This window comes from Argopecten irradians, chromosome 1 (assembly GCF_041381155.1).
Source record: "Argopecten irradians isolate NY chromosome 1, Ai_NY, whole genome shotgun sequence".
In the NCBI taxonomy this organism is placed as follows: Eukaryota; Metazoa; Mollusca; class Bivalvia; order Pectinida; family Pectinidae; genus Argopecten; species Argopecten irradians.
Genome location: NC_091134.1, coordinates 38971543 through 39102781, shown reverse-complemented (window position 1 = coordinate 39102781; position 131239 = coordinate 38971543). Strand labels below are relative to the sequence as shown.

The window sequence follows — 131239 nt, the reverse complement described above, 5'->3', positions numbered from 1 at the left end:
ACATAAGTTGATTGGAAATTCTTTGTAAATTTAACTTGAATGAAATACTACTTCAATTAAAATGAAAAAGAATTTATTATTTGATAATTTAAAAAATATTGCACATGATCGAATTCGACTGTTAATAGCGTCAAATTGTCAAATGCTTGCCGTTCTATACATTTGTTGTAATTAATCGTTTGATTTACGGCAACTTGTTATGATTTCTATTATTTAGCATTTGCAGTCAACATGCTGAAAAAATGTTTGTACTTTTAAATAAATGTATAGCATATTTCTATCATCGTGAAAATAAAGTTTAATTCAAATTACTGATGAACTATATGTTTGAGAATTTGAAACAAACTTAAATTTCACACATTGAAAAACATTTGATGTATCCGGAAATATACCATTCAGTAATTTTAGGTGACATTATTATGTTTTCTTGTTTTAGAATTAATCCAAGCATCATTCACGCTGTCGGAAGTTTTTACATCTATCATTTCTAATATGTAATATATTGGTATATTTCAAATGCTAAGAACACATTTAAAGTTAAAAGTGCTATATTTTTTATACTCACGAAACTAAAACTACATAAGGTAATATAATGATAATTATGATTAGAAATTTTGAATATGAAAATGTGTATGATGAATAGATCTTTGCACATGGGTTTCATTCAAAATTCTAACGTAATAAAAATATGAAGTTTGTATGTAATTTAATCATAATTAGCCAGACTGAACTGTAATTGTAGGAATTGGTGTGTTTGCTATATTACTAGTGTTATCTTAATGCTTCACGTAATATTACATTATATGGATACCTACCGCCCTGATCTTTAGATAGTAAATGGATGTTTCACTCAGTGACAGAAATATGTTATGCACAGGCCGTGTGCAAAACATATATGCTTGTTTTGCACACGGAGGTAGTTTCGGTAGTAAACTTTTATTTGATTTGAATTATTTTTAGATTGAACATTTTAAATTAAATATAAAGGATTCTCTTAAAATGTTCACATGACTGTTAATAGCGTCAAATTGTCCATGCGTTCTAGCATTGTATTTTGATATTGTTGTCGAGAACGTTTGTTAAAATGATAAATAATATGCAAAAATAAAGATGTACGAGCATTTTACTTGTGAATTAAAGGATTTCAATGATTCCGACAACCCAAAAGCTGAAAAAAATGTTTAATTATTATTCGATGAAAAAGAATTTGAAACAAAAATTTGAATTATTTGGAAATATATCTTTTAGTAATGCTTAAAAGGACATGATTATGTTTTCTTGTTTCTTGGGATTAATCCAAGCATCCTTCACACCGTCGGAAGTTTTCGCGTCAATTATTTCTAATAATGTATTATACATAATTGATATATTTCAAATGCTAAGAATAGAGTTATATGTACCGTAATTTTTTTCTCGCGAATCAAAAAGAGCTTTTAATATGTTATTCACTACCAAAAAATACCAACTTTTTAAGAATTGCAATACTAAAAGATGTTTTAATTTTAAAAGTACACATTAGCGAAAAAATAACTAGCTAAATTCATGCTATTTACGTCTACATTGCAGTATGAAAACTACCCAGTGTCATAACAAGATGCAGAGTTATGGTCTACCATTTCATTTAACATGTTACAGTGATATTAGTAATTAATTACAAAGTGATTTTTGCAGGTATGTTTTAATCCAAACATGTACTGTTGTCTTTTTATTAAGGGAAGTTTATAACTGATCTACTTCTATATAACAACTAGTGACCTTTTAAGAAGAAAGATATGACAGGAAATAAAATAATAAAAGATTTCATAAAGTGGTTTCCAAATGGACTTTGACAAAAAAGGGTGAAAATTCATATGCGGTGAAAATATTGTTGGAATTTTATTCAATTTGATTCTTTGTCTAGATTAAATTATCCAACGCCATGTTCACAACTGTAAAATAAAAAATTATACAAATAACACATTTACTCCATGGTGAATTAGTGGCAATCTAAACCAATACATATACCCTATAAATTACTATGAACTCAACGCACATGTACGAATTGAACATGCAGCTAATGTTTACTAAAAGTTTTCTCAACGGAACGGACGTAACACTCATTTACTTTTAAGTTTTCTATTTCAAACAGATTGATATTCTTAACTTGCTTTTTTTCCAGCGTTATTTTAAAAGAAAATGTAAATACAAAATGTATAACACCCGATTTTTATAATAATTATGAAACTTAGAAAAAATAGCATTTATGTGAGTTATTTAAAGAGTTTGATAATTTTCATAGTATGTAGTCACGGACATAAGTATTTATCACATAACTTTTATTAATAGAAATGTAAGTGAAACTTTTAATTTCGTCTCTATATCCTTTGGAAGACCGTAACGTATTTATGCGTAATTATTCATTTGCCCCATTTCATGCACCCTTCTGGAGCCCCACTGAGACCGTTGAAAACTAAATACTAGTTTTTTGAAAAGGAGATGTTCATCCCTATATAGCATGTCAATATCGGTTCGGTCATTGCATTAGTGACGTCACAAATCACCTTTGAACATGCCCAAATAAGTCAAAAATTGATGTCTGAAATCCGGATTTTATTGTGTGCCCGGAAACCTGTCGTTGTGAGCTTAATAATTAAGATACAGACATGCAGATGGTCTTAAACGATAGAAGAGATATCAAAGTAAGAGAAAATAGAGAGAAAGGGAAAAGGAAGGGGAAAATAGCACCGATTTCGAAAAAAAACCAACAAAACAAAACAAGTCCCACGCGCAGGTTTCTGCCTCCCATGACCCGTGCGTGGTGTCCTTTAGGGGACTTCCGGTGACTGATTTTGCTTGTTTGTAGTGTGTACTGTTTGTTATCATCGTGAAAATGGCATCAAACCGAAATCTAGATGCAAACTGCTTTCATAGATGGCATTTGTTATAACCTACTATCAAATTGAGTCAAGTTCGAATCCTGCCGGCCGTCGAAATGATATAAGCCAGTAAAAATACGGCTCGGATGTGACGTTTCCATCTACCGAGACAATCATGCGACGTTATATAGATATTATGACGTCACAATACAGGTGACGTCATAATAGTGTTTTTCACAGGTGTCTTATATCAATGATATTTATGACATGGCCGTATGACATGACTAGACGGACCAGTTATGTGATGAAATTGGTGGGTGATCGGGTGGTGTAGAAAAGTTCAGGGGTCACATGCCCGATCACTTGTTTTTTCTCCGGGCACTTCGGTTTCTTCCCACTCTAAAGCCATCGAAACTGGTTTTTATAAGTTGTATAACTTGTTTCGCAATCAATGTAAAATAAATAAAGTTTACATTTTATAGATGCTCCACCGCTTACAAATGGCATTTTTTCTCTATTAAAACAGGCAGACGAATTAGTATTCTTCAGTTACAAAGGTTAGTTTCTTTACACCATTACCACCGATGAAAAGTTTGTATCTCTAATTTTACTTCAAGATAAAAATATTAAAAATAATTAATTGCGTCACGAATAAAAATCCATGACACTATTTATTATATTGAATAAATAACTGATTGCGCATGCACCAAAAATGAATTATTATGTTTTTTTTTTTTTTTTTATTATTTACATATAAACGATTAAACACCAATTATTGTTCAAATGTTGAGTATCGTTTATGCTCTGTCGGTGGTGGAGCATCGCAATAAGTACATGTAATATGAAATTTGTTTGTTGTTTTCACGTCAAATGATGCAAAGGTCAACGACTTCTATTTAAATAATAAACAGACTGAACTGTAATTGTCGGAATTGTTGTGTTGCTATTTTACTGGTGTTATCTAAATGCTTCACGTAATATTACATTATATGGATACCTACCGCCATGATCTTTAGATAGTGAATGGGTGACAGAAATATGTTATGTAAGGACCATGTGCAAAAACCATGTTGTTTTGCTCACGAACATAGTTTCCCGTAAGTAGACTTTCAATTTGAATATACATGTGTTGATGATTGGAATTCCTTTTAATTTGAAATCAAATAAAACACTGCTTCATTTAAAATGATATTTCACATTTAGTATTTTAGAATTCTCTAAAAAAAGGTTCCACATGATCGAATTCGACTATAAATAGCGTCAAATTGTCCAAGGATGTCATCTTATCCCTTTGTTGTAGTGAGTAATCGTTTATCTAACGGAAAATTGTAATGATGTTCATCATTGAGTATTTGCTGACAGAATGTTGCAAAAAATACTATTGTTTATTGAGTGAATATTTTTCAAGCAACGTGAAAAATGAAAGCTTACTTAAGATAAGCAATAAAAAAAGAAGAAAAATAACAGATATTGAAACAAACAACATTTGAAATATCTGGAAATATATCTTTCAGTAGTGTTTTGGGATACCATTATGTTTTCTGGTTTGTGGGATTAATTATTCTAAACTTGTATTTAAATGTATAATATAAGAAGAGCTTTTGATATATTATTCACCATCAAAAGTTACCAACATTTTGAGAATTGTAATTTACAGAAGAGCTAAAAATGAATTTTAGCAGTACTGTCAAAAATAATAATGTTTACTCTATAATGCAGTATAAGACTACTCACGGTCAAACTAAGAAGCCAAGTAGTGGTCTACCATTTTATTACATGTTAAAGCGGTATTAGTAAGTGATTGATTGCAAATTGACTTCTGCAGGTATGTTTTAATCTAAACATACATAAATCATAAGTTAAGAACTATTGATAATGCATATTGTGTTATTGCAAATGCCTGTAAAACATGATACATATTTGTACGTGCCTTTTGAATGATATCCACTGCTAAGGGTGTTCAACTGATTACTGAAGAAACAAGAAGGATGTTACAATTTTCACCCAGTTATGGCACATACAATATATAACATTAAGACATGCTTTTATTTTTCTCGGTCAAATTCATTTTCAAGATACCATGCCATTAATGTAAAGTACATTCACACGAGGTAATTTGACTTTGAAGGTATGTCTCCAATGGAAACGAAAATATGTTACATAATCTTAATTGATAACACGCCGTGTGCAAATACCCTTTCCATATACCTAATCCAATTTGCACACTGCCCTATTATTCGTACGGTTCACATATATTTTTGCACACAGTACTTGCAATCACAATGCTTATAAAAAGCGTTAAATTTCTGGACTGTATGAAGTTGAAGATCTGGAAGCCAATTGTTTTAACATCCATTCAAGACTTTGCATTGTAGCCAAGATGTCTAGTGGTAAGTAGCTATGTTATATCAATAACTATATAACTCTTAGTTTTGACTGATTCAATTTGTGAATAATTCAAAGCTTCCAATGATAATTTTAAAATTCATCAAGACATTTTATAATTTCTATCGATATTGATACCATTGCGTGGAACACATTCATGTCTTTTTATTCTCACTAAATTAACGTATTTCTTTAAACTTATCTATGTTGTCTAAATCAATAATATTTTTCGTCACACAGTCTGTAACTTATACAATGAATCGCGAATATGATATTTCACACAGTTGTAGTTTCAAAACAGCAAATACCTGTCAAATGAAGGTTCTTCTGAGTCATGTAGTAAATCAAGTCTTATTTGTTTTTGCTAAATCTTCCAAAATGGATCATTTATAGCATTAATGTGTGAAATAGTTGAATCAAATATGAGTAGTTATGCTATTTTGTAGTTCCTTTTCATTTCTATATAAAACTTTTTTACTTAAAGACAAAACTCTTCGGATTTGATAACAAAGTCATAACACAATAAATCAAAAGATAAATGTATATTTACTATATTATATGATTAAAGGCATTATAATCAAAATAGGATTAATTAGATTGTTTGAATAAAGCGTAATCAAAGACGCGAAATAGAATCAGCTCCATAACAATATTTGTATAATGTCTTGTCCTTCTTTTACTATAGCCGTGTTCTGTGCCAAGTGCCCCGGTGGTAGGTGCGGATGTACCGGATCCGGATGTTGTACCAGCAACTGTAGATGTCCCGGATGTAAAACCAACTGTGGATGCTTCTGTAAGTTTTTTGACCTCACCTAATTTGAAAAAAGTATATCCTGAATATCTAATACTTCATGTCCAACATTCTTTTAAGTGTTTTTATGACAGAGAAAATTTATCATTTTAAAATAATACCGCGTAATTACCTTCATTTGTTGATGTCATAATAACCTCAAAACGTTTTATTCATTATGTTTTTTCAGAAAGATGCATCTTGAAATAATGTATTATCTGTATCATTTTGTAATTATTTCATTACGCACTAACCTATCTTACAAAATACTCTTGATGTGTTATAATTTTTGATGTAGCGTCGAAGGCTGCGTTTTGCCGTGACGGAATCTGCCAGATGAGGGTATCCTGCAAATGTGGCTGTAACTGCAGCAGTGCTTGTCAGTGTCCAAGCTGTAAAGCTGACTGTAAATGTTCAGGTAATATAATTTATTAGTTTAAACAACGCTTATATTCACCTAATGATAAATATATCGGTCCCGGATACGAAGTATATTATTAAACACTATTGGTAACGAAAATATGTATGTTGGTTTTATGACCAAATTATGAATAGAATGTACATTGTACGTGCATATTAATGACACAACAGTTCTGTTGTTGATGATGCTATAGTGTAGACTGGTTCCCGCCTCCGTTACCTTCCTTGCGTACGCTTCACAAAGGACCGGTAGCGAGTAGCCATCTTGAGTGAGAATCCAACTCCAGACTGCTCATCATTTCTGCGCATATATCATCATGGAGACGGCTACTTAATTCCGTTAAGAGAAAATAACGTCATCAACGTCGTTCATATAAGCATACTAAGCACTGTTAGCACGAAAAAAATTCAAAACTTAAAACCTAATTTACTTTTGTGTATCTATCGTTCAAATAAAATATTGAGCCTTTGCGTTAAAATTTGTCGCCTCGCGTGTAAAGGGGTTTCCCGCGTCTAAAAAAATAATAATGCCAGCGAACCGGATATGTTGATCGACCAATCAGAAAATCATCATGGTTACCCGCTTCCGGTCCCTAGTGAGCGGAGAGTAGCCTGGCGGAGAGTAGAGAACTAAATGAAGGGGCCGAGTCTAATCATTGCTAGTGTTGATTTTGAAATTCATGCATTTTGGCAATTTTTTAGTTCTGTGGAAATATCTCTAAGAATAAAACTATGGTCTTTTTGTGTCTTCAGGAGCCAATTTTGCGTGTTCGGCGGATTGCCATAGTGGTCGATGCTGTGGTACCAGGTCGTGTCAGTGCAGTGGAAGGTGTGGCTGCCCAACCTGCAGGTGTAACTGTGCTTCTGGTAGGTAATTCTATGTGATATATTTTATATAAAAGATTCGTAGTGTAAAATTTAAATCGAGCTCTGTATAATTATCTGCATCAAAGAATTTGAAATTGTTTTCCTTCTTTGCAAGATCTAAGATAGCCGTTTAATATAAGTTGTGGAAAGAAAACCCGATTAAATATATTTCCATACTTGATTTTCCAGGATCCTGCGCATGTGCTTGCGGCATGGGTTGCACTGGACCAAGGAACTGCATGTGTTCTGGAGGCTGCTCCTGCAAACGATAGGATACTTCGAGAAACACGAACCCATGCTGGAAGGAATGTCCAATATTGTAGTACATTACAGCGGCCTGATAATTAATTTGATAGAGACTGTAATATATCCATGTACCTTACACAAGATGGATCAATTAATGTTGTTTTTTTTTTTTTTTAAATCTAAATTGGATTTCAATAACAACTATTGTTGAATATGTACATCATTTTTTGTTTGTTTTCCCGAATGGTATATATTTGGAGTAAATTGAGATATTAACAATTTAGTAGCTGTGTTATACTGTGATGAGATCATAGGAATTAAACCAGCAACATTTTGCAAAATTGTAATCCAACTTTCTAGTAAATTTCGCGATTTCCATTTCAAAACATGTTCGCGAAGATAAAAATTTGCGAATTGAAAAATTGAATGGAAATTCATATCGATAAATATTATGTGAATAGTAATTCGCGGAAATAAACTTTCGCGAATTTTCTTTGATCACAAAATTCGCGAAAGTAAATCGCACGGGAATGAAGTTGGTTTATATTAGTTTAATATGAAAGTTATTTTGCTTGATGTGCAGTGTAAAATTCATCTTTTTATTAGCAAACGGATACTGTCAGATCAGATATTACCTAGTGGCTGTAAACGTAGAATTAGAACATCTGTAGTAATTTTGGAACTATTATACGCCGTTATCTTCTGAAAACAATCTGGCTCTGGTTGTTCTAAAGAGTGATTAGCTTAACCACATGATTAGTGATATTTTAGCTCTCATTTGCTGCATGTGCTTATGTCTGTACTAAAATCAGCAAGTAAGTTAAGAATTGTGTGCTTAAGAATCTTATTAAATTTTTGTAAAATTCGTATAACCAGAAATTATTGTACGTTGATTTTAAAATCGTCGTTAAACTGTGATTAACCTATCATCTGTTGAACAACTGATCCCAGGTTTTAATTATCACACTATGTGATATAAATAGAGATTTCAGCAGTAAAACTAACATATCTGCTTTATGTAGGACGATTGTAGGAGATTTTATGTTAAAGTAGGACACACTGCAATCATGTTTATAATATTATACATAAGATTCAAACGAAACATATAGAAAACAAACCTATGTTTACAAATATAGTGGCGATGAAGTAATACAAACGGTGACAACTGAAATATATTGCGTAATTTACTTATTATCTAGTGACTTCTGTCATATAATATTGTTGCATATGACACTAGTTTTCGTTTGACATAGAGCCGTTTTCCCTGACTCTTCTAACAGGACTGTCACTGTCATAAATCATACGGTAGCGTGACACCAGGAAATCATGAAATGAAATGGGTTTTTTTTACTTTGAAATATTTTAGATTTAAATTTGAAATAATCCCATATGACATTTATGAAACTTGTTTCGAAATTGAATTGCTTGTCAGAGCTTGAAAAAATAAATAAGCCTGAAAGTCGTTTCATAAATTATCATACGAATTTCTCATTTCGGATTATAAGTATATATTTAACCTTAACGAAAATACCAATTTGATTATAACATGATTTGAGACAAGAATTATTGAAGCCTCATAAGAACTTTTTTATATTTGTTTTGGTTTTTATGACAATAATGTTTATACTATATTATTAAAATAGATATATATAACACATTAAGCACACAAAAAGTTAGCTTTAATATGAACCAATAGGGTGATTAGTCAACTCTGAACTCCACGCGTTTTTGTTCTATTCAAATAAAATAATAAATAACAAGAGAAAACAGAGCTCTATTACATTAAACACAAACTTTATTATCTTTTTTATTAGTTTGTCGAAATGAAACAAAACTTCTGACGTTCGGACATATTAACGTCTACAGAAAATCACATGGATGATGTGCATCTATTACAAACTACAATGGCAACGGGGTACCGTCGAGGTAAACTGTCCAACGATTCTTCGAATGTGTTACCTTCATTCAGACAGTCACTGCCCACATTTACAAGAATTGAAACATGTATAGCTAGAACCACAGGTTCGTTTACCTGAAAATGTGATATTTACAATTCCGTCTATCAAGTTTGCAATTGATTTTCTTTATTTACATTTTTAATAAAGACATTGTCAGGTCAGTGCACTGTAGCATCTTTATGCAAATGCTAAGAATCTGAGAAGTTTTAAATAATCTTTTATCTAAATAGTTATTTTAAAAAAAGACAATGCATGTCTCTTCTTTATTATTTGAATTTCTACTTACCAGAATTACCTCTACCATTTGTTTCGTTACCACAATCATTTGCCGACTGACAGTCTACAGTGGACACGAGTTTGTCGCCTAATCAAAAATGAAATAAATAAAACTAAAATCAAAATATTTAATGGATTTATTCACCTTCTAACGTACTAGTCGGCTCATATCCAAAATCACGTATATGTCTTTGTTTGTGACAATGACAAAGACTAACACATACAATGTAAATATCCATCCTGTCTTCATTAAAACATATCAGCCTATCATCGACGTCGTTACAAATGGTGACGTCATTTAATGTTTTTCACAATCATAATATTTGATTCAAATGAAAACGCTTGTAGTTCATTTAACGATCATTTTAAATGTCAGCTTTCAATTAAATCATACTTATCTTATACAAAGGCGAAATAATGAAGAATTAAAACTAGCATAACTGATTTATTATTTGAAGGAAGTAGGAACCAGCTATGAAATCAGCACCGGTCATCACTTGATACCATACACAACTGATAACATGGGGAATTATTAAATCGGTATTGGTAGGGAAATGTAACTTAAAAATACATGAACTTCTGTTATCAGAAATTGTATTACTGTACCTGTACATTTACATCCTGCCCTTCGCGTAGAGCTGCTACTAGTGGCATGTGAGCCCTCACAACCACACGATACGTTTCTCTCACAAATGGTTTCATGAACTTTGGCTTGATTTCCCGCCCAGATTTGAAATATACATGAAAACAAATAAGACAGTTCATGGAAATAGATAATCTAAAATACTAATGCATGCTATTCCGAATGACTAATCTTAATTCAAGCCGAAAAGAATTGAACAGACTGACGTGAGAATTTAAAGAGAGACACAGCACGGAAAAAAGTCTGCTTCATAACAGTCTACGATGATAATAACCAGAAATCGTATCATTTTGATAGCTTGATTCAGAATACACACGGTATGACACATATTTTCCCTTTAAAAAAAAATTAATACATAGTTATCAAGCTAAAGAATATCTTAACAAATATATATATAAAAAAACTATCCTTTACTTGCATGAAAGTATTTGATGAAGCCGAAAAGCTGTTAGTAATTTAGTAATCTTGATATTCCACAGTGAACATCCTCAATATTCTAATCCAAATTCTTAGTGTCCACATTGATGCTTATATTTGGTTTACATGAATTATATGTCGGTAAAATGGTAATCTACTTTGGAAATCGTGAGGTGACAGTCCAGGATGTCACGGTGAAAATAAAGGTATTTACAAAAACAATAATACGTATAAAACAATACCTTCAGATGTTGACATTTTTGCAGCTTCCAACTCTCTACCTGATTGTCAAATGGGACAAATATATATAGAAATAAAAATTGTGAAAATGACATACGCGGATGTCAATTAAAACTTCAGATAATGATATATCGATGTGAGTGATAAATAATGTCGTGTGTAACTAGGAGCGTGTGAAAATTGAGTAAATGATGAGGCCATTAAAATGTCCAGTTGTTAAAAATATCTTAATTGATATTTGTTCTTTTTATATGTTCTTATTGCATATAAGTAAATTAAAAGACATTTTTAATAAGATATTTTATGGACGCAGGCAAGTAACATGCCTCCATGTCCATATCTCATACAATGAAATACAATGAAATAATATCCATGATGTACAATTAGTAATTAAGTGATATCAATTATTAAATGAAGTTAGTTAATTGGCACGTCCGTGTTCCATTTTATAGCTCCCAAGTGGTTGTATTTAAGTTCCAAATTAGCCCAGTGCTGGTCTAGACTTATCTCGAAGTCTCTTATTGTTGTTGAGTTTATGATTTTTTCTGGTAAACTGTTCCATATATCGACAGTTCTAAATCCGTATATCTAACTTGCAATGTTTTTTCTTTAATTTTTGTGAATGACCTCTCGTCCGGGATGCAGTATCATGCTCAAATATTCCAATTGTAACCCTTTCGTCATGGAAATTGTTCATTATCTTGCATACATTTATTATGTCTCCCCTCAGTCTCCGGTAGGATAGTGAAGGACATAAATAGGTACAACAAAAACATATATACATGTACATAGAATATTTACAACGTCTTGTTATCATTCCTCGCAAGACTAAGTATCATGTTGTGTATATCTATTCGTTACTTAACGCGCCGGGATGTGTTGGTCCCATCCATCGATCTAGGAAGACATACTTCTAAGTTCTAAGAAGGAAACTAATAAAAGTATATGTGATGTTTTATATGAAAAATAACAAAAAATGTTGAATCATCCGATTGGTCAGTTCATACTTCACATTCGGAGTATAGTGTTTATCTCGCCACAATCTGTACAGGAAATAATAAATTTAAGTAATTTTGTTATGTAAATAGAGGATCTTACATGAGTGGCTATGTGATATGAAATTTATCAAACGAGTTTAATAATTTGATATGCCACGAGCCTTTGGGCTATCTTCCTATGGCATATATGGTCTATATAGATGCCAGAGCTTTGCAGACAATCATCTCATATAGACCATAGATGCCATAGGAAGATAGTTTAATGCTTAAATATGTTTTATTTTAGCCATCCAGATATCATTTGGGATAATGACTTTTGAAGCCCCGGACACATAATGCACTAGATTTGTAAGGAGGACGTCGTAGATAGGGCCATGCTTACTACTACACAGCACAGAAGTCTAATTGTCATGTACATCTTCAGGACATTGTAGACAAATGTCTTCAATGTTTTCAATTTAATTTTGTTTTATCAATTTTGTGTTCGGTTTACTGTTCTTTTATTCCCTTGGTATTTATTGTACTGGTATCATATCATCAAAATCATATTAGACAAGTGTCTCCGAAAAAAAAATATTAAAAACATGTTCATGTTCATTAAAATGCTCCACCGCTGACAAATGGTATTTTTTACTATCAAAAACAGGAGCAGACGATTTAGATTTTTCTTCTATTACAAAAGTTACTTACTTTACACATTACCACCATTGAAAATTTGAGCTTCTAATTTTCCTTCAATTAAAAATATGAAAAATCATCCCGAAAAAATTCCGTGGCACTATATTCTATGTGAAATGAAGACTGATTGGCCAAAAGGCGAAATAAATTTTTTACATTATTTTTTTGTTTTAATTAGGCATATATATACACAATTAAACACAGATTATTGTTCGAATGATGAATATCATTTATGCTCTGTCGGCGGTGGAGCATCTTTAAAAAATTCAAATCGGTTCCAATTTTTAATTACGATATTTGCTATGAAAAAGAATTAGTTAACAATTACTTAGAATCCTTTCAAATGGGTAAAAACAAACCATTCGAATGTTGATGATACTAATAAAAAACAATATCCCAAACTCAAAATCGATCAAAACGCTTGTAATATCGACATATACTTACAACATTGCTTCAAGTATAATTAATTTCACGAACAAAAAAGAAAAAAATTATATGAGTTTATTTATTTTATTTCTCGAAGAAGAAAACAGCTTTACAGCAACAATGCATTGATAACTACATTAAATACTACAAAGACAACACCACACTTTGTTTATTTTATGTCGATTAAGTGTTCTTTAGATAACAGGACGTGATAAAAAATGAGTACTTTAAACTCTACACACAACTGAGTATCAGACGAAACGTCGATTGATTGTTGTAGTAGATTCCCGATGACGTCATCACTCATTGCTTACACTTGCAGTCAGTGCCACACTTGCACGAGTTAGGTCCAGTGCAACCTACGCCACATGTGCAGGTTCCTGTAATAATGTTACAAACTTATTAGATATATCAAATAATTTACTATTTGTTATCCTCGTAATAGTAAAATGGAACACGTTGTATATGATATATTTTTATCATAAAAGGCGAAATTTGGCTGAAGGTAATATTTATCATAAATGTACAGGCGCTTCGTTCACCTTGTGTTCACCTGTAAAGATAGCGTTAAATGTATCATATTTTTAATAGGTCATTAACGTTATGAACTATTTATAGCAATTTATCTTGATCGCAAACATGTTCTTACCTATCCACATACAAAATCATATGTACTTACCAGATGCACAATTGCACTTGCACTTTGGACATGCGCACTGACCATCACACTTGCAATCACTGGTTCCGCAGCACTTTCCAGACTGGCAATCATCGGAGCACACGAAGTTTGCACCTACCAGAGATGAAAAAAAAATCGATAACAATCGAAGAATGAATCGCTCTTAATGAATTATAATTTCATAAAACTCACAGTGCGCAAGAAAATTATTGTATACCATTTTTTCTACCGCCTGTTTAACACCAAAAGTGACGAATATATATATTGTTTTTTTTTTAAATAATCGGCTGATACATATATATATTTGCATTTATATGCAAATGTACTTAAATTTAATCTAATTATAGTTCCAGTGGACTTATCAAAATTGAAAATAAGTGTAGCATGTAATTAGCTTAAAATATATTTATTATGTTTAAATTGTGTGAAGTTTTGAATCACTCTGACAAGTTTATAATCTCCTATATGTTCGTTCTAAGAATCCTACATGAACATGGCTTCAACATCTATATGACAGCTACGGAAACACAACACATGTAGCTCTTTCGGATAAGAATTATAACTACAACTGAAATAACAAAACAATAACGTAATGTTCGCATAGCCAAACAGCTATATAACTCTGGATTGTCTCCTATATGGATTATAAACTTTATTGCCACCACTCTTGTCACATATCCTTACATTATGAAGAACAAATACATACCTGCACATTTACATCCGGCCTTGCAGTTTGGACACGGGCAGGAGTCGCTGCACTTACAGGAACCTCCGCACTTGCAGGCCACGCCCATCTGGCAGACGCCATCAGGGCAGGTAGAAGACTTGGCAGCTGAAGTGGAAAATAAACAATAAAATAAATGATTATGTATGATATGTTTATATAATTTACGTTGTTGTCATTGACACCGACTACTCACTTTTGGAGTTTGGTATCGAAAAAAGAACCACTAAGAACGTCATCCGATTATACAATGTACGTGTATGTTATTAAACATTTTTGTTGTTGCATCCATGTAAGTAAATGGTGAAAGAAACACTTCAAACAAAATCGTATTACTGCCGCTATGCAATTCAAATAAATCATTTGCAATTTTGAAATGCAGACGATTATATTTCTATCTTTGAATATGAAATGTTTTCTAATAAATCGATATTCGGTTTGGTTAAATAGCATACGAGCAATATGTCATATTAATGCTAATAGTAACAATACATTAAAATATAAATATTGTAACTTACAGAAGCATGCGCAGTTGACCTTACACCCGGAACATCTGCACGCGGAGGTACAGCAGTCAGGACCAGCACAGCCACATTTGCCCCCAGGACACTTGGCACAGAAAACGGCTGTGAGAAAAATAACAATAGAATGTAAATATAATAGAGAAATCATAATGAAACCATAGTATTAAGTTGTAAATCACATCTATGTAACACGATTATGGATGTATAAAGTGGAGAAATTAAAATTACAAAAAAAAAAAAAAAAAAAAAAAAGTCAAGAATGAGTATCGCAATCAATTGAACCTTAAGTATAACCAAATAAGATAATATACTGGTAATTAGCATCCTTATTATATATACATTCAAAGTCGAATATAAATAAATTTATCTAAGGAAAATATTTACAACAGAAAATAAATATAAGAATTAAAGGCAATTCAACACACCTTCGGAAGACATCACAGCTGGATATGTCGGCTAGAACAGAACAACTTCTCGCACCGGCTATATATGACTAATATAGGCTATCGGTAATGGATTGTGGAATGATAGAAAATGTGACTCTTTATAAGGAACGAATACGTGTGCAAATATCACATACCGTGTGCATTGAGATAATAAACGTGAACATCAATAGACTTCAACATAAATAAGGATCGTGTGCAAATCGTTGATCATATATAGCTATACCGTGTGCAAATCATAACTCATCAGAAAAGGAAATTTTGCGCACGATACATTTTCGGTTATGTTATCCACAAAACGCAATAAAGAAAATTTCTCAGCTAGACATGAGAACTGTTCAAAATATTCATTACATAATCTCTTCATTAAAATTTTGTCACTTTTTTTATAACCATAACTATAGATTGAAGTTCTTTAGAATAGAACATTTAATTGTCTTCGTCTTTGAAAGCATATTTTTTAAGAGTTGTGAATTCACATACTGTACTAAAGATCAAGCATAAGTGCCCTTACATGAATTTTCCAACCTGAAAATATTGTTTAGAAAATACCAAGTATGAATATTTATTGATAGTGTAACAAGAACTTTATGGTTTTAAAAATATATGTCTGTTTACTATATATTAAGCATAATCGTTGTTTATTTATAGGACTCTGTTAACGTTTTATGATAACATGTAGTATATGACAAATATTTATCATGTTTTATCAAAATAATGCTAAATAACCTAGTCAGCATTTATAAAGCATTTTCCCTTTTTCATATATGATTGACAAGAACATGACATTGTCGATCATTTATATACACAAGCTTTGTAATATTGAATATTGCTCCTATTTTTCTGCTTTAGAAATACCAAGTATGAATATTTATTGATAGTGTAACAAGAACTTTATGGTTTTAAAATATATGTCTGTTTACTATATATTAAGCATAATAGTTGTTTATTTATAGGAGTCTGTTAACGTTTATGATACATGTAGCATATGACATATTTATCATGTTTTATCAAAATAATGCTAAATAACCTAGTCAGCATTTATAAAGCATTTTCTCTTTTTCATATATGATTGACAAGAACATGACATTGTCGATCATTTATATACACAAGCTTTGTAATATTGAATATTGCTCTATTTTCTGCTCGTTCTATACCACTATATGTATTTTCAACGGTTTTATAATTTGAAAAATTGTGTAAAGGGCGTGCAATGAAAATTACAAATGATAGTTTTGATATTGAACCGTGTGCATAACATTGTTATCATTGTGACAATAATGCCGTGTGCAGATTTGATGCCGTGTGCAATAGTCACACGTGAAAACATATATTCAATTTGTATACCACTTCATTATCTGATATCGGTCAGTCACGTAGATAGGCTGGTATGCAATTGGGCATTAACATCATACGAACATAGACACGAGTATGTGAATAAATTCAATGAACCGTACTCTGTATAGTTATACTCATCTTAAATTCAAACAGGAAGTAGTATTTTGATAATTTGTTATTTTTGTTAAAGTAATTGAATAGTTACATTTATATATTATAGACTAAATTAACAGCTCAGAAAATTTCCACCCTACCCTAACAATATATCATACACAACCTATAATGTATAGGCATTCGTCTAAAACACAATAGGTATAGCATACAGGAAGAACACGTTTCGATACATTGACTAACATCGGTAAACAACAAATGTCAATATTTTCTTTCCTGGTATATATTACGATACGTACCGATGTCTCTGGGGACCTTGAAAGTGATAGTGTTTGTATGTGATTGCTCTCATATGTCGAGACTGAATCTTTTTATGGGCAACAACCCCGAAATCAAATGACCAACCCGAAAACTATCAAAGCTTTCCTACTGAGCATATTTATGAAATAAATAATTGTGATATACTTAATCTTAGAATGCCTCAATATATGCACTTCATACAGTATTCACTCGAACATGCACCCGATAACCGGAGAATCAATACATATTCTTTAGTATATATTCGTAGCGAACGTGCAGTTCTTGTTGATATATATTTCTTGTATGTCAACGAGGAATGAGGAACTTGATAAGAGAACGGGTTTCTGGACAAGTGTGAATACACTAAAGAAGTCCCTGGTGTTCAGGTTATAAAGAGTTGATTACTGATTTATATATATATATACTTCCTTGTTGGATCCCTTCCTTGTCTGGTTACGTTGTTTAAAGTGCTGGGTCTGACTGACCACTACAGACGGACTACCAGGTACATCTTACACAACCCAGGGTGTTAAGGCATGTATATCTAACTTTATTTTGCTTATCTTTATAATATGCATATCTGACGATTGTTTTTTTATTTTGTTTACATTCCAAGGACAAAATATATTGTAATAGATTCGACAAAAAATGATACATGTACGCTATGTGTATATGCAAATGATGAAAAATGATTACACTAGAGTATAAACTTATCACGGAATACCCGCCTCTCATCTAGAGGGAGCAATAACGAGAAATACACGAGGTCATAGTGTAGAACGAATAGCTATACTCCGTCTTCAATCGGCCCCTTGTTGGAAATCCGTTCGTTGCGAATGGTTGTTTTTTGGATTTGTTTCCATTAAAAAAACACCGGTCTATCATTGGTATTTGGCAACATGTGGCATTCAACATGAAATCCTGTGGTGAAGTGCTAATATATCTTAACACCTTAACCATTCTGTCATAACTCCCCACTCGTCGTTTAATTAGAGCTACGACATCTCACATAACCCTAAAAGAAAACAGCATTCACATCAAGATAGACGATATATAAATATAGGACACTAAAGGATATATCCTACAAATTTCAGAAACTAATCCGTACAAATTTGGTATCAAGCATCAAGAGCAAATCATGATTAATATTCGAAGTACATTGTAGATAGTATCAAACGCCAGTAACCACCGCAACAATTAACAGCAACAACTAATTACCAAAGCTCAGAGCAGCAACCCACGCAAATAGTCAAACAGGATATCTGATGTGAAATAAAGCGCTCAGAACCACACAAGAAATAAATCACTAGATTAGTGCAACAGGTCACGTATATCAACGGGAAGTTAAGCATCCGAGACCGAAGGACACAGTAACGTTCCACATCAATGATACAACCTTTCAAGGACCGTGTGACAAAACAACGACCCACATAGATCACAGGTGTTCGTTTCTAATATAAGTATAAGTATAAATACTGGGTCAAGGTCTATAACTCGGCCGGCCATATAACACTACCCAATTTCAGAAAAAGTATGATTATTAACCAACCGTATATGATATAATAATAGGAATACTCTCAATCGACAGCCAGATAATTTATCTTTATTTTGGTATATGATACAATATATATCATGCCGTATAAATGTCACTAGGTATCCAAAAACATCGGAAAACAGCCAGATTTCAACTGGTCGGACACTGTGGTGTCCTCCGATGAACACGCCAGGGCTCTAATGGGTAGCTCAAAAACCACTGCATGTCAACACTTCAGCGTCATAAGAATGAAAGTTTGGTAGAAAACAAACTTACCGGTTAGTAAATCCCTGGATAAATACCATCCATTTGCCTAACGTAGCCCTTTGAAATTTCCGATTGAAAAAAATTATGTCTCTAGCCGCCATGTAAGTATGTGTGCAGTAGATTTGTTTTGTCGGCGTTGATTGGCTCTCGAAAATTAATTGACCAATCAACGCCGAGAAAACAAATGTACTACACACATATCAACATGACGGCTAGAGAAACACATTTTTTTCAATCGGAAATTTCAAAAGGCTGTATTGCGCAAATGGATGGTACATAGATAAACACTAACATACCGGTAAGTTTGTTTTTTACCAAACTTTAATTCCTATGAAGCTGAAGTGTTGACATGCAGTAGTTTTTGAACTACCCATTAGAGCCCTAGCGTGTTTATCGGAGGACACCACAGTGTCCGACCAGTTGAAATCTGGCTGTTTTCCGATGTTTCTGGATACCTAGTGACATTTATACGGCATGATATATATTGTATCATATACCAAATTAAAGATAAATTATCTGGCTGTCGATTGAGAGTATTTCTATTATTATATCCTATACGGTTGGATAATAATCATACTTTTTCTGAAATTGGGTAGTGTTATATGGCCGGCCGAGTTATAGACCTTGACCCAGTATTATACTTATACTTATATTAGAAACGAACACCTGTGCATAGATTGTATTACCACAAGCCCGCCACCTCCAAGTCGCGAGTTAGAATCTAACACGGGGCAGTTAGCAGATAATGACCGCTTCTCCATGTACTCCACCTCCTACACCCGGCACCTCCCTAAATGACCTTGACTTTTGATAAAAGTTAAGCAAATCAATCCAAAGACATCAATAGTGAAACAGGAAATTCAGTATCTCTGTTGGAGAGCAATGTTGAGATATCCCAGGCCGAAAAAAAACAATACAACAAACCGCGAAATTCAATAGTTAAAATACCAGTAGAGCTGAGCCCCATCAACATTGTTAAAAGACACAAAGAAATATACCGCATCATTCACAACAGTGCTCTAGCAGGAAAAACAGCATTTTGTGCCTGTATTGATAAACAGAGAAACGAACTGTCTCAAAGGTCAAATAGGAGGCAAAGCATCAAATCAAATGGAAACAGAAACAAACAGCTAAAGGATGATATAATAAGTGAATTAATAAAATAGTCAGCTGAGCAACATGGACAGTCATCAGAGAACACAAAGGCAACAGACACAACATGGACAGTCATCAGAGAACACAAAGGCAACAGACACAACATGGACAGTCATCAGAGAACACAAAGGCAACAGACACAACATGGACAGTCATCAGAGAACACAAAGGCAACAGACACAACATGGACAGTAATCAGAGAACACAAAGGCAACATACACAACATGGACAGTCATCAGAGAACACAAAGGCAACAGACACAACATGGACAGTCATCAGAGAACACAAAGGCAACAGACACAACATGGACAGTCATCAGAGAACACAAAGGCAACAGACACAACATGGACAGCCATCAGAGAACACAAAGGCAACAGACACAACATGGACAGTCATCAGAGAACACAAAGGCAACAGACACAACATGGACAGTCATCAGAGAACACAAAGGCAACAGACACAACATGGACAGTCATCAGAGAACACAAGGGCAACAGACACAACATGGACAGTCATCAGAGAACACAAAGGCAACAGACACAACATGGACAGTCATCAGAGAACACAAAGGCAACAGACACAACATGGACAGTCATCAGAGAACACAAGGGCAACAGACACAACATGGACAGTCATCAGAGAACACAAGGGCAACAGACACAACATGGACAGTCATCAGAGAACACAAGGGCAACAGACACAACATGGACAGTCATCAGAGAACACAAGGGCAACAGACACAACATGGACAGTCATCAGAGAACACAAGGGCAACAGACACAACATGGACAGTCATCAGAGAACACAAAGGCAACAGACACAACATGGACAGTCATCAGAGAACACAAAGGGCAACAGACACAACATGGACAGTCATCAGAGAACACAAGGGCAACAGACACAACATGGACAGTCATCAGAGAACACAAGGGCAACAGACACAACATGGACAGTCATCAGAGAACACAAGGGCAACAGAACACAACATGGACAGTCATCAGAGAACACAAGGGCAACAGACACAACATGGACAGTCATCAGAGAACACAAGGGCAACAGACACAACATGGACAGTCATCAGAGAACACAAGGGCAACAGACACAACATGGACAGTCATCAGAGAACACAAAGGCAACAGACACAACATGGACAGTCATCAGAGAACACAAAGTCAACAGACACAACATGGACAGTCATCAGAGAACACAAAGGCAACAGACACAACATGGACAGTCATCAGAGAACACAAAGGCAACAGACACAACATGGACAGTCATCAGAGAACACAAAGGAAACAGACACAACATGGACAGTCATCAGAGAACACAAAGGCAACAGACACAACATGGACAGTCATCAGAGAACACAAGGGCAACAGACACAACATGGACAGTCATCAGAGAACACAAGGGCAACAGACACAACATGGACAGTCATCAGAGAACACAAGGGCAACAGACACAACATGGACGGTCATCAGAGAACACAAGGGCAACAGACACAACATGGACAGTCATCAGAGAACACAAAGGCAACAGACACAACATGGACAGTCATCAGAGAACACAAAGGCAACAGACACAACATGGACAGTCATCAGAGAACACAAAGGCAACAGACACAACATGGACAGCCATCAGAGAACACAAAGGCAACAGACACAACATGGACAGTCATCAGAGAACACAAAGGCAACAGACACAACATGGACAGTCATCAGAGAACACAAAGGCAACAGACACAACATGGACAGTCATCAGAGAACACAAGGGCAACAGACACAACATGGACAGTCATCAGAGAACACAAAGGCAACAGACACAACATGGACAGTCATCAGAGAACACAAGGGCAACAGACACAACATGGACAGTCATCAGAGAACACAAAGGCAACAGACACAACATGGACAGTCATCAGAGAACACAAAGGCAACAGACACAACATGGACAGTCATCAGAGAACACAAAGGCAACAGACACAACATGGACAGTCATCAGAGAACACAAAGGCAACAGACACAACATGGACAGTCATCAGAGAACACAAAGGCAACAGACACAACATGGACAGTCATCAGAGAACACAAGGCAACAGACACAACATGGACAGTCATCAGAGAACACAAAGGCAACAGACACAACATGGACAGTCATCAGAGAACACAAAGGCAACAGACACAACATGGACAGTCATCAGAGAACACAAAGGCAACAGACACAACATGGACAGTCATCAGAGAACACAAAGGCAACAGACACAACATGGACAGTCATCAGAGAACACAAGGGCAACAGACACAACATGGACAGTCATCAGAGAACACAAGCAACAGACACAAGACATCACAGAGAACACAAGGCAACAGACACAACATGGACAGTCATCAGAGAACACAAAGGCAACAGACACAACATGGACAGTCATCAGAGAACACAAAGGCAACAGACACAACATGGACAGTCATCAGAGAACACAAAGGCAACAGACACAACATGGACAGTCATCAGAGAACACAAAGGCAACAGACACAACATGGACAGTCATCAGAGAACACAAAGGCAACAGACACAACATGGACAGTCATCAGAGAACACAAAGGCAACAGACACAACATGGACAGTCATCAGAGAACACACAAAGGCAACAGACACAACATGGACAGTCATCAGAGAACACAAAGGCAACAGACACAACATGGACAGTCATCAGAGAACACAAAGGCAACAGACACAACATGGACAGTCATCAGAGAACACAAAGGCAACAGACACAACATGGACAGTCATCAGAGAACACAAAGGCAACAGACACAACATGGACAGTCATCAGAGAACACAAAGGCAACAGACACAACATTTTCAATGGATACAAACTGTATAATAAGCAAGAAATCATAGTTGAAATTTATAAAGCAAGCGCTTATGTAAACAAAATACAGTGTTGTGTATTATGAAAAAATGAAAAGAAAATAAACCTGACGTATTGAACGCGTAAGCGTCATCGGCGACACCACTAAACAAATCCTGATCGTCACCGAGTCAAGTCATAATACCTAATACCGAGAATAGAGCGGCAACAATAATTAACGGATATACGAGGCATATACTAAGGAGGGCTGAAGAAGTCTGTCATCAAATAGTACAGGGATTACTTTCCAATGGAATGTAAACAAACACAAGCAGGCGTGATATGCGTCTATCTGTAAACAGGAAGTGGTGAATGAGGAGTAGCAACTTTCTTCAGTGTCCTATTGGCAAGACTCATTTGATGACGTGCAGTGTTTTGAAATTGGAGGAAAGTCCGATTATCACGCAAACACTTGGAAATGGAGGATTAATGTTAGAATGTAGGACACCTTAACCAGCTAGCTCACAATACGAGTAAAAACTATCCACAAAAACATTAACAGCTGTAACGCCCACCTAGTCATTGACATATCAAGTTTTAGAGGTGTCAATTACTGTGGTTTCATGAAATTACTTGTGACTTTATTATAAAATTAATATCAGATTATACTCGTATTTTGAAAATATAACGAATTCCAATTAATTACCAGTATAGTGTTATTATAGATTTTTCCTATTTGACAAAATTGTCAGATATTAGATAAAAAGCTACGAATTGAAACAAACGATTGTACATGCTTAATTTTTAAAAGTCTTAAGTTTATTTGAAAAGTATGTTACATATGTGCATTTACAGTTAAATAATTTATCATCAAAATGCATTTGTTTCCATTTTACGCGTCCCCGATACCCTATTCATTTGTTACGTAGTGTAGGCTAATCAGAATGTCAGTTGTAAATTACCTTATTTCATTATCATTCTCAAAATATGTTGTTGTAGTTTCGCATTCATACTATATAATGAGACCTCTAAGATGAAAATAATGTAACTTATAGGCTTACGTTAAGTGAAAGAACAAACCGAAAGTAGAATGCACATATGTAAATTCTCAGGCAGAGTGTGGTAAATTGCTAAGTTTGTCTTTCGTTTTAAAAACAAAAGTCCCTCGCTATAACGTTAGAGAGAATACTATTCTACCAGGTGCATTTATATTTGGTTAATTATTGTATTTGTTGCATCGTTCCAGGAGCATAAAGACAAACGCATAGACAAGGTAAGTTGTCTGCTTTATTTAGGCTCTAAACATAATACATAATGATCTAAAAATAACACGGATGTATTGTGCTAGTTATTAGTAAAATCATGTGTCTCTTCGACATTGCTTCCATTTATATTGCTTCTATTTAAGTAACACCTGTAAGCATGGTTTGGGCTATAATTACATCAAGATAAATTAATGTGATATTTGATAAAAACACTAATCCATTGATTCTATAAATGTACTTGTAATCCTGATAAGTCAAAATATCATATTTCAGATAAAATATTTTGACTTATCAGAATAATGAAAAATAAAACAATGAAACAAATCCAAGAGAAATTACATAACGGAAGGATAAACCTTTGTTTAATATCACTGAACAACGCACATATTCCCTGACCGGACGTCCTTTGGGTTTCCGAGAAACACTTAACACGGTACATATAGTATATCCGAGACAATGTTCCACAGATACGAAAAAAGACGTATGCTCATGCGTGTGTGTATTTACCTTCTGGTGTCTTCTAACAGGTGCGTATTGATCGGCATAGTAAGAAATCTAAAAACTGACAAAACTATGCATTACTTCACTGATTAATGTAATAACTAAAATTTTAACGGAAAACTAAATTATTGTAGCAATCATTTATTATGAAAGATTTTTTTATCGTACAATCCTGAATAACTTTGCGTTTTAAAATCAACAACAAGACTTTGTTTATTGATTGAATTTTATTGTAAAGATCGTACAACACAACAGTTGAGAGATGTTTAAAAAATATTTACATTTATTGTGTGTATTCCCCTTTGTCATTACATTAAACAATACATGTTTTACAAAACTTAGTGTTTTAGAATATGTACCTGCATTTTCCATTTGTGGTCTCAACGATGTCTATTGAGTCATGATCAATTTTATTGATATCATGTTTAGTAGGAAATAAAATTGTCCGAAGTAACTAAATGACATAACCACAATGTATTTTAATATACCTATATATAAAATTGAATAATTAGATTGATATATTATACATTTGTATTGATGAAAAATACAACAACCTTTGTAATTAAAAATAACCACAATGGTCATTTGACCTGCGTAACTAAAACACTAAAACGTCCATTGTATGAACGGTAACCACAGGACTTAATTGTTTACAATCACTACCCTGCCTTAGTCACGCCGACCATATGGGGTTATAGGTCAGTGTACTCGGCCGACTACCACTCCAGTTTCTGTTCTTGGTAATGGAACTTTTTCACTTTCCCTAGACATTAAACACACATTTGTATTTATCCTACTGGAGATATAGGTTATTCGTTTTCCTAAAACCATTCACATTGATGATGAGAGAAATAAAATGAGTTTAAAATTAGCCATGGTTAGAAATTTGCATTTATATTAATGAAAAAAAAATCATCTTCGTTCAAGTTCAAAGTTTAGTCTCACCATAAATTGACCAATCGCCAGGTGTAATATAGCCACGCCTCGTGCTCACAAACGCACGTGTTTCTATTCAATGTCGGAGCAAACATCGTAGCACACACAATACAAAATACAAAGTAACGTGCGGTTTGATTGACAGCTGGCGATCCGTCAATTAGGAGCATAATCTGATAAATCCATTAAAAATGATTTGAAACATAAAAGCCATTTTGAACAGAGTTATATGAGATATTAAATAATATACACATATGTTTCAAATATAGAACAAAAACTACATAATTGGAAACTATTTGCCAAGCACATGTATTTTTATCTATTTTAATCTGATTTCCATGCGAATTATTTAATTTTTGCTTTGTATTAATTAAAACATGAAAAAAATGTTAGGATCTGTATCTCTTTTTGCCAGAAAACTGAAACGATATATCTGAAATGATCTAAAATGATAAAACGCTAATGCATAATATTTATTTATCAAGAAAAATGAGAATAGTATTAGTGGAATTTATTGATGTTTTAATTTATCTATATACAAAATAGCCATTTGCTACTATTGCCATGACGGAATTTGTAAGGATGGATGTTAATATATAACAATTATATAATAAACTGAAATATCTTCCTATTCATGGAAGAGACAATGTAATCTTTCCTATAAATAGAAACAGTAATGCGTATTATCATGCTACTGTTTATGCATATATGCGACGTTGATTTTAAACGAACATATAATGACTGAGAGAAAGGATTGTTATTTTCTTTTTAGGGATTGGAAACTGCCCACACTATATCCGATACCATACCGGTAATGGCACTATATCGGCTATATATCCGCATAAACGTTTTAATCAATAATATTTCAATTTGTTCTACATAATATAGCCAATGTATAATATGGTTACTTTGTATGTCCTTATGGCTTTAAACGAACACTTATGTTAAGTATACAATGTTGATATGTAATCAATGTTACCATGTATGTGTGGTATTCCCCTATTAAAGATTAATTCTATTTATAAACATTATACAGGAAGGTGACGCAGATATATAAACATACCAAACGGGGATTCCCCTCTTTCGCTTCTCAGCTGTTAACGACGAAAGGTAAGACTTTTTAGCACCAGAGAGGTGCCGACTTAATCTAAAGGATATCAGTTAGATCAACTCAGAAACATACTTCTACATATATTTATATATTATACATGAATGTACCTGTGATGAAACACTATTTCTAGACATATCTTATTAATATATGTTATAAAACAATCCAAACCATGAAGTAATATCTATTGTAAGAACATTTTGATAAAATGAGGTTTTTACATCTTCTAACGTTTCGACACCTTTGCTGTTTTTACCTAAATCCTAGGAGCGAATATTAATTGCCACAGAATATGGGTCGTGAATCAAGTTCAAATCTTATGTGGGGCAATTGCCAGGACCTTACGACTGGTCGGTGGTTTTCCCCGGTTCTCGGTGTTCCTCCGCCATCCAAACCTGGCACGTCCTTAAATGACAACTGACTATTAAAAGGACTAATCAAACCTATATCATATATCAAAAGTAATGGACATCACTAGTTAAATCATGGAAATTTAATTGTTACATAATTTTATCAAGGATTTTAATTCTATTACTATACCATACTCTAGTATATGTAACGTTTGCCGAGAAATTTTTTAACTCCTACTTATTACTGATCTAAGTGATGATTATGACAGATCCATCAATTATCATCATTATCTCAATAATATCATTTGTTCATTTATATTTGATGAACAAGGAATTATGAAATACTGTTGATTATCGCCGAGATACTGTAATAACTTCTCTCAGTTATAAAATATGCATGACTTGAAAGTTTCCAGTTAAACATTTCCTTCATTTGATATACAAAATTTCTTGAGGATGTCATCCTATGTCTGTCACAGAATTCATCTTATGACACAACAGGCCAAAGTTCGAGCAAGCTAATTCTGGCGTGATCAGCAAGAAGTCCAACATTCTTTATGACAAATAGACCTCACGGTTGCTTAATACACATTTGTTTAATAATGCTAAAACTAACAGTTAAGGATAAACTTTTCGCAAAATACGCGATATGAACGTCGATCAAGTGACCAAAGGCCGAAAGTTCGCTACACAAGCAATGTTTCTTCATGTGATTACAAAAATAGGAACACAGTTGACCTTTTTTTCTAATCTAACGCTATTAATCTAAACTTTAGTTCAATACAAGAAGATAAGCCAACGCAACAGTACATTATTTACAATTTTATTTTATTCCATTTATTCAAATCCATCAAATTATTGTATGGAGCAAGAATGGAATTCAAGAATAGAAATCTTACATTCGAAAAGTTTGCGCCCAGAAAACTATCACCATTCGTCCGTGTATTGATCACAGAACACAAAACATCAAGGTACCACCGTATTGCGTTTACTCCATTTTGTAAACGAAATTCACTCCCGGTATTCAACAATAAATAAGACATTAACAAAACAAAAACCGAAAATAATCCATAACATTCAAATATTATATTTATGATTTTTCAACATTAAAATTAACAGATAACGCTATCCAGACACTGAGATGAAACAATATTGTAACTACCCTGAGTTTTGACGCTATGAGTACTAAATACGTCTGTCTCTAAAACTTTCTGTATACATCCTGTATGACGGTAATTTATTGTAAATTGTCGCAAACAACATTATTATTTTTATAATAAGTGGTAAATGTTAAAAAAACTTTCTCAGGTTTAAATCAACACTCATCAATAATAAGAAAATTAGCCTTTTAAAGTGAATGGTAACCCAATAGTATTTTATGGAGGTTTTCTTTTCCATCTGCAGTACTCTATTTACACTTTTATCATATTAATCTGAAAATGACAATAACAATTGATAAAGAGGATGACAAAAACAAAACAGGAAATTAAGCCCACAGAATGTGCATTACATGTCACCTGCGTATGACTGACATCAGGTCACAATTACATATACAATACATGTAGATATCTCTTAAATTAAACACGATACAAAATAATTGTGCATGACATACATAAACATGTACGCTTACATAAATCTATATTTTACCATAACCCAATGTCAACAGGGTCTATCAACGATAAAACATCAATGAGAAACATGATGTGAACTTATTCAAACCCTTCATATCTTTCCCTAAAAATACCCAAAAAAGCGAAATATTCCAACCATTCTATTTGAAAATGTATGATATATTGCAGAGATGAGATATTAAAGAAATAAAAATGAATGACATTAAGAGATATTCTAAAATAAATTTATTTCAATATGATTACTTTTTAATTGTAAATGAACTTAAAATAACTATACTTATCTTAATATACACCTCACGCAGTATTTTACTAAACCATTGCTGATCTAATAACCACCTTATAACATGCCAAATAAGGAGTGAGCCAAAACCTTATATATGTATATACACCCTGGTCATACTAAAAGAATCACATGACATAACTACAGTGTAAAATCTTACAAGAAGAATTGTTGAAAAAAATTGTCTTTTTTTACTTGTTAAACTAGCAATAGACTTGCTTTAAACTTTCACGTTATAAATTGTTCATGGCCATGCTAATATATAGATGTTAGAAAACCATTAATATGTACACAGACGAAAAAACTTGTAAATGCATCGATATCTTCATTTATTTCTTTTTAATGATAAGTGAAATGATCATATTTACTCATTGTTATTCAATGTAAGATCTTAAATAATCACCACAATCGCAAACAAAAGGTTGTTAAATAATACATCTTTCTTATTTTGGAAACAACAATTGATAGTTCGCTAAATCACCAAGACAGATTAACACGGTAACATTCCAGAATAATTATTTATTTTTTCTTTCTACAGATTTTTAAATGAAAACAGCATTGTTAAGACAGAGAGATATACCGTATTATTAGTTATTTCATAACAAGTGAAAATGCAAAGTTTAACTGTTAAGGCAGAAAAATAGGATTGTCTACGTTTTCATAACAAAGTATAAATGCAAATGTTGAGACAAAAACTAGATTATACATTTGTATTTCGCATTCATAACATAAAGTAAAAAAACGTTACTGTAAAGACAAAAAAGACGAATATTCTACATTTGTGTAAAGACACTATCACAGTGCAGCTGAATGGAACTGAAAACTTATTGAGCGATAGACACTACTTACAATTAACCAAGTATATGTACTTAATAAAAACATATGTGCCTACCTGCATTTCAAAAAGCCATATGCGCATGCAAACCACTACACAACGTTCAGCATTGGTTAAAATATCTGTCACAGCTCTTTAATAGGTACATGTATGTGTATAACATAACGCCAAAATCTTCAACGTCCAACTAATTTCATAATTTTTCGGAAAAAAAATATTAAGTCTGGTCAAAAAAAACGAAGTTTGCAAATGTTGCTGAACTTAAAAATTCTGTGAATGGATCTAAATGATAAATGTAAAATCCTAATAATAAATTTTCATTTCTTTTTCGATGTTACATTCCAGTATTCCTTACTACTTACATTTACACATTTTGTTAAAAGATATTTTTGGCTTGTTTCCATATCAATTCGAAACAGTGATTACATTCTAAAAGTTGTCAGCAATATCAAATCGCATACATTTTCATCATCATTGAAACATTTCTATTAACACTGTCAATTTTCACAATTAACTTTGCAGAATTCTAAACCAAACCACTGAAATTAGGTACTTCATTCATACAATTACTTAAGTAGACACATTAATATATATATGGAATTCAGCCAATATCACATCATTACAATATTTTATTTGTAAAAAATGATCACAGTCAACAACAAAGACTTGAATTGTTCAATTTAAAAATGGTAAAAAAAGTCATTATTTTTTCAAATGTCATTATTGTGATTTTGTGTAAAAAAATTACGATAGGATGTTAAATATGTCGATTTACAGCTACTGTCATCAAGCACCCCAGCACTCCTATGTCAACAAATTTCTACTTCTACAATATGTTTTAAAATTATGAAAAATATCCGCTCTTTTAGATCCATCATATATAATTTGAAACAGTTTGATTATAATTTATGTTTTTGTATAATCCATAGACATGCCAGAGATATCATAATATCATACTTATATCTAGTATTCATACAATCTTATCTCATCAGCCGGATATTTATCATTCAACACCAAATATTGTTATAGTATATAACAATTGACAATGGTTTGATTTTGAACCAGAGGATGACATCATTAAGCGTCTTATTGTCACAAGTGTATATTGAGTCTTTTCTTATACTATGAATGATGGTTCAGCACAAATATTGCAAAGAATGAGAAATTTATTTATACTTCTTACTGTTAGCACCTCTTCAAATATTGAGCATTTTAAAAATTGTATTAAGAAAGAAATCGTAATACTAATTCGCCATTGGGTACCATAATGGTAGAAAGCTTGATATGATATACAATGTATATTTGGAACTTGAAGAGATCAAAAAGAAATAGTTGTGAATTAGAATAATGAAGATTAGCACTACAAGTTCTTATTGAAACTCTTTAATGAGGTATAATTAGTAAGAAATGTAATAATTACATATAAATTCTGGTTCTTCAATTCATCAAGGAATCTAAAATGGAGACAGGGGAAATACCAATACAATGTAACTGTAAAATGAAATCAGCAACTGAAAAATAGAACTGACGCAGAGCCAATTATAATGTAGTGAAAGCTTCCTATGTGAAGAAAAATGAATAAGCTAACTGATAAACATATTATCTATCATTAATATATAAACAAAAGATTTTTGCGTCGAAACAGTAACACCTGTCTTTTAAAATACTGAAAATAATACTCCACTATATATTGTTTATAGTTACGATTTGATTGAAAAGATTGCATATAAGACTGAACTGTAGTTCTCCACTACAGACAAAAGTAAAAGACAATTAAAACATACAAAATTTTATCAAAGTCATAATGGCCCGTAAATTCTGAATATCATCATCTGACACAAAAGGTAACATAATCCACTATTATTAATATTTTCATGATGTTATACTGATAGATTATAGATTGTTTGTCTCATATACCAGCATGTAACAAAATATCACCTATTATTTAAAGTGTTTAAAGTAAAAAATTATTGCAGAAGTACAAGTAGAGTATCACATATCTACGAAAAGCCTTCTCTAGTAAAGGACTAACCATTTCATCCAACCTCCAATTATTATCTCTGGTGGAGAACCTAGGGTAGCACCCAACCACTGAAAGCTTCCTCTGGTAGAGAACCTATGGTTTCACCCAACCTCAAAAGCTTTCTCTGGTGGAGAACCTAGGGTTTCACCCAACCACCGCAAGCTTTCTCTGGTAGAGAACCTAGGGTTTCACCCAACCATCGAAAGCTTTCTCTTGAAGAGAACCTAAGGTTTCACCCAAACACTGAAAGCTTTCTCTGGTGGAGAACCTAGGGTTTCACCCAACCACCGAATGCTTTCTCTGGTGGAGAACCTAGGGTTTCACCCAACCATCGAAAGCTTTCTCTGGTGGAGAACCTAGGGTTTCACCCAACCACCGAAAGCTTCCTCTAGTAGAGAAGCTAGGGTTTCATCCAACCACTGAAAGCTTTCTCTGGTAGAGAACCTAGGGGTTCACCCAACCACTGAAAGCTTTCTCTGGTGAAAACCTAGGGTTTCACCCAACCACCGAATGCTTTCTCTGGCAGAGAACCTATGGTTTCACCCAACCACCGAATGCTTTCTCTGGTAGAGAACCTAGGGTTTCACCCAATAACCGAAAGCTTCCTCTGGTGGAGAACCTAGGGTTTCACTCAAACAACGAAAGCTTTCTCTGGTAGAGAACATAGGATTTCACCCAACCAACGAAAGCTTTCGTTGGTAGAGAATCTAGGGTTTCACCCAACCACCGAAAGCTTTTTCAGGTAAATAACCTAAGGTTTCACCCAACCACCAAAAGATTTCTGTGGTAGAGAACCTAGGGTTTCACCCAACCACCGAAAGCTTTCTCTGGTGGAGAACCTAGGGTTTCACCCAACCACCGAATGCTTTCTCCAACTCCTGTGCAAGAGCTATCGTGTACCTATCATTGTTCATACTAGTAACCAGTTGTAAACCTAACGGTAGACCATCCTTGCTCAACCCTAGTGGGCATTGGGTGACAGGCAGGCCAAGAGTATTGAACACACCAGTGTATGCAAAGTTAAAGGGGTAGAGAATTGGTTCATTATGGTACGGCGCCAGTTTTGGATGGCTTGGATAGAGCAGAATCGAATCATTTGACAGCAGTTTGGTTACATCTGATTCCAGTTTCTCAAACACTCTCAGAAATTTCTGGTCCGTCTCTGGAATGGTGATTTTCTCGAAAAGTCCAAGACTTATGGCAGGAAGTGTGTGTTGTGAACAACCTACAAACCATTTCAGTAGCTCAATCACACAGTTCACACTGTTTTCATCGTCACTCATGAGCTGGGCGAACTTTTGACCACCTCCTGTGTTCATTTTGGCAGTCCATACTTCTAATCCATACCTCATGCGGTGTATGTTTACCCTCTCCACTTTCAACTTTAGCTTTTCTTCTAAGAATTTCTCAACCTAAAAAGTTAGTTATAAAGAGAGAACTAAACATTTAAAAAAAAATAAAATTATAAGATCAAATCTTTAAGAAATCATACCTTATTTGTTCAAGATACTTTTGCAATATTTTTGTCTGCCTCGATTATTATGAAAAGTTAACATACATTATAAATGATTTAAAAATAAAAGTTAAGATCACAAACTATCTAGGATTCAAGACATTTACTTTATTGTTCCTAGAATTGTCAAGCAGAGGGCTGGATTGAAACTATGTGGAAACTCTACGTAAAAACTCCTTCATGTGGTAATCACCTTGATTTGGATTTCTTTGAGCTCTTTGTCTACAGGACTGACAAGTAGACTTCCTCCATCATCTAGCATACTGTAGATTTTCAATGTTCGTAGGTCTACCTAAAGTTCAAAAATTAAAGCTGTGTATTATTTTAACACAAACACTCTTAATGAAAATGCATTAGTGTTCTCAGAGTCAATTAGCAGATAGTGTTATCTGCAAGTTTGACTGTTTAGATAAGTGATCCTAGAGTTAGTTAATCAAAGAGTCTACGGATAATGCCAATGTTGGTCACATGATACCACTCGGGAGGTTTTGATCTGATTGGGTCACGTTGATCTGTAGCCTCTTTTAAAATGTATGCTATTTCTTCCATCTATCTGAATGATATGTCGGTGCTTTTATGCATCCATATTCACACATTGTATGTTTTACAACAGTTTGTTAAAATGAAAATTATATGAAATATAACTTTAACTCTCAAAAAATAAAGTAAATGAACATTTGATATAACAGCAAATTCAATTTCAAGTCATTTTATTAATACCAGGTAGTTTCCTGTTTAAATTTGATTTTCTTTCCTGGTAATTATTTGCATTGCAAAAAATAAATTTAATGCTGCAAACACAATATATCTTGAATCCTGGACTTATTTAAATGTGTTATTGAAATAGTCTGGACTGTTTTTTTCAATTTTGCACTAAAAAATAACTTCTAGCATTTTCAGAAGAAAAAGTGAAACTTGATATTATTTACATTTGATTAAAAAGAAAATTAGCTACCTTTTCATCAAGTTTAGCCTTTAGTGTCGACTCTGGTCCAGCAAATACTTTGAGTAATGGAATGAGATCCTCCGCATACCGACACATAGGGCCAGTACTGAGTAGGTCTCTCTCTTTCCCTGTGGCCATCGGGTGTTGGCCCTCGTTAGGAACTAAACCTGATACAGACCAAATAATATTATGGTACATACGTTATTTACAGATTTTGGACTGAAGAAGGCTCTTTAGTGGCTGAATATATATTCTATAGAAATTACTTTTTATTTCACTTTGAATTCATTTTGGCATTTTATTTCGGATTATTAATATACTAGCTTTATACCATTTTTATCTCATTATGAATAATACATTAGCAATGAATCTTTGGTTTAATGATCAAACAAATTTTATCATAATCTGTATATAAACCATAATCGACTTTTTTAATACACTTTTTGGAAAGCATGCATCATTTCCTAATCACACTTGTCCAATATAATGGTAAAATAGTGTGAAATTTTGTCTATAGGCCTTTAGAAGTATGTACAGTTTATCTACACTGCCTAAAGACTTAACTTCATTTTGAACTTTACCACGAGGGAGATTACTCAATCACAATAAATATACTATACAGTATCCATGCTATAAAGCTTAAAGGCAGATAACTGAAAATTTATACCGGGTCTCACCTCGTGATGCTTTGTGCCCAAACACACCATTAAAGAAGGCTGGCATCCTTATACTGCCTCCAATGTCTGATCCAATCCCCATCACTGCTGCAGCAGTGGAAATGATACAGGCTTCACCTCCTGTAAACAAATTTCTGTAGAGTTAAAACTTGTGGACTGTTAACATTCAAAATTTATATAAAAACAAGAGGCCCAAAGGGCCTTAACGGTCATCTGACTACCTTGGCAATAGTAAAATTAATTATATATGGTGTCACTTTGTCAGGACCATGTCAGGATCATTTTCAATTTCTTTCAACAAATTTTATTTCAAACAAGAGGCCCAAGGGCCTAAACATATAGGAAATTAATTAGATATAGTGTCATGGTAGCCATCTTCGATTTGTGATCAACCAGAGATGTAACAATACTTTATCGGGACCATGTCAGGATCATTTCATGCAAGTTTCAGCCAAATCGCACCAGTAGAACTTGAGAAGAAGTTCAAAATGTGTTTTCAAGATGGCGGCTGTGGCGGCCATCTTGGATTTTGGATCGACCCCAAAAATAACAACACTTTGTCGGGACCATGTCAGGATCATTTCATGCAAGTTTCAGCCAAATCGCACTGGTAGAACTTGAGAAGAAGTTCAAAATGTGTTTTCAAGATGGCTGCTGTGGCGGCCATCTTGGATTTCGGATCGATCCGAAAAATAACAACACTTTATCAGGACCATGTCAGGATCATTTCATGCAAGTTTCAGCCAAATCGAACCGGTAGAACTTGAGAAGAAGTTCAAAATGTGTTTTCAAGATGGCGGCTGTAGCGGCCATCTTGGATTTCGGATCGACCCGAAAAATAACAACACTTTGTCGGGACCATGTCAGGATCATTTCATGCAAGTTTCAGCCAAATCGCACCGGTAGAACTTGAGAAGAAGTTCAAAATGTGTTTTCAAGATGGCGGCTGTGGCGGCCATCTTGGATTTCGGATCAACCCGAAAAATAACAACACTTTGTCAGGACCATGTAAGGATCATTTCATGCAAGTTTCAGCCAAATCGCACCGGTAGAACTTGAGAAGAAGTTCAAAATGTGTTTTCAAGATGGCGGCTGTGGCGGCCATCTTGGATTTCGGATCGACCCGAAAAATAACAACACTTTGTCAAGACCATGTCAGGATCATTTCATGCAAGTTTCAGCCAAATCGCACCGGTAGAACTTGAGAAGAAGTTCAAAATGTGTTTTCAAGATGGCGGCTGTGGCGGCCATCTTGGATTTCGGATCGACCCGAAAAATAACAACACTTTGTCGAGACCATGTCAGGATCATTTCATACAAGTTTCAGCCAAATCGCACCGGTAGAACTTGAGAAGAAGTTCAAAATGTGTTTTCAAGATGGCGGCTGTGGCGGCCATCTTGGATTTCAAATCAACCCGAAAAATAACAACACTTTGTCGGGACCATGTCAGGATAATTTCATGCAAGTTTCAGCTAAATCGCACTGGTAGAACTTGAGAAGAAGTTCAAAATGTGAAATGTTAACGCACGGCGGACGGCGGACGGCGCACGGCGGACGGCGGACGACGACGGACGAAACATGACGACTATAGGTCATCCTGACCCTTCGGGTCAGATGACCTAAAAAGTCAATATGTATTTCATATAAATAATATCATATTCTATATATATGTATCAACTTTAAGACGAGTTTTCCAATAATATCCATAACATATCGCATTATAGCAGTTTATTCTCTTATTTTTCTTCTTTCACAAATATAATTTTCTGACCTTGGCAATATCTGCAATAGTTATATAAACTATAGCTTTGTAAAAACAATCACAGAGCTGTGTGCTCAGCGTACCTGAGCTGCCCCCAACAATCCTAGAAGAATCGTAGGCATTCCGTGTGCGGCCATTGAGGTTGTTAGCTGATTCATACCACATACAAAGCTCACTAACATTTGTGAGTATATATGGAATGGCTCCTGCCTTTTTTACTCGTGCCACCACCTCGGCATCATATGTGGCAATTTTGCTTTTTCGTTTCACTAACCCAGAAGCATTAGGCATACCTGTCAAAAATGAAATTGGTTGAAATCATGCCACTGCATATCAATTAGACCCTACATATATCTGTGTATGTACCTGTGCTAAAAATGAAAATGTCTTTGATTAAAACAAAAATAATTAAGAAATAGGGGATTAACTAATATTTGCATAGGAAGGCCTACTTTAATATTTCAGTTGATAAAAATGTCTCTGAAATGTGTGTTTTTTAAAATAGGGGATAAGCCAATATTCGCATATGATAGACTTCTATATGCTTGTACTAAAGTTGATAATTGTTTATCATTTTGGAGAGCATGATTCTATTTGTATCTGGTGCTTTAATCAGTAACATATATTGCAGTAACCTTTAAGAGCAAAAGCTTCCTTAACAGACGTTGGGACACCCAGAAATGGGGCATTTTTCTCAGAGTACTGGTCATCTAACTGGCCACTGTCCAGTAAAGTATCCACTTGTTCTGCTTCTAGGATGGCTTCCTCATATCTGGTAGCTGTGACTGCATTCACCACAGGATTAACTATTCCTACACGGTGAATGAAGGACTCCATCACATCTACAGCTCTAACCTTTTAGTAATAAATAATAATTACAATTCAGTTTAATGTAAGCATTCACTAAGTTTCAGAATAACTGCCACAGAAAGAGGAATTTTAATTATTTTAGTTTTGACATCTCCGAATTATTTAATGCCACTTTCGACCCAGCTTTCTGCTTACATAAAATGATTTTCATTGTTTATTGAAATAAATCTTGTCATTTTCTTCGATTATAACTTTCGTGACTGTTGAGTTAAGTTTCTCTTGTGATCATTACCTTCCTTGTTCTGATAAGCTTTGCCAGCTCTGTGGCACTCTTGAGACATAAATCTTCCTTTACTGGTGGTACTCTCTGTGATCTCCAGTCGTAAATGATGCTGAACATGATACTAAGGATCGGCTTCATCACCAGTCCGATTAGTGTTAACAGTGCTCTCACCACAGTCTCCATCATCCTCACCAATGACATGGTGAACTGTCCCAGGTGGTATTAGTTCTATATATATAACAATTCCAATCAATTATTTAATATAAAAGGGAGCCATTCACCCATATACAATAGTAAAATACAATACAGTGATACAGCAGTTGGTAACATAATTCTCATCATGTTGTGATGGTGGTGTTGATTCATATAATAAATTTTAACAAGCATCAAAATATGATTATATATCCATTGGAATATGATCCATGAGTATGTATGCTGTACATGTTAAGATTGTCAAGAAGAGATGGATATATGTATGCATATATACAATGTATATGTACAGTCAGTGGCCATAATGAAGTATGTAGGTGGAAGTTTTGCTATATATTTTTAGTAATATTACATATTTTTAATTGTTATTCCTCAATTAGTCATTTTCTATTCAATTGTAAGAAGATTTTATGTATAGACTTTTTAAAGAACAATTTTTGCACCTATGTGAATTATCTAAAATATTTTCCGTGACATATTCATCGATAAATCAATCTTAGACTTGTAATTTTTAGGACGCCATTTTACTATAGACAAAGAAGGAAATGGCGGCGTCATCAAATGTTGTTTGGATATTATCATTCACAACTCACCCATTTTGCAACGGAAAAACATGTACATTATTTAAAAATAAGTGCTAGATAAGTGGCATTTACATTGTCAAATTTGTCGTTTTTACATTTGCAACTGATTTCTGGAGAGGGGTTTTTAAAAATGTAAGAATATATATAGTAAAAAAATCGCTTGCTTACTGTATTAAGGCCACTTACTGTATCTATCTAATTCATTTTCTTTCCTTTGTCTGCTGCAGGTAATATAGTATAAAGTACTAAATTTTCTGCATCCTCTATACTTTATGGGTTACTATCAATAATGTTATCTCAACCCCTGGACCACATGTATAGCATGCGTTCAGGAGAAGCAAATTTAACTGCCCAATCACAGGCACACAGAGCATTTTTTTGAAGATTACAGAAAGAGAGCCATGCCCAACTTCAAAGCAACACAGTCAACCACTATGTACCGTTTTTCAAATTCCTTTGATGTGCACATGTAGGCCTACATCAAAAGATCAAATTACATGTGTCTTCTGTTGCTTTATATTAGTTTTACTATGAGATAGTCAAGAGGTAGATATAACGTAAATGTATATAATCAATACGCGCCGCAATTTGCGAAGAGCTAAATAAAAGCCATGATGTCAAGACAAAGGTAACGTTAACAAAGGGCGGTAAATAAGTAACCCATGGAGTGTATTTGCTCATGTACATTAAGTAACATAGGCTACTGGCACTTGTAGGCTCTGTTTTAAAGATGTATACACTATCTGAATAATAATAAAAGGTAACTTACAAAATAGCATAATAAAAGAATAGGTATTAATTTTCAAAACTACAAAGTAGCAATAAAAAATCTAAGCAGTGAATGAGTGAGAGTGTCAGTGTTAAGTTAGGCCTACTGTAACAAACAGCTGATCATTATGTTTGATGACATATGCGCATTATGCTATATGTTGTTCAGCTTGCATCAATTCTGCATCGATTTTTGCCAAAAAACATCTAAACACATGCACATATCAATCAGTTTTCCATTGATTTCCTACCGGACAATTCGCTGCTGTTTCGTGTGACAAACGCGTATGCATAGTTTAACACAACGTAGAGTAAACTTGTAAAGCGTTTGGTTGACGGTGATCAGCGTGATTGACACATCGGGAACTTCCGGTTACACAATCACTGTATAGGAACGTGAACTGGTACAATGTTTCGGCAGTACTCGACACGTGTAAAACAAATTCTAAACTAATTTTATCACGCACTTTCGGCGTAAAAAACTTAAACGTGTTTTATAGACAATGAAATATTAGTATATTAACATTTTGTTTGTCATTTTTCAATGATTTTTTTTAAAAGGTTGTTTTCTTACATTTTCACGCATCACTTCCTATGAAGTGATTTTTCTGGGGATTTTCAGTTGGATAGACTGGGGGATTTCCCAGAATAAATTTTTCCTTGAACAGCTGCCAACATTACGATATTTTGGAAAATTTTCGTACATGTCGTAAGTATTCCTTTGTATTCGTCTCTCAATTGATGCCGAATCGTACAATTTGTACCAGTAACTATATTTCGAGTCGTTCGTAGTGACTTGTTCAATAACGTTGCGAATAACGCTCAAACCGAAAGTTGATGGGTGGGTACCTTACGTTTGAACGCTAGCTCATAGGCTACTAGACACATTGTTACCGTATGTGCGTCTTATCGTGTCTTTTGCGTGTTACACACATATACATGTAGTACATACATGTACGTTCTACGAGATGATTGTTGGTCAAAGTTTATAAATAAACATTACATATCGGGTACATTTAGGCCTAGTGAATAGCCAAAAAAAAAAACAAACAAAAAAACATAAAATTTACTGCACATAATATATATATATATATATATATATATATATATACAATATGTATATACATGTGTCATGAACCATGTATGTTAACATGTTTATAACAAAGATTATCAAAGTGGAAATTCATTTTTACACGTATGCCTTAAATAATATTAATTTGTTGTCATATAAATACAATATGTACTGTGACCTTATTATATTGAATATATATATGTGGTAAAATGTACATATACACCTTTACAATATACCAATATACATGTACAGTGTGCAATATGGCACATATATGATGAGATACAATTAATGAAGTAATAAATACGTAACTATACATTGTAGTTACTTGGTACATATATATATACGTTAAATATATATTATATATTACTTTTAAAAGTCTATACAGTGCCTTAATTTGTTTACAATAGCAACTTATTTTATTCTCCCTAGTTTGGTGATGTTATACAATATAGCATATTTTTCTGTTTATTGTTGCATGATGACAAATGGAAACTATATTCACTAATGATGTTTCTCTTTTTATGTTTCAGTTTCCAGATGTAGCACACCACTGTATATAACTCCACTAAAAATCTGAACATGGATAGACCTATTGTGCTATTCAGAAGGAAATTTTCTGAATCTTCTCCAGATCTTGTCAGAAAGCTTCGACACCGTATCAAAGGAGATGTACAGAATACATCATTTCGACACTTTCACAAGTTTAGTATTAGTTTTCCAGCACTCCATCTTTTCCCAGCTGACTTTAAACAGCAGTACATCATCAGTGTGTGTGATCTGGATATGAAAAATGATCTCAAAACAGCCAAGGTCATCAACTGGTGTGATGGTGTGAAAAATCTCTACCCAATTTCCACAACAGGTAAGACAATATATATCAGTATCTGCCAGCTAAAGTTTGCTTCTTGACATCCTTAAGTTATATTATGTTTTCCTAATTTTTTCCCCTTTAGTGTAATGTAATCAGAAAATAAACTACATTTATTTACACCCATAGTGCCTTTTTATAATGATGTAATGCACAAAAATTTTATTTTAGACTTATAAGTTGGTGATATAACATAATTAAAAAACTAATGCATGAGACAGTCAATTTAATTAATCTCCAAAAGTGTTCTAATTCACCCTAGCTTTATCCAAGAAAACTAATTAAGTTCTGAATTTACATTTACATGTAGTTAGCTTTATTCAAGAAAATGTTCTTAAAAGATTACTTTTCATAATACAAATGTTGAAAAATAGATAAACTCACAAGAGAGCATGTTTTGTCCTATTTCAGTGTATTAAAGCATCCTCTGGAAATGATATCTCAATAATTGCCCAGCTGTCCAAGTTTACCTAATTGCATGGTCAAACACTGTTTGTATATATACAATATATATAAAATATCAAATATCAAAGAAACACAATTTAACAAAGCATGACAATTTATTGACTCGTGCTCTATCTGGGCCTCAAACTCACGATCTACGGCACCCAATCGCCTAGCCAAACATACCTCGCCTTCTACCACTGCACCACATCCACATAGGGCACGAGTCAATAAATTGTCATGCTTTGTTAAATTGTGTTTCTTTGATATCTTATAAAATATATATGTATAAACCCTTTTATTTACCTATCCTTGTAATAAGTGTTTTGTTACAGCTGATGGCAACTGTCTCCTGCATGCAGTGTCCCTTTCCTTGTGGGGGATCGAGGACAGTGACCAGTTTTTACGTACCATGCTTTACTTGACCTTATCTGAGGGAGATGCGTCATTATCTAATGGCATGTCAAATAAGATCCAACAAAGGTGGAAATATTCTCAGGATGAACTCAAGAAACTACATCCATCCGAGTTCAACTATGATGTCACTTCTATGGTAAGTTAATATTGACTTGTCAGACAATCAAGTTTTAATTAAAGATTTCCCCATATGGTGATTAAAAGAAACATGTTTTTTCCAAAGAGCTCACAAATTGTCTGTAATGCTACATGTATAAAAATGCATTGTATCATTACTGTTCAGAGTATTTGCTCTTTGCTATGCTTCAGTTGCCCATTAATGTAATAATTAAAATAAAAAAATATTAATATAACTTATATAATCTGTGATTTCATCTTACTTATTTTAAATTTCAGTGTTATCTTAATATTGAGTTCATTTTATTTTCTAAAAAGTGATATTTCTTGAAATTTTATATTACTGTTAATTTTTTTCTAATTAATTTTTTATTGGTTTTGATAGGACATTTCTGTAGATTGGCATAATATTGTCCGAGCAGCCAGTGATATCGTGGAACCAGGAAGAAGCCAGGCAGGCACACCCTACTCTACCCTGGAGGGAGTACACATCTTCACATTGGCAAATATTCTCAAAAGACCCATTATAGTGTTAGCAGAAAGGACAGCCAGATCAGTGTATGGGAGTAGTATGCAGGAAAACAGTTTGTTTGGAATATACTTACCAATGGAGATACCACCGTCAGACATTTGTAAGACACCAATTGTTCTTGGTTATAGTATGAACCACTTCGCACCTATGGTAACTCAGGCCGATAGTCCTGATGGCCAGGGCTCTAGTCAAAACATTCTTCCTTTGGTCATGGAGGACTATACTAACCTTCCAATAAGGTTTTTATTGAGAGAAGAAGAGTTAAAAGCAGGGGACGTGATTAAAAGGTACATGCATGTGAGAAACATTCCAACGGTTTCAGAATCAATTCTTCCTATCCCAGGTGTTGTATTACAACATCTGTCCATACATGATGACCTTGACATTGTCAGAGTGCATAGACGTGAATGTGAACAGATCTTTATGAACTTGGGTGTTTCTAACATGCAGCCTACTGTTGGTGGTAAACCGTTTGTTGCTGCTAGTGAAAGAGTACCTGTCTCATCAGCAAGAACAGTAATTCCTGGTGCCCCTCAGGCAAGATTTGATCCTGTCCAAAGAACAAACATGCCAGTATCCACTCCAACAAGGAGAAATACGCAGCCATGTGTGACCCAGGGATGCCATATGTTTGGATCACCAGAAACAGGAAATATGTGTTCTTCCTGTTTTAACAAATATACAATAGAATTCAACAAACAAGAGGCACAAAAGAAAGGATGGAATGTACCAAGTGAACCTTCCGCTCCACCAATGTCATTCCATGGACAGGAAAGTTACACAGACTTGTCAGTCATGGGTGAAACTTGTCAGAATCCAAAGTGTGGAAATAGGTGCTCTGTACATACATTCCCATTCTGCCATACCTGTAAGCCTACACCACAGAAATCAGGACCAGTACAGCCTGGAGCAGGCGTTTTAGCTCCATCAAACCCTCCTGTCATGGAAGTAAAATGTATAAACCCCAAATGTGATAATATGTGTACTGCTTCAGAACCTGTGTGTCACGAGTGTAAAGACTTTCTGATTCAACAGGGAGCCTATATGGCTACAGTCCAACCAAGTACAACTACTACCAACACACATGGATTACCTTTAGCTTCAACAAGCCAGCAGAATATTGAGGTTCAACCACCAGCAGGAAATGATATTTCAATCATGCCTGATCAGCAATGTCGGAATCACGTGCGATGTACAAACTTGTGTACAAAGTCCACTTTTCCTTTCTGTCTTGCATGCTCTCCAATGAAACAGGGAGGTGACAACTCTTCACCACCAAATATGACATCACATCCGCAGGGTTCCTATGTGACAAACCGTACTGGTTCATCTCTACCACCTGCTACACAGATTGCAGAACCTGTGGAACAGACTCAGGGAGCTGAAGGTATAGACGAAAACAGCATGTTTGGAGAAGGAATTGCAACAGCCCCAGTCAAAGAACTAGGTAAGCTTGAAATTGCACCATCAGCTTTGTCAGTAGCAGAGTTTGAAGAAAATTCTCTTTCAAGTAACTTTCACTTTAGCCATGAACCTTCATCACAGACTCATGTGATTAACAATTACAAAGCTTCAACATCATCGGAAGGGACACCTTCTCCAATGGAATCTGGTAAACGTCCGATTTATCCTGGATCAAGTGGTCAACAACAAGCAACAGTTCAGTCTTCTGGAAGCTCATATGCTATCATCAATGAAGAATCAAATAACCAGGAAATCCATGGTAACACTATTCAAGGTCAAGGACTCGTACAATCAAGAAGATCACCAGATCTTTTGAAACAGCTCTGCTCAAAACCAGGATGCCGGGGTGCAAGATTATCCAATAATTTTGGATATTGTCTTGATTGCTGGACTGCATGCATCAGGGGTCTTGAAAGTCCGCAAGAACCATCACCTGTGGAATCGACAGAGGAGTCCAGAGCACCACTTCTGAACACTGCGGAGATACGATCCATAACACAGATCGCTACATCATCCAAGGATAAGAAGGATTGTGCGTCCCCTTTGTGTCACAAGAAGGTCTATCCTCCCCATAAACTTTGTGATGGTTGCATAGAGGTCTTACGTCAGGGTCATACAAGGTCATTAGAAGAACAGACCTCTCCACGTCATGGTAGGCATATAGCAATTCTATATCAAGTATACTCTTACATTCACCAATGCAAGAACTATTCTAGCTTTAGCATTGGAAGTATTCAACTTTGCTATCAGGAGTGAATAAGAATAAAAGAATGGATGGATTGTTATTAAACGTTATTAAATATGATTCAAGTTTACATTCTTCCACAAAATTACCATAGCCGGATTTCACTTTAAATGTTATCAAATGAACTGTATACGGATTATCTTTTGTCACTGTGGTATAATACACATATACTTATCATGTTTCAGAGAGAAAAGGTAAAAGTTATTCACCATCGAGGCCAAAATGTAAAAAGGCGAATTGTGAATTCCATGGCAGTAGCAAAACTGGTGGATATTGTTCTCAGTGCTACAAAGAAGGTAACTATAATATATCTGCATACATTAAAGGGAAATGTGATCCGTGTTTCTCTGGTAGATTTGAAGAAGTAGCAGTTTCAGTAGAAAACAAGATAGAATTAAACAGATTTCATAATTTTAAAGAGAATAAAATCTTAATGAGCAATATTTCAGATTCAATTTAAAATTTTGAAATACATTTGTATGTCCCATTGCGCATGCACATCTTGATACCATTTGATGTTTGCTTGAGTTTTACTGCAGACTGTTTTTGTATGGTGATCCAGGGACGTAGTTCCATTAACTCCAGGCTTTTTCTTTATGTTGTTAAAATAGTAGTCAATGGTTTATTTATTTACTGGAGCTAAAGTAAGAGATGACAATGCAACATTTTAGTGAGTGTTGTCTAGGGCTCACTCTGTCTGTTTTCTCGCTTGTCCACGCAAAATCAAATTGTCTTGCACATATGCAATGTTACGGGTGCTTATTTCGTGGGATAATGATTTGGAAAACCGAGATAAAGTAATTTATATTTCAGTTTTAAAAAGACTAGTAAAGTGATAAAATATGCTTAATCCTTTTCAGTTACCAATCAAACATTTCCAATAGCATCCAACTTCAAGCAAACACCTACTTTATCAAACCTTCCCCCAAGGACCCACAGCGATCCAGAGTTATTTCAAAGTGGAGCAAGCTACACTCCTCAGGTAGTGCAGTCCGGAGCTAGGTACCCTCCTCAAGTGGCTCAGAGTGGTGTAGGATACCCTCCCCAAGTGTCTCAGAGTGGTGTAGGATACTCTCCACAAGTGGTCCAAGGTGGTGCAGGATACTCCTCACAAGTGGCGCAGCCTGGAGGATACAATCAGCAAGTGACTCAAAGTGGAGCAGGATACAATCCCCAAGTGACTCAGGGTGGCAGAGTTCATATAAAGGGACAGATTCCATCACAGCGCTGTTTAGAACCTGGCTGTGACAAGTATGGAGACCCAAATATGTACTTCAGATGTACAGAACACTACGAGATGACCAACATGTCTGAGTACCAGCCCCAACCTCCTCCTGCTAATCAGTATAATGCTGGAGAAGTAATGCATTACAATGTGGCGGAGAAACAGCCTTGGCAACCACCCGCTGTTTATCCAACTCAAAGACCACCAAATGGTGGATACATGAACAACCTGTCTAGGCCGCCTCCTAATGATAATCCAAACGCACCTGTCACATATTCACAAAATAGTGCATTCCGATCTGCAATGTCAAATGTAGAAAATAATATGAGGAACAGAGTGCTCTGTAAGACTACTGGATGTAAAAATATTGGCAGTGGTATGAGAAAGGGGTACTGTAGTGAATGTTATCCCTACACTTTACAGAGGAGAGGGAATGATGAAGAACTTCCCCCTGATGATCCTAGAATGAATTATGGCTGTTGTTAAGACATCACACTGGAGTTTCTGTATTTAGTAATTCGTATAGATCTTTTCTGCGACTATACTTTAATTATGCATATATTTACAAATCAAGTTATTGTTGCATATACAAATGTATTAATGCTGTCATTTGCTTTATATATTTTTCCGTCTTACTTCATTATTTAATTTTTATTTAGTTAATATTATTTTGAGATTTTTGTGGTGCTCTTAACACATTTTACAAACATCTTAGATATCATTTATATAATATGTCATAGGCGCCTGAGTGCCCAATCATAGAACATTATATCGTAACCTACTGTAAACATAATTCTATTAGCGGTAGATTTATTTACACGGTTTTTGCACTGTCTTTCAGGTGTTAATTTATGCACAGCGTTAAATTTTGTAAAACTATATTCCCGGTATTGCACCACTGAATTACGGTAATTTATGTAAATATTTATAAAATAAGTACGTTTACAGTTGGGGATTTCAAAGAAAAACAGGTGAATTTTGCACTACGTAAATGGACAAGATGTAAACACTTAATATATGGATATATGAAGACCCATTATATAAGCCACATTATTTGGATATTATTACATGATTAAGCATCTTGAGCTTGTAAATACTATACAAATCATTTACAAACTGTAAACACTACACAAAGTTCTCTAGTATTTGTATAGAAAGACTTGTTCAGTGTACATTGTAAAGTAAATGCATATTGTGTCGAACTTAGTAGAACTAAAATTATGGGGAGTTATTATTTTACAAGAAAATGTATAAGTTAGTACATATATATAGGTAAATATTGTAAATGCGGGTACTTTGGACTAGTGTAAGTAAAGATATGACCTTGAATGTAGGCCTATATCAACTATATTATTTGGAGATATGTACAATCGGAATTGTTAGCCAAACACAGTTTATATAGCATTTGCAATTATTACAAATAATCTTTTTGTTATGATCTCATTTATCGAAATAAATTATTAAGGATTGTTTGGTCATATCACTGATACTACAAATGTAATTGGTACTCATTTTATTAAGACCAACATGTCTTATGTCTTATTTATATATCATATACTTCTGTTACACAATAGCGATTCTTTTTCTTGAAGGTTCTTATGCATAAATGCAAGGATTCATTTGGGATCTCATATTAGTGTTCATCTGAAAGAAGTTGTAATTTTATTTGCAAACGTTAATGAACACTTTAAATCTATTGACAATATTCATTTTTTCACATGAAATGAGCACTTTGATATACAAGTAGTTATATCACAGATTATAAAGGTTCATAACTAAGCGGTAATCAAATTTTAGTTTGTAGCGCCAGATTATTTGACCTGAAATATCGTATTGAAGATATTTGACGACTGAGACAGAATTTCATATGCAGGCCAAATATTTTTTGATTACCTAACACATTGAGCAGATTTATTGCTTTCAAATAGTTACAGTTCACATATATTTCCACGTATCCTAGCGTATTGGACCATTCTAGGCGTTTTAGGTCTATATCTAAACCTAATATAATAGAAGAGTGAAAAGCTCGTCTTTGTCCATCACCAAATAAATAGAGAATACATGGTAGTGTCTTACAATACAAGGTTTATTTTGGTGCGAGACTTGGGAAGGCCGAGATGACAATTGGTCATTACCATTGAGAGTGTCTATACTAGTACTGTACCTTTTACAAATTTTCTAGAGCTACGAAATAAAATGTAGAATTTTATTGCAAGGGTTACAAGTATGAAACTGAAACGGGCCATGGGTTATGATATCTTTTTTATGTCTACAATACATGTGTGTGGTACATGTAACTTCGGAATATCTTATATGTTTCGTTTCATCATCCAACTACCGACTGCAACAACATGTTATGCTAGAAAAAGATGATGTGCCAGAATAAAACAATGAGGAAGCAATATAGTTTTGTTGTTTCACGGTAAACAATGCTATAATCGAAAGAAAGTACGATGAGTTAATAATATATAGCTTCATAGTAGGAAGACCATCATTTACAACCAATGTAGATTTGTTTGCATCATACTAGAAAATATTTCGTCTTGCTCTCTGTTGCGAGTATAAAAACGTGAATGTAATGTGAGTATACTAAAACATAATAACGACGACGACATTGGTATACCATATTACCTCAATAAGTATATTTAACAACCTTACTTTATTAATTATATTGAATCATAATTAATTATAGAGAATTAAAAGTTGTAGCATCATGTCTAAACATTATACAGGTTAAAGGTGTTTTGGTGGTGAAGTATAAGAACTATTTGAGATGTTGAATGTTTTTGTAGTTTGTTTCTTTCATTTCGTCGATGCTAATTTTCGTTGTTAAACTATACTAAAAGCCTAACAAAGTATATCCAGCAATATTTCTTACTATTCCTGGTTACAGAGCAAACGTTAAAACTGCATAAAAGTATACATTGTAACGCAATTAAAAAGATGTGAGAATCATATCTTAAAGAGGTATACAGAAGTTCTGGATAAAGTTTTTTTGTTTTCGTAGTTATAAAAGAAATTTGTTGATTATTACAAAGCCGTATAGTCCAACAACAAAAATACTCAATAAAATATGAAAGTTCCAAACTACTAAAACACACATGCATACTTAATGTAACACGTCTTTGATACGCAGTAAATAATGATGCACATGTACTTATTTCGGTGTTGTTTCTTAGTATTATATCAGTTTTGATGTATGTTCTATATTTAATTACCATTCACATAATGTAATAGTATACACGTATAGAAAAGTTAAATAACAGACATATTTTACTTTTTATAATGATATAAGTAATTATTGTATTAGGTTATTATTTTTCGTTTTTTGAATTTTAACTTTAAATCCTTTCGTGATGACCCCGTACATGTATATCAGTCATGTTGACCATGGAATTAATATACTGTCTTGGTTCTAAACGTGTCGGATAGATCTTAATTGTTGGAAAATGGTACAATACACTTAATTTTCCATATTACCTTATGGCAAATTTAGATATTGAAGGTTAACTTTTGAAATTATGGTAAATTTAATACTAATAATGCAATGTTTGCTTTTCGGAGAAATATGCCACATACATGTGCAATGTTTTCTGAAATTGATAAATAAATGAACAATACTATCGATAATGGAACTAAAATATCCATAGAGGCATACCAGTGTATTTTATCAACGAACTATATAAATGGTAACGTTTCCTCACTAACCTTAATTGATCGTTATAGATATACTATTCATTTTGTGTTTCATGTAAATAAACAACTGATCATTGCTTTATGTGTTTTTGTTTGAATATAGAAAACATTTGATAAAGATAAACGTATCTCAAAACATTTGATTTGATTTATTCTTTTTCTGCAGTTGGAATTTAGTTTTGGTCAATATTTACAATACATGCAACTAAATAATAAATTCCGTGTCAACACGAAGACATAGAGTCGGTTATGATAAACATAATTGACAGTTTTCTCTTCAACTATACAGGAGTAACGATGTGTAAGCTTACAAAACTTACCTCTTTCATGATCAAGTAAAAATGTGTCTCAAACTCTATGTCATATCCATATGGCATGATCAGTGAGACTATGTAATTCTTTAAGTAAGTCCAGCTGGTATGGCGTTGGAATGGTGTCTTCTGCCTCTATTGCAGGATAGGAAAGGAATATTGAGGTTAGAATCTTGCCTTTTTCGTTCTTCCTAACTTTCTCTCTCCTTTTAACGCCTCTCTTGACACCGCCTCACGTTTGGCGTTCTGCCCCCTGGCCAAGACTCACCATAGTCTATAAAAGTGGTTGTTTCTACTCCATCATAGAGCTCAGCATAAAGGGAGTGGGACGACTGATTTGTTCGTTGTCATAATGTGAATGGATGGGGTGTTTTGTGTCCTTGACGACATGATTTAGTGAGATAGGGCACATGATTCCACTATTGCAGAGACAACTCGAATGTTGTGTTTGGGTATTATTAGTTTAACGTCATGTTAACAGCCATGGTCATGTATGGACGTGTCAGTTTTTTTGGAGGGGGAACGCCGGAGTAACCGGAGAAAAACCACCGACCAGCGGTCAGTACCTGGCAACTGCCCTCATAGGATTCGAACTCGCTACCCAGAGGTGGAGGGCTTGTGGCAATATGTCGAGACATCTTAACCACTCGGTCACCGCGGCCCCACGAATATACCACAGACTTTTAATACATATATACAGTCACATGCAGCAAATGACACAGGAGAGACTTCCTTTATTGACTGTAGCTGTTAATAGGACGTTCAGGCAGCCAACTAACATATTTTCTATTTCCTTATTGTCACATTATTTTCTCTTGTATTTTGACGTCCATTCCACTACCATAAACTATTCCACATGTTGACTGCGGTTTCAGGTGAGAGGTATAATCATTCAAGATTAGACCGTGAGCCATGAAATCATCATCTTTTTCATGTAAAGTCTATTCGATCGATCATGCGATCTGAAATCCAACAGTATTAAGTGCTTGCTGTTATACCTGGAAGATCGTTTGTCACTAGCAATTGTTGGATTTGACCAAGAGTGACATGACAAATATCACACACGATGTAAAGGGTCATGTATTTTCAATAGAACATTGTTACATTTCCTGGCTGTAACGTCATGACAAAAATCTGTCGTCAGAAACTTAAGACGACCGAACAAATCAAACTTTTTTTCTGATTTTATTTCCAACACAATTGATGTTAATTTTTGACAAGACAAATTTTTTGAACATTTAAAAATGAGATACACGTAGTACAGTACTTAACTAGAAGATTCGATGCATATCTAATAAAAAGTATATTCTATAAGACTCACAAACTATTTCAAGAACCGTTTCATAAAATCTTGTTCATGGTTCTTGCTAAACATGTTTACTCTATCTTCGCATATTTGAGAATGATCTGCCCTTATGGGTAGGTATCGATTGTTCGATCATTATTTACACGCAATGATTTCATTTACATTCGTTACAATATAGTAAACGCAACATACAGAAAGGTACAATGTATTGCTGCAGTAAATATGAGTAAACTTGAGCCACAAATGCGAAGATAGTAAATTAATCTAACAAATTGTATGAATCAACAGTTTCTTGTTTATAATTGAAGTAATTAACAGGAAATCATTACACGTGATAAAACCGTATATAATTCTGTAAAGGTAATAAAGGACATTATTAGTATGTTAAGTAAAATACCCTGCATTGTTTTTTGATTTTGACATACCAAACACTATTCACTGCTATTTTAGATAAAACGTCAGCATTAAACTTATTCTACACAATATGAATGGAATGTAAAAATTAAAAAAAAATATATATATGAATAAATGAATAAAGGCATGGTTGACGTATTCACAAAATAACATTAACGGGGTGATGTTTGATGAAAACAAATACTTGTTTAATGTAATGTTTGATGGTTAGTTAAAGATATAAAATGTGACAGTGACCTTAAACCTGATAATAAGTGATACGTGATATTTGAATATTGTGTATCTTATTTTAGAATGTACACTAGTTTTGACCATCAGATCTAGGTCGATGGTCCACCATCCATCCAACCCCTCCCCTTCCCATAATTATCTAGAATGATCCACCAGCAACTCCCCCTCCGTCTCCAGTTTCTCCTCCAGTGAACGTTCCTGGCTTGTCGTCTGGTTTCTTATCTGGGTCGTTCGACCTACCCCTATGATAGCCGCCGTGGGTCTTCCGCCAGCCACACACTCCTCCGATAGCGGCCACAACCAGAACGAAGAAGCAGATGACGACTATGAGAATTATCATTCCAACACCAAGCTCCACAGGCTCTGCAGGTGGGTAACACTTACCGGTCCTCAGGACTTGTCTGGTGACAAAGAAGATTTACTTACAATGGGATTCATGTTATAATTTTTGGATATTTCGCATGGCAATATTTTTGCAATTTTGCGGGACATTGAATTGGCCGGAAAATTTGGATGAATTATACCTCTATAGCCAAACCGCTAACATTTCGACCCAAATCGTGAAACTTTTGACACGCGAAATTAACCGGCCAAATGGTATTTGGCTTGAAACAGTTTATATAATAAATCATTGTTGTGTTGAAGTAACGTACAGTATTTCAATATAATTTCTCGATAAGATATTTCCTATGTTCGAAAAGTTTTTAAAAAGTTTACAATGCCGTTCAATTCACTCTATCCAAAAAGATCAGTACCTTTCAATGTTCAGAATGTACTTATTGTGGAAGGATTAATTATGTTCTTACTGTGGTAAGTATATGTATGTATACATGTATGTATGTATGTATGTATGTATGTACGTAGTATATTACCCGTATCGAGTGACCATGTGGTCTAGAGCCTCGAAAACACGATCTTCTCTCAACATAGGTTTAGCCTCGTTAAATATGTCCCCGGTACAGTTGACTGTGAGGACGTCATTGACTCTCGAACCTGTTGACGTCATCACCTGCGGATATAAATAGAAAATGGTTTCACAGAACTCTGGAATAATTTTTCGATACAGACTACAATTTTAAAGGTCTAGTACTGAGTACGTTTCAGAAACAAAACAAAAATTGTTTTAGTGTAGTATTAATGTCAAGTAAATTTGCGGACAAAATTATCAAAATCGTTTTAAAATTACATTTAAAAAATCGAAAGCCGTTTCGGTTTAGGTGTGTACTTTAAAAAATCAGACTCCTTTTACTGTGTGTCAATGGAATCCCTACCCAAAATATAATACTCTTAGTTAGTAAACACCAGCTAGGCTCCAACATCACGAAAGTATTAACTATTTCAGTTTGTTCTTTGCCTTTCAAAGATGACGTTATCAAACATTACGGTAAAACTCTAGTATGAAACTGCATCATAATTCTGGAGTCCGGGGTTTTCGAGGTTTGACAGTTCGATATTTTAACCAAATGAGATTGAATATAAGGTGTCTCATGCCTGATTAACATGTTTTATTATCTTCTAACCCTGCTATTGTTAGTGTTGTAAAAGACAAGACCGAGCTGCATTGTAATTGATATCGACATGCATGATTGTACACAATCGCATCTTCGTGGCAAAGTTGCAGTGACAAAATGCAGTTTTTCCGGTTTTGCCGTTTTATCAAACCTTCAAAATTTAATATATTTTCTTCTTTAAGATTGAAGCCGACGTCCAACTAGATAAAGACTACAATCCACATATCATTATATTAATAAGAACCATTATTACGTTACATCTTGCATTAATTTGTTCTTCAGGAGATGTTGGACCAGAAGCATAGGATAATTATCATTTATAACTAAAACATGAAATAAATCAAACAAAATAGAAAACATGTGCATCAAATAATGAGATAATGGTCAATATTTCATTTGGAAACATTGCGATACTGCATCACATAAATATTGTGCGTCGTAGCTGCGAATATTTTAAAATATTTATGTGAATAACTAGTGTACACAATTCTTAAAAGTTTAACAACGAACATTTCTAACAAGAAATGATAAGATTGAAAGCAACGAGGGATACCTCGCGTTATTTATTTTTACATGTAATACCTTTGATCTTTTTCAAGCTTGAACCTAATTTATCAAAATAACTTCAACCTGACAAAAGTTTTCTGATTTAATTATGTGTTCTACATAATACCAAATAACCTACCTTTCTATCCTCTTGAGAATAGAAGATGACGATACTATTGTCACAACTTCCGAACTTCCAGGATACCGATCTCAGATAGGCAGAGAACTCTATAGCCATGTTATCTTTATCGACATTTTGTGACAGAACGCTGAAAATAAATAAATGAATAAAACAGAGATCTCGTATATAATTAGCTTGTTTAATACAAAGCTTTGATTTATTTTGTCCCTTATATAAAATGTATACACACATATATATAACATGAGTATTCTACGCAGAGTAAGTTTCCAGTATTTGTTACAAATATAAATATATCTATATGTCATCCTTTTGATACAGAGAAAACTAGAACAGCTGAATTGGCATTCTACGAGTTGTACGGTTTTAAGCATACGTGGCAAATGGAAAATAATGTTGGAAAATACTTTATTTCATAATAAACAGCAATTTAAAATAAAAAAAAATCTTCACGTATATTAGAGGTATGTCAAGCCCTATTGTTTGTTATATATTTCTTGAGCAAAACAAAGATCTAAGCCTTGCTGTAACCTCAGCAGGGTAAAATATTCTTATCCTTACCAACAGAAACTTAACCACTTACAAAGACGGTATCCCCATCTTGCGTACGAGTGCCACTCCGATTTTGTAGCCATCCTTTCCATCTACACAGCTTCTACACCCACAAATACCATTGGTAGCAATGCCATCAAGTTTTTCATCCAAGAGGTCGGCTGATGAAACAAACAAACAAACAAAAAAATGATAAAAACTACAACTTTGTCAATTGTTGATCTATGTTTCAAATTCCATGAAGTTACCAACTTTCTTTTCGCAGAAAACCCTATATTAAAGTATAAATTCATAGATCAGCATGTTGTCATACATTTATTCTGAAATTATATCACAAATGCTCATTTCACAGCACACTAGTAGAAATCCCTGAGTTTATATCTCATTGGTTAGAAGAAGACACTGCACATTACCTTCATTTTCTAGGTGGATGTGTACATTTCGTCGCTTTTATGACGCACAGCTGAGTATATGGTTTATGTTAGATCTACTAATGTGCAATCAAATGTGCATTTTCTGCTATTAAAATTCGTGCTACACAATAGTTTCAATCCCAGACAATGGAATAACAGTATAACAGGTAATCTATGTGTAAAAAGGTCACAGGATACTTTAGTCGTAAGACAAAACACCACGAAACCAAATGACAGCAAAAATAACATAGATACATTTAATAAAGGTGTTAATCTTCAAACCAAGTGGCCGTAAACAGTTGGTCCCGGTTAAAACAATATATACGGCCACAAAAGATGTTTTGTATATGTTTCCCAATTAGTGTGCCTTCTTTCATATTTATGTTGTTTTGATAAACTTCATGTCTAATCTTCCTGACTTCTATGGATTTCTCCAATATCTATGCCTTTAACATCTGCAAACACCTGGTATGTCTATGCATTGAAATGTTGAAATTATGGTGCATTTAAAGCAATTATCGGTTCCAATGACATAACTAGAGATACAATCGACAAGATAGTCACCCTTTTGTGCCCAAGTCATCAGAGCACATTCCGACCTTATAGATAGTCCTACAATTAAAGTTACGAGCAACGTATAATCCTATTGACGATGTATTCGAACCACTGCGTATGAATTGTTTTATTATCTGTGTAAACTTGTACGAACATATATATTGTCGTTTTAGGTAGCAAAAAAGAAACTTGTCTTTCGAAGAGCTGGCGAAAGACAAACACACGTGTTAAACATTAACGTAATGCCATCAATACTTTTCGTTATTCTCAGTAATGTATTTATGATGCTATCAATTCTGGCACATACTCCATGGAACTGTGATAGTTAGATGGATGACGCAGTCAAATTGCTTTTGCACACATGATAATTTCTTCTATTCTTTCAAGTACGCAATCACGAAAAAAATTGACAGTTGACCTTAACGGCCATAAACGGCATTGAATAGTTGTTGCACTGCTATATTTTTGTGATAAGTTGTCGACGAAGCGATTTACAATCTTGCATGTAACTATAAATAGACCGGTAGCAACTTAGATATTCCATGAATTTGTTAAAAAACAAAAAGAATAAAATGTGGAAACAGGCAAAATATAAATAGAATTGATTCAGTGGAAAAACCTGACATGGACACCAAGAATGAGATAATCCCTCAATCTTTCTTTCGTTTCACTTAATTAACCGTAATCCTATACATATCACACACAGAGAGGTCACACAGGGTTAAAAGGTCAAAGTCATCTATTCGAATGGGTATCAGGTAATGCCAACGGAACTACAATGCTTATAAATAAGCGCTCAGCGAGTTTGACATCATGCCTTAAAGAGAAACACGAAACTCTCCAGTGCGATCATTGATGCGTTATACATATCAAAGCGTCACAACATTAACAATCCCCCAAAACAAGCACACAATTCATCAACACAACGCACTGCATGCAAAAGAGGCCGTCAATACAGCTGACAATGCAAGTTACAAAGCATTCAACTGAGATTTGAAAAATAAAGAATTTCAAGAATAGTTAATGAGACATTTTCCTGTTGTAGACAGCCATTTTCTTATACTGTCAGCTTTAAATGACCATGTCCGTTAACAGGACGTAAATATCACCAACCAAACAATCAAGGAAATGATGACTGAAAGTTTTCATTTTCAATAATTTCTTCATAAACGTGATTTTGCATCCGTTTTTAAAGAACAACTCGAATTTAAAGAGGAATGAATGAACTACATGCCTAAATTCATAGATCACATATGATCAATGATGATATAGTTAGATGTTATCATATTCAACACACTGTTTCCATTTATTACTAAACCTAGACCAGATAAAGTAGAGTGATGTCCGGGATGGGGGACAGAGATATCGGAAGACTGACGACGAGACAAACAAAATCAAGTGTAGTACCTACCGGCGCCACGCATTATCGTAAAGATATAGCAGGGATTATGTCATCATCAGTGTGATAAAGATGATGATATCATTTCCGTTTTACTTGGAATAGGAAACAGAGATCATGGTACAAAAGTCAACGTCGTGAAAACGCAGACTACACCATACTGTTTTGTCCTTTATATACTAATCAGTCATACTTGGAACTAAAGGAGGTGGTTTTAATATGCAATACAATATAATACATGTACGAAAAAAAAATAAAACAATAAAAACATCAGCAAAATAAATATTGAAAAAAAACATCTTTAAAGTCTGGAAATAAACAAATAAGCTACTGACAAAAGAGAGAAATATCCTGCGGCAGCTAACATATGATAGATAGAGAATCCAGCATGCTAACATGGGTTGGTTATATGTATGTTACTGGACAGAGATAGGCTATAATTAACCATGACCTTTCGTGGTTTGTCGGTTAGTAGATACGACACGAGGTGCCAGGTATACTGATAAACACACAGACATATATATATCAATAAGTATTATTAAGTCAGTCAGTTTGTGTACAGATAGGATGTTAGATATAATTAATACAACATATATACTATGTATGTATATACTATTAATTAAGTTGGAAAGGACTTAAGTAGGCGCAGGCGTCAAATACATTTGATGAAAAATCAACGAAACTTGGTTGAAATACAAAAATAATTAATCGTACATTAATTTCAGAAATGATTATTAACATTACAAAATTAATAAAATAATACGTTCTTAGTATGATAAACCAATAATCTCAACAGAACGAAAGACATGGTTAACTGATTTGGAAACGGTGTAATAGATTTACTAATGACTCATCGCACACTCAAGAAATACAAAAATGAAATCAATTTTAATCGAAGAACTCAAAAGAACTCCGTGGACATGTTTACATACCATCATGGGGTTTGAGGATCCCGGCAGGGTCGCACACCCATGACTGCATGCATTCTCTACCGCATAGTGCGACATCAACCCGAGGGTTTGGGAGGGTTTCTTTCGTCCAGTCTCTTTTAGGGTTGTTTGCCGGAATCATGCAAGATGGGGCTGGTGTTGCTGTGACCCCCGGTCTTGCAGTAGTACCCCAGGGCCCTAGAGTACTACCATAAACATCACCAACCAGAGCTGTTAGCACCACCAGGTAGATAAAACAGGGAGCCATCTTGGCGCGAGGTTTTCAAACAATACACTTTGTCAGCTATTGATAACTACCAAGACACAGGTAAAATACTCGACTGAAATGTTTTGCCAGACAGGGTCTATTTGCGTAAGTGACGGATTGTGGGGATTTCTAAAGCATTGAACATATCAGTTCAAGGCTGTACAATTTAAAAATAAAGACACGACATGGTTAAGTCCACGCGGGTGCTTACCGAGAAGGGGTCACTGGTTAAATAAAGTTTACAGATCATATTAAAAGTACTTCATGAATAATTTCGCACATTTAAAGACGTTTAAATGAAAATAGAGTAGGTCATGCAACGGATACACCCAAATGCAATGACATTTCCAAAACTTTCTTTAATTATTCATTTTCTAAATTTTAGTTGTTTTTTTACTAATATCTAAAATAGTTGTATCTGGAGATTTAACTGGAGAATGATATCTAAGGATTGATTTAAATAGGTGTTTATGTTATGGAGATATACTGAGTACTCCAGATAAACGTTATGAAAAGAGTACATCCAGATTTTCGTGTTATATTTCCATACCATAAAAAATTCTAACGGTGTAATTGATAATATACAATTCAATCTAATTGCAATCATTACGCCTTTGTATTAGCCAATAAAAACCAACGTTACAATCTGCAACGCCATTTGTTCCTGAATGTGCTGAAATGTTGGTCGAAAGCAAGATTGAATTATTAAGCACTGTGCCAATTTCTACCACCGTTTTTTGTAAGATAGTTACTGCTCCAAAATATCTCGAAGTCGACTTTATTACGCTATGATATAATAAAAAGGAATTTCAAACTGGAGTTATTTAATCTAGCTATATTCCATGTATAGCTACACCAGCTGTTGTCTTTTGAATTTGGAGATTTTACTGTAGTACGTTATTATGTACAGCTAATCAAAAGAACACTATCTGGTATCGCAAAGAGGCATGCACAATATGTCCGTTAGTCACTGTCTTGATTGACAAGGTTTTCAAAACACGGATAATAAATGATACCTGCTACCATGACCCCAGCATTGACAGTTTTAAAATACCGAAACACAAATTTCAATGGACTTTGTCATATCATTGTTTACTATACGTGCAGGTAGACACATAAAACACAATTGCACTATAATAGTACATAGTATTTATACCCAATTAAGCATCCAGTTTACAAGACTAAACACATGTTTCACCAAACATAGTCTTATATACCATAATAGTACATAGTATTTATACCCAATTAAGCATCCAGTTTACAAAACTAAACATGTTTCACCAAACATAGTCTTATATTCCACGTCTTATTTTAACTAGCATTATCTTTTAATTGCACTATAACAGTACGTAATATTTATACCCAATTAAGCATCCAGTTTACAAAACTAAACACATGTTTCACCAAACATAGTCTTATATACCACGTCTTATTTTAACTAGCATTATCTTTTAATTGCACTATAATAGTACATAGTATTTATACCCAATTCAGCATCCAGTTTACAAGACTTAACACATGTTTCACCAAACACAGTCTTATATACCACGTCTTATTTTAACTAGCATTATCTTTTAATTGCACTATAATAGTACATAGTATTTATACCCAATTCAGCATCCAGTTTACAAAACTAAACACATGTTTCACCAAACATAGTCTTATAATCCACGTCTTATTTTAACTAGCATTATCTTTTAATTGCACTATAATAGTACATAGTATTTATACCCAATTCAGCATCCAGTTTACAAGACTTAAAACATGTTTCACCAAACACAGTCTTATAATCCATGTATTATGTTAACTAGCATTATCTTTTTTCTGACAGATGCACGCCGATGGTGACCCAGATAACAGGTTCTCATTTGAAAGTATGAATTGGCCGACATATGATCAAGGTTTATAACGTTGCACATGGGGGCAAATCTACATTAACTAATTAATGCATTTGTTCGGTGTTATTTGATTTTGGGTCTTAACTTACCATTAGGTATTAAGCAAAAATTGTGACGAGAAAATACACACGACAATGTAATGAATTTCTATAAATTTGAAAGCATATTTGTGATTAGCATTATATTGCATATTACTCGATAGAGTAATAGGAAACATGATTAATGTAATTCATTTTGCATATTCTTTTTCTATTGCTCAAAACAATACTGCGATCCATTGAAAACCATGAAATGATAATTGTAGACCACAACTTGGCTTCATGGTCTGACGTAGATAAAATGATTTTTGGCAGTACTGCTAAAAATCATTTCAGTTCTTATTTGTACTTGTAAAACTACAACCTATACATTGTAAGTATTGTATGTATAATGTAATGCTCCTTACTTTTGGTGTTGAATAACATTAAAAACTCTTCTTGATTTGTGAGTTTGAAACAAGAGATCCCAGAGGGATCTTGGCGCCCACCAAAGAATGATCTATGTCTGATAATGGAAAGAGGGAGCTTTTCTCTGCTTTTCAAACTTTTGCAAACATACTACATATAAAATTTGAGACAGATCGCTTCAGTACTTCAACTATCAAAATCAAAGATGGCTCCTTGGCGGCCATCTTGTTGATTGATCGGTCCCAAATCGAAATATGCACAACTAGGGCCCTAGGGGAACCTATATATGAAATTTGAGACAGATTAATTCAACACTTTTTGAGAAATAGCGATAACAATCTTTAACTATCAAAATCCAAGATGCCAGCCTGGCGGCCATTTTGTTGACCGATCGATCCAAAAACGCATTATGCACAACTAGAGCCCTAGGGGAACCTACATATGAAATTTGAGAAAGATCCCTTCAGTACTTTGTGAGAAATAGCCATAACAATCTTTAACTATCAAAATCCAAGATGGCTGCCAATGGAAAGAGGGATCTTTTCACCGATCGATCCAAAAACGCATTATGCACAACTACAGCCCTAGGGGAACCTACATATGAAATTTGAGAAAGATCCCTTCAGTACTTTGTGGGGTATAGCGATAACAATCTTTAACTATCAAAATCCAAGATGGCTGCCTGGCCGCCATTTTGTTGACCGATCGATCCAAAAACGCAATATGCACAACTACAGCCCTAGGGGAACCTACATATGAAATTTGAGAAAGATTCCTTCAGTACTTTCTGAGAAATAGATAAAACTTTAAGTATCAAAATCCAAGAAGGCTGCCTGGCGGCCATCTTGTTGACCGATTGGTCCCAAAATGCAATATGCACAACTAAGGCCCTAGGAGAACCTACATATAAAATGTGAGACAGATCCCTTCAGTACTTTCTGAGAAAAGCGATAAAAAGAATTGTTAACGGACGGACGGCGGACCACGGACAAAAAGCGATTTGAATAAAAAAATACGGCATCTATAACTTTAAGAGTGTCACATTTCCATGGAATATAATTGTTTACCGACTTCATACTTTAGAAATCTACCGAGTTGGGTCATTTTTTCATGTAATGAGACATTCAAGTGATATTTTGAAAGTCTATAAAACCGTTTTAGCTGCAAGTATATATTCTCGCTACAGCAATGTAGCAGTTCATTGTTGACGATAACAAGACAATTTACAATTGATCAAGTGGGTAAAGTTCTGTTAAAAATGTCGATTTGTTTTCGCGAGTGATTAAACGCCTATTTTTGTACAATAAGAAATCGCAAAAACATATCGAAGCGAAAAATTTTAAAAGTCTGAATTACGAAATAAAAGTGCTGTAAACAGTAGTAATTCAAGAGAAAGCAAAATTAAGTAGCATGAAGATAAGTAGGTTTACAGTATATTTATATTCATTAGGCAGTGCGTAAAGACGAGATTTACAGTATATTTATATTCATTAGGCAGTGCGTAAAGACGAGATTTGCATATTGTACACTGTGCCATGGTCACTACAGCCGAAACGGATAACACACGCCAACAAATATAATACAACAAGAAGTCCAGTTACTCATTAGGTGAGGAATGGTTTATTAGTTATAATATATATGAAAATATAATATATATATATATAGTAAATCGATTCATTTTCAAAATAAACTTTTCAAAAATAATATAAGCTAGTATTGAGATATTTTGCATCTGGTAGATAAAATTATTTCGTTGTAAAACTTAGCGATATTTTCAATAAAAATAGTGAATTAAAACAATTTATTACATATATTGAGAGTATTAACTTTAATCAGCGTCTCTCTTTGCTCTCAAATTGATTATGTTGAAAATATATACCTGAATAATATACAGGCAAAGCATATCTCAATTCCATTGAAACGTCATTTTCAGTGTCAAAACGATGCATGTCGTCTTTAACGACATACTGTTACAATGTTACATAGTAATTATAATAATCAAACATATATAGGTATGCATATATCTCTATAATCATATCCGATTAATAAATGAAAGCCATATCCAGTTTTTTTTTCAAGTTGTACGAATAACATTAAAGAACATTACATATGGATTTTCTGGGGAAAAAAAATAAAAAAAATTTTTTTCTTAAAGCTCGTGAAAACTACTTTCATAAGTTTGATGGCAGAAGGAGTAGGTCAATCATATCTTGTATGCTATTAAGTTTTCATAAAAAACAGACTAATTGCTTATCCTTTTCCAATTATACATATTCTAACTGGTTGGAACAGCTTTAAATTTAACATATGATTTTATTTAATAAAAGTAAAAGTAGCCTAAACATCAAGAAAGCTTTCTCTCTTGTGTCTTTTGTAGATAAGAGTAATATCTAAATTGTATTGTCATTTAATTGGTGCAAAATATACCCTAAACAAGAAATAATATGGAAAAGTTCCATATTTGGAAAGATATCATTTCATATACTGATCTAGCATCTACATAATTTGACTATATGAGCAAACTACGTTCAGTGAAATTTTTAAAGTATAAATTTTTCAGAATATAAATATTTGATAAATTATTAAACTAGAAAGTAGCAACAATTTCAATATTTGCAATTATTACCATAAACAACTACTGTATTATATATAAAAAGTATTTTAATATGTAATTATTTACATAAAAAAGGTTAAGTATTTAATCATTTATGGATAACATGACTTTTGTGAATAAATATCAGATCAAATAATTTCTTGGGAGGAAAATTAAATATACTCTGTTCTTGCTCAGTTTTGTTTCTCCCAAGAAAATTGAAACCAATGATGAGTTTTTCTTTACACAATATTCGTTCTCTATTTCTTTCACTAACATCGCCATAAAAGAGTCTAATTATGTATATAAAACCCACTGGTTACGATTAAGGATACTATAATCTTATATGACAACTGATTAGCACCGAAAAACTTATGTATCACGTTTTACCTCTCATAACCACGTTAGTCACCTTGTATATCATATAACCAAAACCTGATGCAAACGAAACGACCGAAATTTCCAAAACCACAAAGCTAAGAAATTTTAAGCTGCGAACGAAGCAAATACATCAGATATACATTACAAAAGTTTTTTTCTTTGGATAGTGTTAATAGAATAATAAGGTATAAAACGTTACAATATTCTACTCTTCAATCTCCTACATATTTCTGATAATTCATTGAGTATGGTTATTTACAAATACTTCCTTGAGACCTTTAGTAACGTTTTTGTTTTTATCAAAGTACTAGTAACAAAGAGTGCATGAAAAACATGCTTAACTTTCGAGTGTTTTCTAATACTTTGAAATAATTCCTGGTTATATTATACAAACACTTGAAACAAAACCTTTTAATGTGATATTTTGGCATATAATATTCTGACTTTGAATATTAAAGTATGTATTGATTGTGACGTCACATGTTTGCCAGTGTTACGTCATATTTTTCAATGAAAACAACGTCAATTTCTCTCACAAAAATAATAACGTCACAATTAATGCATACCCGTAAGGGAGGAATCGATATCCAGCTGTAATATGCAAAAATGGAATATTGAAGTTCTATCCAATGAAAAGTACAATTTTAGTGTCATAGTTACATGATTTAGGAAAAAACCATGTAATTATGCAAAATTCCTAATGTAAGTCCATAGAAAAAAATATCCCTTACTGTATTGCTGAGAAACAAACATCACAGATATATTTATAAATGAAAATTCATACATGTACATTGTATACATACACTAAACAAAACATCAGTGACAAATTCTTATTTTAAAACATATATGCTGAGAGATACAGATAAATTATCACTCAACTGTATTCGTAGAAAAAACACAAAGGTACACCGGATGAAAGCACACAAAGTTTGCAAAGAAGGAATGCAAATTAATAGATATGTTTTATAAAAGAAATATAAAAAATGTAAGTTTGGGTAACATTTCAAACTAGGATGCCTCGAGTAACACCAAAAAAAGTGTTCTCTGCAACTAGTGTAGAGGCATGTACTTATCAAAATGTAATGTTCCTTACATGTTTGTAGAAATTGACACAAACAATAATAGATAATGTAAACCTGAAAGTTTTGAGGAAATGTATATTGATAAGGTATAAAGCCATTAAGATCTGCATGTAGTAGGAAACTTGATTTAAAGCATTAACTCATAAAATTGTTTGCAATATGTGTATGACAAAATTGTTTATCTATGTTTTATATCAAAGATATATAAACTATTTCAAATAATGTATCACAGATCTGGGCAATAAAACGTTTCAACTTTTTAGAAGAGTATTTTAAACACTTCGTTTTCTTTTTTAAAGTTCTGTGGGATCAATTCTTGACAATCTGAATCAGAAATATTCTTTTTGTTCAATCAATGATAGAGACAATGTGAAATATAGACTGACAGGAATGTTAATGTAGAAGTCAATTACAGATTTATACATTAATTTACACTGAATGGATCGGTTGAATATGTCTTATATTGACAAATGTCCTTAATAGACATATTCGTCATAACAATTTTACTGTACATTTAAAAAAATGTTTCTGGTTTATAACCAAAATGAAGTGAAGAAAACGTGTCTTGATGCAAATATGAACCTTCAAGGCCGCATGTAACAGTGATAAACAATTAAAACAATTAAACAAGGCACTATTGGTCAACAACAGTAACTATTGTTGGAAGCACTATAACATGTGGGAGATCATCCAACTCTTCGAAGAAGTAACGAGCCATTGTACATAATTATGATAAAAAAACATTACAAAATATGATGAATATATACATATAAGTAAGATATGATACAGGTAACTAACACAGATATCTGATAATATTTCCATTTAAGACAATACATATATATTTAAATTTAAGTACACATGATATACATTTTTATTCAAAGCTAGTTCTAACATATCACGAGGAAAATAATTACAGAAAACATGAAATTTACAGAAAACATGAAATTTGCTATTGCCAAAATAATTCTAAAATTATTTTTAATGTATATCAAACAATAAATCTGTGATTCTGAAAAATAAACCAAACGGTGAAAATCCGATCAACTTTCCAGAACAAAAGAGCATATATCTTTGAAACAGAAATTTATATATGCATATTTATCAATGATATTTTCATTATTTCATTTAAAAAAAATTCTGCCAATGAATAGATATTCATTAAAAATTCTTGACACTCTTCTTGTTTAAGTAAAACCCATTAAATTAAATACCCAAATCAACAGCCATTCTGATAAAAAAAAAATGCAATGGCAATAATTGAGAGATTCTTTAGAAAAAATATCATACCAAATACAGACACATTCAATGGAAAATCAAACTTTTAAAAAAGTCCAAAAGATTGGCAGTACATATCACATTACACTTTTGAGATAAAGCTAAATACATTGTGTACCAAATACATCATGCTTTTTGATTGATACCGTCACTATTATATATTATAGTCTATTATTGATGGTCATCATTACATGGTACTCTTAGATAACCTTTCCATTTTCCCAAGATATTATAATTATAAGCTATAAGCAGAAATTCACACAGAAAAGTTCTGCACTATACAGAGGATATCAGAATTCATATAATAAATTCCATTGATTGTGTCGAAACTATTTTGATTGATATTTTTGTGTTAACTCATTCTTACCTGAAATAATTATCTCCCTTTGTAAAATATACTGTGACAATCGATTTGATTTTTAAGTGTTAACTCATTTCGATCTGAAATAATTACCTCCCTTTGTAATATATACATGAGTAGTGACAATCGATAGAGCCAAGAGTGGCATGTACTCATTGGCTTCAGCAATTTTTCACTATCACAACAGTAAAGCTATATAGCTACCATTCACATGTACAGTTACATGCAAATATCAACACAAAAAGTTTTCAAAAGAAACAAAGAGAAATATCACTTACATTGGGAATTCTTGGATTTAGATCATAACAAAATTCACTATGTATACACATTTACGTAAATACAAATTATGCATCCAATGGAATGTATTAATGACAAGATGTCATTTATTGAGCACAAAATGGGATAAAAATACAAAACCCAAGAAATTTAATATCAAAACATCTGCTTGATTTGCAAATATGTAGCAGACCATACATGTTTAAGTTAATTTGATCAACTTATTTTAACCCTGTACATGTATTTTTACATATGTTCAAATATCAAAAATAATCTGACAAACGCAGAATTACTCTAGGACAATGTAACTGTTTAACCACGTGTGTTTGTTTTAAGAAACATGTAATTGTAACATATGAAAGCCCCAAACACATCATGCCACTTTTATATCATATTTTGCTCACAAGATGGTACAAATAGACAATTCAAAGTTAACTCTCTTAGAAGCCATTTCAGTGGAAATGAAAATAAAATATTCCAAAGTTGATTTACTGCATAAAACGATTATTTCCGTTGTAATACATTACAATCCATTCATTGGAGATAAGTAGGAATGTTAGATTTTTGAAGCAAATTACCAATATCTTGGTAACCTTCAGTAATGAATGTTTAAAACAGTTCACAGTTTAGTTAGCATATATATATATATATATATATATATATATATACATATACATACATGTAAATGATATGTCCAACTACACTATATATTTCAGGTGAGTAATTTTGTTTGGTTAAAGCTCAGTTTTGGCGGTTGTGTTATGTTGAAAGTTTGTGTTTTGGTACAAGTTTTCATCCTCATCTTGATCTGAAAAAAAGTGTACAATTTTTGTATTAACAAATATATATATTAGTTATATCTTGACAATTTTATTCAATTCTCATGATGTTCATACTTGGTACACCATTGAGTTTAATTAACTATCAATAATTAACTTAGCACAAGATTGTTAAAATCCACAAATTTATATTCTAGTTAAAAATATGCCATACAAGGTAACTAAGGTTGTTGATTATGGAATTTATTTCACACGACTGAGTTATTTTTCAAAAGTTACAAAAGAAAAAGCTTTAGCGAGGTTCTTTTGTAACTGTAAAAAAAATTCTTACAAGTGTTTTGTGACCTTTTTTTCTACCACAATTCAATCATCTCTAAGAAGGCCAAATTAAAAAAACATTATTTGCCAACATATGCAAATAAGACGTAGTAATATCATAATAAGAAATCTTCAGTGCTTTAAGAATGTATCAATAAAAATCGCTGTCGAATTACATTTCGGACATGTTTATGGCAAAGTGACATCTTCTTCCCGCCAAATAATCATCAAACCAGTGTAACCAAGTTAAAATCCGGCCTTTGTGCGTTAATTCTACCAAAATCCCCCCTACCAAGACAATTATGAATTTGGAGTCGATAGCTAAAGCTATGAATGTGAAAACAAGAAAGAATCTGACAGTTCGAGTCAAAGTTTAAAGTCTTGACCAATCAAATGACCGGAAGCTGTTTTTCCACTATAATATCAATATATTTATCCAACACCTAGCACATTTATACAATGGCCTGAGAGTGGAATAACACGACATATTGTGGTAGAAATATTAATATCAATCACAGGAGGGAACTTGAAATCATTCATGAAAGTGTTAATTTAAGAAAAACCACCAATAAAAGTCTTTTTGCATATTTTTTTTTAAGTGTGGAGATATGGAAAATACATACTGAATGCCTTGTTGACATACATGTCATCCTCCTCATCATTCTGTAGCCGAGCCTTCTTTCTTTCTATCAGATCCTTAGCACAATCATGGATAAACACATATTGTTGCTGTAACACAAGGAGGGAGCCATTTTAGTAATGACTACGTATACCTTTAACATATATTGTAACAGTTCGGATCATTTAACACACATTGCCATGAGAACAAAAGCGAAATACAGAAGTCCATCAATTATCACCAAGGCTAGTTATCAGAAAGCCGAGTAAATCAAACAGAACTTTTATGTACAAATATCAATTGATGATAAAATGCTAGATTGAATTGACTCAAGAGCTAAATTTATTTAAGTAACTGTAGCAAGATATTTGGGTTACACAGAAAATATCAGAAGGATTTAGCTATATTTTAAATTCTGGTGGTTTGGTTTATAGGGCCTAGGTTTGGCTTATAAGGCCTAATGTCCTATTAACAGCTGGAATAATTTAAGAACGGCCTTTGCTGTATGTAATATGCTGTATATGTGAATGTGATAGGAGGCTGCAGTATATTTGTGTAGTATCTCCATGTAAAAGTGAAACTCTTGCCCTTTTTATAGTGCTATCTCATTAAAGTATGCTGTCAAAGACACCAAATAACACCCCACCCAGTCACATTATAAGGACAAAGGAGAAAAACAGTTGCCCCACTCTCTCTTTGCTGAGTGCTAAGCAGTAACAAAATCTAGAAACTTTAAAGACTATGGTTTGTCTTGATTGGACAGAGAACAGAACCTAAAGCCGTTCTCAAAGTGGTGAATGTTTAACTCAAGGCCAAATGGAAGCAGTGTCAAGGGAACGTTAGGAAGATGGTCAGTTAGGACGATAAAAGAAGATAGGTCACTTAGGACGATGAAAAAAACAACAAGTTTAGTTGCCTTTTACAATCATACAATGGGAGCAGAAAGTACAATTTTAACACCCTACCTGTAGGGTACAATTCTAATTACGGTAAATATCAGATATGTTAGTGGTTAAACCATACCTCTGTCTGCACCATAAACACCCTGTAGTTCCTCATTGAAAGAACAAGGTCAAAGATATCAATCTTCTCACTGAAGTCATGCTCCTCAATGAATTGGATGAGCTGATCTAAGGCCATGTATGTCCCTGTGCGGCCTACTCCAGCACTGTAAAATGAATTCACATAGTTCATACAGATTCCTCCTACATAGTTTAATAAGTGCTCGCGCTGCATGTTTTCTCCATTTTAGAAGACTTTTGGTAATATTCTTGAACTAATGAGGGATGAGAATAAAAAAATAACCTTTATATTATGATTGAAATAACATAAAATTGACATTTTGATTATATTTCAGAAGAATAATTCTATTTAATACAACGGCAAAATTTTGATGATACATGTACCATTGGAAATGAAATTTTTATTCTTTAATCAGTAGAAAAAGAACTGTATGTTAAGAGCAAGGGTATATTCTATCATTTTTCTTTCAATTTTCAAGGACCTAAATTAAAGTTCTACAAAAGAAGGAACAGAAATTTAAGTATTTTTAAGCCTGTGACCAAAAATTGAAGCTCTTATCATCTTCTATTCAAATTATGAAATTTCCTTGAACAATTACATTTTTAGTTCCGAACAAAAAAAAAAAAAAAGGTTCAGTTATGTATTAGTTAGTTCCAGAAATAATGTGAAAAAAAATAAAACAACCTGAACTAACAGTATTTCTCTTGATATACCGGGTATGTAAGTGCAAAATCTTACACCTAAAGGGCATTTCTTAAAAAAGAAACTGAAACATTTCAGAAATCTTCATATCACATTACTGTCAAACACAATGTTGTGAAAGAGTTTCAAACCTGCAATGTATGATCATTGGTCCTTCTTTGTCTGGGGGTTGGATGTGTGCTCGAACATTCTGTATGAAGTCAATCATCACATCGTTTTGAACGTTTGCAGAGAAATCCTTCCAGTTTAAGAAGTGGAAATGTTTGAGAGTTCGAATTTGATCGCCCTGAAAAGAAAAATGACGAAAGCCTTATACATTATCATTTGCTTCAATGAGTTTGCATGTGAGGTGGTAATTATGTTATTTGCCCTATCAGTATGTGATACCAAATTCACATTTAGTGGGTTTATACCATATTTAATTAATTCATGATTGAGTTTTAGGTAAAACTATAACTTACAGTGTGAGTTTGTTAGTGGGTTTTTATCTTACCAATGTGAATTTTAGATGATTGTGTTATTTACCTGAGTAAGTTTGAAGATCCTGTAATCGTAGGTATTGACAGTTGAGCAGGAGGTGATTTCCACCACTATGTCTCCATACTGTTTTGGTTCGTTTCGTTCCATAGGCCAGTACTGTTCACACTTGATCTGGGACAACAAATACCACATCATATAACCAAACTTCTATCAACAATGATATCATGACCACAAACACATTCTCTGTAGACAGATATAGCAAAATTGAAATTTGAAAAAAATATATAGTCACTGCATAAATATACAGACAACGCTTTTTGATCAATCCAACTCTGCTAGCTAATGGTATTCGATACTCATCCTAAAGGGAGAGTATCCTGCTGAATACCCTTGAATACGTGATTCGGCAAAATTGTAATCCACCACGCCTTTGCGAATTGGCAAAACTGCTGATTGAAGCAACTGCCCTGGCTGCATATATATCTACCTTTAGCAGTATGCATATTAAAACATTTTTGGTGCAATCTTAACCCCACTGAATAAGGATTGTACTAGTAAATGTATATTCAGTTAGGTCATTAGGTAAGCATCAAATGTCCTTGAGCCAACTCCCCAAAATTGCACAAAGTTTTAAAAGTTTGCTATCACCTGCTTTTTAAAAAAAATGTTGTATCTGTTTACATTTGCAACAGTGTAATAAATATTCAAGTGATTTTACACAATTATTTGTTGAATTACAGTAAGTCCATATAGTAGTATGGAGAGACTCTTACAGGAACCTGGTCTATAGCTGTAACACATACCCTTCCATCCTCTTTACATAGGGTCAGCATGACACAGATAGCTACATTCTGTTCCCATATCATGCGCCAGAAATCATCAATGGTACTGGGTATTGGGCCCTGAGACGCTATGTATTCTCGCGGGGAGTTGTAGCCCTGAAATAAAAAAAATATATTATTATAGATGTATTGCATACAGAATTATGTCATTACAGAATAAGAAATTGCTGTGTATTTCAAAAAGATGTACACTAAATCTGTTTTTTTATTTATTTATTCCCGAATTAAATCTTTATTTCGTAATAAATTATTCTATCACTCATGGTTTTAAAGCTAATATTATTATTCTACAACATTTAGGAAATCGAGACATATGTCCCAGTCCTTTCCAATTTCAAGGCGGTGGTGGGGCATTAAATAATACTGCCATACACTTACAGGTATATAGTTGGCATTGATGAAGTCTGTGGACAGATCTTCTGGATCTGTGGGATTCAGCTTCACTCGACTGTGGTCAACTATTGACAAAAACGAAATATTTATTGTGAAAATAATATTGTAAACCTATATTAAGAGCTATCACTAATCCATGCCAAGGAAGGGCATGGCGATGGTAAGTAACTAAAATCTGTCATTAATTACAAATAATGTAACAGAAAATGTAAATTTATATTAACAAATATCCATAAATGTTATGAAAGGATAAAACAGTTTCATGGTGATGCAGTATGATTTTGAAGATAATTACCTGTAGTAAAGCAATTACATGGTACATTAATTTTGTTAAATACCGTAAATATATGATACACGAACATTAAATCTTCAAAAGATATCATTACAATCAATATTAACATGATAGCAATACAATCCGTCATGTTTATTACATTATAACACATACTTACATGGCAAGATATTGACATATCTGTTCTTGAGTTTGTTTCCATCCTCATTGGCTGCGTTGCAGGGGTGTTTGGCACTCAACTCCTTCAGGTCCTGGAAACACAACAAAAAGAAATAATATCAACAGTTTCTTTTTTGCAATAAGACAATTAATGAGCAGACACTAACCTGTTTTATGGTTTCTTTTTCTAACAATCCTTGAGCATAATGCTTACATATTTGTCCTCTTTTCTCACCTCATATTCCTTAGCAAACTTGAGTTTGCTGTCTTTGTGAAGGTCAGCCACATGCTGGGGGAACCTCTCCATTATAACAGGTCTGGATTGTATAAAGATATCGCTCATTATAAAAACAAAACAAATAATTGATAATGTCAACATAATATATTATGGACTTGCAATACAAAGAGCAATTATAGTAGACGTCTGGTACATTTAAGTTCCTAGGGTCTGTCTGAGTGGACGGCTGGTACATTTAAGTTCCTAAGGTCTGTCTGAGTGGACGTCTGGTACATAAATGTTTCTTGGGTCTGTATTAGTGGATGTCTGGAACATTTAAGTTCCTAAGGTCTGTCTGAGTGGATGTCTGGTACATTTAAGTTCCTAGGATCTGTCTTATTGGATGTCTGGTACATTTAATTTCCTAGAGTTTGTATTAGTGGATGTCTGATACATTTAAGTTCCTAGGGTCTGTCTGAGTGGATGTCTGGTACATTTAAGTTCCTAGAGTTTGTATGAGTGGATGTCTGGTACATTTAAGTTCCTAGGGTCTGTCTTATTGGATGTCTGGTACATTTAAGTTCCTAGGGTCTGTCTGAGTGGACGTCTGGTACATTTAAGTTCCTAGGGTCTGTATGAGTGGTTGTCTGGTACATTTAAGTTCCTAGGGTCTGTATGAGTGGACGTCTGGTACCTTTAAGTTCCTAGGGTCTGTATGAGTGGATGTCTGGTACATTTAAGTTCCTAGGGTCTGTATGAGTGGACGGCTGGTACATTTAAGTTCCTAAGGTCTGTCTGAGTGGACGTCTGGTACATAAATGTTTCTTGGGTCTGTATTAGTGGATGTCTGGAACATTTAAGTTCCTAAGGTCTGTCTGAGTGGATGTCTGGTACATTTAAGTTCCTAGGGTCTGTCTTATTGGATGTTTGGTACATTTAAGTTCCTAGGGTCTGTATGAGTGGTTGTCTGGTACATTTAAGTTCCTAGAGTTTGTATGAGTGGATGTCTGGTACATTTAAGTTCCTAGGGTCTGTCTTATTGGATGTTTGGTACATTTAAGTTCCTAGGGTCTGTATGAGTGGTTGTCTGGTACATTTAAGTTCCTAGGGTCTGTATGAGTGGATGTCTGGTACATTTAAGTTCCTAGGGTCTGTATGAGTGGATGTCTGGTACATTTAAGTTCCTAGGGTCTGTATGAGTGGATGTCTGGTACATTTAAGTTCCTAGGGTCTGTATGAGTGGATGTCTGGTACATTTAAGTTCCTAGGGTCTGTATGAGTGGATGTCTGGTACATTTAAGTTCCTAGAGTTTGTATGAGTGGATGTCTGGTACATTTAAGTTCCTAGGGTCTGTCTGAGTGGATGTCTGGTACATTTAAGTTCCTAGAGTCTGTATGAGTGGATGTCTGGTACATTTAAGTTCCTAGGGTCTGTATGAGTGGATGTCTGGTACATTTAAGTTCCTAGGGTCTGTATGAGTGGATGTCTGGTACATTTAAGTTCCTAGGGTCTGTATGAGTGGATGTCTGGTACATTTAAGTTCCTAGGGTCTGTATGAGTGGATGTCTGGTACATAAATGTTTCTTGGGTCTGTATTAGTGGATGTCTGGAACATTTAAGTTCCTAAGGTCTGTCTGAGTGGATGTCTGGTACATTTAAGTTCCTAGGGTCTGTATGAGTGGATGTCTGGTACATTTAAGTTCCTAGGGTCTGTATGAGTGGATGTCTGGTACATTTAAGTTCCTAGGGTCTGTATGAGTGGATGTCTGGTACATTTAAGTTCCTAGGGTCTGTCTGAGTGGATGTCTGGTACATTTAAGTTCCTAGGGTCTGTCTGAGTGGATGTCTGGTACATTTAAGTTCCTAGGGTCTGTCTTATTGGATGTCTGGTACATTTAAGTTCCTAGGGTCTGTATGAGTGGATGTCTGGTACATTTAAGTTCCTAGGGTCTGCATGAGTGGATGTCTGGTACATTTAAGTTCCTAGGGTCTTTATGAGTGGATGTCTGGTACATTTAAGTTCCTAGAGTTTGTATGAGTGGATGTCTGGTACATTTAAGTTCCTAGGGTCTGTCTGAGTGGATGTCTGGTACATTTAAGTTCCTAGAGTTTGTATGAGTGGATGTCTGGTACATTTAAGTTCCTAGGGTCTGTATGAGTGGATGTCTGGTACATTTAAGTTCCTAGGGTCTGTATGAGTGGATGTCTGGTACATTTAAGTTCCTAGGGTCTGTATGAGTGGATGTCTGGTACATTTAAGTTCCTAAGGTCTGTCTGAGTGGACGTCTGGTACATAAATGTTTCTTGGGTCTGTATTAGTGGATGTCTGGAACATTTAAGTTCCTAAGGTCTGTCTGAGTGGATGTCTGGTACATTTAAGTTCCTAGGGTCTGTATGAGTGGATGTCTGGTACATTTAAGTTCCTAGGGTCTGTATGAGTGGATGTCTGGTACATTTAAGTTCCTAGGGTCTGTATGAAGGGATGTCTGGTACATTTAAGTTCCTAAGGTCTGTCTGAGTGGATGTCTGGTACATTTAAGTTCCTAGGGTCTGTATGAGTGGTTGTCTGGTACATTTAAGTTCCTAGAGTTTGTATGAGTGGATGTCTGGTACATTTAAGTTCCTAGGGTCTGTCTGAGTGGATGTTTGGTACATTTAAGTACCTAGGGTCTGTCTGAGTGGTTGTCTGGTACATTTAAGTTCCTAGGGTCTGTCTAAGTGGATGTTTGGTACATTTAAGTTCCTAGGGTCTGTCTTATTGGATGTTTGGTACATTTAAGTTCCTAGGGTCTGTCTTATTGGATGTTTGGTACATTTAAGTTCCTAGGGTCTGTCTGAGTGGATGTCTGGTACATTTAAGTTCCTAGGGTCTGTCTAAGTGGATGTTTGGTACATTTAAGTTCCTAGGGTCTGTATGAGTGGATGTCTGGTACATTTAAGTTCCTAGGGTCTGTCTAAGTGGACGTCTATAACATAATCAGTTTTATTTTAGAGAGGTACATTTAAGTTCCTAGGGTCTGTCCGAGTGGTATTTGGGAACATTATAGTCCTAGTGTGTGGACATCTGGTACATTATTATAGATAATGATAAATGTTATAAATCAAGACTTACAATACTAGAACTGTCCTCAATAGTTTACAACTAACACCCTCACCACCTCCCTCTGCACAAACTTAGTAACACCTCCATTAATGAGGGACATTGCAGAACCCTATATAGTTTACGAAACTCCTCTTTATGTCAAGGTTCTGTATACCAAATTTTGTCAATTCTGTTACTGCCGTGCTACCCCAACTGAGAACAATGCGTGTGTATATATATACACACATAAGACCTAAGGTATAAAATGTTGTGAAGAACTATCTATAGTGTGATAAATGGGTTACATACACTTACCTTTTAGCAGGGATATGTTTTTTCTCAACTTCCACATTAATAGTATCCAGTCTGTCATCATCATCAAAGTCATCGTTCCTTTTAGAGCTGAAAAAAGAAATGGTCATTTTACTGATGCCGAAAGATGTGGAGAATTCAAATGAACTCTGTATTAAAACAGTATTCAAACTTTATTACTGATAAAATATAAATGGAACATACCTTTGCCTCCTCTTCATAAAGACAACAATTATAACGACCACGAGGGCGAACGCAACAATACCGCAAACAACTCCAACAATGACACCAAAGTCTGGTCCAGGGTCGGGAACTGTGAGTAGAAAATGTTAATTATCATAAAGAGGTGATTTCTTTAAGTCAAAGCAAATGCTGTTTTGGATTCATGTTGAATCAAATAATTATATCTAGATTTAGAAAATTCTTTACACAATATACAGTAATTACAGAGCTGTGAAGATAATGCTTAACAGATGTACAACAAGCATATTGCTAATTGTGTTTTCATTAACCAACTACGTTACAGCAATATCAATGTCACACAAGTTACTATGTGTAGGCTTATATTTCTTTGTACAAAAATACCAACAACTGTAAATGACTGATAATTTATCTACACAAAAACGGAGACAGTAAATTAAACTCTTAAATAAAAAAGAACAATACCTGACAATATGGTTACATATTGTCACAAATTAATTACATTTATTCTACAATCACTTGACCTAACCTAAATGACCATGTGCGGGTCCTTTGTTATACATGCTAAAAGTTACTGACAAATTATTTAACAGAAAAGTTATTTAAAAAGTTCTAGTAGAAAACTAAAGTGCATGTAAATTAATTGTATTGTAGATTTACTTATAAGTTAAAAACTTGATTTTTTATAGCTGTAATTAAAAAGACTTACCTTTCTAGCATTACTGCCATAAAGAACACAGGTGTGTGTATGTCCATGTAATGTGCAGACACACATTCACCTGTGTGGGGACCAGGTGAAGCTTACACATGCAGGGACAGTCATGCAGGATCAAAGTGACACTCTCAACCAATGCATTTGCTCGCCTCTCATACATCATAACAACTTACTTACATATACTAATACTAGATAAACAGGTACAGGACATTACATGACACAGGCACATGTAAGTTCAGACAATACACAGTGCATGTATTTTAGACACCTAATTGTTTACACATTATATGAAGACCGCCATATAAATTTAGAATACATATCTGTATCATATCACTAGGTTTATGTAATTCATTCTTAATCTATAAACCAGATAAATACAATACTGGATACCCTAGATTTCTTAGCAGTGAGTGGATTGTCATATCTGTGTTGCTTGAAGTTACCTTGCTCCGTTACATATGGTCCATAAAGTGTTGATAATGTACAGCCTCCTTCAGTACAGACAACTCCCTTAAGACTGGAAATATAAAGTTATAATACGTACAATCTGAAGCAAGTCATAAAACTCCTTTTACATCAAAGAATCAATACTATGTAAATTCTGTATTTGCATATTATAGAGTTATCTGCCCTTGTGTGTAGGAAATCGATTGTGATGTCATGTGAATCATCTTACTTTTCAGGGAAAACAATCTCAGTTTCAATCACACAGTAATGACATTGATATCATAATGAGTACATATCCACAAGGGAGGTAACTCTGTAATATGCAAAGACGGAATGTGCTATAATAATATTAAAGATTAGATAATTTTTTTTTCTTTTAAGAGTAAAGAGTAAGGAAATTTTGGCTGCAATCAACATTGAATATTTGATGAAATCAGACATACTTTTAGGTCAAAGTTAAAACGATGTTATGCTATGTAATCGTAACACAATGCACCTTGTCTAATAATGTATTTGTAATTCATTTATACCACAAATTACAAGTTTCACCATTGCAAGCATATTAAGCTTACACATAAAATATTGGGGAAAAGTACACACTTGTCTATGACTTTTGATTTTGTGGTAATGGTTAATGTTACCTAGTAATAACAAACTATATTGCACATTCATAATTTGGCTTTACATACAAGTATCCTGCCAGCTTTCGCAGAATGTGTGCCTTTAACGATTGAGAAGTTAATAATGGACTGAAGGATTTTGATTAAAAAAAATTGTGAGGCTTTGTATTAACATAATATACTACAGTATCAGCTGTTAGAATCAAGGCATAGTTTAACTTCTTAAGTTAAATATAATATTGTAACTGGCTAAAATAATACATACTAATAAGTTGAGCCTGCCTCCAGAGGTCCATTGCAATAAGTTTCAGAAGAGGAATCACAGTCTGTCGCTGTCCCAATCACAACCACAAAGGTGTTTGTTGACCTTTTGCGTCTGCCAGTTGTACTAGCTGCAATCAAATATATGTTGTTAATATGCATGATTGTAAAATACATACAGTATTCATCTCTTTGTGTAAACATAAACTTCATAATCTAGGACTTTCGATGAATGCAGATGGATTAACAACCCTTAAATTTCTGTTGTAAGCTAAGCAACCAATCTTTTTTTTTAAATATACATATATCATAAAGCAACCAATCTATTTTTAAATATACATATAATATCATAAAGCAACCAATCTATTTTTAAATATACATATAATATCATAAAGCAACCCATCTATTTTTAAATATACAAAATATCATAAATCTTTGTCATCTCAGACACCAGACTTTCAACATTTGAAAACTATAAATAATAAATAATCTAGTGAAGTCAAAGGAAGCACAACACCAATGATATATATATATGTATGTAATGAGAGCTGACAATGTGGAATATTCACAATTGAATGATATTTTGCCTTAATGTTGTCTAATAGAAATAACAAAATTCCCTGAGCCTAGTTAAGACAAGGGCACATAACCTTGACATATATAATGATATACATTTATCAGTGCGATGGATCGAGATATGTTGTGATTTACCTTGATTGAGTAGAGATGTAAAGGCAGTTTTTTGACATCGCCCTGTATTCCTTAGCATAGCCGCTTGATTTAGCAGCCTTCCATCCATTTATGTTGGGTTAAGTAATCACTATCTACTGCTGTTGATGAGGAATCTAAAATGAAAAAATTAATTTTCTAATTTTAAAATCAAATAGGTATTTTATATCTCGGTATATTTGTATAAAAAATATCAAAGAAACACAATTTAACAAAGCATGACAATTTATTGACTTGTGCCCTATCCGGGCCTCGAACTGTAAATCCAACAAAATGCTGTAGGTCATAGGTGAAGAGTCTTGATTCTTGCATTATATGAGAATCTGATGGATGTATAGAAATTCAGGTAGCATAATAAATCATCCAAATTTAGGTCAAAACATGAGGCGTAATGACTTACATGTACTTCATTTACACATGATGTCATATAAACCTGCCACCAATGCATAAAGTCTCAATGAAAATCTCGTGAAAACTATTGTTTGTATTTTACTATTTTGAAATACCATCTTCAAGGGTATGAAATTCTGAAATAAGAAAGATGCTTGTTTCTATTTCTTTTGGTTCACTAGGTACTTATTCCGTATAAGTTTGATGTATATTAACCATTGAAGTCAGTATACGTATACCACCGGGAAATCAGGGTGCATGCCTATTATCGTGATGATCATATTATCGTAATTCAATTTTTTTATTTACAAATGAATTTAAAAAAAAATCCGAAAACATATAACTAAAAAGATTTAATACAAACCTTATAAGTTGGAAAATCACGATGATATGCTGATCACGGCTGTCATAAGATATAGATCTAAGGACCGTTGAAAACCACGTTCTGATCAAACCTAATGGCATTACGTTTGAGTCGAATTCCGGATGAGTCGAATTATTTTCGTTGGTCCGTTGAATTTCGAGATAACGAGTTTCGACTGTATAATGATATACATTTATCAGTGCGATGGATTGGGACATGTTGTGTTTTACCTTGACTGAGTAGAGATGTAAAGGCAGTTTTTGACATCGCCCTGTATTCCTTAGCATAGCCGCTTGATTTAGCAGCCTTCCATCCATTTATGTTGGTTAAGTAATCACTATCTACTGCTGTTGATGAGGAATCTAAAATGAAAAAATTAATTTTCTAATTTTAAAATCAAATAGGTATTTTATATCTCGGTATATTTGTATAAAAAATATCAAAGAAACACAATTTAACAAAGCATGACAATTTATTGACTTGTGCCCTATCCGGGCCTCGAACTGTAAATCCAACAAAATGCTGTAGGTCATAGGTGAAGAGTCTTGATTCTTGCATTATATGAGAATCTGATGGATGTATAGAAATTCAGGTAGCATAATAAATCATCCAAATTTAGGTCAAAACATGAGGCGTAATGACTTACATGTACTTCATTTACACATGATGTCATATAAACCTGCCACCAATGCATAAAGTCTCAATGAAAATCTCGTTGCAATCCAAAGGATTTAACTATTTTACATAATTTGATGAGCATTGTATCCCATATTACAAGAACTTGGGAGTCTTTTACATGTTAACCATGACATAACGAGGCATCTTCAAGGGTAAAAGGCAAATATGTCTGTTTACTGTAACAGATTAATGTTTCATGAGTACAGAAAGACTTAAAATATGGCCAACTTTTTTCATCCACAATTTACCTTTTGGTTCACTAATAAGCATCCTCCTTTATTACAATTCTTAAGCTCCTTGGCCCTAATTACGGTGAATATGGTATGTTGGGTTATCTATCTTAACAATGTTAAGGAATCTGTAGATTATTTACATTTTGACTGTAATCAATACCATCACCTACCCAGACTTGAGCAGGGATCCTTGCATAAGACCACAGCCAAGTCTGTTATAGTGCCATACAGTTCGTTCGTGAAGAAGCCGTCGGTCAGGGACAGTGTGAAAGAAGTCTGTGTAGCCTGTATGTTAGTGTTACTGCTGGAAGGGATGACTGTTTCTCCAACATCCAAAGGTGGTGCTGATGATTGAATGAAAGATAATCCATTATAAATATTTTTGAATTTATCAATATAATCTTAATATGATTCAGCACAGTGTGTTATATTTGGGTAAGTAAAAACAAAGTTTGTAGGATTGTTCAAGAAATACCATATTAAAATGGAGTTTAAACTTTAACATTCAAATATTTAACAATATGATTGTGCAAAATGATAAATAACTGAATTGAATTGGCTAGGGTAGCAAATTATGATCAAAGTAAATTCAAGCTTCTATATTCAATTCAAGTAAATCATTTCTGTTCCAACTATAAAATTTAATCAATAGCATCAAGTTTTCTGTAACCTATGCTGAAAATTTGATTCATTAACATATGAGATACACTGAATCTTTGATTCTTCAGACATCATTTTAAGAGTAATAAAGAAATAAACTACTTACGCCCTGCAGGTGCTATATAGGAAGTACTGCTTTTTACTCCTATATATTCAGTCGGAGTCAAGTCAGTACCTACAGCATACACCTGTAAAATGGACGGTAAAATAACACAAACCTGTTCAAGAGGATGGTAAATATTTTGATAATTTAAACGATAATATGTTCTAAGTAAACAATGAACATTTTGTAGTGTGGTATGTACCAGCAATGCTCATACATGTATATATTTCTGACGAAATGTTTGAGTTTCACAGTTGGAGATAAACCTAAGTGTGCACACTTTTGATCAATGTGATATAATTGTCAATTTAACTGAACAATTTAATCCTCAGTCAAGAACTGATCACATCAGCTGAAGAAACTAATATCATATATAATTAATATGCCATGTGCTTGTATCAAATATTCAGCTTAGATCTTTACCTAAAGTTGCAGTTTGATTGATGCTTATAGTTGTAGCCCAAATTGTACAATTAAATTTCTAAATCACTACTTCTCATTAAATTAATGTGTCTAAAAATGCATTAATTAAGTATTATGATAATAAACACTATGTAGATCCCGGCTGTAGTTAAAGGGTTGACAACTCACCTCAATGTAATATGTGGTCTGTGGTACCACAGCCAGATTTCGCGTTACTGTGTCTACAACTGGTATTTCCTCTGGGCCAGAATTTAAGTTCTGGAATAATTAAAAAGAAAAAGTCAAATTTAGTAGATATTCTTTTTTAAAAAGCAATTTAATACAAAACAGAAAACTGAGGAAATTAAAAGTAATATTACAAAAATACAACTTAATTCTGAATTTGAAATAAACCCTAATTCAGTACACTCCATTAATTTGTTTGTTTGTTTGATTTAATTAACGTCCTATTCACAGCAACGGTCATGTAAGGACGGCCTCCCATGTACGTAGTATGTTGCATGTATGAAGTGTGTGGTGCGAGTTTTGGGAGACTGCGCTATATTCCTGTTGTGTCTTTTTATAAAGTGGAACTCTTGCCCTTTTATGGTGCTATATATCACTGAAGCATGCAGCTGAAGACATTAAGCAACACACCTCACCAGGTCACATTATACTGACAATGGATGAACCAGTCATCCAACTCCCTTAATGCTGAGTGCTAAGCAGGAGCAGACATTACCACTTTTATAGACTTTGGTGCATCTTAGCCAGGGCACAGAACCCAGAGCCTACCTCACAGGGGCTAGCACTCAACCGAAGGCGAAATGCGAGGTGGTGTCAACGAAGGTCGACGTTAGGAAGAAGAAAGTTAGTTAGGAAGAAAAAAAAAGATAAGATCCTGAATTAAGTCGCCTTTTACGATCATGCAATAGGGGCAGCAGGTACAATTCTTACACCCTACCTGCAGGGCACTACCCTTCATTAAAGAGGCATTGGCCTTTCATTAAAGAGGCATTATGGTATTCAAAGTGGTTTTGGAAGGTTTTATAATTTGAGCCTTTTGTCATGAACTAGACAGTTTCAGACCAGGTATCTCAATGACTAAAGCATCCGGCTATTATTTTGAGGTCCCAGGTTTGAACCCTGGTTTACCTGCTAATTATCTTTTCAACTCCCGCAAGAGTCTTAATTAGCCTCAAATAGATTAACATACATGAGTGTGTAGTGATCTAATCTAAATATAATTTTAAAACAAAATAGAAAATAATGTAACATAAACATAATTAAACAATCCTGTTATATCTCCCAAGACTTCAAATGGAAATTTAAATACACAACTAATCTCAAAACTAAAGATACCATTAAGTGTTATGAAAAAATGTCTTCCACAAGTTCAACTGTGTGAACCATAAATCTTACCCCTCCAGTGGTGTTGTGTAAGAACATGAATTTGGTGATGTCGCTGTTCCTCTGTAATACTGAGGGAAGTCCCCATGATACTGTCACCGTGGTGAAATTTGGACCATCAGGGCGAGCTACTACAAAGTTCTCAACTAAACCAGGAGCTGTTTACAAAAAAAACAACTTAATTTAAGATAAGTTTTCAGTTTTTAATATCAACCATTTGTGTGGGACATATATCATACATAATAAAACAAGCTTCCTTTAGTATTTATTATATAGTAAACATAATTCATCCATAGAATGTCAAAGTAATTCATTTAAATGTTTATCAATTCATTCTGTTAAATCAATTTTTTCGCCAAAGCTTGCAAAAATAAAACTTCTTTGTCTCGTTTCATAAAGTCTTACCGGTATATGAAATACACACGCATTAAAAGTGAATATTCTGGCAAAGAAAAAAAAAGGCCTTCCAAAAGTCCTTACATGTCAAAACGATGGTCAAGTTCTGTTTACGTTGTCTACTTTTGACCATTGAAATTATGGAAAAGCCTTGTGTAAATTTAGCACAGTTCAAAAACTTAATTAACCTAACTATTTGAAAGCGAGACTGCATAGAAATACATGTACCAACATGGATATAGCCAGTCGGGAGGACGTTTTAGGATTCCTTTAGTATAGATTAATTTCTTCACATGCAGAGCCGATTTTAGCCTTTCTTTGCCCAATATTCCCTTCAAGATCTATATACATTAACTTCTAAGAATCAAATCTTAACTGCAATCTCTACAAATCCATACAAAACTGTACAAAAAGTCCAAATTGAATGGATTAGACTAAGTGTAGATGAAGTCCTTTGTTTATCTACAAATTTTAAAGTTATGTTATATGCTTAGCTGCCTATCACGGATCATGATGGGCAAATCCAATATTGGGGATATTTTTTTAGCAATATATACCTGCAGCATTTGTCTTGGCAGACGGCAGGCTCGGGCCACCGTAAGCTGCTGTCCCCTTGATAGTACTGGTGGTCAGATTGAATGTATATGTTCTGTACTCCTCTAGACTAGTCACCAAGAGTGTGGTGGTTGAGAACCCTGAACAACCAATGAAACATACAAATGTACTTAAAAGTCACTTTTGACAACAATTGAGATGGCAGTATAATAATAATCAATATTTATATATGATTACATTTATTTAACTGTTAATAGCTATATCCTGATGATGTTTATCAAAAGTACAACAAATCTGAATTTCTAGGTTCATAAATTAATAACATTCATTTTTAATCACAATTATTTTTCTCAAGAATTTCTTTCATTTTTCTCTATTCTGAAAGGCTGACAGATATCCATATATAGGAACCAAAATATAATGTTTCTGATAAATTTAGACAAGGATTGTCTCTGGTGAATCACCTATACTGTATTACTCACCGATTACAGTTTCTAAACGACTTGTCTCTGGAGAGTCAGGTATAACGTTCAGTGTGTAGGTAGTAGGTCCAGGCTCCGGACCACTGATGGCCCAGCTCACACGTATTTCTGTACTACTCACAACAGTGGCTGTCAGGGTCGAGGGACTCTGAGGAACTGGAGAAAAAAAAATCATTTTTAGCATTGATATACATTATTATATTTTCATTATCTCACTGAACATATAACTCTTCATCTGTAATATTAACTTAACACTTCAAAGACTACATTTTTCTGATAAATACCATATATTACAGGCTATTATCAACATAAAAACATTAATTGCCACCAAAAACGTACATGGCGTGACCGTTACCTGTACAATTTTAACCTAATATAGTCCTGACTCACCTACCTGGTCTGTTATGATGAAGATTGTGTTGCGGAGAGTCAACTGTACAATTATAACCTAATACAGGACTCACCTTCCTGGTCTGTTTATGACATACAATGTGTTGCGGTGACCGTCACCTGTACAATTATAACCTAATACAGGACTCACCTTCCTGGTCTGTTATGATGTATGTCGTGTTGGGATGACCATCACCTGTACAATTATAACCTAATACAGGACTCACCTTCCTGGTCTGTTATGACGAAGATTGTGTTGCGGTGAGTCAACTGTACAATTATAACCTAATACAGGACTCACCTTCCTGGTCTGTTATGACATACAATGTGTTGCGGTGACCGTCACCTGTACAATTATAACCTAATACAGGACTCACCTTCCTGGTCTGTTATGACGTACGTTGTGTTGGGGTGACCGTCACCTGTACAATTATAACCTAATACAGGACTCACCTTCCTGGTCAGTTATGACACACGTTGTGTTGGTGTGACCGTCACCTGTACAATTATAACCTAATACAGGACTCACCTTCTGGGTCTGTTATGACGTACGTTGTGTTGGGGTGACCGTCACCTGTACAATTATAACCTAATACAGGACTCACCTTCCTGGTCTGTTATGACATACAATGTGTTGCGGTGACCGTCACCTGTACAATTATAACCTAATACAGGACTCACCTTCCTGGTCTGTTATGACGTACGTTGTGTTGGGGTGACCGTCACCTGTACAATTATAACCTAATACAGGACTCACCTTCCTGGTCTGTTATGACGTACCTTGTGTTGGTGTGACCTCACCATAACTAATCACCTGTACAATTATAACCTAATACAGGACTCACCTTCCTGGTCTGTTATGACGTACGTTGTGTTAGGGTGACCGTCACCTGTACAATTATAACCTAATACAGGACTCACCTTCCTGGTCTGTTATGACGTACGTTGTGTTGGGTGACCGTCACCTGTACAATTATAACCTAATACAGGACTCACCTTCCTGGTCTGTTATGACGTATGTCGTGTTGGTGTGACCGTCACCTGTACAATTATAACCTAATACAGGACTCACCTTACTGGTCAGTTATGACGTACGTTGTGTTAGGGTGGACCGTCACCTGTACAATTATTACCTAATACAGGACCCACCATCCTGGTCTGTTATGACGTACGTTGTGTTTTGGGTGACCGTCACCTGTACAATTATAACCTAATACAGGACTCACCTTCCTGGTCTGTTATGACGTACGTTGTTGTTATGGTGACCGTCACCTGTACAATTATAACCTAATACAGGACTCACCATCCTGGTCTGTTATGACGTACGTTGTGTTGGTGTGTACAGTCACCTGTACAATTAATTAAACCTAATACAGGACTCACCTTCCTGGTCTGTTAGACGTACGTTGTGTTATGGTGGTGACCGTCACCTGTACAATTTTAACCTAATACAGGACTCACCTTCCTGGTCTGTTTATGACGTACGTTGTGTTTGGTAGTGACCGTCACCTGTACAATTTTAACCTAATACAGGACTCACCTTCCTGGTCTGTTATGACGTACGTTGTGTTGGTGTGACCGTCACCTGTACAATTATAACCTAATACAGGACTCACCTTCCTGGTCTGTTATGACAATACGTTGTGTTGGTGAGACCGTCACCTGTACAATTATAACCTAATACAGGACTCACCTTCCTGGTCTGGTCTGGTTATGACAATTATAACCTAATACAGGACTCACCTTCGTTGACAACGTTGTAGGAGTGTGACCGTCACCTGTACAATTATAACCTAATACAGGACTCACCTTCCTGGTCTGTTATGACACACGTTGTGTTGGTGTGACCGTCACCTGTACAATTATAACCTAATACAGGACTCACCTTCCTGGTCTGTTATGACATACGTTGTGTTGGTGTGACCGTCACCTGTACAATTATAACCTAATACAGGACTCACCTTCCTGGTCTGTTATGACGTATGTCGTGTTGGTGTGACCGTCACCTGTACAATTATAACCTAATACAGGACTCACCTTCCTGGTCTGTTATGACGTACGTTGTGTTGGGGTGACCGTCACCTGTACAATTATAACCTAATACAGGACTCACCTTCCTGGTCTGTTATGACGTACGTTGTGTTGGTGTGACCGTCACCTGTACAATTATAACCTAATACAGGACTCACCTTCCTGGTCTGTTATGACGTACGTTGTGTTGGGGTGACCGTCACCTGTACAATTATAACCTAATACAGGACTCACCTTCCTGGTCTGTTATGACGTACGTTGTGTTGGTGTGACCGTCACCTGTACAATTATAACCTAATACAGGACTCACCTTCCTGGTCTGTTATGACGTATGTCGTGTTGGTGTGACCGTCACCTGTACAATTATAACCTAATACAGGACTCACCTTCTGGGTCTGTTATGACGTACGTTGTGTTGGAGTGACCGTCACCTGTACAATTATAACCTAATACAGGACTCACCTTCCTGGTCTGTTATGACGTACGTCGTGTTGGTGTGACCGTCACCTGTACAATTATAACCTAATACAGGACTCACCTTCTGGGTCTGTTATGACGTACGTTGTGTTGGAGTGACCGTCACCTGTACAATTATAAACTAATACAGGACTCACCTTTCCTGGTCTGTTATGACGTATGTCGTGTGTTGGTGTGACCGTCACCTGTACAATTATAACCTAATACAGGACTCACCTTCCTGGTCTGTTATGACGTACGTTGTGTTGGGGTGACCGTCACCTGTACAATTATAACCTAATACAGGACTCACCTTCCTGGTCTGTTATGACGTAATGTGTGTTGGTGTGACCGTCACCTGTACAATTATAAACCTAATACAGGACTCACCTTCTTGGTCTGTTATGACGTACGTTGTGTAGGGTGACCGTCACCTGTACAATTATAAACCTAATACCCATTACAAAAAATTCCTTACCACCGGGATGAACGATGTACAGGTAAAGACAAACCTCAATTTACACATGTGCTTCCATCTAGTACTTAGTCTACGAGTCTGTACCCTCTTCTGTTATGACCATTTGTCACTGGGGGCAGTGTGACCCACCTGATAGAGTTAAACCTAATACATGGCGGACTTAGTAATCTGGGATAACGACCCATGTTTGTGTTGGAAAGTGGACACGTAAAGAAAAGCACAATTAGATATCAACTAAGACTAGGGACTCACTCGTCCTGGGTCAGGTCGTATGACAGTGTTGGTCGTCCCTGTATATATGATACAAATTCTAGTTAATAGTTTTTGTTGGTGTGGAGTCACATGAAACAACCTAGAACAGTACTCACCTTCTGGTCAGTTTTGTTTTTTAACTTACTCTGGCGGCTTTTATTTACATACACCCAATCCAAACACGGAGCTGAATGACACTCATGTGTTGGTCTCTGATTCAACTGTCAGTCACAATTGGACTGTATCAATTGTTATAAATTGTGAAAACATGAAGACGCTGAAAATGAAAATTAAGTAATCGGTATTGTTTAAGGAGGATGGAATGGTAAAAATGGTCTGGTGAGGGTTTTTTTTAATGAAAAAAGAGTACAATGCGAAAAAAGTGCATTTTTGATAACTCCAAGGTTAGGATAATAATCCCGGCTCTCACCATTCACATTCCCTAAATTTAATGAATATAATTATTGGAAAACAAATATGATGGTATCTAAAGCAATTGTAAAGTTTTTATTTCAACCAATATGTTTAAACTCAATCAATAAACCATTTTAGAGGTCTGCACCTATTAGGTACTTTTTCTGATTTGATTCTCCCTTCATTCTCTCATTTTAAACCTCGGCTTTCCCAGATTAACTTTACATGTATGAAGCACACAAAAGATGACCAGGGACCATTATAGGCTTTAATGGACAGAGAATTGGACAAATGTATGGAAGTGAAGGTGATTTGAATAGTCCAATCATTGGCCCCTGAGTACAGGTCCCCAAAACTCATTGTGTAAGTGGAAATTCACACAAGGCCTTATTTAGGAATTAATCTTTGCTATCAGAAATATTTTTTTTGGAAATCCACATTTTCCATAACTATTGAATGTTAAAGAAAACACTTAAATAGTTTGACAAAACTATCTAACAGGTAAGCTTCATGGTGTAAGAGAGACAAATAATAAATAAACAATAAGAGATCCCAGAGGGATCTATGCGTCCACTCCAAAGTTTAAATCTGACAATTGAAAGAGGGATTCTTTTCTCCTCCCTTCTGCTTTTTAAAACATTAACAAATCAAAATCAAAGGACGTCATCTTGTTGTCCAATCAGTCTCAACAATGCCCAATATGCAGAACAAGGACCCTAGGTGAAAGTTTTTGAGTGATCCAACGAGAAACTTCCTGGGAAATATAGTAGTAAACAACTTCAATCAACAATCAAAATTCATGAAGGCTTGCCTGTCAACCAACTCGGCAAACTAAAATGCAACCATGCACAACTAGGGCCCAAGGGGAACTAACAAACTGAAATTTGAGAAAAATTCCCTTCCGTACTTTCTGAGAAATAAAGGTAACACCTTCACATTCAACTATTCACAATCCTAGATGTCTGCCTGATGGCCAATCTTTTGACTGATCAGTACCCCAACATGCAATTTTTGCGCCAGTAGGGACCTAAAGAAACCCTACATGCACGGAGAATTTGAGATGATCCCTTCATCAGGTACTTTCCCTTTCTGGGAGAAACAGACAAGCGGTAAACAAAACTTTTTAATTATCAAAAATCCAATGAAGGCTGACTGCTGGCTGCCATCTTCATGTTGAACTGAGTTTCTGGTCTCCGAAAATGTAATAATATGAATGCGAAAATGATGTATGGGGATTATTGGGGTGAATATGGCCCCACTACAACGAGCTCTAAAGGGGAAACATACATTGTGGAAATGTAGAGAACGATCCACTTCAACCCCCCCATCTCCATACTTTCTCTTCATCTGAGAAATAGCGGTAAACCAAATTTTTAATTAACAACAAACAAAAACCAGATGGGGCTATATACCCCATGGCCTAAACCTGGCTAAACCTGGCAGTCCATCTTGTAGTTGACTGATGCATCTCAAAAAAGCAAATATGGCCAACAACAAACTATGGGCCTCAGGGGAACCTGCAAGTAAAATTTTGAGAATGAATGGTGGGGGGGCTTAAAAAAGTAATAATGAACAAACTATAATATTGAAAGTATCAGTATTTTCAAGTTTATTGGTTGTACGAAAATATTATGTAACTTAAAAAAAGTAAAAAAAAAACCTATACCCCAGGCAGTTAGCCCCGCCCACTACCTAAAGACGCCCGTATCACCTAATAGCTATACTCGGGGTGTACAGGATGTCGTGTGTAAACAAAAAAACAACTGTTAGTAAATACTAAATGACCACATAGTGTTGGAGGAATGTCTCCTCGTCGTGGTAGTGATGAGCTAGCTGTCCAGGATCAGAGGGTGAAAGATTGGTTCAGGTTCTTGTGGGTGTGGCCTGCCAGGTACGTTGTGTAGGAGATCAGGCAAGCAGCAAAGAGGCCAGAGCGGGGCTGAAATAAAAATGAAATTCAACCACATGCTTTACCAAAACCCAAACCAAACACACAAAACCAAAGTAACTTTTAATTACGTATTTTTCTCCTTCTTTGAAATATCTCAACAAACAAAAAGTTAACTTGCAAAAAAAAAATATCAAAGGCTTTGAAAATACTTGATACAATCTATATTGAGAAAACGTGTACGTAGTGCACCCATCAACAGATAGACTAGCCTTTTATATGAAAAAAAACAAAATCTTAAATTTTGAATTACAACCACACCACCCACGCATGTCTTAAATCTATCAATAACCTAAGTCCCATCTATAACATATCTGTACAGTAAGGTTATATGATTCTGTATCATGGTTATCTTAACTTTACTTTGGACACAGTCCCGCGAAGAGGTAGCCACCAAAGGGATCAATCCTCACACATACCACTGACCTGATGGTAATAGAGAAGTTGTTTGTCCCATCTATTTTACACCCTGTACTGTAGGGTATATAATATATGTATACATGGTACATTACATTTGGGACACTGTCCTGAAGCGGCCACCACCAGAGGAATCACCATCCTTCTCACGTAACCCACTGACTGTTGTAATAGAGATGTTGTTTGTCCCATCTATTTACAACCTGAACTGTAGGATATAGAATTATGTTATCATGTACTGTTATCTTTGACACTGTCCTTAAGGGCAACCACCAGAGGATCACTCCTCTCACTAATCTACCAGCTGAAGCTGGTGGTAATAAGAGCGTGATTGTTGTCGCAACTATAACAACTCTGTTGCTGTAGGTTATCGATTCCTGTATCATGTACAGTCGAGACTGTCCTGAGAGCGACCCACGGTATGTAGCGACTGGACTCATTGTCCCAGTCTTAAGTGACCTTCACTTGAGACCCCTCACCCAACGTTATTTTTGCCTATATAATGGGTCTGTTATTCAGCGACTCCCTGTCCTTACGCGACAAGCGAACCATGTTTTTTTTACAACCAAAACAACATAAAAAGACTGGTCTTTCGAGAGACTTTTCATTAGCCTGCGGCCATAAATTATGATAGGTATGAGGTGTAGAACATCGGATAGACCAATACGATAAGAAGTACATTACTTGTGTAACCCAGATTTTTTTGACCGGATCAATGAAAGATCGTTTTTTTTTATCCAACAAAATTTGCGGCCCTGAAACTATTAAAAAGGTTACATATCATTCAGAAAGTCTACTCAACACTAAACTAAGAGGAAAACAATGACAATTAAAAACGGAACCACATTTAAATAAGACTGGCATGTTTATAATTTGCCTAACCGTAGTCATCATAGTGCTAGGTCGAGGTGTATCCCCTCCCCCCCCCTCTTTCATGTTTTCCGTACATGCAATGACGAACAAACATAATTTAGAACTATGATATGAGTAACCAGTCCATATATAACTGCCAACCCTCATAGTCAAGAAACCCTATATTATTCTTCATACACACCTTAAAGTCTTGTAAAAAACAAATGCACACGCACTTCGGCTTCTTGTAAATGGGTGGCCTGCACATTAGGTAGCAGATGGGTACAGTAGATTATAATAAAATTCAGCAAAATACAAAGCCAAGGTTTTAAATGGAACCTCTACAGAACAGTAGTAAATGTTATTGTTTTTTTAAATTTACAATTGCAATTTGCATTGCAATGGAATGATATCCCTAGACACACGTGTGAATTTTTGTATTTTTATTTTTATCAAGCTGAAAAAACCATGACAACTCCACAAATGTATTTTTTTTTAATTGCAAAAAAATGAATAATTAAGATTTTAACTTTAATACCAAAATTGCACCCCCTCCAGATAGAATTTTTATCTCTTGAACAAAATTTAAAAACCAAGCATCATGTATGTCTGCTTGTAATTTATAACAGATTTAAATGATTTTTATTTTTTAATTTAAAAAAAAAAAAAAAAAATTTAAATTAAAAAAAAATCCAATTATTAATTTATTATTAATTTTTTTATTTATCTTTAAAAAACATCAGGTATATGATATATTTATAATTGAAGAATAAATTAACAGACATTTAAATGACATGATTTTTTGTACAGTGATGTTAGCGGATGAACCATTGAGGACAATTGCCTTAAGTGACTCCCATGTCTTATGTGACTTTTTTGTGATGGTCCCTTGGAAAGTCACATAAGACAGTCTCGACTGTACTTACTTTTGGACACTGTCCTGAAGGTAGCCACCAGAGGATAAAATCATCTCACTACCACTGACTGTGGTTAATAGAGATGTTTGTTGTCCATCTATTACACCTGTACTGGGTAGGTTAATAGATTATGTATCATGTACTTACTTTTGGACACTGTCCTGAAGGTAGCCACCAGAGGATCACTCCTCTCACTACCACTGACTGTGGTAATAGTTGATGTTTGTTGTCCATCATTTTAACACCTGTACTGTAGGTTATAGATTATGTATCATGTACTTACTTTTGGACACTGTCCTGAAGGTAGCCACCAGAGGATCACTCCTCTCACTACCACTACCACTGTGGTAATGAGATGTTTTGTACCTCTGTCCATCTATTACACCAGTTATTACACCAATACTGTAGGTTATAGATTCTGTATCATGTACTTACTTTTGGACACTTGTCCTGAAGGTAGTCACCAGAGGATCACTCCTCTCACTATAACTCCTGTAGTAATGCTATCAATAGAGATGTTGTTATCCATCTATTAAACCTGTATGTAGGTTATAGATTCTGTATCATGTACTTGGACTTTTTGGACACTGTCCAAGGTAGCCACCAGAGGATCACTCTCCACTACCACTGATATGTGTGTAATAGTATATGTTGTACCTCTGTCCATCTATTACACCAGTACTGTAGTTTATGGACTCCTGTAATGTACATTACTTTTGGACACTGAGTTCCTGAAGGTAGTCCACCAGAGGATCACTCCAATCATCTCACAACCACTGGAAATGTGTGCTATGAATAGAGATTGTTGTGGTCCATCTATTACACCTGTACTTGTAGGTTATAGATTCTGTATCATGTACTTACTTTTGGACACCTGTCCCTGAAGGTAAGCCACCAGAGGATCACTCCTCTCAACAATCCCACTGTACTGAAGGTTACATAAGAGTCATGTCATGTACTGAACAATTCTTGTGTAGACACTGTCCTGCATGAGGTAGCCCCAATATCAGGTCCTCTAGGCCTCTTAGTTATTCACAAGAAGTTGTTTAAAGGATTTTAGCCTATTTGACCCCTGTGACCTTGAATGAAGGTCATAGGTCATTTATTTGATCAAACTTGGTCGCTGCCCTTCATCCATGCATCCTACAGACCCAATATCAGTACCCTAGGCCTTCTGGTTCTTGAGAAAAAATCGTTTAAAGATTTTAGCCTATTTGACCCCTTTGACCTTGAATGAAGGTCAAGATCATTCATATGAACAAACTTGGTAGCCCTTCATCCCAGCATCCTACAGGCCCAATATTAGTACCCTGGGCCTTCTGGTTCTTGAGAAGAAATCGTTTAAAGGATTTTAGCCTATTTGACCCCTGTGACCTTGAATGAAGGTCATAGGTCATTTATTTGTACAAACTTGGTAGCCCTTCATCCCAGCATCCTACAGGCCCAATATCAGTACCCTGGGCCTTCTGGTTCTTGAGAAGAAGTGGTTTAAAGATTTTAGCCTATTTGACCCCTTTGACCTTGAATGAAGGTCAAGGTCATTCATTTGAACAAACTTGGTAGCCCTTCATCCAAGCATGCCACAGGCCTAATATCAGGTCTCTAGGTCTCTTAGTTATTCACAAGAAGTTGTTTAAAGAATTTTAGCCTATTTGACCCCTGTGACCTTGAATAAAGGTCAAGGTCATTTATTTGAGCAAACTTGGTAGCCCTTCATCCCAGCATCCTACAGGCCCAATATCAGTACCCTGGGCCTTCTGGTTCTTGAGAAGAAGACGTTTAAAAATTTTAGCCTATTTGACCCCTTTGACCTTGAATGAAGGTCAAGGTCATTCATTTGAACAAGCTTGGTAGCCCTTCATCCCAGCATACGACAGGCCTAATATCAGGTCTCTAGGCCTCTTAGTTATTCACAAGAAGTTGTTTAAAGGATTTTAGCCTATTTGACCCCTGTGACCTTGAATGAAGGTCAAGGTCATTTATTTGAACAAACTTCGTAGCCCTTCATCCCAGCATCCTACAGGCCCAATATCAGTACCCTGGGCCTTCTGGTTCTTGAGAAGAAGTCGTTTAAAGATTTTAGCCTATTTAACCCCTGTGACCTTGAATGAAGGTCAAGGTCATTCATTTGAACAAACTTGGTAGCCCTTCATCCATGCATCCTACAGACCCAATATCAGTAACCTAGGCCTTCTGGTTCTTGAGAAAAAATCGTTTAAAGATTTTAGCCTATTTGACCCCTGTGACCTTGAATGAAGGTCATAGGTCATTTATTTGAACAAACTTGGTAGCCCTTCATCCCAGCATCCTACAGACCCAATATCAGTACCCTAGGCCTTCTGGTTCTTGAGCAAAAATCGTTTAAAGATTTTAGCCTTTTTGACCCCTTTGACCTTGAATGAAGGTCAGGATCATTCATTTGAACAAACTTGGTAGCCCTTCATCCCAGCATCCTACAGGCCCAATATTAGTACCCTGGGCCTTCTGGTTTTTGAGAAGAAATCGTTTAAAGGATTTTAGCCTATTTGACCCCTGTGACCTTGAATGAAGGTCATAGGTCATTTATTTGTACAAACTTGGTAGCCCTTCATCCCAGCATCCTACAGGCCCAATATCAGTACCCTGGGCCTTCTGGTTCTTGAGAAGAAGTGGTTTAAATATTTTAGCCTATTTGACCCCTTTGACCTTGAATGAAGGTCAAGGTCATTCATTTGAACAAGCTTGGTAGCCCTTCATCCCAGCATGCCACAGGCCTAATATCAGGTCTCTAGGCCTCTTAGTTATTCACAAGAAGTTGTTTAAAGGATTTTAGCCTATTTGACCCCTGTGACCTTGAATAAAGGTCAAGGTCATTTATTTGAACAAACTTCGTAGCCCTTCATCCCAGCATCCTACAGGCCCAATATCAGTACCCTGGGCCTTCTGGTTCTTGAGAAGAAGTCGTTTAAAATTTTTAGCCTATTTGACCCCTTTGACCTTGAATGAAGGTCAAGGTCATTCATTTGAACAAGCTTGGTAGCCCTTCATCCCAGCATGCGACAGGCCTAATATCAGGTCTCTAGGCCTCTTAGTTATTCACAAGAAGTTGTTTAAAGGATTTTAGCCTATTTGACCCCTGTGACCTTGAATGAAGGTCAAGGTCATTTATTTGAACAAACTTCGTAGCCCTTCATCCCAGCATCCTACAGGCCCAATATCAGTACCCTGGGCCTTCTGGTTCTTGAGAAGAAGTCGTTTAAAAATTTTAGCCTATTTGACCCTGTGACCTTGAATGAAGGTCAAGGTCATTTATTTGAACAAATTTGGTAGCACTTCATCCCAGCATCCTACAGGCCGAATATCAGTACCCTTGGCCTTCTGGTTTTTGAGAAGAAGTCGTTTAAAGATTTTAGCCTATTTGACCCCTGTGACCTTGAATGAAGGTCAAGGTCATTCATTTGAACAAACTTAGTAGCCCTTCATCCCAGCAACCTACAGGCCAAATATGAGTACCCTGGGCTTTCCGGTTATTGAGAAGAAGTCGTTTGAATGAAAAGTTTACAGACGGCGGACGGTGCACGACGACGGACGGTGCATGATGACAATAGGTCATCCTGACCCTTTGGGTCAGATGACCTAAAAATCTATAATTGATTAATTACATGCTTGTACATCATAGAGATGAAGGTTATTGATAAGTTATCATGCATTTGCCACCAGAGGATCACTCCTCTCACTACCACTGACTGTGGTAATAGAGATGTTGTTGTCCGTCTATTACATCTGTACTGTATACATAGGTTATAGATTCTGTATCATGTACTTACTTTTGGACACTGTCCTGAAGGTAGCCACCAGAGGATCACTCCTCTCACTACCACTGACTGTGGTAATAGAGATGTTGTTGTCCATCTATTACACCTGTACTGTAGGTTATAGATTCTGTATCATGTACTTACTTTTGGACACTGTCCTGAAGGTAGCCACCAGAGGATCACTCCTCTCACTACCACTGACTGTGGTAATAGAGATGTTGTACCTCTGTCCATCTATTACACCTGTACTGTAGGTTATAGATTCTGTATCATGTACTTACTTTTGGACACTGTCCTGAAGGTAGCCACCAGAGGATCACTCCTCTCACTACCACTGACTGTGGTAATAAAGATGTTGTTGTCCATCTATTACACCTGTACTGTAGGTTATAGATTCTGTATCATGTACTTACTTTTGGACACTGTCCTGAAGGTAGCCACCAGAGGATCACTCCTCTCACTACCACTGACTGTGGTAATAGAGATGTTGTTGTGCATCTATTACACCTGTACTGTAGGTTATAGATTCTGTATCATGTACTTACTTTTGGACACTGTCCTGAAGGTAGCCACCAGAGGATCACTCCTCTCACTACCACTGACTGTGGTAATAGAGATGTTGTTGTCCATCTATTACACCTGTACTGTAGGTTATAGATTCTGTATCATGTACTTACTTTTGGACACTGTCCTGAAGGTAGCCACCAGAGGATCACTCCTCTCACTACCACTGATTGTGGTAATAGAGATGTTGTTGTCCATCTATTACACCTGTACTGTAGGTTATAGATTCTGTATTATGTACTTACTTTTGGACATTGTCCTGAAGGTAACCACCAGAGGATCACTCCTCTCACTACCACTGACTGTGGTAATAGAGATGTTGTTGTCCATCTATTACATCTGTACTGTATACATAGGTTATAGATTCTGTATCATGTACTTACTTTTGGACACTGTCCTGAAGGTAGCCACCAGAGGATCACTCCCCTCACTGCCACTGACTGTGGTAATAGATATGTTGTACCTCTGTCCATCTATTACACCTGTACTGTAGGTTATAGATTCTGTTGCTGTATTGGTGGGACTAAGTGATGGTGTAGTGATGACGTCATAACTAGTTTTGATGCCACTAGGGAGAGTCCAGGATAGTACTATTGTTGGACCATCAACATCTGTCACTAAAAATGATGTCGGTGTTGCTGGCACTACAATAAAATGTAAATACAATTATTGAATAAAAACAACATTTTTAATATTTTTATGTTGAAGTAAAATTGGAAGCCCAAACTTTTCAACAGTGGTAATTGTGTAAAATAAGTAACATTCGTAACAGAAGAAAAATACTCAATCGTCTGCTCCTGTTTTTGAAAGAGAAAAATTACTATTTGTCTGCGGTGGAGCATCTTAACTTAGCATCAGAAATTTTCTTAAAGCTGACAATGCAAGTAAAAAATACTAAACTGAGATCAAAACAATATATACTTGAATTTCGAGAATCGTTTATGAGACATTCCCTTGTCGAGGACAGCCATTTTTTGTTTTACATTCCGACGCACTCACCAAACCCTTTATAAAGCGTGTGAATTGACACACGTACGGTCAGTCTATCCAGGTACATACACACCTTGCAGTTGTCCACTGTGTGTCACCTACTAATACGTAAAAGAAGCTCTTATCTGTAAAGCTGTATGGGGCCTGTTTCAGAAAGAGAACATGGCAAATCCTCTAAACTATTATTTAGATGTTTGTCAAAATAAAGTTTCCACACAAGTTAATAGAAATAGCATTTTAATATCGCACTCGATGCACTCAACTGGCCATGTGTACATCACCACTTGTCCCGAACGAACGATTCTACTTAGGACACACACATATCTACGTACATGTAAAACCTAGTGCATTTTGAAGTGTTTTATTTGCTTGTATTGGACATATTTTGGGATCTGATTGACAATACATTCATGTATTAATTTAATGAAACTTTGTCAGGTGAGAGCAGTGATCATTTTCAGTTCAACATTGTTACACATGCTTGCAATAACGGGGCATGTGTATCTGAGACAAGATATGTTTAGAAGGCACACATGGGTCAAGTCCCGTGCTTTATATAGGGGGTTGGCCAGTGAAGGTAAATAACCAGAGGGAAAGACAAAATGACCACCACTTCATAGGATACGCCTGCACTGTCATAACTGGGAGATGTCTCAGAAACAATTTTCAAAAACAAAATTTAATTATATATATATTTTTTTTGAAATTTGAAATGGATGCTTTTTAACTTGCAGCTTTAAAATTCAGAACAAGAAAAATAACTTTAGGAGGATTTCTTCTCCATAGGAAAGGATAAATTTAGTAAGATAATTAAGTTAAAGAAGGTTCTTTATTGATATTTTCTCCTTAAGTTACAAAAACTTTTTTCTTTTGAAATGTTATTTTCAGCTTGGAGTAAGATAAAGTGTAAGTACATAGTTAAGGAATTCTCTGGGTTGCTGGTCAATCTAAACACTGACATTAATTTCATATCAAGGACTAGGTTAGTTTTCTGTTATTCTCCTCTGTTTTTGTTACCGACAAAGTTTTGTAGAAACTGACTGTTGTCCCCACAAAGTTGATGGAGAGATAATAAAGATTAATTTGGATTCTATGATGTACGACATGTTATTAGTCTCCTGTGATTACATTACTTACTCATAGTTATTGGAGAAGCAGATACTTGTGTAATCTGATCAGATGTACGACTGCCAGACTCCACAGAGATGACAGAGAAGGTATAGGTCTGTCCTGGTGTAAACCCCACCAACTGTACAGCCATGGTCAGCTGGGCATCGTAGAATGAGTTACCATTGATGGTTGCTGCAGGACTCCAGGACACACGGTAGCTGTTGACCTGGTCAGTGTATTCTGTAGGAGGTGTCCAGCTGATGCTGACCGTGTCTGTTCCTTCCTTTACCAGTGTAATGTCAGTCACTGCCAGTGTAGACACTGTCAATTTATAAAGATAATATTTACTTAATTTAATCAATTTAAACTACTTTATTTTAGATAAGAACCATAAAAAGTTTGCTTCAAATATATGATTATATATAACAAAGCTTAATTAAACAATTAGACAATAAGTACCTCTGTAAAATTTGACCACACAGATGTTTCCTGTTAACATAATGTTACTGTAGTGTTCAGCATCCCTCAAAACCTCTTTAACATCATTCATTGGACAACCAGTTTGTAAATTTGGTCCCAAATTATTATTGTTTTCTGTATTTTAATGACCTTAGTAAGATTCTTGATCTGATACCTTTTAATCAATGTATCAGAAAAAGCCTTCCAGGTCAATAAATCATTACAGGGTAAGAAAACCTTATTTTGACATCACAATGGTAATAATAAGGAAGTTTCATGCATTATGACGTCATTTGAATAAAGCAATTAATAACGGCCAAACCCAGGAGCCCAAATTAAGTAATGCTTTCAGTAAATAAGTTTTCTTCGTAAATGATGCGATAAAAAAAAGGTTTAGATGTTGGGTATAAAGAACAGAGATATTCCACACTTGCAGTCGTTATAAATAATGTCTTTTTAAGATATACCTTTGGTGAATTATATTTATATATATATGTATACATTGTATAATAAATTTGAAGAAAATCCTTGCAGACGAAATCTATAAGAAAACAATAATGACTGACTAGTAAGCGCTTTCACCCCATTCAGTCTGAAGAGCTCCCTTTAATGGGGCGAAAGCGCTCACTAGTCAGTCGTTATTGTTTTTATTTTTTATATACATTGTATATATATATCCCTATCCTTCATACCCTCATACAAGGATCCAGAGGGATCTTGGCACCCACCAAAGAATGATCTTTGTCTGACAAACGAAAGAAGGATCTTTTCTCTGCTTTTCAAACTTTACTACATATTACTACATATGAAATTTGAGAAAGATCCTTTGAGAACTATCTGAGATATATAACGGTAACAAATATCAATTATCAAATTCCAAGATGGTGGCCTGTCGGCCATCTTGTTGACCGATTGGTCCTAAAATTCAACATGCGCAACTAGACCAGTAGGGGAACCTACATGTGAAATTTGAGAACATTCCCTTCGCTACTTTCTGAGAAATAGCGGTAACAAACTTTATCAATCAAAATCCAAGATGGCGGCCTGGCGGCCATCTTGTTGACCGATTGGTCCCAAAATGCAATATGCACAACTACACCCCTAGGGGAACATTATATATATGTGAAATATGAGAAACAATCCCTTCAGTACTTTCTGATAAATAGCGGTAACAAACCTTATCTATCAAAATCCAAGATGGCAGCCTGTCGGCCATCTTGTTGACCGATTGGTCCCAAAATGCAATATGCACAACTAGACCCCTAGGGGAACCTACATGTGAAATTTGAGAAGAATCCCTTCAGCACTTTCTGAGAAATAGCGGTAACTAACTTTATCTATCAAAATCGAAGATGGCGGCCTGTCGGCCATCTTGTTGACCGATTGGTCCCAAAATGCAATATGCACAACTAGGGCCCTAGGGGAACCTACATGTGAAATTTGAGAAGAATCCCTTCAGTACTTTCTGAGAAATAGCGGTAACAAACTTTATCTATCAAAATCCAAGATGGCGGCCTGTCGGCCATCTTGTTCATCGATCGGTCCCAAAATGCAATATGCACAACTAGGGCCCTAGGGGAACCTACATGTGAAATTTGAGAAGAATCCCATTCAGTACTTTCTAAGATCTCAGAAATAGCGGTAACAAACTTTATCTATCAAAATCCAAGATGGCGGCCTGTCGGCCATCTTGTTCATCGATCGGTCCCAAAATGCAATATGCACAACTAGGGCCCTAGGGGAACCTACATGTGAAATTTGAGAAGAATCCCATTCAGTACTTTCTGAGATCTCAGAAATAGCGGTAACAAACTTTATCTATCAAAATCCAAGATGGCGGCCTGTCGGCCATCTTGTTCATCGATCGGTCCCAAAATGCAATATGCACAACTAGGGCCCTAGGGGAACCTACATGTGAAATTTGAGAAGAATCCCATTCAGTACTTTCTGAGATCTCAGAAATAGCGGTAACAAACTTTATCTATCAAAATCCAAGATGGCGGCCTGTCGGCCATCCTGTTGACCGATTGGTTCCAAAATGCAATATGCACAACTAGACCCCTAGGGGAACCTACATGTGAAATTGAGAGAGATCCCTTCTGTATTTTCTGAGATCTCAGAAATAGCGGTAACAAACTTTATCTATCAAAATCCAAGATGGCGGCCTGTCGGCCATCTTGTTCATCGATCGGTCCCAAAATGCAATATGCACAACTAGGGCCCTAGGGGAACCTACATGTGAAATTTGAGAAGAATCCCATTCAGTACTTTCTGAGATCTCAGAAATAGCGGTAACAAACTTTATCTATCAAAATCCAAGATGGCGGCCTGTCGGCCATCTTGTTCATCGATCGGTCCCAAAATGCAATATGCACAACTAGGGCCCTAGGGGAACCTACATGTGAAATTTGAGAAGAATCCCATTCAGTACTTTCTGAGATCTCAGAAATAGCGGTAACAAACTTTATCTATCAAAATCCAAGACGGCGGCCTGTCGGCCATCCTGTTGACCGATTGGTTCCAAAATGCAATATGCACAACTAGACCCCTAGGGGAACCTACATGTGAAATTTGAGAGAGATCCCTTCTGTACTTTCTGCGAAATAGCTGTAACAAACTTTAACTATCAAAATCCAAGATGGCTGTCTGGCAGCCATTTTGTTGACCGATTGGTCCAAAAATACAATATGCACAACTAGGGCCCTAGGGGAACCTACATATGAAATTTGAGAAAGATCCCTTCAGTACTTTCTGAGAAATAGCGGTAACAAGAATTGTTAACGGACGGAAGGACGGACGACGGACGAAAAGCGATTTGAATAGCCCACCATCTGATGATGGTGGGCTAATAAAACATATATAATGTCATACTCCAAAATCATTTGATCTAAGTCAGAATAATATTATTTTTCCTGGTAAAAAAAGAGTTGTTTATTTTAACACAGAACATAATATGCATAACAATGAAGTCAATGACATTGGTATAGCAAGCTATGTGTTATATATCAATACACAGTAAAATAAAGTGTGAAGAAATATTTTTTTTTGGTTTTTAAAAAATAAAAAAAATAATCTATTCAGTAATACAGTCATGTAAATAACAATACATTTCCCATTTGCATATCTAGGGCTCTCATTCAATTTCCATATTTGTTTTCTTTTAGATCAAATTTACCTCACTCTTCTCTCTTACCTAATTACAGATGTATTAAGAATTTGCGCTTGCATACATTTCAATCATTCGTCGCATCCATTCAAAAAAAATCACATATACAATGAAGTTTATTTGAATTTATTTCAACAACTGATTATAAATATATCAAGGGAAGAAATATTTCAGATAATGATAATCACTATTTAGTGCATTTTGTACATACTTGTGACACACATTCCCCCAGCGGTAGAATAGCCATTGCTGTCAAAGTAGCCTGATTTACATCTACAAACGTTGGTAGTCCCAGCATCATCCTGGACACATTCAGAATTGGAGTCAGCACAGTTTACTCCATCACCACATCCAACAGTGAGACCAGCATCTGGAAAAAAGGTATGTAGTTTAAGTTTGTTAAATCTATCAAATTAAAAAAAAGTAACAGTTTAGTGTGAATTCTGCCAATATAAAGCCCTTAAAATCTGGTCATAAACATGATTTTGTAAAAATAAAAGAATGTCTGATAATACATACTCTCCTAATAAATCTAATTAAAGTTACACATATCAATATAGTGGATATGTATCGTGGGATATCTTCCTCCATAAGGAAATCATTGGCTTCACTCTTTTAGATTAAATAATTTTTTGTTTGTATTTGAATCAAATGGATTGGTTTTTAAGTCACATCCATATATTTTTATCACATTAATTGACATAAGCAGTACATAAACCATAATTAACCTGATTATTGTTTCTTTCCATATTCTATTGGGGAATTAAAAATTTGTAATTTCTATGTACATCAATTCATTCATAAAATATAACCATCATTATGGACATATATTCTTTATGGCGACACATGCTTTTCAGCACAATAGCACAAATTACTATCAATTAATTAACACCGAAGTGACACAGTTTATAGTTCGGTCAGGCTCAGCTAATGTCATAATACAGTTAATCTCATGAAGTGTGTACAATGCCCTCAAGTAAGAGTTTCTATGGGCCATGGAATTATAAACTTACTAATAGTGATAGATGTCCCACTTGTCTGTACCTCCTGTGGGCTGCTGCGACTCCCATCTTCTATAGATTTAACAGAGAAATTATACATCTGTCCGGATACAAATCCGGTCAGTCGGACTGATGTGGTCTTAGCAGCATCGTAGGAAGACGTTCTATTAGATAACACTGGTGTCCAGTGTACCTCGTACCTACTGACCTGGTCTACCCCCGGGGATGGAGCATTCCATGTTATAGTCACTGTACTGGTACCTTCTACTCCCACAGACAAACTTGTCACGACCAACCCACTCACTGTAAATAATACCACAAATGCAATTAGTCTGGCATACAAATTAAGTCTGGAGAAAAAACTAAATTCTGATTACATTATTATATTCCTAACTCAATATTGAAATCTATATAGCTCCTAAACAAAAGATCAATTCAATTCAAAACTCAATTTAAAAAGCTACACCTTAGAATAATTTCATTACTTCAGATCAACAAGTTTAAACGTGCAAATGCTAATCTTGATAAATTTAAGAGACTATTTTCCCATTCATCTGCAATCTACCTTTTGTTCTGTAATTGATGTAGCTATATAGAAACATCTTAACACAGTAAAAAATCAGCATTCTTAAATAATACTTGGCTACACTTACTTTGATTAACATTTATCGGATACTTCATCAGCTGAGCCGTATACTACAGCTGTAAATTATCATTACTGTTAAGATTGAATTCAACCTCCAAATGTTTTGTTTCCTTTCCACATCTCGTCATCCTTCTTGTATGAATTTACTATACTGGTGTGTAAAAGTTTGTATTGATCTGATGTGTGTTATAATACTTTATACAAATATACTCACTTTACCCTCAGGTTCTCTTTTCAGATATCATAGTTACCATAGTTACATACTTACTGTCTGTACACAATCCACCAGTTGCACTGTATCCATTGTTGTCATTGTAACCAGATTTACACTTATACACATTATATGGTTACCATGGTTTCATACTTACTGTCTGTACAAACTCCACCAGGTGTACTAGCCATTGTTGTCATAGTAACTGTTTTCCACATACACACATTTTATGGTTTCCATGGGAACATACTTATTGTCTGTACACACTCTACCAGTGTAATGCAGCCATTATAGTCATAGTAACCAGATTTACACATGAACACAGTACATGGTCACCATGGTTACATACTTATTGTCTGTACACACTCTACCAGGTGTAATGCAGCCATTATAGTCATAGTAACCAGATTTACACATGAACACAGTACATGGTCACCATGGTTACATACTTATTGTCTGTACACACTCTACCAGGTGTAATGCAGCCATTATAGTCATAGTAACCAGATTACACATGAACACAGTACATGGTCACCATGGTTACATACTTATTGTCTGTACACACTCTACCAGGTGTAATGCAGCCATTATAGTCATAGTAACCAGATTTACACATGAACACAGTACATGGTCACCATGGTTACATACTTATTGTCTGTACACACTCTACCAGGTGTAATGCAGCCATTATAGTCATAGTAACCAGATTACACATGAACACAGTACATGGTCACCATGGTTACATACTTATTGTCTGTACACACTCTACCAAGTGTAATGCAGCCATTATAGTAACCAGATTTATGCACATAAACATTACATGGTTACCATGGTAACATTCTTATTGTCTGTACACACTGTACCAGGTGTAATGAAGCCATTATAGTCATAGTAGCCAGATTAACAAATATAAACATTACATGGTTACCATGGTAACATTCTTATTGTCTGTACACACTGTACCAGGTGTAATGAAGCCATTATAGTCATAGTAACCGGTTTACACATATAAACATTACATGGTTACCATGGTAACAGTCTTATTGTCTGTACACACTGTACCAGGTGTAATGAAGCCATTATAGTCATAGTAACCAGATTTATGCACATAAACATTACATGGTTACCATGGTAACATTCTTATTGTCTGTACACACTGTACCAGGTGTAATGAAGCCATTATAGTCATAGTAACCAGATTTATGCACATAAACATTACATGGTTACCATGGTAACATTATTATTGTCTGTACACACTCCACCAGGTGTAATAAAGCCATTATAGTCATAGTAACCAGATTTATGCACATAAACATTACATGGTTACCATGGTAACATTCTTATTGTCTGTACACACTGTACCAGGTGTAATGAAGCCATTATAGTCATAGTAACCAGATTTATGCACATAAACATTACATGGTTACCATGGTAACATTATTATTGTCTGTACAACACTCCACCAGGTGTAATAAAGCCATTATAGTCATAGTAACCAGATTTATGCACATAAACATTACATGGTTACCATGGTAACATTCTTATTGTCTGTACACACTGTACCAGGTGTAATGAAGCCATTATAGTCATAGTAGCCAGATTTACAAATATAAACATTACATGATACCCGTGGTTACATACTGCTTTGTCTGTACACATTCCACCAGGTGTAATGAAGCCATTATAGTCATAGTAACCAGATTTACACATATAAACATTACATGGTTACCATGGTAACATTCTTATTGTCTGTACACACTCTACCAGGTGTAATGCAGCCATTATAGTCATAGTAACCAGATTACACATGAACACAATACATGGTCACCATGGTTACATACTTATTGTCTGTACACATTCCACCAGGTGTAATGCCATTATAGTCATAGTAACCAGATTTATGCACATAAACATTACATGGTTACCATGGTAACATTCTTATTGTCTGTACACACTGTACCAGGTGTAATGAAGCCATTATAGTCATAGTAGCCAGATTTACACATATAAACATTACATGGTACCCGTGGTTACATACTTATTGTCTGTACACACTCCACCAGGTGTAATAAAGTCATTATAGTCATAGTAACCAGATTTACACATATAAACATTACATGGTACCTGTGGTTACATAATTATTGTCTGTACACACTCCACCAGGTGTAATAAAGCCATTATAGTCATAGTAACCAAATTTACACATATACACATTATATGGTTACCATGGTTACATACTTACTGTCTTAATGTCTTTACACAATCCACCAGTTGTACTGTAGCCATTGTTGTCATTGTAACCAATTTACACATATACACATTATATGGTTACCATGGTTACATACTTACTGTCTTACTGTCTGTACACACTCAATCAGTTGTACTGTAGCCATTGTTGTCATTGTAACCAATTTACACATATACACATTATATGGTTACCATGGTTACATACTTACTGTCTTACTGTCTGTACACACTCAATCAGTTGTACTGTAGCCATTGTTGTCATTGTAACCACCAATTTACACATACACACAGTACATGGTCACCATGGTTACATACTTACTGTCTGTACACACTCCACCAGTTGCACTGTAGCCATTGTTGTCATAGTAACCAGATTTACACACACACACAGTACATGGTTACCATGGTTACATACTTACTGTCTGTACACACTCCACCAGTTGTACTGTAGCCATTGTTGTCATAGTAACCAGATTTGCACCTACACACAGTACATGGTCACCATGGTTACATACTTACTGTCTGTACACACTCCACCAGTTGCACTGTAGCCATTGTTGTCATAGTAACCAGATTTACACACACACACAGTACATGGTTACCATGGTTACATACTTACTGTCTGTACACACTCCACCAGATGTGCTGTAGCCATTGTTGTCATAGTAACCAGATTTACACCTACACACATTTCCAGCTGTACACTCAGAATTCACATCTCCACACAGAATTGTACCACAGGGCTGACTCAGCTCAGCCTCTAGAAAGATAGTGAACAAAAAGGAACGATAATTCAAAGATCGCTAAGACTTGTACAAGTAATGGATAGTGGATAAATACAGGACAGTTTAATTCCTTGTTTCTTGATAATTGTCAGTCATATTTCATGCAGCGGGGTGGAAAGTTTGATATTTTTCATGAGATGGGATATAACTGTTAGGCATCAAGGAACAAGGAATATTATAATTGAAACATTTTTTTACGTCTTTGTCCTTAGGTCTAGATTATGTCTTAACTGACACAATACATGTATTTCAAACTGCCGTGATATACCTATTTACCCCTCTTTATTTATTTCCAGCTTGCTATTTAAGTTCCACACATGGGTGCAGTTTTCCAAAAGAATTCACATGAAATAATCAAATGCACGTAAAAATGTTGAAAGATATATTATATTTTCAGTTTTCTAATTACAAAAGGTTTACCCATCAAAACAATATTGGTCAATATTGAGTGAAAATATCAAAACTGATATTTTTTCACCATAAAACCACATATTTGACTGTGAAAAATTTAATTAATATTTTTTTTATTACATTTTTTGCAGTAAAATATAAGGTTTTACAGTGAACATAAAAGGGATATACTTCACTCCAGTGAAAATATCAAGTTTGATATTTTCACTTGTTTTTGACCAATCGGAATGCAGCATTGACAGTGAAAAATCCTTTTGATAGTTATGTCATTACTTTGTGCACAAAAAATGATGCCACTCCTGCAAAAAAAATATCAAAGTTTACACCTCACTCGATGAAATATGTAAATGATATTCATCAAGAAACAAGGAATATCCTCTATTCATTCAGATAAATAAACTTGTTTATAAGATCCTTTCCCATATTCAAATAAATATTTCTACATAATTAACACAGAACTATTGTAAGTATTTCCAAGGTACCATTATAACTTGTATATATCTGGAAACATGCTGTGTCTATAACTTTATAATGACTTCATTGATAGGCTATTCCACAAAAGTTGAAAGCGTCTGTTGAAAATCAAGATTGAGATAAGGATGATTGATGTAAAGATGTTGGTTCCTTAAACAGTGTTTGTGTATATATAAAATACAGAACTATTTCTGAAAATTTCATAATCAATTACAAATTTACTATATTAGGGAAAAAGACCTTTATTGAGTTTTGATTTTAGATCAATTGATTTCACTGCATTGCAATTTTTGTTTATTGCCTTGTAATCATATTGATAAGAAATAAATTCCAAGTTGTTTAATAATTACACTGTAAGAAGAATACAACATATTCTAGACTCCAATTTCTTGAAACTAACTCATCAGTAAAGGTCAAAAGTTTTGAAATCAGTTATATAAAGTACTTCTTAAATTAAGTAATGATAAGTGTATTTTCTTTCAAGAAATCAGAGTGAGGTAATTGAGTGCAGATAATTGATTAAAATAGAAATTTTCAAAAAACAAATAGATAAGAGGAAGTTATCAAATATGCAAAACAAGAAACATAAACTAGAATTATGTCAGTATAACATGAAAAGCCGCTGCAATAACGAATTTTTATTGCTTCATCTTAAAAACAATCTATCCTACAGATCCGATGTTACCTACGAAACATGTGTGTTGAATTACTCCACTAAAGCATGTGCCTTATTTTCATATTTTAAAAGCTGACTTACTTGTGGTGACTGTAGCAGAATCATCAGATTCAATTTGCTGTGGAGTAAGACGACTTCCTGACTCAATTGATGTGACCTTGAACACATATGTTGTACTCTGTGACAGCCCTGTTATAGCTGCTGATGTTGCTTTCCCAGCTGATAAGGATCCTAATGGATTACCACCCTGTGTCCAGGTCACAGTGTAACTGGACACCTGGGAGGGAGTGGCAGATTCTGTCCAGCTGATGGTAACACCAGTGGTGGTCACTAATGTGTCGGTAACACTGGTCACCTTTAGGACAGCCACTGAAAATAACATGACTCATATAATAAACAACTGACTGTAAAAAACGTTGTGAAATCAAAATGATTATCACATTAATTCAATAATAATAGTCAATTTTAAATAGTACAAATAACATAAAATAGTATGTATTTACAACATTTAATAAAACAATATTCAAACCATCATCACATTTACATTTATAAAATAATGAAATAACCATACCTATAAATTCACACATTAATTTACACAAACATGATATATAGTTCACAAACACTGTATAACATATATGTCTATACTAAAATGGTTTGGCATCTTTGGGGTAGACTCAACCTGACACTTCTACATGTGATACCATTCCTTCTCTCAGTTTAGGCAGTGGGTAAATTGTAGCTGTGTAGACTAAGTCTCACAGATTACTACAAATCGTCAGGGCTTTTTTCTAGGTAAATACGGAAAAGGCCCCTGTGTGAATTTGGGAAAATTCATTGGCATATCGACATTAATGTTCTTTTGTCAAAAGGCAATAAAATGACCATTTTATCTCTTTTTTATGGCTTCAATGACAGATACTAATAGTACCTCGATTTATCTAGGTGCTCCCACTGAAAATAATCGTATTCATTCTTCATTTTGTCTTTCAATTCAAAATATATACCGGTAGAGGGAAAGAAAGATTCATTAAGTCCATGTTCAGTAGGAGAAAATACAAAATTTATCTTTAATATGTAATTTAAACTGCATGATGTTCATAAAACGTTTTTAAATAGAAAAGTATTCTGCCCTAAATAAAACACAAATGTAACTGATCAACGCAGAAATTATCGCGAATACACTCTGTATATTATAATAGAAGTTTGAAAATGAAATATATTACACTAAGTATGGATTCAAACAAAATGTTTAATTTACAACTTATATTTGTCAGACCTATTAAATAGCAGACAAAACCTCGAAATTAGACTGTCACTCATCACAGTACTGACACAACACGCTAACCATACCAAACTGAAAGTCGGCCATGTGTCAAAAATACATACTGACAGGACTTCGGATAATGTGCTTGAGGTGTTAATTAATTGGCGATTGCCTTTCATAATCCAATTTTCATGCCTGGTTACTGTTTTGCGTCTGTATCTTGGTTAGTATACCTGCATTCTCGGCCAGTCGACTCACCTGTCATGGCCGCCATTTTTTTGGTGCTTTCGATTGCAAATCCCAAAAGTGGTGGGACAATATATTAGTAGGCCAATCTAAAATATTTTCAGATTGGGAAAAAATCGATGAAATTGGGAAAATTCTAGCCTAAATTTCACTGGGAATGGGGCTGAATATCGGCCCCTGAGAGACCCTAGAAAAAGCCCTGATCGTATACGTAGCAGATTATATTGTGGCTGTGCAGACTTTGCGGTAACAGATTACCACAATACTGCAAGCATATCACAATTTGTGCAACCAAGCTTCACTTGGGTTGCAAACCTAATCCAGAGAAGAAATAGCACCTTATATTGTCACTACCAACTACCCCTTAGACTCAGACTGGTTTAGCACGTTGGGCTTGTCACCAGATGTCAGCAGGGTAGTAAGAAGAGTTATATAAGTACACAATAGAATCATGATCACAAGCTAATGAATTTTTTGGGCAATTTGATGAGAAATAATCAGCTATTCCTTATTCCGAATAAAATGAATCTCAAAACTCAGACAAATGTCAATGATATGAAAATAATATGGATGAGTACCCCAAACTCCTCAATTTTATATCAATAAGAAAAAGAACATTTCAAGCTTTCAACAGGCTATCAACAGAAAAAAAACAACAAAGAAAGCTGCTATCAGGATAATGTATATCAAGGTAGATAAAAGATGATATCTTGACTGCTCAAAATAATTTGGTTTTTTGTTTATTTACTAGCTAATATCTGCTGATGAATAAAATAATTTTCTTTCAATAAACTACATTTTCTTTAGGAAAAATTTAGGTTTCTTAAAATCTACCATGGATATAATATTGGTTCCAGTACCTTTTACTGTAGCATTTGTCTGTTATTGTTTGCCCCATATAAATTTAAGATACAACTATACTAAATTAAATTTTCAATAATAGAATTAATGGTGTGGTAGGAGTGCCGCTAATTGATGCTGAGTAGGTTGTTTCAATATTTCAACAAGAGATCCTAGAGGGATCTTGGCGACCATCAAAGAATGATCTATGTCTGACAATGGAAAGAGGGATCTTTTCCCTGCTTTTCAAACTTTTTCTATCATACTATATGTAGAATTTGAGACATATTGTTTCAGTTAACTTTCTGAGAAACAGCAGTAACAAACTTCAACCATGAAATCCAGGATGGCGGCCGGTTGGCCATCTTGTTGACTGATCAGTCTCAAAAGGCACTATGCACAACTAGGGCCCAAGGGGAACCTTCGTATAGAATCACTTCAGTAATTTCTGAGAAATAGCAGTAACTATCAAAATCCAATATGGCGGCCCTAAGGCCATAGGGGAACCTACAGTTATTCTGAGAAATAGCGATAACAAACTCTAACTATCAAAATCCAAGATGGTTGCCAGGTGGCCATCTTGTTGACCAAAATGCCTTATGCAAAACTAAGGCCCAAGGGGAACCTAAATGTGAAATTTGAGAAGGATCCCTTCAGTATTTTCTGAGATATAGCAGCTTCAGCTATCAAAATCCAAGATGGCGACTGGTCGGCCATCTTGTTGACCGATGGGTCCCAATATACAATATGCACAACTAAGGTCCTAGGAGAACCAACATATGGAATTTGAGAAAGACCCCTTTAGCACTTTCTGAGATATAGCAGTAACAAACTTCAACTACAAAAATCCAAGATGGCGGCCTGTCAGCCATCTTGTTGACTGATCAGTCCTAAAATGCAATATGCAAAACTAGGGTCCTAGGGTAATGTAATATGATATTTGATAAAGATCCCTTCAGTGCTTTCTGAGAAATAGTTGTAGTTTTTTTTAGTAATTATCACCAAGACTCTGACAATTAAAAAAATTAGCAAATTTGACTCCAAAAGTTTAATTTTGAATCACAACCATATAATGATGCTATTGATACCATACAAATATGCTATCCAATACATAGGTTCAGAGAGGAAGTAATTTATATGAAAAAAGTAGCCTAATTGACCTTTTTGACCCCGCGTCTATTGCTGTCTCAAGCCTCGGGGGTTCAGCCCTATCATATTTGTACAATTTCAAATCCCAACCCTATAAGGATGCTACCATTGCATTATGAGTGCTCTTCCATGCTTATAGTTGCAGAGAAGAAGTCATTTATATCGAAATAACTAAATTGACCCCTTTTGACCCCACCCCTCAAGCCCCCGGGGGGGCATGCTATTGATACCATACAAATATGCTATCCAATACATAGGTTCAGAGAGGAAGTAATTTATATGAAAAAAGTAGCCTAATTGACCTTTTTGACCCCGCATCTATTGCCGTCTCAGGCCTCTGGGGTCGGCCCTATCATTTGTACAATTTCAAATCCCAACCCTATAAGAATGCTACCATTGCATTATGTGTGATCTTCCATGCTTAATTGCAGAGAAGAAGTCATTTATATGGAAATAACTAAATTGACCCCTTTTGACCCCACCCCTCAGGCCACTGGGGGGTTAGCCCCATCATTAGTACAATTTTGAATCCCCACCCTATAAGGAAGCTACCATTGCATTATGGGTGCTATCCCATTCTTGATTTCAGAGAAGAAGTCGTTTATATGAAAATAGTCAAATTGACCCCTTTTGACCCTGCCCCTCAGGCCCCCCAGAGGGTCAGCCCTATCATTTCTACAATTTTGAATCCCAACCCTAAAAGGATGCTACCATTGCATTATGGGTGCTATCCCATGCTTGGTTTCAGAGAAGAAGTGTTCATATGGAAATAGCCAAATTTACCCCTTTTGACCCCGCCCCTCAGACCCCTGGGGGTCAGCCCCATCATTTGTACAATTTTCAGTTAGTACCCCATAAGGATGCTACCAGTCAAATTTTGTTTAAATCCGACCAGAGGTTATGGAGAAGAAGTCGATTGTTGACGGACGATGTACGACGGATGCCGGACGACAGACGCCGGACGCTGCAGTATCCCGCATATGCTCACCTCGGTCCTTCGGACCAGATGAGCTAACAATACACAACTTACTTGAGGTACAAACACCACCAGGTGTATAAACAATACACAACTTACTTGAGGTACACACACCACCAGGTGTATAAACAATACACAACTTACTTGTGGTACACACACCACCAGGTGTACAGTGGACCCTCGATAATTTGGACACCTTCGTTCCCAGTCTAAACCGTCCGGATTACGAGTTTTCCGGACTGCCGAATTCCGTGCTCTTAGTCAATTAAATTATCACGTACGAGTTACTCCCCTTGACCTTGTAATCGATGACAGGCTTTTATGTAATATACGTGTATTATAATCAATACTTCGTTTGTTATGTTTTATAGGTATTTATATATTATTACGTTAAGAATAATAAATAAACGTATTCCTTTTTCAAAATACGAAACCTAAAGCCATAGTTAATTGTATACTATGTATGCATATAGCTACGTATCCCACTCTTGATCTGTCGTACGGCAAATTGCCTAACCAAAGATCAATATCATCTACGTTGTTGGCATAAAAAAAAACTATGATAACAAATAATTTTGAACACTTTAGGAACTCATATAATTGTTATTTTGTATAATGTGTGTTTTTAATGACAATTTCTACAAGTCTTTGCTTTCTGACTTACAGACGTGTGTAACAACCACGCGCCCGCGTTCACTTCTAACTTCCTGCACAATGTCACACACTTTATGGCATGTGCCGGGCGCCGTAGCCTTTATATCTTATACCACAGACGATGAATTATAATAGATTTACATACATTTAAAAATCTTATTAATTTTGTAAGTATTATCTCACTTTATTGTATCTGATACTCATATCAATATATATTCTGCATGCGAAACAAGTAATGTATCTACAGCATACATACCCGTACCCAAGCTCAAACTTCATGTTTAAAAAGCGTGTGGCTAAAAATATATATTGCATACACTGAAGTTTGATCTCCTATAGAAAACCAATGAACCGTTACATGACTGCATGTACCCGTGTGAAAGGTGTTCAGGTAAACGCCTTGTGTCTATGACCTGGCAGCCGTCGTTATGACAACACACTCAGTGTCAAATGATAGTGTGTATTGTACACATGACTGAGATGGCCTTGGATTTTCTCGGCACGTGGCGACAACAAATTGTCCGGATTATTGCAGGAATTTATTAGCGAAAATTACGTTCCGTTCCCAAAATGGAGTTCCGGATTCGGAATACCGAATTTCCAGACTAGTGAGTATAAATAACGTTACGGAAATCCGTTCCCTGACATTTCCGTCCGGATGGTGAGTTTTCCGGACTATCGACGTCCAGATTATCGCGGGTCCACTGTACTATAAACAATACACAACTTACTTGTGGTACACACACAACCTGGTGTATAAACAATACACAACTTACTTGAGGTACACACACCACCAGGTGTACTATAAACAATACACATCTTACTTGTGTGGTACACATACAACCAAGTGTACTATAAACAATACACAACTTACTTGAGGTACACACATCACCAGGTGTATAAAACAATACACAACTTACTTTTGGTACACAGACCACCAGGTGTACTATAAACAATACACAACTTACTTGAGGTACACACACCACCAGGTGTATAAACAATACACAACTTACTTGAGGTACACACACCACCAGGTGTATTACTTGAGGTACACACATCACCAGGTGTATAAATACATGTAGTACACAACTTACTTGTGGTACACACACCACCAGGTGTATAAACAATACACAACTTACTTGAGGTACACACACCACCAGGTGTACTATAATCAATACACAATTTACTTGAGGTACACACACCACCAGGTGTATAAATACATGTAGTACACAACTTACTTGTGGTACACATTTAACCAGGTGTATAAACAATAAACAACTTACTTGAGGGACACACACCACCAGGTGTACTATAAACAATACACAACTTACTTGAGGTACACACATCACCAGGTGTATAAACAATACACAACTTACTTTTGGTACACACACCACCAGGTGTACTATAAACAATACAAAACTTACTTGAGGTACACACACCATCAGGTGTATAAACAATACACAACTTACTTAAGGTATACACACCACCAGGTGTATAAACAATACACAACTTACTTGAGGTACACACACACACCATGTGTATATAACAATACACAACTTACTTGAGGTACACACACACCACAAGGTGTATTACTTGAGGTACACACATCACCAGGTGTATAAACAATACACAACTTACTTGAAGGTACACAAACCACCAGGTGTATTACTTGAGGTACACCACACCACCAGGTGTATAAACAATACACAACTTACTTGAGGTACACACACCACCAGGTGTACTATAAACAATACACAACTTACTTGTGGTACACACACCACCAGGTGTATTTTCTTGAGGTACACACACCACCAGGTGTAAATTACTTGAGGTACACACATCACCAGGTGTATAAACAATACACAACTTACTTGAGGTACAACACACCACCAGGTGTACTATAAACAATACACAACTTACTTGAGGTACACACACCACCAGGTGTATAAACAATAGACAACTTACTTGAGATACACACATCACCAGGTGTATAAAATAATACACAACTTACTTGAGGTACACACACCACCAGGTGTATAAACAATACACAACTTACTTGAGGTACACACACCCCACCAGGTGTACTATAAACAATACACAACTTACTTGAGATACACACACCACCAGGTGTATTACTTGAGGTACACACACCACCAGGTGTACTATAAACAATACACAACTTACTTGTGGTACACACACACCACCAGGTGTATAAACAATACACAACTTACTTGAGGTACACACACCACCAGGTGTATTACTTGAGGTACACACATCACCAGGTGTATAAATACATGTAGTACACAACTTACTTGAGGTACACACACCATCAGGTGTATAAACAATACACAACTTACTTGAGGTACACACACCATCAGGTGTATAAACAATATACAACTTACTTGAGGTACACACACCACCAGGTGTATAAACAATTACACAACTTACTTGAGGTACACACACCACCAGATGTATTGAAGCTATTACTATCAAAATAGCCATTGTATACAGCGACAGATATTTGAAGTACAGGAAGCAGTGGTGGTGTCCTCACATACAGCAGCAGGTGCCCCGACCCCACAGGTTACAGAAAGGGCTGCCTCTGGAGATTTTGATTTCAGAAAATTGTAATTGTCATTTCTTTGAAATTGCACTAAAGAGTCATTGGTAAAATCTTCAAACTTTATTATCATGAAAATGTGATGATTTTTTTCCATTGTGTTATTTTATAATAATTCAGAATTCAATGAATTTTGAATAACAAGATAAATGAAATGCTATATGTGCATGCATATATACAATGTATATGAACCATCAAGATTGAAAATGCGTTTTTTTGAAGGATGTTTACTTTGAAAACAATATTGTATTTCTAAGAAAGAAAGTAATTTAAACAGGATCCCATCAAAATTTTAATAAATCCTATCATTATTTTGATAATGCAGCTAATTGTATATTGTTGGTTAAGCCATAACTCACTCATTGCCACCGTTGAAGGAGAGTCAGATTCTATTTCCTGTGTAGATGTCCGACTTCCAGACTCAAATGTTTTCACATTAAATGTGTATGGTTCACCACTGGTAAAACCAGAGATAGATGTAGATGACGCTGTATTCAAAACATCATATGACGTGCCAGATGAGGTAGACCGGGACCATATCACCTGGTATTTATTCACTTGACTAGTGTCTGTTGGTGGTGTCCAGGTAACATTGACGGTCTCTGTCCCTTGTTCTATAGTTACACTGGTCACCTTCAGATCTGACACTGTTAATAATATTTACAAAGTAACAGCATGCAGTGACCTTTAGATATGACATTGAACAATATGTTGCAGTCACCTTCAGAGTTGACGCTGTAAACAATATTTACAAATGACCTTCAGATCTAACACTGCAATAAATACCTGTTACCTTCAGAGCCGACAATGAAAACAATATGTACCAATGACCTTCAGATCTAACACTGTAAACAATATGTACCAATGACCTTCATAATTGACACTGTAAACAATATTTACCAATGACCTTCATAGTTGACACTGTAAACAATATGTACCAATGACTTTCATAGCCGACACTGTAAACAATATGTACCAATGACCTTCATAGTTGACACTGTAAACAATATGTACCATTGACTTTCATAGCCGACACTGTAAACAATATGTACCATTGACTTTCATAGCCGACACTGTAAACAATATGTACCAATGACCTTCATAGTTGACACTGTAAACAAAATGTACCAGTGACCTTCAGATCTGACACTGTAAACAATATGTACCAGTGACCTTCATAGTTGACACTGTTAACAATATGTACTAATGACCTTCAGAGTTGACACTGTAAACAATATGTACCAGTGACTTTCATAGCCGACACTGTAAACAATATGTACCAGTGACCTTCAGATCTGACACTGTGAACAATATGTACTAATGACCTTCAGAGTTGACACTGTAAACAATATGTACCAGTGACCTTTAGATCTGACACTGTAAACAATATGTACCAGTGACCTTCATAGTTGACACTGTAAATAATATGTACAAATGACCTTCATTGATGACACTGTAAACAATATGTACCAATGACCTTCATAGTTGACAATGTTAACAATATGTACCAATGACCTTCGTAGTTGACACTGTTAACAATATGTACCAATGACCTTCATAGTTGACACTGTAAACAAAATATATGAACCAATGACCTTCATAGATGACACTGTAAACAAATATGTACCAATGACCGTCATAGTTGACGCTGTAAACAATATGTACCAATGACCTTCAGAGTTGACGCTGTAAACAATATGTACCAGTGACCTTCATAGTTGATGCTGTAAACAATATGTACCATTGACCTTCATAGTTGACACTGTAAACAATATGTACCAATGACCTTCATAGTTGACACTGTAAACAATATGTACCATTGACCTTCATAGTTGACACTGTAAACAATATGTACCATTGACCTTCATAGTTGACACTGTAAACAATATGTACCATTGACCTTCATAGTTGACACTGTAAACAATATGTACCACTGACCTTCATAGTTGACACTGTAAACAATATGTACCAGTGACCTTCATAGCCGACACTGTAAACAATATGTACCAGTGACCTTCAGATCTGACACTGTAAACAATATGTACCAATGACCTTCAGAGTTGACACTGTAAACAATATGTACCAGTGACCTTCAGATCTGACACTGTAAACAATATGTACCAGTGACCTTCAGAGCTGACACTGTAAACAATATGTACCAATGACCTTCATAGTTGACACTGTAAACAATATGTACAAATGACCTTCATAGATGACACTGTAAACAATATGTACCAATGACCTTCATAGTTGACACTGTAAACAATATGTACCAATGTCCTTCATAGTCGACACTGTAAACAATATGTACCAATGACCTTCATAGTTGACACTGTAAACAATATGTACCACTGACCTTCATAGTTGACACTGTAAACAATATGTACCAATGACCTTCATAGTTGACACTGTAAACAATATGTACCAATGTCCTTCAGAGTCGACACTGTAAACAATATGTAAAAATGACCTTCATAGCTGACACTATAAACAATATGTACCAATGTCCTTCATAGTCGACACTGTAAACAATATGTACCAATGACCTTCATAGTTGACACTGTAAACAATATGTACCAATGTCCTTCATAGTCGACACTGTAAACAATATGTACCAATGACCTTCAGAGCTGACACTATAAACAATATGTACAAATGACCTTCATAGCTGACACTATAAACAATATGTACCAATAACCTTCAGAGCTGACACTGTTATCAATATGTACCAATGACCTTCATAGTTGACACTGTAAACAATATGTACCAATGACCTTCATAGTCGACACTGTAAACAATATGTACCAATGACCTTCATAGATGACACTGTTAACAATATGTACCAATGACCTTCATAGCTGACACTGTAAACAATATGTACCAATGACCTTCAGATCTTACACTGTTAACAATATGTACCAATGACCTTCAGATCTGTCACTGTTAACAATATGTACCAATGACCTTCATAGTTGACACTGTAAACAATATGTATCAATGACCTTCAGATCTTACACTGTTAACAATATGTACCAATGACCTTCAGATCTTACACTGTTAACAATATGTACCAATGACCTTCATAGCTGACACTATAAACAATATATGTACTAATGACCTTCAGATCTGACATTGTAAACAATATGTACCAGTGACCTTCATAGTTGACACTGTAAACAATATGTACCAATGACCTTCATAGTTGACACTGTAAACAATATGTACCATTGACCTTCATAGCGGACACTATGGTACATATTGTTTACAGTGTCAGCTATGAAGGTCACTGGTACATATTGTTTACAGTGTCCTGTGTTTACAATGACCTTCAGATCTGACAATGTAAAACACAAATTTAATAACACCACTAAAACATCAGAAATAACACACAAAAAAACATTTTGAACCAAAATTGCCCTTAAAAGTTGAGATTTTCTAACCTGATAGTACAGCAATATATCAATGATCTTTTTATCATCTATCACCTTCTGAGTTGTACAACATTTTATTATTTCCAAATACAACAAAACTGTAATACAAATGACCATCAAACCTTAGCATGTATAAGATATTTATCCTCTAGTTTTTGTTTTTGTTCATCAGAAAAAAAAAGTGTGGCTTATACACTTTAAAAATATCGAATAGTTTTTTTTAAAACTTTTAGGCCTTGTAAAATAAGTCAAGGTTATTTATTTAAACAGCTACAAGAAGCTTTCAAATGCAATGTGTGTTAATGCCCAATATCTAATTATTGCCTTATGGTGAATGAAAACAGCTGTTTAGATATGTTAAAAGATTTGACCCATGTCACCATGAAAATCGGTTAGTAATTAATTGAGATATGAAATTGTTAATCATTTAATGATGACTTACTTGATGTACAGGTGCCATCTGCTGTATTATATCCATTACTGTCAAAATAGTCTGTCTTACACCTGCACACATTTCCTCCAGTACTTGTACACTCAGCATTGGTATCAGAACACTGGACCACACCAGTCAGGGCACTGTTACAGGAGACACTTAATGCAAGCTCTGAAATATAAAGTGTTTGTTACATAATCAACCCGACCACATCATGTTGTGGGTTACCTTTGTCAGCACAAATATGTTACTGCAAACTCTGAAACTAAAACAATTCAGTTCAGCTGTTAGTAACCTTTCACTCCGGCATTGGATCGGAACAGATCAGAAACATTCAGGTAACTCTGCTAATAAGTAATACATAATAAACATCATAAACCTCCATCACCTGTCATTGATGTTCAATGTGAGTTAAATAAAACATTGCATGCCAGCTAGTTGTGGAGTATAGTACATTGTACCATTAGTCTTAGTCTTCTCCAGCCAAACTTTTAATAGAAAATGGAGTATAGTACATTATACCATTAGTCTTCTCCAATCAAACTTTTAATAGAAAATGGAGTATAGTACATTGTACCATTTGTCTTCTCCAGTCAAACTTTTAATAGAAAATGGAGTATAGTACATTGTACCATTAGTCTTCAATCCAGTCAAACTTTTTAATAGAAAATGGAGTATAGTACATTGTACCATTAGTCTTCTTCAGTCAAACTTTAAATATAAAATGGAGTAAAGTACATTGTACCATTAGTCTTCAATCCAGTCAAACTTTTAATAGAAAATGGAGTAATAGTACTCTTTGTACCATTAGTCTTCTTCAGTCAAACTTTTAATAGAAAATGGAGTATAGTACATTGTACCATTAGTCTTCTCCAGTCAAACTTTTAATAGAAAATGGAGTATAGTACATTGTACCATTCTCCAGTCCAAACTTTTAATAGAAAATGGAGTATAGTACATTGTACCATTAGTCTTCTTCAGTCAAACTTTTAATAGAAAATGGAGTATAGTACATTGTACCATTAGTCTTCTTCAGTCAAACTTTTAATAGAAAATGGAGTATAAGTACATTGTACCATTAGTCTTCTCCAGTCAAACTTTTAATAGAAAATGGAGTATAGTACATTGTACCATTAGTCTTCATCATCAAAACTTTTAATAGAAAATGGAGTATAGTACATTGTACCATTTAGTCTTCTCCAGTCAAATTTTTTAATAGAAAATGGAGTATAGTACATTGTACCATTAGTCTTCTTCAGTCAAACTTTTAATAGAAAATGGAGTATAGTACATTGTACCATTAGTCTTCTTTCAGTCAAACTTTTTAATAGAAAATGGAGTATAGTGTACATTGTACCATTAGTCTTCTCCAGTCAAACTTTTTAATAGAAAATGGAGTATAGTACATTGTACCATTAGTCTTCTTCAGTCAAACTTTTAATAGAAAATGGAGTATAGTAACATTGTACCATTAGTCTTCTTCAGTCAAACTTTTAATAGAAAATGGAGTATAGTACATTGTACCATTAGTCTTCTTCAGTCAAACTTTTAATAAGAAAATGGAGTATAGTACATTGTACCATTAGTCTTCTCCAGTCAAACTTTTAATAGAAAATGGAGTATAGTACAGTACATTGTACCATTAGTCCTTCTTCAGTCAAACTTTAATAGAAAAATGGAGTATAGTACATTGTACCATACTAGTCTTCCAATCCAGTCAAACTTTTAATAGAAAATGGAGTATAGTACATTGTACCATTAGTCCTTCTTCAGTCAAACTTTAAAATAGAAAATGGAGTATAAGTACATTGTACCATCTAGTCTTCTTCAGTCAAACTTTAAATAGAAAATGGAGTATAGTACATTGTACCATTAGTCTTCTTCAGTCAAACTTTTTAATAGAAAATGGAGTATAGTACATTGTACCATTAGCGTCTTTCTTCAGTCAAACTTTTAATAGAAAATGGAGTATAGTACATTGTACCATTAGTCTTCTTCAGTCAAACTTTTAATAGAAAATGGAGTATAGTACATTGTACCATTAGTCTTCTTCCCAGTCAAACTTTAATAGAAAATGGAGTATAGTACATTGTACCATTAGTCCTTCTTCAGTCAAACTTTTAATAGAAAATGGAGTATAGTACATTGTACATTAGTCTCTCTTTATCAGTCAAACTTTTTAATAGAAAAAGAGTCGCCTGTATCGCTCACTTTATCACAAGTACAGACAATTAGAAAAATCAGTTTAATTTTTGAAAACAACACTTTTAACCACTACAAATATGCTATCATCAATACATAGGTTCAAGACAAAGTAATTTTATATGAAAATATAGCGCTAATCATAGAGACCTTGTTTGACCTCAGCATCTAGTGCCGTCTTAGGTACAGGGGGTCAGCCCTACAAGATAGTTGTACAATCTGTTCAAATCCCATACCCTATAAGGATGCTACCATTGTTACCAAACAGCGCTCTTCGCATTACTCAGTTGCAGAGTAGATGTCGTTTATATGGACCATATTTAACCTCTACCGGTATCTATAGTGACTCCCTTGAAAACCAACAATTCAGTCACCCCCGGCGAGAGGTCAGTCCCCATCATTATAAATGCAGAAAATGTGAGTCTCCATACCATACAGGTATGTAACCTTGCATTACTGAGCGCTAATCCCGATGGTCAGTTGGGCAGTAGAAAGAAACCGTCATTTAAATAGGAATTGACCCGACTTGTTGACCCGCGCTCTCCTCAGGCCACACCGGGGGGTCAGCCCATCATTTGCACAATTTTGAATCCCACACTATCTAAGGATACTACCATTGTATTATGGGTGCTAACCGTGCTTAGATTTTCAGAGACAGGAAGGTCTTTATATAGAATTACGCCGAAATTGCCGACTTTCTGTACCCCCGCCCTCAAGCCCCCTGGGGTCACCCATCATTTGCACAATTTTTGCGAATCTCCCTACCCTATAAAGATCTACCATTGCATTATGGGTGGCTATACACTATGCTGATCGTTTCCAGAAGAACAAAGTCGTTTCATTAATGGACAATCAGTCAAATTGGAGCCCATTTTGACCCCACCCCTCAGGTCCCCCGGGGTCAGGCCACATCATTTGTATCAATTTTGAATCCCCAACCTATATAGATACTGACCATTGCATATTCAGTGCCTTAATCACTCTACGCTATAGGGTTTTCAAGAGAAGAAGTCGTTTATTATGGACAATAGAGCTCAAATTGACCCATTTCTGACCCCGTCCCGTCAGTATAAACACAGGGGGAGCGCGGCGTACACCAATCATTCTGTTCAACAACTTCTTTGAAGATCCCCACCCTATAACTGGATGCTAAACAGTTTGTGGCGCATTATGGGTGCTATATCGCCATCTAGATCTTCACAGCCAGAGAAAACTCGTTAATATGGAAAATGGGCCAAATTGAGACGGCACCCCTTTTAGACCACCGCACCCTAGGCCCCCGGGGTCAGCCTCATCACATTTGGACTACCATTTTACGTAATCCCAACCTCTATAAGGTTGGCTTCCCAATTGGCGCGTTATGGGTGCAAACGCCATGCTTTGCGTTATCAGACGAGAAGAAGTCCGTTGTATAATGAAATGGCCATAGTGTAACACCATTAGTCCGCCCGGCCCCTCATGGCAGTCGGGGGGTCGAACTATATAATATTGTACGAATTTGAATCCACGACCCTATAAGGATGCTACCATTCATTAATGGGTGCTATCCCTGCTTGGTTTCAGATAAGAAGTCGATTATATGGAAATAGCCAAATTGACCCCTTTCTTTGGCCACCCGCCCCTCAGGCCCTCGGAGGGTCAGAGCCCCATCATTTGTTATAATTTAAGAATCCCCACCCTATATAGGATGCTACCAGATGTGCATAAGTGGGTGCTATCCCATGCTTGGTTTCTAGAGAAGAAGTTGTTTTTTATATGGAGTATAGCCAATATGGACCCCAATTGACCCCGCCCCTCAGGGCCTCGGGGGGTCAGCCCCCATCATTTGTACAACATTTTTGAATCCCCACCCTATAAGGATGCTACCCATTGCAAGTTATGGGTGCTATCCGCTCTATGCTTGGTTTCAGAGAAGAAGTCGGTATAATAATGGAAATAGCCAAATACTCACCCCTTTTGGCCCCGTCCCTCAGGCCCCGGGGGGTTCAGCCCCATCATTTGTTCAACATCATTTTGTCTGAACTACCACCCACCCTATAGAGGATGCTACACCCATTGCATTATGGGCTGCTTATCCCATGCTTGGTTTCAGACACGGACAGAAGTTCATGCTTTATCTGGAAATAGCCAAATGGACCCATTTGAACGCCCAGCCTCCTCAAGCCCCGCTCGGGGTGTCAGTTCCCCATCATTTGTTACAATTTGAATCCCCACCTCTATAAGGTGATGCTACTATGTTGCCGTTATGGGGTGCTCTATCCCGATGCTTTGGTTTCAGAGAAGAAGTCGTTTTCATAATGTGAAGATAGCGAACATAATTGGCCCCCTTTTCTGCCATACCGCCCCCTAGGCAGGCCCCTGGTGGGGTCCAGGCCCATGCATTTGTATACAACTTATTCACAGTATCTAGTAGCCCATAATTAGATGTACCACCAAACATTTTGTTGAAATCCGACAGTCGTTCTCTATGGCAGAAGAAGTCGATTTGTTGCTGACAGCGGACGGACGGACGGTGACGGACGACGGCACGACCGGACGACGGACGAAGCACGGACGACGGACGAAACGGACACGGATCGATCCACGGTATGGCATAAGCATCACCTGGTCATTCGAGACCAGGTGAGCTGCAAAATGGAAGTAATGTAGCTTTGTACCATTAGTCTTTGCTCCAGTCAAACTTTTATAAAGAATGGAGTATCGAGAGACTACATTAGTTACAATTAGAGTCTTCTTCAACGTCAAAACTTTATAATAGAAAAAATAGCGAGTATAGTTACACATTGTAGCCATTATAGGTCTTCTGTTTCACAGTCAAACGTTTAATAGAAAATGGAGTATAGTAACATGTGTACCATTAGTCCTTCTTCAGCAGTCAAACTTTAATAATAGGAAATGGAGTATAAGTACATGTTACCATTGTTCTTCTCCAGTCAAACTTTTATAGAAAATGGAGTATAGAACATTGTACCATTAGTCTTCTTCAGTCAGAACTTTTAATAGAAACCATGGAGTATAGTAACATTGTACTATTAGTCTTCAATTCACCAGTCCAACTTTGTAATAGAAACATGGACTGTATAGTTTATTGTACCATTAGTCTCTCTCCAGTCAAACTTCTTAATATAAAATGGAGTAATCAGTAACATTGTACCATTAGTCTTCTTCAGTTCAGTCATACTTCTTTAATAGCAAGAATGAGTATATAGCGTACATGTAAGCGCATGAGAGTCCTTCTCCCAGTCAAGACTCTTTAATAGAAAAATGGAGTATAGTACAAGTTGAGTCACCATTAGCCTTCTTCAGTCAAACTTTTAATAGATAAAACAGGAGTATACATTACAGTTGTACCATTAGTCCTTCCTCCAGAGTCAAACTTTTAATTAGAAAATGGAGTATAGTACATTGTACCATTATGTCCTTCTTCTCGCCGCCAAATCTTTTAATAGAAAAATGGATTATGGCGAGTCCATTGTACCATTAGTCTTCTCCAATCAAAACTTTAATAGAAAATGGAGTACATAGAACATTGTACCAAAAAGTCTTCTCCAGCTCAAACGTTTTAATAGAAAAATGGAGTATAGTATCATTGTACCATTAGTCCTCTTCAGTCAACCAACTTATTTGATAGAACAATGGAGTATAGTACAAATTGTACCATTAGTCCTTCTCCAGTCAAACTTTTAATAGAAAATTGAGTATTAGTACATTGTACCATTAGTCTTCTCCATGTCAAACTTTTAAGCTAGAAAATGGGCGTAAAGTAACAACTTTGTACCATTAGTCTTCTCCAGTCAAACTTTAAAATAGAAAATGGGAGAGGTATAAGACATAGAGAGTACCATTCAGTCTTCTCATGTCAAACTTTTAATAGAAAATGGGAGTAAAGTAAATTGTAACCCATTAGTCTTCAATCCAGTCAAACTTTTTATAGAAACTGGAGTATACAGTACATTGTACCATTAGTCATCAATCCAGTCAAACTTTTAATAGATAATGGAGTATAGTACAATTGTACCATTAGTCTTCTTCAGTCAAACTTTAATAGAAAAATGGATAGTATAGTACATTGTACCATTAGTCTTCTACCAGTCACAAACTTTTAATAGAAAAATGGAGTATAGTACATTGTACCCATTAGTCTTCTCCAGTCAAACTTTTAATAGAAAAATGGAGTATAGTACATTGTACCATTAGTCTTCTCCAGTCAAACTTTTAATAGAAAATGGAGTATAGTACATTGTACCATTAGTCTTCCAATCCAAGGAGAAACTTTTAATAGAAAATGGAGTATAGTAACATTGTTTACATTAGTCTTCTCCAGGTCAAACTTTACCAATAGAAAATGGAGTATAGTACATTGTACCATTAAGTCTTCTCAGTCAAACTTTTAATAGAAAATGGAGTATATAGTTACATTGTACCATTAGTCTTCTCCAGGTCAAACTTTTAATAGAAAAATGGAGTATAGTACAGTTGCGTTTACCATTAGTCTTCTCCTGTCAAACTTTTAATAGAAAATGGAGTATAGTAACATTGTACCATTAGTCTTCTTCAGTCAAACTTTTTCTCATAGAAAACATGGAGTATAGTACATTGTACCATTAGTCTTCTTCAGTCAAACTTTTAATAGAAAATGGAGTAAAGTACATTGTACCATTAGTCTTCCATTCCAGTCAAACTTTTAATAGAAAATGGAGTATAGTACACTTGTACTATTAGTCTTCTCCAGTCAAACTTTTGATAGAAAATGGAGTATAGTACATTTGTACCATTAGTCTTCTCCAGTCAACAAACTTTTAATAGAAAATGGGAGTATTGAGGTACAATTGTACCACTTCTCCAGTCAAACTTTTTAATAGAAAATGGAGTATAGTACATTGTACCATTAGTCTTCTTCAGTCAAATTTTTTTTTCCTAAAAATAGAAAATGGAGTATAGTACATTGTACCATTTAGTCTTCTCCCAATCAATACTTTTTAATAGAAAATGGAGTATAGTACATTGTACCATTAGTCTTCTTCAGTCAAACTTTTAATAGAAAATGGAGTATAGTACATTGTACCATTAGTCTTCTCCAGTCAAACTTTTAATAGAAAATGGAGTATAGTACATTGTACCATCTGAGTCTTCAATCCAGTTCAAACTTTTTAATAGAAAATGGAGTATAGTAACATTGTACCATTTAGTCTTTCTCCAATCCAAAACTTTATAGAAAATCGGAGTATAGTACATTGTACCCATAAGGTCTTTCTCCAATCAACCAACTTTTAATAGAAAATGGAGTATAGTACATTGTACCCATTAGTCTTCTCCAGTCAAACTTTAAATAGAAAATGGAGTATAGTAGTACAATTGTACCAGTATAGTCATTATGTCACCATAGTCAAACTTTTAAATAGGAAAATGGAAGTAGTAGTACAAGTTGTACCATTAGTCTTCTTCCAGTCCAAACTTTTAATAGAAAATGGAGTCATATAACATTAGTCGTACCATTAGTCGTCTCCAGTCAAACTTTTCAATAGAAAATGGAGTATAGTACATTGTACCATATAGTCTTCTTTCAGGACAAACTTTGTAATTAGAAAATGGAGTAGTAGTTACAACATGTAACCATTAGTCTTCTTCAGTCAAACTTTTAATAGAAAAAGGAGTAAAGTACATTGTACCATTAGTCTTCAATCCAGTCAAACTTTCTAATAGAAAAACATGGAGTATAGTAACATTGAACCATTAGTCTTTCTTCAGTCAAACTTTCAATAGAAAATGGAGTATAGTACATGTGTAACCATTAGTCTTCTCCAGTCAAACCTTTTAAATTAGAAAATGGAGTATAGTAACATTGTACCATTACTCTTCAATCCCGATTCCAAACTTTTAAAAATAGAAAATGGAGTATAGTACCATTGTACCCATTACGTCTTCTATTCGCTGTTTCAAACTTTAGAATAGAAAAACTGGAGTATACTTACATTAGAACCAATTAGTCTTCTTTCAGTCAAACCTTTTAATAACGTCGAAAATGGAAGTATAGTAACATTGTACCATTAGTCTTCACATCCAGTCAAACATTTGATAGAAAATGTGTGAGTATAGTAAAACATTGTACCATTAGTCTTCTCCAGTCAAACTTTTTAATAGAAAATGGAGTATAGACATTGTAACACTACTCCAGTACCAAACTTAATATATAAATTGAGTATATTTCATTGTACCATTAGTCTTCTTACTAGTCAAACTTTTAATAGAAAATGGAGTATAGTACATTGTACCATTAGTCCTTCCTCAGTCAAACTTTTAATAGAAAATGGAGTATAGTACATTGTAATGACCATTAGTCTTGGACTTCAGTCAAACTTTTAATAGAAAATGGGAGTATAGTACATTGTACCCATTAGTCTTCAATCCAGTCAAACATTTAATAGAAAATGGAGTATAAGTACATTGTACCATTAGTCTTCTTCCAGTCAAACTTTCAAATAGAAAATGGAGTAGTAGTAACATTGTACCATTAGTCCATTTAGTCTTCTGTAGAACCTTCTCAGTCAAAAACTTTTAATAGAAAATGGAGTATAGTACATTGTACCCATTAGTCTTCTTCAGAATCAAACGCTTTAATAGAAAATGGAGTATATACATTGTAAACCATAGTCTTCTCCCAGTCAAACTTTAAATACAGAAAATGGAGTATAGTACATTACATCGTACCATTAGTCTTCTTCAGTCAATACTTTTAATAGAAAATGTAGTAAATGTACATTGTACCATTAGTCTTCAATCCAGTCAAAACTTTTATAGAAAATGGAGTATAGTACATTGTACCATTAGTCTTCTCCAGTCAAACTTTTAATAGAAAATGGAGTAATAGTACATTTTACCATTAGTCTTCTTCAGATCAAAACTTTTAATAGAAAATGGAGAATAGTAACATTGTACCATTAGTCTTGCTCCAGTCAAACTTTTAATAGAAAATGGAGTATAGTACTTTGTACCATTAGTCTTCTTCAGTCAAACTTTTAATAGAAAATGGAGTATAGTACATTGTACCATTAGTCTTCTCCAGTCAAACTTTTAATAGAAAATGGAGTATAGTACAACTGTACCATTAGTCTTCAATCCAGTCAAAACTTTAATAGAAAATGGAGTATAGTACATTGTACCATTAGTCTTCTCCATTCAAACTTTAAATAGAGAAAATGGAATATAAGTACATTGTACCCATTAGTCTTTCTTCAGTCAAACTTTTAATAGAAAATGGAGTATAGTACATTGTACTATTAGTCTCTTATCTCCAGTCAAACTTTTGATAGAAAATGGAGTATAGTACATTGTACCATTAGTCTTCTCTCCCAGTCAAACTTTTATAATAGAAAATGGAGTAATAGTACATTTGTACCATTCCCTCCAGTCAAACTTTCTAAATAGAAAAATGGAGTATAGTACATTGTACCATTAGTCTTCTTCAGTCAAACTTTTTAATAGAAAACATGGAGTATATTAGTACACACACTGTACCATTAACGTCTTCTTTCAGTCAAACTTTTAATAAGAAAATGGAGTATAGTACATTGTACCATTAGTCTTGGACCAGTCAAACTTTTAATAGAAAATGGAGTATAGTACATTGTACCATTAGTCTTCAATCGCAGTCAAACTTTTAATAGAAAAATGGAGTATAGTACATTGTACCATTAGTCTTCTTCAGTCAAACTTTTACAATATAAAATGGAGTATAGTAACATTGTACCATTAGTCTTCTTCAGTCAAACTTTTAATAGAAAATGGAGTATAGTAACATT

General features: G+C 35.0%; 7 protein-coding genes across 13 annotated transcripts; 3 read left to right on the top strand and 4 right to left on the bottom strand.

Annotated features, from left to right (window-relative positions):
* The first annotated feature begins 5123 nt into the window (after positions 1-5123).
* LOC138327318 (metallothionein-like) lies at positions 5124-7846 on the top strand. Its single transcript, XM_069273326.1, has 5 exons — positions 5124-5245; positions 5926-6033; positions 6329-6448; positions 7204-7317; positions 7507-7846. The coding sequence occupies exons 1-5, from the start codon at positions 5236-5238 to the stop codon at positions 7587-7589; spliced, it is 435 nt and encodes a 144-aa protein (XP_069129427.1). The 5' UTR covers positions 5124-5235; the 3' UTR covers positions 7590-7846.
* Positions 7847-13273: 5427 nt separating this feature from the next.
* On the bottom strand, positions 13274-15711 carry LOC138327336 (keratin-associated protein 5-11-like). Its single transcript, XM_069273357.1, has 5 exons — positions 15552-15711; positions 15121-15228; positions 14585-14710; positions 13879-13992; positions 13274-13579 (listed from the first exon to the last, which is right to left on the bottom strand). Exons 1-5 carry the CDS (start codon positions 15562-15564, stop codon positions 13503-13505), a joined length of 438 nt encoding a protein of 145 aa, XP_069129458.1. The 5' UTR covers positions 15565-15711; the 3' UTR covers positions 13274-13502.
* Positions 15712-17705: 1994 nt separating this feature from the next.
* LOC138327209 (uncharacterized) lies at positions 17706-50265 on the top strand. Of its 5 annotated transcripts, XM_069273199.1 has the most exons (8): positions 17709-17852; positions 24372-24398; positions 26864-26937; positions 41211-41542; positions 42328-42545; positions 42912-45174; positions 45453-45563; positions 46128-50265. In XM_069273199.1, the coding sequence occupies exons 4-8, from the start codon at positions 41260-41262 to the stop codon at positions 46976-46978; spliced, it is 3726 nt and encodes a 1241-aa protein (XP_069129300.1). In that variant the 5' UTR covers positions 17709-17852; positions 24372-24398; positions 26864-26937; positions 41211-41259; the 3' UTR covers positions 46979-50265. The 5 variants fall into 5 exon arrangements, with proteins under 5 accessions (XP_069129318.1, XP_069129300.1, XP_069129293.1 ...); XM_069273217.1 differs by lacking the exon at positions 26864-26937 and having other exon boundaries at positions 17706-17852; positions 46152-50265; XM_069273192.1 differs by lacking the exon at positions 26864-26937.
* On the top strand, positions 20339-23158 carry LOC138325302 (filaggrin-2-like). The gene has a single exon (XM_069270897.1). It carries the CDS (start codon positions 20339-20341, stop codon positions 23156-23158), a length of 2820 nt encoding a protein of 939 aa, XP_069126998.1.
* On the bottom strand, positions 28093-39962 carry LOC138327262 (fatty-acid amide hydrolase 2-like). Of its 3 annotated transcripts, XR_011209025.1 has the most exons (9): positions 39860-39962; positions 38056-38274; positions 37589-37808; positions 37037-37246; positions 35191-35310; positions 34523-34680; positions 33761-33859; positions 32148-33466; positions 28093-32103 (listed from the first exon to the last, which is right to left on the bottom strand). XR_011209025.1 is itself a non-coding variant. In XM_069273248.1 (8 exons), the coding sequence occupies exons 2-8, from the start codon at positions 38245-38247 to the stop codon at positions 32894-32896; spliced, it is 1572 nt and encodes a 523-aa protein (XP_069129349.1). In that variant the 5' UTR covers positions 38248-38274; positions 39027-39962; the 3' UTR covers positions 28093-32893. The 3 variants fall into 3 exon arrangements, 2 of the variants coding, with proteins under 2 accessions (XP_069129349.1, XP_069129344.1); XM_069273248.1 differs by having other exon boundaries at positions 28093-33466; positions 39027-39962; XM_069273243.1 differs by having other exon boundaries at positions 28093-33466.
* A 1512-nt stretch (positions 50266-51777) lies between the features above and the next one.
* Positions 51778-58892, bottom strand: LOC138327298 (uncharacterized). Its single transcript, XM_069273281.1, has 5 exons — positions 58498-58892; positions 55230-55359; positions 54647-54776; positions 53323-53459; positions 51778-52851 (listed from the first exon to the last, which is right to left on the bottom strand). The coding sequence occupies exons 1-5, from the start codon at positions 58760-58762 to the stop codon at positions 52590-52592; spliced, it is 924 nt and encodes a 307-aa protein (XP_069129382.1). The 5' UTR covers positions 58763-58892; the 3' UTR covers positions 51778-52589.
* Positions 58893-62698: 3806 nt separating this feature from the next.
* Positions 62699-123838, bottom strand: LOC138325233 (receptor-type tyrosine-protein phosphatase eta-like). The gene is made up of 40 exons (XM_069270778.1): positions 123772-123838; positions 121248-121409; positions 117734-118021; positions 109707-109994; positions 107899-108039; positions 104188-104478; positions 103386-103544; positions 99577-99870; positions 97833-98093; positions 97431-97487; positions 97167-97223; positions 96898-96954; positions 88127-88171; positions 87896-87940; positions 87668-87712; positions 87288-87332; positions 86867-86911; positions 86323-86367; positions 86008-86052; positions 85628-85672; positions 84937-85092; positions 84457-84594; positions 83516-83661; positions 82283-82372; positions 81695-81776; positions 81099-81272; positions 80248-80379; positions 78539-78665; positions 77650-77723; positions 76495-76603; positions 76294-76380; positions 72914-72995; positions 72680-72770; positions 72216-72295; positions 71799-71933; positions 71041-71166; positions 70647-70801; positions 69814-69958; positions 68795-68900; positions 62699-67882 (listed from the first exon to the last, which is right to left on the bottom strand). Exons 1-40 carry the CDS (start codon positions 123836-123838, stop codon positions 67809-67811), a joined length of 4791 nt encoding a protein of 1596 aa, XP_069126879.1. The 3' UTR covers positions 62699-67808.
* Positions 123839-131239: the final 7401 nt, after the last annotated feature.

What these genes read in the sequence shown, in the direction of transcription:
- LOC138327318 (XM_069273326.1), top strand. An exon ending in AACCAACTGTGGATGCTTCT is followed by an intron (nt 6,034 to 6,328) that starts GTAAGTTTTTTG and finishes TTTTTGATGTAG; the next exon opens with CGTCGAAGGCTGCGTTTTGC. An exon ending in AGCTGACTGTAAATGTTCAG is followed by an intron (nt 6,449 to 7,203) that starts GTAATATAATTT and finishes TTGTGTCTTCAG; the next exon opens with GAGCCAATTTTGCGTGTTCG.
- LOC138327336 (XM_069273357.1), bottom strand. An exon ending in GGCCGGATGTAAATGTGCAG is followed by an intron (nt 13,993 to 14,584) that starts GTATGTATTTGT and finishes CATCTCTGGTAG; the next exon opens with GTGCAAACTTCGTGTGCTCC. An exon ending in CAAGTGCAATTGTGCATCTG is followed by an intron (nt 13,580 to 13,878) that starts GTAAGTACATAT and finishes ACATTATTACAG; the next exon opens with GAACCTGCACATGTGGCGTA.
- LOC138325302 (XM_069270897.1), top strand. Translation starts at nt 20,339, where the DNA reads ATGGACAGTCATCAGAGAACACAAAGGCAACAGACACAACATGGACAG.
- LOC138327262 (XM_069273248.1), bottom strand. Translation starts at nt 38,247, where the DNA reads ATGTCATTGGTGAGGATGATGGAGACTGTGGTGAGAGCACTGTTAACA. An exon ending in GATTGTTGGGGGCAGCTCAG is followed by an intron (nt 35,311 to 37,036) that starts GTACGCTGAGCA and finishes ATTTGTTTACAG; the next exon opens with GAGGTGAAGCCTGTATCATT. An exon ending in AGGCTAAACTTGATGAAAAG is followed by an intron (nt 33,860 to 34,522) that starts GTAGCTAATTTT and finishes TTTGAACTTTAG; the next exon opens with GTAGACCTACGAACATTGAA.
- LOC138327209 (XM_069273192.1), top strand. Translation starts at nt 41,260, where the DNA reads ATGGATAGACCTATTGTGCTATTCAGAAGGAAATTTTCTGAATCTTCT. An exon ending in ACTATGATGTCACTTCTATG is followed by an intron (nt 42,546 to 42,911) that starts GTAAGTTAATAT and finishes TGGTTTTGATAG; the next exon opens with GACATTTCTGTAGATTGGCA. An exon ending in TTCTCAGTGCTACAAAGAAG is followed by an intron (nt 45,564 to 46,127) that starts GTAACTATAATA and finishes AATCCTTTTCAG; the next exon opens with TTACCAATCAAACATTTCCA.
- LOC138327298 (XM_069273281.1), bottom strand. Translation starts at nt 58,762, where the DNA reads ATGGCTCCCTGTTTTATCTACCTGGTGGTGCTAACAGCTCTGGTTGGT. An exon ending in GATCCTCAAACCCCATGATG is followed by an intron (nt 55,360 to 58,497) that starts GTATGTAAACAT and finishes TTGTTTCATCAG; the next exon opens with CCGACCTCTTGGATGAAAAA. An exon ending in ATTCTCAAGAGGATAGAAAG is followed by an intron (nt 53,460 to 54,646) that starts GTAGGTTATTTG and finishes TTATATCCGCAG; the next exon opens with GTGATGACGTCAACAGGTTC.
- LOC138325233 (XM_069270778.1), bottom strand. Translation starts at nt 123,838, where the DNA reads ATGGGGACTGACCTCTCGCCGGGGGTGACTGAATTGTTGGTTTTCAAG. An exon ending in TGGTGGAGTGTGTACAGACA is followed by an intron (nt 104,479 to 107,898) that starts GTAAGTATGTAA and finishes TATTATTTACAG; the next exon opens with TGAGTGGGTTGGTCGTGACA. An exon ending in TACATCTCTACTCAGTCAAG is followed by an intron (nt 78,666 to 80,247) that starts GTAAAACACAAC and finishes ATTTGATTGCAG; the next exon opens with CTAGTACAACTGGCAGACGC.